This window comes from Ranitomeya variabilis, chromosome 4 (assembly GCF_051348905.1).
Source record: "Ranitomeya variabilis isolate aRanVar5 chromosome 4, aRanVar5.hap1, whole genome shotgun sequence".
NCBI classification, from domain to species: domain Eukaryota; kingdom Metazoa; phylum Chordata; class Amphibia; order Anura; family Dendrobatidae; genus Ranitomeya; species Ranitomeya variabilis.
Window position 1 is genome coordinate 474,847,070 of NC_135235.1, and position 121,896 is coordinate 474,968,965.

The 121,896-nt window shown below is 46.1% G+C and overlaps 1 protein-coding gene across 1 annotated transcript; it reads left to right on the plus strand.

The window, feature by feature from the left end:
• The first annotated feature begins 44,804 nt into the window (after positions 1-44,804).
• On the plus strand, positions 44,805-103,794 carry SPHK1 (sphingosine kinase 1). The gene is made up of 5 exons (XM_077251816.1): positions 44,805-45,409; positions 54,510-54,656; positions 93,678-93,772; positions 93,859-93,974; positions 102,175-103,794. Exons 1-5 carry the CDS (start codon positions 45,013-45,015, stop codon positions 102,938-102,940), a joined length of 1,521 nt encoding a protein of 506 aa, XP_077107931.1. The 5' UTR covers positions 44,805-45,012; the 3' UTR covers positions 102,941-103,794.
• Positions 103,795-121,896: the final 18,102 nt, after the last annotated feature.

The following is a 121,896-nucleotide window of genomic DNA, read 5'->3' on the forward strand; positions in this document are numbered from 1 at the left end:
GGACTCCCCCTGTTTGCGGCGGGCTGATCTATATAGCAGACCTGTGCCCGCAACAATCTCTGACAGTGGCATTTAACTCGTGCTTAATGGAAGCGCATTGCTAATCCCGCCCATTGGTGACCCGACACATGATCGCAGGTCACCGATGGGTCGGCATGACAACCAGAGGACTGCAGCAGACCTCTATGGTCATTGCCAGAGTGCTATGAGCGCCACCCCGTGGTTGACGCTCATAGAAAATGAGCATTTCTACTACACACAGGCGATGATCATCATCTATGTGTAGCAGAGGCCATCAAAGTACTGCAGCTTCTAGTCTCCCATGCAGAGTATTGTAGCATGCAAAAAGGAAAAAAAAATGTTTTTTAAAAAATTTTAAAAAATATAAAAGTTCATATCACCCCCATTTTGCCTCATTCAAAATAAAACAATAAAAAAATGCACATATTTGGCATCGTCAGAATCACCTGATCTGTCAATATAGAAAAAAACTTAACCCGATCGCTAAACTGCATAATGATAAAAAAATTTAAAATGTTAGAATTACGTTTTTTTGTTGCCGCTACATTGCAATAAAATGCAATAACGGGCGATCAAAAGATCGTATCTACACCAAAATCCAAAATGGTATCAATAAAAACGTCAGCTTGGCACACAGAAAAAAAGCCCTCACCCACCCCAGATCACGAAAAATGGAGACGCTGTAGGTCTTGGAAAATGGCACTTTTTTTTAAGCTAACAAATTTTGGATTTTTTTTCGCCACTTAAATAAAAAAAATCACCTAGACATGTTTGGTGTCTATGAACTCGTAATGATCTGGAGAATCATGTTGATAGGGTAGTTTTAGCATTCAATGAGCATGGTAAAAAAAACAAACAATTGTGGAATTGCACTATTTTTTGCAATTTCATAGAATCATAGAATGATAGAGTTGGAAGAGACCTCCTGGGTCATCTGGTCCAACCCCCTGCTCAAAGCAGGATTCACTAAATCATCCCAGACAGATGTCTGTCTAGCCTCTGTTCGAAAACTTCCATGGAAGGAGAACTCACCACCTCTTGTGGCAGCCTGTTCCACTCATTGATCACCCTAACTGTCAAAGTTTTTTTCTAATATCTAATCTGTGTCTCCTCCCATTCAGTTTCATCCCATTGCTTCTAGTCTTTCCTTGCTTCACTGCAGTTTAACATTTTTCCCAGTTTTTCAGTACATATGTTAAAACCAATGGCATCATTCAAAAGTACAACTTGTCCCACAAAAAATCAAGCTCCCACATGGCCATATTGACAGAAAAATAAAAAAAGTTATGGCTCCGGGAAAAAGGGGAGCAAAAAAACAGCAATTCAAAAACTGAAATACCCCTGGTCATTAAGGGGTTAATCATAGTTTAACGTTTTGGAAGAATTTACTTTAAAGATTGTGACACCCTTTATATCATAAAATAATAAATAAACAGGAACTGCTTTTCTAATAGTCTGAAACATCCAGTAGAGATCCATTTTCAGCCATCACCCTATTGTCATAACTAGGAGGATTACAATGAGAGATAACAGAATCCACCATTCACAGTAGATAGTGTCACAGCTCACCTCTTCCCCCTTTCTGCATTTCACTAAACATGACAACATGTACAGAAAACTCTCCTAAGGAAATAGAATCCCCTATAGTGTCTTATGATACATGTACAGTATATATATACATATACATGCATATGTCCAATGTCCATATCTCCAAACAGACAAGAGAGCAGCTTCCATAAATGTCCAGAAAGCAGAACACAATAACCTGCAAACCTGAAATTATATATATATATATATATATATATATATATATATATATATATATATATATATATATTGTAGCGTGGCTAAAGGGTGTCTAATCGACGGGAGATATGTGTCGCATAGATGGCTTGCCGCTGTGATGTAGCCATAGCTACCTATATGTCTGTGAGGACCTGTGGTGATGTCACAACCACATGCCTGATCATGTGATGGGTTCTGGGTGTGGTTAGACCTATAAAGGAAAGCCTAATACTTAACACAGTGGTTATGTGTGGAGCTGCTAGGCTCCTGAGTGTGTTAAAGTTCCAGGGCTGAGCCTGAAAGACTGGACACTTTGTTTTTCCTTTTCCTGAACTAAAGGCTATTTTGTTTGCTGTTATTTTGCCACGTGGTTTATGATGTAATAAACCTATGAACTTTTAAAGGAACGTGCCTCCTGAAGTGTCAGCAATCGCACCTGAGTGAGTGAAATCCCTACAATTGGTGGTAGACGTGCGGGCAGCGTTCCCAGCGGAGACGAAAGTCTGTTATTGAATGTCCTGGGTCAAGTCTGTTGTAAGCCAGCCGGGGAAAATGGAGGAACTGCTGAAACACTTGGTCCAGTTGCAATCACAGCAGGAGCAACGGCCGCAGGTACAGCAAGAGACCAACAGGCTGTTGATGCAGCAGATACAACAGAGCCAGCAGGAGCAACGGCAGAGCCAGCAGGAGCAACGGCAGCAGATGCAACAAAACCAGCAGGAGCAACGGCAGCAGATGCAACAGAACCAGCAGGAGCAACGGGAGCAGATGCAGCTTCTGGCAACCGCCATCCAGGGCAAGACGAGTGCCCCAACCCCAGGTCTGGCTGATGACACCCACGTCCAGAAGACGGTAAGACGCGCATTGCAGAAAATGACCCCAGGGGATGATGTTGAGGCCTTCCTGACGGTGTTTGAGAGGGTCGCTGAGAGGGAAAAACTCCCGCCAGAGCAGTGGGCAGAGGTACTGGCGCCATACCCTGACGGGAGAACCCCAGAAGGCGTACTATGATTTGACCTTGCAGGATGCCAAAGAGTATCACAAATTGAAAGTCGAGATTCTCGCACGTTTGGGGGTGACACTGACTGTCACGGCACAGCGAGTTCACAGCTGGGCCTATCACCGGGACAAACCGCCTCGCTCTCAAATGTTTGATCTGTTGCACCTGGTCCAGAAATGGCTGCAGCCAGAGTCATGTAGACCAGCACAGATGGTGGAACGAGTGATGATGGATCGGTTTGTGCATTCCCTCCCGAGGTCCATACAGACTTGGGTTGCCCAGGGTGATCCCCAGAATGCCGACGAACTGATCGGACTGGTCGAGAGATACCAAGGGATGGAAGGCTCCTTAGGGAGGCAGCCCGTGCCGTACTGGGGGTCCCAGAAAGCTGCTGAGTCCCAAAAAGGGGTGGCGCGTCCAAGGTCACAAAGGGCGGGGGAGGTGTTGCCCAAGGTCCCTACGGGTGATATTATTTGCTGGAGGTGCCACGGGCCAGGACATATAGCTGCCCGTTGTTCCCAGACCACTGAGCAGATGGACTGCAGCATGGGACGCCATTGTTCATACTATGCGTATCCAGCCTGCAGTGTGAACTCTCCGCCCAACGAGGGACCTCAAGCGTGTCCCGTAAGGGTGAACGGTCGAGCAGCAACGGCGCTGTTAGACTCAGGGAGCTTAGTGACCCTGGTGAGGGCCACTTTCTCTCTCCATCTGCTCCCGGGAAAGAAGGTCGGAGTGCGGTGCATCCATGGTGATGCAAAGGACTACCCTGTGGCTAGGGTGGACATTGAAACGGCATGTGGCACTGAGTCCCACATAGTTGGCGTCGTGCAGGACTTGTTGCACCCTATAATTATTGGCCGGGATTTCTGTTTGTTTTGGGATTTGTGGGGAAAAGGTTCTGAGCTCCCTAGCAAGAGTAGGGAACCAGTGAACCCTGGAAGGGTGTCACCACACCCAGAGACAGATAGGTTTCCTTTTTGTGTGCTGGTTGGGGATGAGGAGGAAGTGTCCCCTGCATCTGACACTATGGAGTTAGAGGTAAACGGTGAAAATTTGGGGCCTGCCCAACATAGGGACCCCACTCTGAGGGAAGCCTTTAATAATGTCACAGTTATTGACGGGGTGGTACAGGAGCCGGGGGCAGACACAAGGTTTCCCCATTTTCTGATGAGTGGGGAGTTGTTGTACTGGGTCACGAAAATAAGGGAGGAGTTGGTAGAGCAGTTGGTAGTACCGGGTCCATATAGACGGAAGGTGTTGGACATGGCCCATTCACACATCTTGGGTGGACACCTAGGGGTGGAATAAACGCAGGAACGGGTTGTGCAGAGATTCTATTGGCCTGGGTGTCACCGAGAAATAGTGAACTATTGCAGGTCCTGCCCTACATGTCAGCTAACTGCTCCCACTCCTCATTTCCGGAACCCCCTTGTGCCACTGCCCATTATTGAGGTACCGTTCGAGAGAATTGCCATGGACTTGGTTGGTCCCTTAGTTAAATCAGCCCAGGGCCATCAGTATATATTAGTCATCCTGGACTATGCCACACGCTATCCTGAGGCAATTCCCTTGAGAAATTCTTCCTCGAAGAGTATAGCCCGCGAGTTGGTCCATGTCTTTTCCCGGACAGGTCTGCCGAAAGAGATCCTGACTGACCAGGGGACACCTTTCATGAGCAAGGTGATGAGGGAGTTATGCAAAGCCCTGAAAATCTCCCAGTTGAGGACCTCGGTGTACCATCCCCAGTCAGATGGTCTTGTTGAGAGATTTAACAAGACACTGAAGAGCATGCTGAGAAAGGCTATAGAGAAAGACGGTAGAGACTGGGATTGTCTCTTACCCTATCTGATGTTTTCCATTCGTGAAGTTCCACAGGCCTCCACAGGGTTCTCACCGTTTGAGCTTCTATATGGCCGACATCCGCGAGGACTCCTGGATGTATCCAAGGAAACCTGGGAAGCCGAAGCCACGCCCCACAGAAGCGTCATTGAGCATGTGGCCCTGATGCAGCAGAGGATTGCAAAGGTGATGCCTATCGTGAAAGAACACCTCCTCCAGGCACAAGAAGCTCAGGCCAGAATCTACAACCGGTCTGCAAGAGTGAGGCAGTTCAATCCGGGAGACCGAGTTCTTGTGTTAGTTCCGACGGTGGAAAGCAAGTTCTTGGCCAAATGGCAAGGGCCATATGAGGTTGTCGAGAAACTTGGTGAAGTAAATTATAAAATTCACCAACCAGGAAGACGGAAACCATTCCAGGTATACCATGTCAACCTCATCAAGCCGTGGCAAGATAGAGAGCCGACAGTGACTCCATCGTTGTTAAGCAACCCAGAAGGTGAGGTTGGAGCGGTTACTATAGCGGAGACGCTATCGAAGACCCAGAAAAAACAGTGCTGGGAGTTACTCCAGAAAAACAGGGACCTGTTTTCAGAGTTGCCAGGACACACGAAGGTCATAGCGCACGAGGTCCTAACAGAGCCACATGTGCGGGTGAACGTGAAGCCCTATCGTATTCCTGAGGCTCGACGAGAAGTTATCTCCAAGGAAGTGGAGCGTATGTTAAAACTTGGAGTCTTTGAGGAGTCCAAGAGTGGTTGGTCGAGCCCAATTGTCCTCGTCCCAAAACCTGATGGAGAGTGGAGGTTTTGCAATGACTATCGGAAGTTGAATGAGGTCTCCAAGTTTGATGCTTATCCCATGCCCCGCGTTGATGAGCTCATCGAAAGGCTTGGACCTGCCAGGTACATAACCACCTTGGATTTGACGAAGGGGTATTGGCAGGTTCCCATGGCACAGGAAGCCAAGGAGAAGACGGCGTTTTCTACACCAGATGGATGTTTCCAGTATGTCCGGATGCCGTTTGGCCTACAGGGAGCTCCGGCGACCTTCCAGAGGGCTATGGATAGAATCCTTGCACCCCATAAGGCATATGCTGCTGCGTACCTGGATGATATCGTCATCTTTAGCCCGGATTGGGAGAGTCATCTGGAAAAGGTCCAAGCGGTGTTTGATGCTATAAGAGAGGCCGGTTTTACAATAAACCCGAAGAAGTGTGCCTTGGGTAAAGAAGAAGCTAAGTACCTTGGATACATAGTGGGTCGTGGAGAAATAAAACCCCAAATCAGTAAAGTGGAGGCAATTCAAACATGGCCAAAACCAGTTTCTAAGAAGCAAGATAAAGCCTTCCTGGGTATCGTGGGATATTACAGGAGGTTCATCCCAAACTTCGCCACGATGGCTGCGCCTCTGACTGACCTGCTAAAAGGGACAAAATCAGTAATGGTTAAGTGGTCCGAAGAAACAGAGTCAGCCTTCCAAACAAAGAAAGAGGCTTTGTGTAAGCAACCCGTTCTGATGGCCCCAAACTTCAAAAAAGAGTTTATTCTTCAGACAGATGCCTCAGATGTCGGGGTGGGAGCAGTCCTTTCCCAGGAGCTTCATGGGGAGGAGCATCCTGTCCTCTGTTGTGAATTGGATTTTTTGGCTCCCTCTTGTGGTCACTAGCGACATGACACTGAGTTTCTTTCTTCAGCTTGGTACCCACCTGGCTCGTTAGTCCAGGGGTGTTGCTATTTAAGCTTCCTGGATTTTCAGTCTGGTGCCTGGCATCGTTGTAATCAGTTCCTTTCTGTTTGCTCCTGTCTGCTGGTCCTGGTTCTTGCAAAATAAGCTAAGTCCTGCTTCCTTATTTTTTGGTTATTTGCATTGCTCTTATTTTTGTCCAGCTTGTACTAAATGTGATTCCTGATTTTGCTGGAAGCTCTAGGGGGCTGATATTCTCCCCCCGGGCCGTTAGACGGTTCGGGGGTTCTTGAATATTCAGCGTGGAAACTTTGATAGGGTTTTTGCTGACCGTATAAGTCATCTAATATATACAGGTCCTTCTCAAAAAATTAGCATATAGTGTTAAATTTCATTATTTACCATAATGTAATGATTACAATTAAACTTTCATATATTATAGATTCATTATCCACCAACTGAAATTTGTCAGGTCTTTTATTGTTTTAATACTGATGATTTTGGCCTACAACTCCTGATAACCCAAAAAACCTGTCTCAATAAATTAGCATATCAAGAAAAGGTTCTCTAAACGACCTATTACCCTAATCTTCTGAATCAACTAATTAACTCTAAACACATGCAAAAGATACCTGAGGCTTTTAAAAACTCCCTGCCTGGTTCATTACTCAAAACCCCCATCATGGGTAAGACTAGCGACCTGACAGATGTCAAGAAGGCCATCATTGACACCCTCAAGCAAGAGGGTAAGACCCAGAAAGAAATATCTCAACAAATAGGCTGTTCCCAGAGTGCTGTATCAAGGCACCTCAATGGTAAGTCTGTTGGAAGGAAACAATGTGGCAGAAAACGCTGTACAACGAGAAGAGGTGACCGGACCCTGAGGAAGATTGTGGAGAAGGACCGATTCCAGACCTTGGGGAACCTGAGGAAGCAGTGGACTGAGTCTGGTGTGGAAACATCCAGAGCCACCGTGCACAGGCGTGTGCAGGAAATGGGCTACAGGTGCCGCATTCCCCAGGTAAAGCCACTTTTGAACCAGAAACAGCGGCAGAAGCGCCTGACCTGGGCTACAGAGAAGCAGCACTGGACTGTTGCTAAGTGGTCCCAAGTACTTTTTTCTGATGAAAGCAAATTTTGCATGTCATTCGGAAATCAAGGTGCCAGAGTCTGGAGCAAGACTGGGGAGAAGGAAATGCCAAAATGCCTGAAGTCCAGTGTCAAGTACCCAGTCAGTGATGGTGTGGGGTGCCATGTCAGCTGCTGGTGTTGGTCCACTGTGTTTCATCAAGGGCATGGTCAATGCAGCTAACTATCAGGAGATTTTGGAGCACTTCATGCTTCCTGGCACCTGCTCACAGTGCCAAAACCACTGGTAAATGGTTTAATGACCATGGTATTACTGTGCTCAATTGGCCTGCCAACTCTCCTGACCTGAACCCCATAGAGAATCTGTGGGATATTGTGAAGAGAAAGTTGAGAGACGCAAGACCCAACACTCTAGATGAGCTTAAGGCCGCTATTGAAGCATCCTGGGCCTCCATAACATCTCAGCAGTGTCACAGGCTGATTGCCTCCATGCCACGCCGCATTGAAGCAGTCATTTCTGCCAAAGGATTCCCGACCAAGTATTGAGTGCATAACTGAACATTATTATTTGATGTTTTTTTTGTTTGTTATTAAAAAACACTTTTATTTGATTGGACGGTTGAAATATGCTAATTTATTGAGACAGGTTTTTTGGGTTATCAGGAGTTGTAGGCCAAAATCATCAGTATTAAAACAATAAAAGACCTGACAAATTTCAGTTGGTGGATAATGAATCTATAATATGTGAAAGTTTAATTGTAATCATTACATTATGGTAAATAATGAAATTTAACACTATATGCTAATTTTTTGAGAAGGACCTGTAATTGCCTAGAATACTACTTCCTGCAATTTGTGCCAACTTCCGTGGCTTTGTCCGGAGCTAATGTCCGGAGATAATGTCCGGAGCTAATGTCCGGAGCTAATGTCCGGAGCTAATGTCCGGAGATTAATTGCGTAGAATACTACTTCCTGCAATTTGTGCCAACTTCCGTGGCTTTGTCCGGAGCTAATGTCCGGAGCTAATGTCCGGAGCTAATGTCCAGAGCTAATGTCCGGAGCTAATGTCCGGAGATAAGTGACGTCACCAGTGTCCTACACCCAGGCAGAGCACAGTGGCCCCAGGCAGCATATGGGGCCCAAGGCAGAGCACAGGGGCCCCAGGCAGCATATGGGGCCCCAGGCAGAGCACAGTGGCCCCAGGCAGAGCACAGGGGCCCCAGGCAGCATATGGGGCCCCAGGCAGAGCACAGTGGTCCCAGGCAGAGCACAGGGGCCCCAGGCAGCATATGGGGCCCCAGGCAGAGCACAGTGGCCCCAGGCAGAGCACAGGGGCCCCAGGCAGCACACGGGGATGGGGCCCCAGGCAGAGCACAGTGGTCCCAGGCAGAGCACAGTGGCCTCAGGCAGAACATGGGGCCCCAGGCAGAGCACAGGGGCTCCAGGCAGAGCACAGGGGCCCCAGGCAGCATATGGGGCCCCAGGCAGAGCACAGGGGCCCCAGGCAGCATATGGGGCCTTAGGCAGAGCACAGGGGCCCCAGGCAGCATATGGGGCCCCAGGCAGAGCACAGTGGCCCCAGGCAGAGCACAGGGGCCCCAGGCAGCATATGGGGCCCCAGGCAGAGCACAGGGGCCCCAGGCAGCATATGGGGCCCCAGTTAGAGCACAGTGGCCCAGGCAGAACATGGGGCCCCAGGCAGAGCACAGGGGCCCCAGGCAGCACACGGGGCCCCAGGCAGAGCACAGGGGCCCCAGGCAGCATATGGGGCCCCAGGCAGAGCACAGTGGCCCCAGGCAGAGCACAGGGGCCCCAGGCATAGCACAGGGGCCCCAGGCAGCATATGGGGCCCCAGGCAGAGCACAGGGGCCCCAGGCAGCATATGGGGCCCCAGGCAGAGCACAGTGGCCCCAGGCAGAACATGGGGCCCCAGGCAGAGCACAGGGGCTCCAGGCAGAGCACAGGGGCCCCAGTCAGCATATGGGGCCCCAGGCAGAGCACAGGGGCCCCAGGCAGCATATGGGGCCCCAGGCAGAGCACAGGGGCCCCAGGCAGCATATGGGGCCCCAGGCAGAGCACAGTGGCCCCAGGCAGAGCACAGGGGCCCCAGGCAGCATATGGGGCCCCAGTTAGAGCACAGTGGCCCCAGGCAGAGCACAGGGGCCCCAGGCAGCATATGGGGCCCCAGTTAGAGCACAGTGGCCGAGGCAGAACATGGGGCCCCAGGCAGAGCACAGGGGCCCCAGGCAGCACACGGGGCCCCAGGCAGAGCACAGGGGCCCCAGGCAGCATATGGGGCCCCAGGCAGAGCACAGGGGCCCCAGGCAGCATATGGGGCCCCAGGCAGAGCACAGTGGCCCCAGGCAGAGCACAGTGGCCCCAGGCAGAGCACAGGGGCCCCAGGCAGAGCACAGGGGCCCCAGGCAGAGCACAGGGGCCCCAGGCAGCATATGGGGCCCCAGGCAGAGCACAGTGGCCCCAGGCAGAGCACAGGGGCCCCAGGCAGCATATGGGGCCCCAGGCAGAGCACAGTGGTCCCAGGCAGAGCACAGGGGCCCCAGGCAGCATATGGGGCCCCAGGCAGAGCACAGGGGCCCCAGGCAGCACACGGGGCCCCAGGCAGAGCACAGGGGCCCCAGGCAGCATATGGGGCCCCAGGCAAAGCACAGGGGCCCCAGGCAGCATATGGGGCCCCAGGCAGAGCACAGTGGCCCCAGGCAGAGCACAGGGGCCCCAGGCATAGCACAGGGGCCCCAGGCAGCATATGGGGCCCCAGGCAGAGCACAGGGGCCCCAGGCAGCATATGGGGCCCCAGGCAGAGCACAGTGGCCCCAGGCAGAGCACAGGGGCCCCAGGCAGCATATGGGGCCCCAGGCAGAGCACAGTGGTCCCAGGCAGAGCACAGGGGCCCCAGGCAGCATATGGGGCCCCAGGCAGAGCACAGTGGCCCCAGGCAGAACATGGGGCCCCAGGCAGAGCACAGGGGCTCCGTGTGCCCCAGGCAGAACATGGGGCCCCAGGCAGAGTACAGGGGCCCCAGGCAGAGCACAGGGGCCCCAGGCAGCATATGGGGCCCAGGTTAGAGCACAGTGGCCCCAGGCAGAGCACAGGGGCCCCAGGCAGCATATGGGGCCCCAGTTAGAGCACAGTGGCCCAGGCAGAACATGGGGCCCCAGGCAGAGCACAGGGGCCCTAGGAAGCACACGGTGCCCCAGGCAGAGCACAGGGGCCCCAGGCAGCATATGGGGCCCCAGGCAGAGCACAGGGGCCCCAGGCAGCATATGGGGCCCCAGGCAGAGCACAGTGGCCCCAGGCAGAGCACAGGGGCCCCAGGCATAGCACAGGGGCCCCAGGCAGCATATGGGGCCCCAGGCAGAGCACAGGGGCCCCAGGCAGCATATGGGGCCCCAGGCAGAGCACAGTGGCCCCAGGCAGAGCACAGGGGCCCCAGGCAGCGTATGGGGCCCCAGGCAGAGCACAGTGGCCCCAGGCAGAGCACAGGGGCCCCAGGCAGCATATGGGGCCCCAGGCAGAGCACAGTGGTCCCAGGCAGAGCACAGGGGCCCCAGGCAGCATATGGGGCCCCAGGCAGAGCACAGGGGCTCCGTGTGCCCCAGGCAGAACATGGGGTCCCAGGCAGAGCACAGGGGCCCCAGGCAGAGCACAGGGGCCCCAGGCAGCATATGGGGCCCCAGTTAGAGCACAGTGGCCCCAGGCAGAGCACAGGGGCCCCAGGCAGCATATGGGGCCCCATTTAGAGCACAGTGGCCCAGGCAGAGCACAGGGGCCCCAGGCAGCACACGGGGCCCCAGGCAGAGCACAGGGGCCCCAGGCAGCATATGGGGCCCCAGGCAGAGCACAGGGGCCCCAGGCAGCATATGGGGCCCCAGGCAGAGCACAGTGGCCCCAGGCAGAGCACAGGGGCCCCAGGCATAGCACAGGGGCCCCAGGCAGCATATGGGGCCCCAGGCAGCATATGGGGCCCCAGGCAGAGCACAGTGGCCCCAGGCAGAACATGGGGCCCCAGGCAGAGCACAGGGGCTCCGTGTGCCCCAGGCAGAACATGGGGCCCCAGGCAGAGCACAGGGGCCCCAGGCAGAGCACAGGGGCCCCAGGCAGCATATGGGGCCCCAGTTAGAGCACAGTGGCCCAGGCAGCATATGGGGCCCCAGGCAGAGCACAGTGGTCCCAGGCAGAGCACAGGGGCCCCAGGCAGCATATGGGGCCCCAGGCAGAGCACAGTGGCCCCAGGCAGAACATGGGGCCCCAGGCAGAGCACAGGGGCTCTGTGTGCCCCAGTCAGAACATGGGGCCCCAGGCAGAGCACAGGGGCCCCAGGCAGCATATGGGGCCCCAGGCAGAGCACAGGGGCCCCAGGCAGCATATGGGGCCCCAGTTAAAGCACAGTGGCCCCAGGCAGAGCACAGGGGCCCCAGGCAGCATATGGGGCCCCAGATAGAGCACAGTGGCCGAGGCAGAACATGGGGCCCCAGGCAGAGCACAGGGGCCCCAGGCAGCACACGGGGCCCCAGGCAGAGCACAGGGGCCCCAGGCAGCATATGGGGCCCCAGGCAGAGCACAGGGGCCCCAGGCAGCATATGGGGCCCCAGGCAGAGCACAGTGGCCCCAGGCAGAGCACAGGGGCCCCAGGCAGAGCACAGGGGCCCCAGGCAGCATATGGGGCCCCAGGCAGAGCACAGTGGCCCCAGGCAGAGCACAGGGGCCCCAGGCAGCATATGGGGCCCCAGGCAGAGCACAGTGGTCCCAGGCAGAGCACAGGGGCCCCAGGCAGCATATGGGGCCCCAGGCAGAGCACAGTGGCCCCAGGCAGAGCACAGGGGCCCCAGGCAGCACACGGGGCCCCAGGCAGAGCACAGGGGCCCCAGGCAGCATATGGGGCCCCAGGCAGCATATGGGGCCCCAGGCAGAGCACAGTGGCCCCAGGCAGAGCACAGTGGCCCCAGGCAGAGCACAGGGGCCCCAGGCAGCATATGGGGCCCCAGGCAGAGCACAGTCGCCCCAGGCAGAGCACAGGGGCCCCAGGCAGCATATGGGGCCCCAGGCAGAGCACAGTGGTCCCAGGCAGAGCACAGGGGCCCCAGGCAGCATATGGGGCCCCAGGCAGAGCACAGTGGCCCCAGGCAGAACATGGGGCCCCAGGCAGAGCACAGGGGCTCCGTGTGCCCCAGGCAGAACATGGGGCCCCAGGCAGAGCACAGGGGCCCCAGGCAGAGCACAGGGGCCCCAGGCAGCATATGGGGCCCCAGTTAGAGCACAGTGGCCCCAGGCAGAGCACAGGGGCCCCAGGCAGCATATGGGGCCCCTGTTAGAGCACAGTGGCCCAGGCAGAACATGGGGCCCCAGGCAGAGCATAGGGGCCCCAGGAAGCACACGGGGCCCCAGGCAGAGCACAGGGGCCCCAGGCAGCATATGGGGCCCCAGGCAGAGCACAGTGGTCCCAGGCAGAGCACAGGGGCCCCAGGCAGCATATGGGGCCCCAGGCAGAGCACAGGGGCTCCGTGTGCCCCAGGCAGAACATGGGGCCCCAGGCAGAGCACAGTGGCCCCAGGCAGAGCACAGGGGCCCCAGGCAGAGCACAGGGGCCCCAGGCAGAGCACAGTGGCCCCAGGCAGAGCACAGGGGCCCCAGGCAGCATATGGGGCCCCAGGCAGAGCACAGTGGTCCCAGGCAGAGCACAGGGGCCCCAGGCAGCATATGGGGCCCCAGGCAGAGCACAGGGGCTCCGTGTGCCCCAGGCAGAACATGGGGCCCCAGGCAGAGCACAGGGGCCCCAGGCAGCATATGGGGCCCCAGTTAGAGCACAGTGGCCCCAGGCAGAGCACAGGGGCCCCAGGCAGCATATGGGGCCCCAGTTGAAGCACATTGGCCCAGGCAGAACATGGGGCCCCAGGCAGAGCACAGGGGCCCCAGGCAGCACACGGGGCCCCAGGCAGAGCACAGGGGCCCCAAGCAGCATATGGGGCCCCAGGCAGAGCACAGGGGCCCCAGGCAGCATATGGGGCCCCAGGCAGAGCACAGTGGCCCCAGGCAGAGCACAGGGGCCCCAGGCATAGCACAGGGGCCCCAGGCAGCATATGGGGCCCCAGGCAGAGCACAGTGGCCCCAGGCAGAACATGGGGCCCCAGGCAGAGCACAGGGGCTCCGTGTGCCCCAGGCAGAACATGGGGCCCCAGGCAGAGCACAGGGGCCCCAGGCAGAGCACAGGGGCCCCAGGCAGCATATGGGGCCCCAGTTAGAGCACAGTGGCCCAGGCAGCATATGGGGCCCCAGGCAGAGCAAAGTGGTCCCAGGCAGAGCACAGGGGCCCCAGGCAGCATATGGGGCCCCAGGCAGAGCACAGTGGCCCCAGGCAGAACATGGGGCCCCAGGCAGAGCACAGGGGCTCCGTGTGCCCCAGGTAGAACATGGGGCCCCAGGCAGAGCACAGGGGCCCCAGGCAGAGCACAGGGGCCCCAGGCAGCATATGGGGCCCCAGGCAGAGCACAGGGGCCCCAGGCAGCATATGGGGCCCCAGGCAGAGCACAGTGGCCCCAGGCAGAGCGCAGGGGCCCCAGGCAGCATATGGGGCCCCAGGCAGAGCACAGTGGCCCCAGGCAGAGCACAGGGGCCCCAGGCAGCATATGGGGCCCCAGGCAGAGCACAGGGGCCCCAGGCAGCATATGGGGCCCCAGGCAGAGCACAGCGATATTTTGGACCACTGTGCGGTGTTTCAGACCCCCTGTGTGATATCTGGGGCCCCGTTCTTAAGTATATTAAAGATTAAAGTAACGTATATTAAAGTATATTATAGATCAAATTTAACACGTTTATGAGCACCATTGAGTGATATACTCAAGAATGACATAATTTTTCAACATTTTATGGTTTCAAACTGTAAACACTCAGAGTTTTTTTTACTTCAACCAGAAAACCTTAACGGTTCATAAAAAACTTGACTGTTCAGGATATGATAAAAGTCACAGTATTCTGAATCTTTAACTTATAAAGATACCTTTACATGGGGTGATTATTGGTTCCAGAGAGGCTTTCGGCCGATAATTGTACACATGGCTGGTGACAGGACAATACAATATAAACGTTCAAAGGTAAACACTGATAACATTAAAATCTAATATATAATTGCCTAGAATACTACTTCCGGCAATTTGTGCCAACTTCCGTGGCTTTGTCCGGAGATAATGTCCGGAGATAAGTGACGTCACCAGCGTCCTACACCCGCTCAGGGTGGACAAAGATATATGCCTTCGTGGTGCGCGGCACTTTTCTGATTGGTTGCCGCCTGCCGCGAGCGACCAATCAGAATCGTGCCGTACTGTGACACACTCCACCCGCCATTTTGGTGTGATTTTTGAATTTTTACCTCACAGCAAGTTTGTACTGTGTGGAGGCGGTCCCAGTGACGTCGCTCTTCAAGCTCCTGCCGAATTTCGTCAAAAAAATGATAATACCATTTACCAAAACTATATATATTTAGTTGTGAAGTGGTTCAGTGACATTTTCACACCAATTTTGAACTTTTGTTTGGTGTTTTCTCCATATACTGCCTATTATTCACTGACTGTTATACTGAGAGACTGCCGTTTATTAACCTCTTCTTTGCCACACTGGGTATATTGTTCTATTATTTGCCACATAAGGACATTGTCCATTATTGCCCAGCAATTTCTCTGCAATATAAACTGCCTATTTATTAATATCTGCATTCCTGCAAAGAACTATTGCCTATCATTAACTGGCTATTTTCCTACTACCTGACACTGCCTCTTATTAACCTGTTGTTTGCCACCACCACGTTTAAAGCTGTTTAGCTTAGCCAACATGAGCTCTAATAGTAAGGATACTAATGACACACAGCCCAAAGCTGCTGATGGCGCACGTAAGATCAGGTCTGATATAAAGTATGGTAATGATGCAGAGCGAAAAGCCGCTGATGCCGCACGTAAGCGCAAACAGCGTGTTAACAAGAGTACAGAGGATAGATGCAAGTGCCTGGATACTGTTAAGTATACTAATGACACAGAGCCCAAAGCTGCTGATGGCGCACGTAAGATCAGGTCTGATATAAAGTATGGTAATGATGCAGAGCGAAAAGCCGCCGATGCCGCACGTAAGCGCAAACAGCGTCTTAACAAGAGTACAGAGGATAGATGCAAGCACCTGGATACTGTTAAGTATACTAATGACACAGAGTCCAAAGCTGCTGATGGCGCACGTAAGATCAGGTCTGATATAAAGTATGGTAATGATGCAGAGCGAAAAGCCGCCGATGCCGCACGTAAGCGCAAACAGCGTGCTAACAAGAGTACAGAGGAGAGATGCAAGCGCCTGGACACTGTTAAGTATACTAATGACACAGAGCCCAAAGCTGCTGATGGCGCACGTAACATCATGTCTGATAATAAGTATACCAATGACGCACAGCGAAAAGACACCGATGCCGCACGTAAGCGCAAACAGCGTGCTAACAAGAGTACAGAGGATAGATGCAAGCGCCTGGACACTGTTAAGTATACTAATGACACAGAGCCCAAAGCTGCTGATGGCGCACGTAACATCAGGTCTGATAATAAGTATACCAATGACGCAGAGCGAAAAGCCGCCGATGCCGCACGTAAGCGCAAACAGCGTGCTAACGAGACTACAGAGGACAGACACAAGCGCCTGGACACTGTTAATGCTGCTTGCAATAAACGCATTACTAATGAGTCTTTTGAGGACAAAACTAATCGATTAAGTAATAAAGCTGCTGCTGCACGCTCTCAACGTTGCAAACATAATATTTCCACGTCCTCAGTTATAGATTCTGCCCACAATACAGCTTCTTTGTCTCCATTCATAGAATGTGTGCAGCCTGAAGCTCCTTTAACCGTTGGTAAATCTGCACGTAAGCGTAAACACTGTCCTACTTACACTCCAAATGATAAACGCCGTCGCCTGCACACCGTTAAGTCTGCTTATAAGACATGCTTCACACCTGACTCTTCTAAGGCAACAAACAAACCATTACCAAATGCAGCTGGTGCACGCCGTGAACGGCGCAAAAAAACCGCTTGCACCTCCATATTAATAAACCCTGACCACGATACACCTTCCAACTCCTCAGTGATTGAATCTGTGGACAGTGAAGATCCTCTACCAGGTCCACGTTTTATATATGTTGGCTTACAGAAACATTCCAATGCTCCCTTACCACAACCTGTACCTCAACATCCTACAGGTTTTACTAATAATGACAGTACCATAGTAGAACACTCCTGTGGTCCTATGAACTATTTATGTGAACATTGTCAAGCATTACATTTTAATGCTGAGATACCAGCAGATAAAAATTTTACTCTGTGTTGTCACAAGAGTAAAGTGCATATACCTATACCCCAATATCCCGAGGTCTTTAAACGATTGCTGACAGGGGAGAGTGAGTTCAGTAAGAATCTCATGGAAAATATTCGTAGTATTAACAGCTCATTTGCTTTCGCCTCCATGGGTGCCAATATATCCCCTCCACCTGGACATGGCCCTTACTGTTTCCGTATACATGGACAAATATATCATCGTACTGGAACCCTACATCCCAGTGATGATCAAGTTCCAGCTTATGCCCAACTGTATATTTTGGATACCGCTACCGCGAATGAACAACGTTTAAACTGTGAACAAAATCAAAAATGTCATCCCACTTTGATGAGTATAATTGCTCTTCAGTTAGACAATGTGAATCCCTTTGTTGCTGCCTACAAAATGTTACGAGATGTGGAACATGAAGAACATCTTAAAGCTGAAGCTAATGGCACTCTTATGCCAAATATCATCATGGCCCTTAAACAAGATCGGAATCAAGACCCTCGCCGATATAATAATCCAACTGTCAATGAAGTTGCTGTCGTATTTGAAAATGACAATGGAGAGCCACCATTTAATCGTGATATTTTAATACATTTACAACCGGACCCCAAAAATCCTTTGGCGCCAAGAACACAACAGGTCAGCATTCTACACAGTAATTTAGATGCTTTACTCTATCCTTTATTTTTCCCTTACGGAGACCAGGGCTGGCATGATGGCCTCAAGCAACAAGGGCAAAGTCCACGCAGAGTTACACAACTGCAATATTACTGCTATGTGCTGTCTGTCCGTAATCAGTTTAATCCACTCCTGAATGGTGGCAAACTCACTCAGCAGTACTTAGTGGATGCTTATGTGAAAATCGAGGCAAATCGCCTAAATTATATCCGTCAACACCAAAAGGATTTGAAAGTAGAGGATTATTGTGTACTCCAGGAACATCTCCAGAAAAAATCCATTGAGAAGGGCATCCCCATTGGAAAAACGGTCATTTTACCATCTTCGTTTGAAGGCAGTCCCAGGAATATGCAGCAGCGGTACCAGGATGCCATGGCTATTGTGACTAAATATGGTCGTCCTGATCTATTCATCACCATGACCTGTAATCCAAAATGGAATGAGATTACTGAGAATTTGGAACCTTGGCAGCGTGTGGAACATAGACCTGATTTGGTGGCACGTGTTTTCAAAATAAAACTGGAAGCACTCTTAAAAGACATTAACAACGGATTATTTGGGAAAGTTTGCGCTATGGTTCATGTAATTGAATTTCAAAAACGTGGCCTTCCACACGCTCACATTTTGATTATTATGGACAGCAACTCCAAATTAAGGACTGAGGAGGACATAGACAATACAGTGTGGGCTGAAATTCCCAATCCTACCCACTACCCTCACCTCCATAAAATTGTTCTCCAACATATGATTCATGGTCCGTGTGGAGAACACAACCCAAATTCTCCCTGTATGGATCTGGGGAAGTGTACAAAAGGTTTCCCTAAAGATTTGCAACCAAGAACCATCATAGCTAAGGACGCCTATCCTACTTATCGCAGACACTTTGGCCCATCTTTTCAACACCATTCTAACATGATTGACAATTCGTGGGTGGTTCCATATAATCCGTTCCTGCTATTAAAATACAAGTGTCATATAAATGTCGAAGTTTGTGGTTCCATTCAGGCTGTGAAATATTTATTTAAATACGTCTACAAAGGACATGATAAAGCCAATCTTGAAATCTGCCAGACTAACATCCAACATGATGAAACACACCAATTCATGGATTCAAGATATGTCAGTGCACCAGAGGCAGCTTGGCGAATATTCTCATATCCAATGCATAAACAATCTCATAGCATCATTCGCCTTGCTGTACATCTACCGCATTCTCAGCCACTCTATTTTCATGAGGATGACTCTATTGGAAACATCAAACAAAAGCTCCATCAAAATTCTACACTTATGGCCTACTTCAAGCTTAATCAGAACGACCATCATGCTCATATTTATTTATACCGTGAAATTCCCGAAAACTATGTTTGGAAAGAAGGTTCTTGGGAAGTTAGAAAGCGAGCAGGTGGTTCTGTGATTGGACGAATGTATACTGTCAGTGTGAAAGACCAAGAACGCTACTATTTAAGATTGTTATTGTTACATGTGAAAGGTGCAACCAGTTTTGACAGCATAAAAACTGTACACGGAGTCACACATGAAACCTTTAAAGATGCGGCATTAGCTCTTGGCTTACTATTTGATGATAGGCTGTGGAGAAATACATTACTTGATGCCAGTATTCTCAACATGCCAGCACAGCTACGTGACATGTTTGCCTACATTTGTATTTTTGGTCCTCCAGCTAAACCTCGGGACTTATGGGATGAATTTAAGGAACACTTTGTAGAAGACTACTGCCATGCATACCACTCCGACACTCTGGAGTGTGTCAATTGTGAAGGCTATGCTGTGACAGATGTCCAACATGTTCTTAAAGCTCATGGCAAAACTTATACTGATTTTAATTTGCCACGTCCAGTCAAGAAACAACACCTCCTCCCACAGTATGATAAAGATTATGAGTTATCAGCAGCTGCTGAAATGAAAGCTACTCTAAATGAGGACCAACTTTTTGCTTTTGATGGTGTCACTCAAGCTTTGGAAGACACTAATTCTACAGCAAAGTGTTTTTTCCTTGATGGTCCTGGTGGCAGCGGAAAAACGTACCTATATCATCTACTCCTACATCAGCTAAGAGGACAAGGAGACATTGTGTCACCTGCTGCCACTACTGGAATTGCCGCCAACTTGCTACAAGGTGGACGAACCATTCATTCTCTTTATGGGATTCCAATTCCTGTGAATGAAACATCTGTTTCCAGGATTAAGAATGATACCGATGCAGCAAAAGATTTGCACAGCACTAAACTTTTTATTATTGATGAGTGCACAATGCTATCCAAATATGCATTGCATGTCATTGATAGAGTTTTACGTGATGTCATGACAACAAATGTAGCTCACAAAGAAAAAACACCGTTTGGAGGTAAAGTGATTGTTTTTGGAGGCGACTTTAGACAATGTCTTCCTGTCATCCCTCATGGGACAAGAACTGATGTTGTAGAGAGCTGTATAAAATATTCACAACACTGGCAACATTTTACTCGCCTGCCACTTATTAACAACATGCGCTCCATTGATCCTCACTACAGCAGTTGGTTGCTTCAACTGGGAAATGGTGAACTATCTAATGAACATAATCTTGGAGATGATGTAATTGAAATTCCTCCAGACATGGTATGCACTGGCTGTTTAATAATTGAAATTTTTGGAGATAATCTTTGTATTGATGTGAATGACACCGAAAGCATAAATACAGCTGCATCTCATGCAATTTTATGTCCAAAAAATGAGGACGTTGAGAAAGTCAATTCCCAAGTCATGGATTTATTGATAGGTGACTATACTGAATATATCAGTGATGATTCTATCGATCCTGATGAAGCTGATGACCTCGATCAATACCCACTTGAGTTTTTGAATTCACTAACACCAACTGGAATGCCTTCACATCGGCTGAAACTTAAAATTGGCACCATTGTCATGTTATTACGTAATCTGAACACGAACAAAGGTCTCTGCAATGGTACGCGGCTCATTGTCACTGCCTTACATGCCAATATCATACTGGCTAAAGTAATTAGTGGGTCAGCAGCAGGAAATGTGGTATTCATTCCACAAATTGATTTGTGTCCATCAGAGACTGGATTACCTTTTAAATTAAGACGGAGACAATTTCCCATCAAGCCCGCATTTGCAATGACCATAAATAAATCTCAAGGCCAGACCCTCCATCGAGTTGGCATTTATCTACCAGAACCTGCTTTTGCCCATGGTCAATTGTATGTTGCTTTTTCCAGGGTGAAGCAATGTAGCAATGTGAGGGTTAAAGTGGTTAATACACCACTTCAAGGACAATTATTGGCTGATAGTACTAAAGTCTTCACACGTAATATTGTGTACAAAAATATTTTAGTTTAAAGTTACTTTTCTTTTTTTTCATTATTCAGTTTTTCTAATAACATAGACAGCAATAGGTAAATTCTATGTATAGAGATAAGGAAAAAAAACAAAAACAAAAAAAAATTAGTGTAGCCATAGACATATAGATTTTAAGTACTTATCTAGGAAATACGTATATAACATACGTACTCATTAGCATATAGGGTTAATAACTCTATATCATATCTACATAAATTTAGAAATATGATATATCAATACATATTTTTATAGGTAAGTAGAACACATATTAAGTACAAGATGTAAGATGTGTATCATCCAAATGCCTGTATTTGGTGATAGGAACCTGTATTTGAAGCTCCAGCAGTATAGCTGCTGAGAGATTTCATTTTATTTTTAAAAAGGGTGAGGTTTTTGTGAACAGGTAAGAGACGGGTGGGATGGCTGTTCACACACATCTCTATCTCCAGGTGTGTTCTGTACATAGAAATAGATATATAGATAGGTACATATTTAGATAGATAGGGAAAGAATAGAGATTTTGCTTTCACATCAACATTTTTCTGCTATTTGGAGAATTTATGGTGGAAAAAAGGCTATTTCTGCACTTCCTGCCTAAGGGCTGACCCACGCCACTCTTGCTGTAAGTTGCATGCAATGTATACGGAATTTGTACTTCACTTGCGGCAGGTGCGGCACATGTGGTTTCTGCAGTTTTCGCCACAAAATCTCCACTTACCAGTGTTTTTGTTGTGGCTGCATTTAATGCAATTGCCGATGCCGCGTTTGCCGCATTTACTGCAAGTTAACTCCAAGCTTCATCTACATTGCATGGCACTTGCTGAAAGTGTGTTGTAGGTCAGTTCTTTGGTGCCAAGTGTGGAAGTTGTATTGTTTTTAACATTACTTCTGCAAATATCAGAAACATGCAGATGTGAAAGAGGTCTGAGTATTAAGAAATAGGAATCAGTTAGTTAGGACCCATCAGTTCAAAGGCTACCGTGACGTGGTTGATGGGCATGTTTATATTAGCCCATCGGTGTACTATGAACGTTGATTTCTTAAATTTTACACTTCTGTAAAAATAAACACAAAAAATTTGGGTACACAAAAAGGCTTTTATTTCTGTTGTACCTATTAGAATTATTTAAAATGAAGGCTTAGCTAAGCCCAAGAGATGATTAAAAACGTTTCATACCAACCCATCAGATGTAAAATTACTGTGAAAATACCTCATGGGCACACAAGTATGCGCCAGTATGGGTACGAAGAGCCCTTCCACATAATAATGAAATATTTTAAAATGTCATAGAACATACCAATATACATAGTTATTGATACATATTATTTATTATTTACATTATTGTTCTTAAGCAAAGAACCGTTGTTGTGGCATTTGCCACAACACGCAAAGTTGTCGTCTGATGTCTTTCATCCCTCTCCTCATAAGCATGTTCATGGATCCTGTGTAACTGTACCTTAAATAACAAGAATTGTCAAGAGCTGGTGAGTGCAGCCATTTTTTGTTCTTTCTTACTATTATTTATTAATTGTATTATTCTTACATTTGAATAAATAAAGTATATATGGATTCTAGACTCCCGATTCTTTAGAATCGGGCTGCCATCTAGTCTTCCTATATTCTGCTATTAGTCAGTGGGCCTCTCTTTGCTAAAAACCTAGTTCATTCTTACGTTTGTCTTTTCTTCTTACCTCACCGTTATTATTTGTTGGGGGCTTGTATCCAACTTTTGGGGTCTTTTCTCTGGAGGCAAGAAAGGTCTATCTTTTCCCTTCTAGGGTTAGTTAGTTCACCGGCTGGCGCGAGACATCTAGAACCAACGTAGGTACGTTCCCCGGCTGCTGCTATTTGTGGTGCTAGGATCAGGTATACGGTCAGCCTAGTTACCACTGCCCTATGAGCTGGTTTTTGTGTTTGCAGACTTGGTAATAACTTCTGAGACCCTCTGCCATTGGGGTCATAACAGTATGCCAGGCCGAAGGTGAATGTTAAATGCATTGCAGAAGTGGGATAATAAGAAAGGAAATTCTGAGTGTTTTTTTTTTGTTTTTTTTTTTCTTTCCCTTTCTTCCTCCCCTTTACCTCTGAGTGGCTTGAGCTTGCTGCAGACATGAATGTCCAGACTTTGATTACTAGTGTGGATCAGCTTGCTGCTCGTGTGCAGGGCATTCAAGATTTTGTTACCAGTAGTCCTATGTCTGAACCTAAAATACCTATTCCTGAACTGTTCTCTGGAGACCGATTTAAGTTTAGGAATTTCAGGAATAATTGTAAATTGTTTCTATCTCTGAGACCCCGTTCGTCTGGAGACTCAGCTCAGCAAGTTAAAATTGTTATCTCTTTCTTGCGGGGCGACCCTCAGGATTGGGCCTTCTCGTTAGCGCCAGGAGATCCGGCATTGGCAAATATTGATGCGTTTTTTCTGGCGCTCGGGTTGCTTTACGAGGAACCCAATCTTGAAATTCAGGCAGAAAAAGCCTTGCTGGCTATCTCTCAGGGCCAGGATGAAGCTGAAGTGTATTGCCAAAAATTTCGGAAATGGTCCGTGCTTACTCAGTGGAATGAGTGTGCTCTGGCCGCAAATTTCAGAAATGGCCTTTCTGAAGCCATTAAGAATGTGATGGTGGGTTTCTCCATTCCTACAAGTCTGAATGATTCCATGGCACTGGCTATTCAAATTGACCGGCGTTTGCGGGAGCGCAAAGCCGCTAATCCTCTGGTGGTGTTGTCTGAACAAACATCTGATTTAATGCAATGTGGTAGAATTCAGACTAGAAATGAACGGAAAAATCATAGACGTCAGAATGGGTTGTATTTTTACTGTGGTGATTCTACACATGTTATATCAGCATGCTCTAAACGCCTAACAAGGGTTGTTAGTCCTGTTGCCATTGGTAATTTGCAACCTAAATTTATTTTGTCTGTGACTTTAATTTGCTCATTGTCTTCCTACCCTGTTATGGCGTTTGTGGATTCAGGTGCTGCCCTGAGTCTTATGGATCTGTCATTTGCCAAGCGCTGTGGTTTTGTTCTTGAGCCGTTGGTAAATCCTATCCCTCTTAGAGGTATTGATGCTACGCCATTGGCGGAAAATAAGCCGCAGTTTTGGACACAGGTAACCATGTGCATGACTCCTGAACATCGGGAGGTGATTCGTTTTCTTGTTCTGCATAAAATGCATGATTTGGTCGTTTTGGGTCTGCCATGGTTACAGACCCATAATCCAGTCTTGGATTGGAAGGCAATGTCTGTGTCAAGTTGGGGCTGTCAGGGAATTCATGGTGATTCCCCGCCGGTGTCTATTGCTTCCTCTACTCCTTCGGAAGTTCCTGAGTATTTGTCTAATTATCAGGATGTATTCAGCGAGTCCAGGTCCAGTGCTCTTCCTCCTCATAGGGACTGTGACTGCGCTATAGATTTGATTCCAGGTAGTAAATTTCCTAAGGGAAGATTATTTAATCTGTCTGTACCTGAGCATACCGCAATGCGTTCGTATATCAAGGAGTCTCTGGAGAAGGGGCATATCCGTCCATCCTCTTCCCCTCTTGGTGCGGGATTCTTTTTTGTGGCCAAGAAGGACGGATCTTTGAGACCTTGTATAGACTATCGGCTTCTGAATAAAATCACTGTTAAATTTCAGTATCCTTTGCCTCTGTTGTCGGACTTGTTTGCCCGGATTAAGGGTGCCAAGTGGTTCACCAAGATAGATCTTCGTGGTGCGTACAAACTTGTGCGCATTAAGCAAGGAGATGAATGGAAAACTGCATTTAATACGCCCGAAGGTCATTTTGAGTACTTGGTGATGCCTTTTGGGCTCTCTAATGCTCCTTCAGTGTTTCAGTCCTTTATGCATGATGTCTTCCAGAAGTATCTGGATAAATTTATGATTGTTTATCTGGATGATATTCTGGTTTTTTCTGATGATTGGGACTCCCATGTAAAGCAGGTCAGGATGGTGTTTCAGGTTTTGCGTGAGAATGCTTTGTTTGTTAAGGGCTCAAAATGTCTCTTTGGAGTACAGAAGGTTCCCTTTTTGGGTTTTATTTTTTCCCCTTCTGCGGTGGAGATGGACCCAGTCAAGGTCCGGGCTATTCATGATTGGACTCAACCCACGTCAGTTAAGAGTCTTCAGAAGTTCTTGGGTTTTGCTAACTTCTACCGTCGTTTTATCGCTAACTTTTCTAGCGTTGTTAAACCTTTGACGGATATGACCAAGAAAGGTTCTGATGTTGCTAACTGGGCTCCTGCAGCCGTGGAAGCTTTCCAAGAGCTGAAGCGCCGGTTTACTTCGGCGCCTGTTTTGTGCCAGCCTGATGTCTCACTTCCCTTTCAGGTTGAAGTGGATGCTTCTGAGATCGGGGCAGGGGCCGTTTTGTCGCAGAGAGGCCCTGGTTGCTCTGTAATGAGACCATGTGCTTTCTTTTCTAGGAAGTTTTCGCCTGCTGAGCGGAATTATGATGTTGGCAATCGGGAGTTGTTGGCCATGAAGTGGGCATTTGAGGAGTGGCGTCATTGGCTCGAGGGTGCTAAGCATCGTGTGGTGGTCTTGACTGATCACAAAAATCTGATGTATCTCGAGTCTGCTAGACGCCTGAATCCTAGACAGGCCCGTTGGTCATTGTTTTTCTCCCATTTTGACTTTGTGGTCTCGTATTTACCAGGTTCAAAGAATGTGAAGGCTGATGCTCTTTCAAGGAGCTTTGTGCCTGACTCTCCTGGAGTCTCAGAGCCAGCTGGTATTCTTAAAGAGGGAGTAATCTTGTCAGCTATTTCTCCGGATTTGCGACGTGTGTTGCAGAGATTTCAGGCTGGTAGACCTGACTCTTGTCCACCTGACAGACTGTTTGTTCCTGATAAATGGACCAGCAGAGTCATTTCCGAGGTTCATTCCTCGGTGTTGGCAGGGCATCCGGGGATTTTTGGCACCAGAGATTTGGTGGCTAGGTCCTTTTGGTGGCCTTCCTTGTCACGGGATGTGCGGTCATTTGTGCAGTCCTGTGGGACTTGTGCTCGAGCTAAGCCTTGCTGTTCTTGTGCCAGCGGGTTGCTCTTGCCTTTACCTGTCCCGAAGAGGCCTTGGACACACATTTCCATGGATTTCATTTCAGATCTTCCGGTGTCTCAGGGCATGTCTGTCATCTGGGTGGTATGTGATCGCTTTTCCAAGATGGTCCATTTGGTGTCTTTGCCTAAGCTGCCTTCCTCTTCCGATCTGGTTCCTTTATTCTTTCAGAATGTGGTTCGTTTGCACGGCATTCCTGAGAATATCGTGTCTGACAGAGGATCCCAGTTTGTTTCCAGGTTCTGGCGATCCTTTTGTGCTAAGATGGGCATTGATTTGTCGTTTTCGTCTGCCTTTCATCCTCAGACTAATGGCCAAACGGAGCGAACAAATCAGACACTGGAGGCTTATTTGAGGTGTTTTGTTTCTGCAGATCAGGATGATTGGGTGACCTTCTTGCCATTGGCTGAGTTTGCCCTTAATAATCGGGCTAGTTCCGCTACTTTGGTTTCGCCATTTTTCTGCAACTCTGGTTTTCATCCTCGTTTTTCCTCGGGACATGTTGAGCCCTCTGACTGTCCTGGGGTAGATTCTGTGGTGGATAGGTTGCAGCGGATCTGGAATCATGTGGTGGACAACTTAAAGTTGTCACAGGAGAAGGCTCAGCGTTTTGCCAACCGCCGCCGCGGTGTGGGTCCCCGACTTCGTGTTGGGGATTTGGTGTGGCTGTCTTCTCGGTTTGTTCCTATGAAGGTATCCTCTCCTAAATTTAAGCCTCGCTTCATCAGTCCTTATAAGATTTTGGAAATCCTTAATCCAGTGTCCTTTCGCTTGGATCTTCCGGTGTCGTTTGCCATTCACAACGTGTTCCATAGGTCTTTGTTGCGGCGCTACGTTGTGCCTGTGGTTCTTTCTGTTGAACCTCCTGCTCCGGTGTTGGTTGAGGGCGAGTTGGAGTACGTGGTGGAGAAGATCTTGGATTCTCGTCTCTCCAGACGGAGGCTTCAGTATCTGGTCAAGTGGAAGGGCTATGGTCAGGAGGATAATTCCTGGGTGGTCGCCTCTGATGTTCATGCGGCCGATTTGGTTCGTGCCTTTCACGCTGCTCATCCTGATCGTCCTGGTGGTCTTGGTGAGGGTTCGGTGACCCCTCCTTAAGGGGGGGGGTACTGTTGTGAATTGGATTTTTTGGCTCCCTCTTGTGGTCACTAGCGACATGATACTGAGTTTCTTTCCTCAGCTTGGTACCCACCTGGCTCGTTAGTCCAGGGGTGTTGCTATTTAAGCTTCCTGGATTTTCAGTCTGGTGCCTGGCATCGTTGTAATCAGTTCCTTTCTGTTTGCTCCTGTCTGCTGGTCCTGGTTCTTGCAAAATAAGCTAAGTCCTGCTTCCTTATTTTTTGGTTATTTGCATTGCTCTTATTTTTGTCCAGCTTGTACTAAATGTGATTCCTGATTTTGCTGGAAGCTCTAGGGGGCTGATATTCTCCCCCCGGGCCGTTAGACGGTTCGGGGGTTCTTGAATATTCAGCGTGGAAATTTTGATAGGGTTTTTGCTGACCGTATAAGTCATCTTCCTATATTCTGCTATTAGTCAGTGGGCCTCTCTTTGCTAAAAACCTAGTTCATTCTTACGTTTGTCTTTTCTTCTTACCTCACCGTTATTATTTGTTGGGGGCTTGTATCCAACTTTTGGGGTCTTTTCTCTGGAGGCAAGAAAGGTCTATCTTTTCCCTTCTAGGGTTAGTTAGTTCTCCGGCTGGCGCGAGATGTCTAGAACCAACGTAGGTACGTTCCCCGGCTGCTGCTATTTGTGGTGCTAGGATCAGGTATACGGTCAGCCTAGTTACCACTGCCCTATGAGCTGGTTTTTGTGTTTGCAGACTTGGTAATAACTTCTGAGACCCTCTGCCATTGGGGTCATAACAGTCCTCTATCTGAGTAGGAAGTTGTCCTCGTCTGAAAAGAACTACTCAGTCGTTGAGAAGGAGTGCTTGGCCATAAAATGGGCGGTGGACACATTACGGTACTATCTGCTGGGACGTAAATTTAGATTGGTATCCGACCATGCCCCACTTAGGTGGATGAGGGAAACGAAGGGTAGAAATGCTATGGTCACCCGTTGGTTCTTAGCCCTGCAGGACTTCTGTTTCCATGTGGAACATAGGGCCGGAAAGCTGCACGGTAATGCCGATGCCCTGTCAAGAATCCCTTGTCTAGTGGGGGAAAGTGCCAAGCCCCATGGCTTTAGGCAGAGGGGGGAGGTATGTAGCGTGGCTAAAGGGTGTCTAATCGACGGGAGATATGTGTCGCATAGATGGCTTGCCGCTGTGATGTAGCCATAGCTACCTATATGTCTGTGAGGACCTGTGGTGATGTCACAACCACATGCCTGATCATGTGATGGGTTCTGGGTGTGGTTAGACCTATAAAGGAAAGCCTAATACTTAACACAGTGGTTATGTGTGGAGCTGCTAGGCTCCTGAGTGTGTTAAAGTTCCAGGGCTGAGCCTGAAAGACTGGACACTTTGTTTTTCCTTTTCCTGAACTAAAGGCTATTTTGTTTGCTGTTATTTTGCCACGTGGTTTATGATGTAATAAACCTATGAACTTTTAAAGGAACGTGCCTCCTGAAGTGTCAGCGATCGCACCTGAGTGAGTGAAATCCCTACAATATATATATATATATATATATATATATATATATATATAAATAAAATCACAATCTGGTATCAATTAGTTTAAAAAGTGACACATTCCCTTAAAGAGAGATAAATAAAAATATACCTAAAAAGAGTATTTGATATCTTAAGAAATGTTTAATAGGTTAGAGTAGATTAGTAAGGGCCCTTCCAAAAGTGTCTACCTTGTCGTGGTGGCAGGCTTAAAAAATCTTTTGGTCAAAACCAAAGCTGTTGGATATGTATGTGATCTGGTGTTTGATGGGACCTGTTATTGTGTGATTGGTGAGGACGTGGTGCATAAGTGGAGTTTTTCCAAGAGAGGGCAGTGGGACTGTGGAAAGTTCGAGGCATGGAGGCAGATCTTGGATGGAGTCAGAACTTTGGTTGAGCCTGGGCAAAGTCTCAAGAAGGCCCTAAAATTTGGCCAGCATGGGGCCCTGAAATTTCTAGTGGTAACCCTGTATACATCACAGGAGGGGCAGGGGGCATACGCATCACAGTAAACGTGGGGTCATATACATTACAGGAGTGGTTGAGGGCAAACGCATCACAGGAGGGACTGGGGTATACATATCAGTAAGGTTTTTAATAGAGTTCGGACTGTCCCAATTACAGTCGCCGTGACGAGGAGGGATATCTTTCGCATTTTTTTAATTAAAACAAATGTTAATTAAGTACCGTATATCATTTTCATGCACTATGCTATTTATTTATTGCACAGTATTTAATCATTATGTTTCTGTCTTTGTTTTATTCTATTTAGTGTCTAGTTTGAACGTGCGCTTACATGCTACATGCACACCAGTTTATATCCCAGTTCATACCTTTGTAAAGGTATGGCTGTGAGGGGTGACAGGGCTGTAGTAGTGGCACGCAATGACAGCTGCTGGAGCACACCCTGGCCACCCAACACATATAATGTCCCTTTGACAGTGTACCTGTCTCTCCATTCTCCGAACAATCAGGTCTGTTGCAGGCTCACTCCAAACAATTGCACACAAATAAAGACAGAGTCCAGTTCCAACTTTAACCCCTTTACCCCCAAGGGTAGTTTGCATGTTAATGACCGGGACAATTTTTGCACTTCTGACCACTGTCCCTTTATGAGGTTATAACTCTGGAACGCTTCAACAGATACCGGTGATTCTGACACTGTTTTCTCATGACTTATTCTACTTCATGTTATTGGTAAAATTTCCTTGACATTACTTGAGTTTATTTGTGAAAAAATACGGAAATTTGGCAAAAATTTTGAAAATTTAGCAATTTTCCAAATTTGAATTTTCATGCCCTTAAATCACAGAGATATGTCACACAAAATACTTAAAAAGTCACATTTCCAACATGTCTACTTTACATCAGCACAATTTTGGAACCAAATTTTTTTTTGTTAAAGAGTTATAAGGGTTAAAAGTTGACCAGCAATTTCTCATTTTCACAACACCATTTGGTTTTAGGGACCACATCACATTTGAAGTCACTTTGAGGGGTCTATATGATAGAATATACCCAAGTGTGACACCATTCTAAAAACTGCACCCCCTCAAGGTGCTCAAAACCACATTCATGAAGTTTATTAATCCTTTAGGTGTTTCACAGGACTTTTTGGAATGTTTTAAAAAAATGAACATTTAACTATTTTTCACTAAAAATTTACTTCTGATCCAATTTGTTTTATTTTACCAAGGGTAACAGGAGAAATTAGACCCCAAAAGTTGTTGTACAATTTGTCATGAGTATGCCGATACCCCATATATGGGGGTAAACCACTGTTTGGGCGCATGGCAGAGCTCGGAAGGGAAGGAGTGCCATTTGACTCGTCAATGCAAAATTGGCTGGAATTGAGATAGGATGCCATGTCTCGTTTGGAGAGCCCCTGATGTTCCTAAACATTGAAATCCCCCTCAAGTGACAACATTTTGGAAAGTAGACCCCCTTAGGAATTTATCTAGATGTCTGGTGAGCACTTTGAACCCCCAAGTGCTTCACAGAGGTTTATAATGTAGAGCCGTAAAAATAAAAATAAAAATTCACAAAAATGATTTTTTGCCCTCAATTTTTTATTTTGTCAAGAGTAACAGAAGAAATTGGACCCCAAAAGTTGTCCAATTTGTGCTGAGTATGCTGATACCCCATATGTGGGAGAAAACTACTGTTTGGGCGCATGGCAGAGCTCGCAAGGGAAGAAGTGGTGTTTTGGGATGCAGACTTTGATGGAATGGTCTGCGGACGTCATGTTGCGTTTGCAGAGCCCCTGATGTACCTAAACAGTAGAAACCCCCACAATTAACCCCATTTTGGAAACTAGACCCCCTCAAAGAACTTATCTAGATGGTGGTGATCACTTTGAACCCCCAAATGTTTCACTAAAATTTATAACGCAGAGCTGTGAAAATAAAAAATCCTTTTTTTTTCCACAAAAATGATATTTTAACCCCCAGTTTTGTATTTTCCCATAGGTAGCAGGAGAAATTGGACACCAAAAGTTGTTGTCCAATTTGTCCTGAGTACGCTGATACCCCATATGTGGAGATAAACCACTGTTTGGGCGCACGGCATATCTCGGAAGGGAAAGAGCCCATTTTACTTTTTCAACGCAGAATTGTATGGATTGAGATCGGACATCATGTTACGTTTGCAGAGCCCCTGGTGTGCCTAAACATTGGAAACCTCCCAATTCTAACTCCAACCCTAACCCCAACACACTCCTAAGCCTAATCCCAACCCTAACAACACCCCTAACCCCAACACACCCCTAACCCCAACACACCCCTAACCCTAATCCCAACCCTAACCACACCCCTAACCTGAACACACCCCTAACCTAATCCCAACCCAACACACCCCTAACCCAAACACACCCCTAACCCTAATCCCAACCTTAACCATACCCCTAACCCTGACACCCCCCTAACCCAACCATAAACGTAATCCAAACCCTAACCCCAACTCTAGCCCCAACCCTAACTTTAGCCCCAACCCTAACCCTAACTTTAGCCCCAACCCTAACTTTAGCCCCAACCCTAACTTTAGTCCCAAACCTAACCCTAATGGGAAAATGGAAATAAATACATTTTTTAAATTTTATTATTTTTCCCTAACTAAGGCGGTGATAATGGGGGGGTCTATTTACTATTTATAGCAGGTTTTATCGCAGGTTTTTATGTTTGGCAGCTGTCACACACTAAAAGACGCTTTTTATTGCAAAAAATATTTTTTGCGTCACCACATTCTGAGAGCTGTAATTTTTCCATATTTTGGTCCACAGAGTCATGTGAAGTCTTGTTTTTTGCGGAACATGTTGATGTTTTTATTGGTATCATTTTTGGGCACATGACATTTTTTGATTGCTTTTTATTGCGAATTTTGTTAGGCAGAATGAACCAAAACCAGCAATTCATGAATTTCTTTGGGGGGCAGGGGCGATTTTTACCGTTCCGCGTTCGGCAAAATTGATAAAGCAGTTTTATTCTTCGGATAAGTACGATTACTGCAATACCTCATTTATATTTTTTATGTTTTGGCGCTTTTATACAATAAAAACTATTTTATAGAAAAAATAATTATTTTTGCATCGCTTTATTCTGAGGGCTATAACTTTTTTATTTTTTCGCTGATGATGCTGTATGGGGGCTCGTTTCTTGTGGGACAAGATGACGTTTTCGGCGGTACAATGTTCATTTATATCTGTCTTTTTGATCGCGCGTCATTCCTCTTTTTGTTCGGCGGTATGATGATAAAGCATTGTTTTTTGCCTAGTTTTTTTTTTTATAATGTTCACTGAAGGGGGTAACTAGTGGGACAGTTTTATAGGTCAGGTCGTTACGGACACAGCGATAATTTTGCTAATGTTGCTAAATAATTGTTTTTTTTATTATTTACATAAAGAAATGCATTTATTGGAACAATTTTTTTAAATTTATTTATTTATTTCTTTATTTTTGACACATGTAATTTTTTTTTCTTTTACTTTGTCCCAGTGTGGGACATCATGGTAAAGTGTCAGATCACTGTTCTGACACTTTGCAATGCACTGTGTCAGATCAGCGATCTGACAAGCACTGAAGGAGCCCCACGGCCATCTTGGATCCGGGACCTGCAGGGAGGAGGATGGAGGAGATGCTCGGAGCAACGCGATCACATCTCGTTGCTCCGAGGGTCTCAGGGAGGCACGCAGGGTGACCCCTCCCTACGCGATGCTTCCCTATGCCGCCGGAACGCTGCGATCATGTTTGATCGCAGTGTTCCGGGGGTTAATGTGCCCGGAGTGGTCCTTGACCGCTCCTGGCACATAGTGCCGGATGTCAGCTGTGGTAGTCAGCTGACACCTGGCCGCGATCGGCCGCGCTCCCCCCGTGAGCGCGGCTGATCGCGTTAGACATACTATCCCGTCGGTGGTCATATGGGCCCATACCACCTCGACAGGATAGTACGTCTATTGTCAAAAAGACGTTAAAGGGTAACTTTACTTCTTTTCATGTCTCAGCACATCCAAATCCATTACAGCATCGACATTACAGCATTCCACACAGTTTGCATCCTTCACATTCCCTGTGGTCTCCCTCATGTCCTTCAGCACGTTCCTGGATCATACCATCTTGTCCGGTACCACAGCGTTCTCCTGTGGCACCCCAGGAGTTTGGGTACCACAGTAGTGCTGCCTTCCTCTCGGGGAGGGTAGTGCTATGTCTGGAGACAAGTGAGATTCTCGCGTAGGTTTTGACACACACAACACCTTCCAAATCCAGACCAAGAGGGGGAGCTCAAACCCTGTTTTAGGGCAGCTTCCCTGGATAAAGATCCTGGTTTGGAGGAGGAGGAGCTAGTTCAGTCTGTACAGAGAGTCTGTGTGCCAGGACCGACAGGGACGGAGCACAGTGGAGATACAGGGCTCCAGGAAGGAAGGACTAGGAAGACCTCCTGGGAGTCAGAGCGCAGTAGCCGGGTACCGGGAACCCGAGGCTTTTGTGGACTATAATACACAGAGCAGAACCGGAGGGCATTGAATTACATGGACCTCACCCATATTTACCTGTGGCACAGCAGCACCTTGGAGCCTGGAGTCACCGTGAAAGGACCCCAGTAGGCACGGCTCAAGCTGCCTACCATACCGGTACCTGTCCCTGGACAGGAGAACAATTAAGGACTTTGCTTAGGACACTTTGTGGCAGCAGGGACCTTAGAGACAGTAAGCACATAGTGGAAGGCGCCTACCTGACCTGCCAAGGGGGATTCCACTTGTCTCTGGACTACCTGGACTTCTAATCACCTATTGCCGCTGCCCTGGACTGTGGCCTGTCACCCATTGGCAGCGGACGCAGCTGCAGGCCCCATAGCACCCCCAGGCCCCACAGCGGACACACCCGCAGGCCCAGTGATGCCCCCAGGCCCCGCGGTGGAAGCAGCCGCAGGCCCCGTACAGCTACCAAGCCCCACAGAGCCCGCAACTCTAGTAAGCCGGCCGGACACTGCCACAGCTACGACGCCCATCATGCCCCTCTCCATGCCGTATATACCTGGAGCAGCATGGCTCCCACAGTATTCCGGAGAGTCACAAACGTTAAATGACTTTAAAGAAAGGTTCTGCAGCCTGTTTGAAGCTTATCCTTTGACAGAGCATCAGAAAATTAAAATTTTGACTGGTCAACTGATTGATGCGGCCCTGAGAGAGGTAAAATCCTGGCCAGATGTGGATAAAAGGACTGTGCAGCAGATCTTTGCTAAGCTCAAAATTACCTTTGACACCCGCACCGCTGCACAGATAAAAATGAAGTTCTTTGGGTGTAAGCAAAAAGCACAGGACAATATACGGGACTATGCCCTTAATTTACAGGAGACGCTCCGGGCTGTTAATCAAGTGGATCCTAATAGTGTACAGGATGGAGATAGACACTTAAAAGAGCAGTACATTGAGGGGCTCCTGTCCAGCACCAACAGGACTCAGTTACTTATCCTGGCCTTGCAAAACCCTGACCTGGACTTTGCGCAATTTAAGGACAGAGCCATCCGGGTGCTACACGAACCCAGCCGTGCAGTGCCTCTTAAGCGTCCAGCCCTCACGTACCACCAGAAGGTGGCATCATATCCTCACATACCCGTTGAAGCTGATGCACAGGTCCTAGATGAGGATTCTTCTAAAGGACTACGCCTCCAGGTGCAGGAACTGACCAAGAGTGTTGCTGCATTAGCCCGGACCGTACAGTCTCTACAGGAATCCCCTAAGGAGAGGATCAAGCTGGCTTCCAGACCGGAGGACATCCCCTGGCGACGACAGAAGAGGATCCAGCCGACCAGAGGGAGAGATGACGATCGCTAACATCAGGATGGATGACCCATCTGCCGCCGCTGCAACCAGGCAGGACACATTGCAAGGTACTGTCATTTAAACGAGTGACCCCTGGGGCAGAGGGCCAACCCCCAGGAATAGGACGACCAGGCCAACACAACTGGCAAGCCAAATACGTTGGAGGACGACCAGTTCTCCCCATTGTGATCGACGGCATCCCGATGAACACTTTGTTGGACACCAGTTCACACCATGCCTTACATCTTTATAAGCGTTATTGGGCTGATACAGACATTACCCGTGGTCCAGATAGTGACTTAACGATAGTAGCCAGTAATGGTCAGCCTTTGCCACAGGTGGGGTACAAGGAGGTCACCATTAAAGTGGGGTGGGTAGAATTAAAAGCCCAAGGGATGGTGATTGTTGATATTGATCGACGTGAATGTAACCCTATGATGACCATTGGAACTAATGTTATTGAAAATTATCTGGCAGAGGTTATTGTCTTGTTACAACAGGTGGCAGAAACTGCTGGTGGTTCCAGTGAAAAGAGAGAGTCCTGCAGAAGGAAATTAGAGCCCTGGCACAAAGACAACAGGTAGAACTATCTGGTGGAAAAATTGGTAGAGTCACAGTGAGTGATCCAATCCCCATTCCAATACCCCCCAGGAGTGAAATGTTGATATGGTGTTGGGCAGCAATAGGTATCAGAGTTAAAGATTACCAAGCCCTGTGTATTCGGACAGTAGGTCTACAATCCTGACAGCCAGAGGGGTGGTTGAAGTCCGCAAGGGGAGGATACCAGTACGTGTTCTCAACTGTGGAGAGAAGGAGGTTCACTTAACCAGATATGCCACGATTGCCAACCTGTTTTCTCTTGATAACAATGTGATACAGGCGACAGAACCCTTGGTCCCGTCCAACCAGGCAGAGGACAATGGCTCTGTAGGTCAAATGGAAGATTGGTGTCAGAAATTACATGTGGTCACTGACTCTATATCTTCACACCAGAAACAAGGGGCTTACCGGGTGGTCCATGAGTATGAGCGGGTATTCAGTAAACACCCACTAGATTTTGGGCAGGTAAAAGGGGTGCGACATCATATCCCCACAGAAAATCATCCACCCATTAAGGAGAGGTACAGGCCTGTACCTCCAGCTCATTACCAGTGTGCCAAAGTATGTTGCGAGAGATGAAGGAGGCTGGGGTAATCAGAGATAGTTGTAGCCCCTGGGCAGCTCCATTAGTCCTCGTCAGGAAGAAAGACGGCACCATGAGAATGTGTGTAGATTATAGGCAGATAAACCGCATTACACACAAGGATGCATACCTGTTGCCTAGAATAGAAGAGTAATTGGCTGCGTTAAAATCTGCTAATTACTTTTCTACCTTGGATCTCACCAGTGGGTACTGGCAGGTTCCCGTAGCAGAGGCGGATAAGGAGAAGACGGCCTTCACAACACCAATGGGTCTCGCTGAATTTAATTACATGCCATTTGGACTGTGCAACGCCCCAGGAACATTTCAGAGAATGATGGAGTGCTGTCTCGGGCACAAGAACTTCGAAACCGTCTTGTTGTACCTGGACGACGTTATTGTCTTCTTCAAGACGTATGAAAATCACCTGAAGCACCTGGCTGAAGTGTTTGAAGCCCTGTCCAACTTTGGCTTGAAGGTAAAACCATCTAAATGTCACCTGTTGAAATCCAAAGTACAGTACCTGGGCCATGTGGTGAGCTCTGAATGAGTGGCCCCAGACCCTGACAAAGTCATTGTGATCAAGAACTGGCCAAAACCTAGTAACCTCAATGAAGTCCGACAGTTCCTCGGGTTGGTAGGCTATTACAGAAGATTTAGTAAAGACTTCACCAAGGTAGCCGCACCACTGCAAGACCAGTTAGTGGGCCAATCTAAGAAAACTAAGGGTAAGAATACCCCGTTTGACTGGAACGATGGGCTGGAAGGATCATTCACCCGGTTGAAGTTGGCTGTCAGAGGAGATGAGGTACTGGCCTACCCAGAATATGACCAACCGTTTGTGCTGTACACGGATGCCAGCAACATGGGATTGGGAGCAGTACTGTCCCAGGTACAGAAAGGCAAAGAGAGGGTAATTGTGCACGCCAGCAGGAAGCTGCGCCCCACAGAAAGGAACCCTGAAAATTATAGTTCCTTTAAGCTGGAGTTCCTCGCCATCGTCTGGGCAGTAACAGAAAGGTTGAAGCACTACCTGGCCTCAGCAAAATTCACAGTCTACACAGACAACAATCCGCTGGAGACGGCAAAGCTAGGTGCCTTGGAGCAGCGATGGATGGCCCGGTTGTCTAATTATGACTTCACTATCAAGTACCGTGCAGGGCACAAAAATGTCAGAATGCCCAACCTACTAGATGTAGGAGAGCATTCAGAGGAACTTGAGGAAGTAGAGCTGCCAGCATTCCATCGCCCTGGAGCGACTCAGTACTCACATTATGTGAGAAACAGGCACAAAAACAAACAAGAAGCCACGCTGAACCTGTTGCCCCACCATGGATGGGCAGAAACTCAGGACAGTTACCCCGCAGTCCGTCTGGCGAAAGAGCTGCTGATGCAGGCAGATTCGCACCCTTGTGCAAATGATCCGCAGGAGACGCAACAACTGTGGAAGGAGAAAGGCAAACTATTCATCTACGATGGTAAGCTGTGCCGAAGAAACATCGATCCATGCACTCATGAGTTAATAATAATCTTTATTTTTATATAGCGCTAACATATTCCGCAGCGCTTTACGGTTTGCACACATTATCGCTGTCCCCGATGGGGCTCACAATCTAGATTCCCTATCAGTATGTCTTTGGAATGTGGGAGGAAACCGGAGTACCCGGAGGAAACCCACGCCAACACGGAGAGAACATACAAACTCTTTGCAGATGTTGTCCTGGGTGGGATTAGAACCCAGGACCCCAGCGCTGCAAGGCTGCAGTGCTAACCACTGCAGCCACTGCGCCACTATTTAGTCTGGTAAATAGTGGTCCCAAGACAAGATGCGCTAATGGTCCTGGAAGCATACCACGATGGAGCAGGACACTTCGGGTGGAAGAAGTTGGAGATCCTGTTACGTGGAAGATTTTACTGTATTGGCAGGAGAACAGCCATTGAAAAGTGGTGCCGAGAATGTGGCCCATGTAACCTGCGCAGAAAGGACCATGACAGCTAGAGAGCTCCCCTACAGCCCATAGTCACCAAACAGACACTTGAAATAGTGGCCTTAGACCATGTGAAGCTAACTCCAAGCCGGTCAGGTTATGTCTACGCTTAGACTATTGTGGATCACTACTCCAGATTCCTGGTAGTTGTACCTGTCAAGGATCAGACAGCAAAAACAGCAGCCAGAGCCTTCCAACAGCACTTCTGTAGACCACATGGATATCCTGAAAAAGTACTTGCTGACCAAGGACCAGCTTTTAAAGCGGAAGTATTTCAAGAATTCTGCAACCTGTACGGATGCAAAAAGATTAGAACCACACCGTACCACCCGCAAACCAACGGAATGTGTGAAAAGATGAACCAGGTGGTAATCGATCTGTTAAAGACGTTGCCTTTACATGAAAGGAACTTATGGCCAGAGATGTTACCAGACTTGGTAGACTTGTACAACCACATTCCAGTGAATTCCACCAACTGTACTCCAGCATACCTGATGAGAGGAAGATCTAGTAAACTACCAGATGATCTAGACATGGGAGTTCTAACCCCAGAAAATACCTCACCAGATACACATTGGGATACTGAGAGACAAAAAAAAATACCGTCAAGTACAAGAATGCGTAGAGAGAAGTCTATCACAAGCGAGACAAAAGCAAGAGAGAGACTATAACCAACGTGCCCCTGCAATTCCCTTGTCACCAGGTGAACATGTGCTCAAACATAAAAGGAGAGTGCACAAACTTGACGACCAGTGGGAAGCAGAACCGTATACTATCCTACCTTCAAACTTTGACAACACGAAAGTCTGCCTTATCAGTAAAGATGGAGGAGAAACTTCGACTGCAGTATCCAGAGACCATCTCAAAGTATGAACAGAGAAACAGACCCAGGAACATCTCCACCCATGGAAGAAGAAGAAAAGAAAATTCACACTGTTCTTGGAGATTTTCCATAGTCTTGGACTCACATACATCAAGCCATAGTGATACCTGTCTTATCTTTTCCCCAGCCGGAAAAACAAGAAGTGACTCAGAACCATCCTGAACCAGAAGAGACTCTACACCAGCAGGTTCAAGCAGCCAATGCCACCCAAGCAGTGGAACCAGAAAACCCACCCTCTGCTATTGGTGAAACTGTCAGACCTATGGTGAATATGAGAACTCGCAGACAATTACCTAGTACCTACACAATGCAGGTCTACACATAGTACATACACTAGTGGGTATACTACAACAAACATGGTAGACCAGGAAGTACGTAGGTCTACTCATAGCGCCAAGGGTCAAATCCTAGCCCGTTATAGGGACTGTCAATAATTGGTGTTACCTTTTTAAAATGTTTGCATGTATTCCATTACAGGTTAAAAATGGACATTGAGGTAATGAACAGTGATTACCCAAAAACTTTTATTGTAAAAAGTTTGGCACCCTCAAGGTGCACCCTGGTTCTGCCCACTTGCCGGCATGGGTAGAGCCTTTCTTTGTTTCTACAGACCAAAGACAAAACCCTATGTACTTTTATAAACTTATGAACATGGACACCCTGGTATAAGGCCAGATATACTTTTATAAATTTGTGTGCAACATTCAAGAACCGTGCCTCCCGTAAGGGATGAAAAGTTTAACCTGTTTTGATGTGTTTCAAATGTATTTGCAAAAATGTCTTTGTTAACCTGTTTTTTATGTTTCTTTTCCCAGTCCAGGAGTACTGGATTTAACGGGGGGGGGAGGGGGAATGGGGCACCCAGGAGTTCGGGTACCACAGTAGTGCACAGTAGTGCTATGTCTGGAGACAAGTGAGATTCCCTTTGGTAGGTTTTGACACACACAACACCTTTCAAATCCAGACTAGGAGGGTGAGCTCAAAACCCTGTTTTAGGGCAGCTTCCCTGGATAAAGATCCTGGTTTAGAGGAGGAGCTAGTTCAGTCTGTACAGAGAGTCTGTGTGCAAGGACAGACAGGGACAGAGCACAGTGGAGGTACTGGACTCCAGCAGGGGACTAGGAAGTCCTCCTGGGAGTCAGAGCGCAGTAGCCGGGTAGCGGGAACCCGAGGCTTTTGTGGACTATAATACACAGAGCAGAACCGGAGGGCACTGAATTTCATGGACCTTGCCCATATTTACCTGTGGCACAGCAGCACCTTGGAGCCTGGAGTCACCGTGAAAGGACCCCAGTAGGCACGGCTCAAGCTGCCTGCCATACAGGTACTGGTCCCTGGACAGGAGAATGATTAAGGACTTTGCTTGGGACACTTAGTGGCAGCAGGGAACTCAGAGACAGTAAGGGCATAGTGGAAGGCTCCTACCTGATCTGCCAAGGGGGATTCCACTTGTCTCTGGACTACCCGGACTTCTAATCACCTGTTGCCGGTGCCCTGGACTGTGGCCTGTCACCCACAATTAAACCAGGTAAAGACTTACAGCCTGTCTCCTCCATTTATTCACTGGCTTTACCATCTACGCCACACACAATAGGATCCCTGGGGACTCCGCTTCACCTGTGCAAAGTATAACATCTGGGCTGCAACATCCCCCAGGAGACCCCTCTAATGCAGCGTCTGTCCCATTGACAGAACTCCACAGGTGGCGTCACGAGTAACTTTGAACATTTAACCCCCTTTAACGTTGATTCCCAGGTCCACGTACTGAGTACCCCACTGTCCTGTGGGCGCATCACTCCCTGTCCAGCTTCACTACTCTTAGGTGTTCCTCTGTCCGTTTGACCCGAGACAAAAGGGCATCTGCCCACGTAGCATGCTGCCACATGATAGAGCCACCTGCGTTCCTGTGCTGCTGCGATTCCTAGCTTCCTGGCCTTGGATGACTGGCTTCTCACTTTCAACGTTACAAGGCCCACTATGTATGTCTAAGGCCCTGCTGAGCTGTGTGGGTTCTCTGGCCCTACTGACTACTTTCAGGAAATGCTCCTGTCTTACCCACATCTGGCCCCTCCTAATTTAACTATTCACTGTACTACCACTATCTGGTCCTAATGTGCCCCATCTAGTGGGCTAACTTTAATACTGCACGTTCCCTACATGAATATAATATACGTATATACAATAGTACATTTAGCAGCATAAAGAAACATACAGTGAAATACAGTCAACATTTACCAATGTTCAAACGGGACGTGCTTGGGGCATACGACATTCTCTGCGACCTCTTACATGGCCTGCCTTCCTTTTGTGTTGGGCATTATTGATGTCGTCTCTCTTGGCTATGTGTCCTGTTGTGAATTCCGTTCTCGAACTCCCTCCTGTGGTCATGAATGGTACTTCGGCGAGTTCTGTCCGTGGACTCCCTCTGGTGGCTGTGAGTGGAACTGCTGGTTCTTGAGGTTGCTTCCTCAGCTGCCTCGTTTATTGCTAGGCTGGCTTCTCTATTTAACTCCACTCAGATCGTTACTTCATGCCAGCTGTCAATGTCTCAGTACTGGTTCAGATCTCTCTTGGATCTTTCTGATGACCTGTCTACTCCAGCAGAAGCTAAGTCCCTGCTAGTTCATTTGTTGTTCATTGTGTACTGAATATATTTCTTAGTACTTGCTAAGTTCTAGTCCAGCTTGCTATCATGATATTGCCTTGCTAGCTGGAAGCTCTGGGGTGCAGAGTGGCACCTCCACACCGTGAGTCGGTGCGGGGGTCTTTTTGCACACTCTGCGTGGCTTTTTGTAGTTTTTTGTGCTGACCGCATAGATCCCTTTTCTTTCCTCTGTCTTTTTAGTGAAGACTGGCCTCCTTTGCTAAAACCTGTTTCATTCCTGTGTTTGTGACTTTCCTCTTAACTCACAGTCAATATTTGTGGGGGGCTGCCTTTTCCTTAGGGGAATTTCTCTGAGGCAAGGTAAGGCTTTATTTCCTATCTTTAGGGGTAGTTAGCTCTTAGGCTGTGAAGAGGCGTCTAGTGAGAGTTAGGTACGCTCCACGGCTATTTCTAGTTTGTGATGGGATTAGGGTTTGCGGTCAGCAGAGATCCCACTTCCCAGAGCTTGTCCTGTCGTCTAGTTTAACCATCAGGTCATTCCAGGTGCTCCTAACCACCAGGTCCATAACAGTGTCCACTAGTTGGGCTCATTCCGTCTCAGCCCTTATCTACAAGCATGTCACTTGCCAAACGGTAATGTTTTTTGTTTTTAATATTAGAGTTAGGACTGTCCCAGTTATGTTCAATGTGACAAGGCGGGATGGTAGCCCTGTATACATCACAGGAGGGGCTGGGGGCATACACATCGCTGTAAACACGGGGGCATAGACATCACAGGAGGAAGTGGCAACATACGCGTCACAGGAGGGGTTGGGGGCATACACATCACAGGATACATCGGGGCATATACATTCCAGGAGGGGCTGGGGGCTTATACATTACAGGAGACATGGGGGCATCATAGGAAGGGCTGGGGGCAAACAAGTCACAGGAGGTGCTGGGTGCATACACATCACAGGAGGGGCTGGGGCTGGTCATGAGCCATACACGTTACAGGAGACATTGTCAGTACAGAACGCGATGACTCCGCCCACAAATTAATCAGTATTGTATGTGCCGTAGAAACTGGCGCGAGTCTCTCGCATCAATACCCTGCACTGTCGCCGGCATAAAAATACATGCAGCTGCACATTACGTTCCCGAGTGCCGGCGGCAGTGCCGGGTATTGATGCGCGAGTTTCTCGCATCACACTCACAAGCATGACCCCGGCCTAACTATCTCATCCACTCAGATGAATGGATAAGATTTTCAGCTGTAGAGCTTTCTGCAATAAAATTTATAGTGTGAATTGAATCGATCTCAATTAGGAAAAACTTCAGTTAACACACTGAAAACCTATATATATAATTGTCTAAGGGGTACTTCCGTCTTTCTGTCGGCAACATCTGTCACGGAAATCCCGCGTCGCTGATTGGTCTCGCCAGCTGCCTGTCATGGCTGCCGCGACCAATCAGCGACAGGCACAGTCCCTCCCTACTCCCCTGCAGTCAGTGCCCGGCGCCCGCTCCATAATCCCCTCCAGTCACTGCTCACACAGGGTTAATGCCAGCGGTAATGGACCGCGTTATGCCGCGGGTAACGCATTCCGTTACCGCTGCTATTAACCCTGTGTGTCCCCAACTTTTTACTATTGATGCTGCCTATGCAGCATCAATAGTAAAAAGATCTAATGTTAAAAATAAAAAAACAACAAAAAACCTGCTATTCTCACCTTCTGTCGTCCGACGATGCGCTTGCGCCTGCCGCCATCATCCGTTCCCAGAGATACATTGCGAAATTACCCAGAAGACTTAGCGGTCTCGCGAGACCCCTAAGTCATCTGGGTAATTTCGTAATGCATCCTGGGAACGGAAGATGGCAGCAGCCGCACGCGCATTGCCAGAGCTTCGGTGGATCCCGGCGGGTGAGTATATAACTATTTTTTATTTTAATTATTTTTTTAACAGGGATATGGTGCCCACACTGCTAAATACTACGTGGGCTGTGTTATATACCACGTGGCTGCTATATACTACATGGGCAGTGTTATATACTGCGTGGGCTGTGCTATATACTACGTGCTCTGTGTTATATACTGCGTGGCCTGTGTTTATATACTAAGTCACCTGTGTGCCTGTGTTATATACTGCGTGGCTGCTATATACTGCGTGGGCTGTGTTATATAGTACGTGGGCTGTGTTATATACTGTTTGGGCTGTGTTATATACTGCGTGGCCACTGTTATATAGTGCGTGGCCTGTATTAACGCATCGGCTATTCTACAATATGTATGTATGTATGTATATAGCAGCCACATAGTATATAGTACAGGCCACGTAGTATTTGTCTGCTATATACTACATGGCTCCTATATACTACGTGGCCTGTGCTATATACTATGTGGCTGCTATATACATACATACATATTCTAGAATACCCGATGCGTTAGAATCGGGCCACCATCTAGTAATTCATATTCTGTTTTCTTTTTTTTAAGTTACCTGAGAACAAGAAATGCTAGGAAAACAAAAAACGCACTGTGTGACTGAGATTTTAGAAATCTCATTCATTTTGCTGCTACTGTAGAATACTGTACTTTCCATCCCACAAAACCTAGAAAGAAAAAAAGAATGTATAAAAACTTAAAACTGTAACATGTGAGCAAGCCTTTAACCCCTTCACGACCTTGGGATTTTCTGTTTTTGCTCCCCTTCTTCCCAGAGCCATAACTTTTTTATTTTTCCGTCAATATGGCCATGTGAGGGCTTGTTTTTTTTGCGGAACGAGTTGTACTTTTGTATATCTTTACTTAGCATACAAAACACGTACAAATCCGCATGAAAAAAAAAGCATAAAAAAACGCAGGTGATCTGCCAGTGACCTCAGAATCAGATTTTACCTGCGTCAAATCCTGAGCCATTCCTGACCGTGGAAGCATAATCTTTCAAGCCTCAAGCCTTCCCCTTGACTGCTATTATGAGGTATGGAGTGTTTTCAGAATAGATAACACCTAAAAATTGCCAAGCTCAATTCTTTTAACCAGTTAGTGTCTTTAGAAACCTGAAGCAGTGAAAATACCCAAAACATACAAGCAGCACAAGTCGTCTTTAGGTTAAGATCCCATGATCATTTTTTTACAAACTGAAGCAAGATGAATAGGAAAACAAAACGCAAATATAGCCGTGCAAAAATACCGCATCATTACCACCATGGCGCAATGAGCTAAAGGCTTCGCCTGCAGCACAGGTGAGTCTTCGGTGTGCTCACTAGAGACTGGATGGTCTGCAATATTGGCACTAGGGGGCAGCAGGGAGAAGCAGGTGCAGACTACAACTAGGAACTCAGAGAGGCACACAGGGAGTCAAATGTGAACTGACAGGCGGAGGGGCTGGGTGTGCTCGCTTTCCTCTGCAGTCTGCTTTTCTCATTACTTTTCTTTTTCTTTGCCAGACTGGTGCCTTTCCCTCCGATTCTCTATTAAGCTCACCACCTGAGCACTGTATACTTTCTACCTATGCTCTTTAATATTTGTCAGCAGTTTTGAATCTATTTAGGGTCCAAAATATGGGAGAAGCTCCAGGCTTAGCCAATGTCCCAACTGACATTCTCCTCTGTGACACCTTCACCCAGGTGCCCGAAGATGGCAATGCCCTGTCTTTGCTTTTGACCAGAACTCAGCTATGCATCCAGAGCCTGTCAGCTGCTTCCGCCGGGTCCATGCAGACCACCTTTCATCTTTCTGACTGCATTAGTTGTCGTGCTTTTAGGGGTAAAGACCCCAAAGACATAGGAGGCTACTGTAAAGTCATATTTTATCCTCTTCGAGGGATGTTGGGGGCCACCACCTACCGGCAGCGAATATCCAGGACATTCCGGACAGAGGCATCAAGGGATAGAGAACAGAACCTGAACCTGGCAAAGACCTGGGCACAGAAGATATGCCAGCTGTCTTATGAGCATGGTAAGTCTAACTTACATAGGGCATAGGTCAACAGGATGGAGATGTTGTGCCAGGTATGTAGCAAACGAGTCACCTGTTTTTGGAGTTGACTCATTAGCCAAATGTACAAAATAGCAAGGAAATATATGGGACCAATGGTATACACCGTAATTAAAATGCCTCTCGGAGGAATTGGACAGATCTGAAATTTAAGATAATGATTTTTTTTATAATTGTCATTTATGAACAGTATGGTAATGGAAAAGTGATGGAGTCGCCGAAAGCAACCAATAAGATTCTATCTCTCAATTCTCCGATGCCTTTTTGGAAAATTTAGACTGAAATCTTATTGTTTGCTAGAAGCAACCACTCAACTTTTTATTTTCCCCAGTTTTGATACATCTGTCACATGCTGCCAGCTATATCACGATGCCACAATGTCTCCTGTAAATACATGGAATGGTAACCAAAGTACCTTCAAGTCTAAATCATTTATCTGCTAATACCAATGTATATTGTCACAAATGTAATATTGACTGAGAAGTAGAGCTGTCCTTATTACATTATTTGTCTGTTTGCATTAATAATCCATGTTATATCATATTCCAGTATAAAAATAAGGAAGGTTGCTATGAATACACTCCTGTATGGGAGTAGGCCGCCTTATCAGAGGCCACCTCATGGCCCCATGTGTAGATTAGTGACACTTTTTCATAATCCTAAACACTTCTTCGGTGCCAAAAGTTGCATAAACACAAGTGAAATAGTGGAGTTTAAAGAGGTTGTCCGGTGAAACGAAGCTATTGCTTATGCACAGGAGAGATGATAACTTATTGATTGGGGGGGGGGGGGGTGACTTATGGAAGCTGCACAAATCTGCCGAAAAGGGGACTTTTATCCCAATTATAATGGTAGAATGGAGCAGTAATGTGTGAATGGCACTCTATTCATTCTCTATTGTGCTTCCGAGATTGCAATCGTTTGTGTAGAATGAATGGAGAATGAATGGGGCAGCAATCTTGTCCTGAACTGCCAACCTAATGATGAGGATAAAAAAAAGATTCCGCAATTATGCCGATCAATGTGGACCCCAGCAGTGGGACACACACCGATCAGCAGGTTATCACCTATCCTGCAGATTGAAGGGCGCATCTAAGAATTCTGATGTATATTATATATGGCTTATTTTAAACAGAATTTCCATTAAAGTGAGAAAGTTCAAATAAATCTGAATCGATGAGCTTTTATAGAGTTTAAATATTTGGGGTCCGATATTTTTTACTAGATGCTTATACGAGAACTCATAGACAAACTCGTGTTTTTTTTTTTAATATAACGTATTATAATGTGCGGCTTCCAATCAAAGGCCACCTGAAGAATTGACGTTATATATTGTGTGTGTGTATATATATATATATATATATATATATATATATATATATATATATATATATATATATATATACATACACTGTATAATTTTTTTTTTTTTAATGCTTTATAGTTCTCTAAGGGTACTGTCACACAGTGGCACTTTGATCGCTACGACGGTACGATCCGTGACGTTCCAGCGATATCCATACGATATCGCTGTGTCTGACACGCAGCAGCGATCAGGGACCCTGCTGAGAATCGTACGTCGTAGCAGATCGTTTGGAACTTTATTTCGTCGCTGGATCTCCCGCTGTCATCGCTGGATCGTTGTGTGTGACAGCGATCCAGCGATGCGTTCGCTTGTAACCAGGGTAAACATCGGGTTACTAAGTGCAGGGCCGCGCTTAGTAACCCGATGTTTACCGTGGTTACCAGCGTAAAAGTAAAAAAAAAAAAACGTACATACTCACATTCCGGTGTCCTTCAGGTCCCTTGCCGTCTGCTTCCCGCTCTGACTGACTGCCGGCCGGAAAGTGAGAGCAGATCACAGCGGTGACGTCGCCACTGTGATCTGCTTTCACTTTACGGCGGCACTCAGTCAGAGCGGGAAGCAGACTGCGAGGGACCTGGCGGACACCGGAATGTGAGTATGTACGTTTTTTTTTTTTTTACTTTTACACTGGTAACCAGGGTAAACATCGGGTTACTAAGCGCGGCCCTGCGCTTAGTAACCCGATGTTTACCCTGGTTACCCGGGACCTCGGCATCGTTGGTCGCTGGAGAGCGGTCTGTGTGACAGCTCCCCAGCGACCACACAACGACTTTCCAACGATCACGGCCAGGTCGTATCGCTGGTCGTGATCGTTGGAAAGTTGCAGAGTGTGACAGTACCCTAAGTCTGAAGTTAAAGGAAGCTCAAACAAGGCGTTTTCACATTGCAGTGTATATGTTCATTATTTTTAGCAGTTTCTACGGTATATGCTTTTTTAGGCGTTTTTTGGAGCGGATACACCTTTAAAGAAACATCGTAAGCACATGCCCTAAAGGGCTGCACCGTAAACGGAAGCTAGAAGGAATACTTTAAAGCAGGGGTGGGGAATCTTTTTTCTGTCAAGGGCCATTTGGATATTTATACCATCCTTCGGGGGCTGTACAAACTCTGCCCACAAAGTACATCGTGACTCTGGCACTGGTGTCAGGACGTAATCTTTCATTGCATGCCCTTCAGTGTTCAGTAGTGACCACTATGTGTGTGTACTAACAGAGCAGGAAGAAATTAATGAGCTGGTGGCAATCAAAATACACCTCCCTGCCCAAGAATGTGGTCCCTGAGAATCTGCTTGGGGCCTGATAAAAGGTCATCGAGGGCAGTAAATGGCCCTGGGGCCTGAAGTTCCCCACCCCTGCTTTTAGAGAAGAATATCTCCATTATTGTATCACATGGATAATGATTTGATTTATTTTTTCCATTATATGGCGGGATACGCTTATGTAATGCAAAAAAAGAGGTAGACAGGCACATTCAATAATAACAAGTCTTCAAGGTTTATGCCAAAATCATATCTTTAAAATTCCATACAAGGATGATGTGGTACAGGAACCGCTCGGACGCCTACTGTGCCCTTAGTCATAGAGCTCTATGTATTTATGTATGTCTATAGATTTGGAATAAAGCTTGAAGATTTCTTATTAGATGTGCCTGTCCATCACTTTTTTGCATTGGATATTTCTGGTCGGTCATCAGCTTTGGAATGGCACTCTGGAAAATAATGACAGGTGTTTCCTAAAATGTGAATACGATGGGATTTATTTCTTATGGAATACGCTTATGTACATGAGGTCTTATATTGACTTTTCTTATATTAAGGGGTATATTATCTATCATTTGGATGCATTTTTGCAATGCTGAACTGTTGTTTTCCCCATCATATTAAACAATGACGAATCTGCACTAGCTTGTCATATGTTGTGTCCCACCGCCACAGAGAGCTTTGTTTGCACACCGATGACTCAGTGACCTGCTTCCAGATCATTGCCCCCCTGTGCACTGCTAACAAACACCAGGTGGACAACAGTCAGACAGGTGTGACAGGTTCGCGCACATTCCAAGCACAACGAAACTTCATTGTACAGTCGGACACTTAGGATTCACACACACTGCAGAGACGCTATGGCACCTGTAAAACAAAGATATCTAGCCTTTATGCACTGCCATAAGGTCGCTGTTGGACTGTGTACAAAGATCATCTCCCCTAGGAGCAATGCTTCCTACTTGCACAAACACTGAGTCTGATAGAACATGCCATGTTTTTTTTCTGTTCAGAATTGTACAGAAATCAGTCAGAACCTCCATGTGTCTCTTTCTGAAATCTGAGACCTTTGAAGGCACAGTGGGATTAGAAAGGTGGGTTATGCACCTGTATGGCAGCACAATTATGGCCTTGCATAAAACAAAAACCATAATACAGCCTAAACTGATAAGTTCTTCGGTATACACATGCATAGGGAGACTGGTCAGTCATTAGAAGCGGACTGGGAGCAATCGCCAGCGACAAGCCACTTGGATTTGACATCCCAGACACACGGTCCCTGACATTTTTTTAAAAGGACCTCTCTCGGCAAAGAATGCCTGTTAAACCAAGTACAGACGCTCAGTGCACCCACGGTGGGGCCAAACCTATAACTACACCTTCTCACATGCTTGGTATCCCTCTGTCTCCACCCACCATTCTTTAATTGACAGCTCTGGCTTCATAGAGCCTGAGAAGTATGGAGATAGAAGGAAGGTGTATTTAAAAGATTGGCCACGCCATGATGCAACAAGTGGCAGGACTTCGTTTGCACAGTCATTCTATGTTGACAGTCCCTTTAATAGCGTTATCTGATGTGACACGTGACCAGTTCCCTTTAAAGAAAGTTAAACTCCTCTATGTATTCTATGGGACCTGTTTTGCTATTCAGTAAAATCGGCCAATAAATTACTACGTTAAGGTTTAAGTAAAGTGTATTGTATGTACGAGTGATGTCCTTGTTAGAATCAGATGGCATGTAGACGGCACAGGCCAATGTTATTTAATTGGGCTGTTCAGATGACAGTTTTTTTTTTCACCCACATCTAGTGTCAGTGTGAAAAAAAAAATAATAATAATCAGGGCATACACTAGTCTTTTCTGTATTATGGATGAGCCTAACCTATTCAAGTCTATCAGTTCACAAAGAAAACCTGTATTCCATATGTATCATCCATATAGCATCTGATTTTTCTGGTACATTGCAATTATTAACATAGGAAACAGTATGTGATATATTTTTTTTAAATATATATATATATATATTACATACAGTACAGACCAAAACTTTGGACACACCTTCTCATTTAAAGATTTTTCTGTATTGTCATGACTATGAAAATTGTACAATCACACTGAAGGAATCAAAACTATGAATTAACACATGTGGAATTATATACTTAACAAAAAAGTGTGATACAACTGAAATTATGTCTTATATTCTAAGTTCTTCAAAGTAGCCACCTTTTGTTTGATGACTGCTTTGCACACTCTTGGCATTCTCTTGATCATCTTCAAGATTTTGTCACCGGGAATGGGCTTCCAAAAATCTTGAAAGAGTTCCCAGAGATGCTTAGCACTTGTTGGCCCTTTTGCCTTCACTCTGCGGTCCAGCTCACCCCAAACCATCTCGATTGGGTTCAGGTCTGGTGACTGTGGAGGCCAGGTCATCTGGCGTAGCACCCCATCACACTCCTTCTTGGTCAAATAGCCCTTACACAGCCTGGAGGTGTGTTTGGGGTCATTGTCCTGTTGAAAAATAAATGATGGTCCAACTAAACGCAAACCGGATGGAATAGCATGCCGCTGCAAGATGCTGTGGTAGCCATCCTGATTCAGTATGCCTTCAATTTTGAATAAATTCCCAACAGTGTCACCATGAAATCACCCCAACATCATCACACTTCCTCCTCCATGCTTCAAGGTGGGAACCAGGCATGTAGAGTCCATCCGTTCACCTTTTCTGCATCGCACAAAGACACGATGGTTGGAACCAAAGATCTCAAATGTGGACTCATCAGACCAAAGCACAGATTTCCACTGGTCTAATGTCACTGCCACTGCACTTGGGGGCACTTTCAAAGTTTTCCCAATTTTTCGGACTGACTGACCTTCATTTCTTAAAGTTATGATGGCCACTCGTTTTTCTTTACTTAGATGCTTTTTTCTTGCCATAATACAAATTCTAACAGTCAATTCAGTAGGACTATCAGCTGTGTATCCACCAGACTTCTGTTCAACACAACTGATGGTCCCAACCCCATTTATAAGGCAAGAAATCCCACCTGTGAAGTGAAAACCATTCCCGGTGACTACCCCTTGAAGCTCATCAAGAGAATGCCAAGAGTGTGCAAAGCAGTCATCAAAGCAAAAGGTGGCTACATTGAAGAACCTAGAATATAAGACATAATTTCAGTTGTTTCTCACTTTTTTGTTAAGTATGTAATTCCACATGTGTTAATTCATAGTTTTGATGCCTTCAGTGTGAATGTACAATTTTCATAGTCATGAAAATACAGAAAAATCTTTAAATGAAAAGGTGTGTCTAAGGCCATGTTCACACATTGCGGTGTGCTCTGCGGGTTTATCCCGCAGCGGAATTGATAAATCTGCAGGGCAAAACCGCTGCGGTTATCCCTGCAGATTTATCGCGGTTTGTTCCGCGGTTTCCGCTGTGGGATTACTCCTGTACTATTGATGCTGCATATGCAGCAATATGCAGCATCAATAGTAATGATAAAAATAATAAAAATTGGTTATACTCACCCTCTGATGTCCGGATCTCCTCGGCGCTGCACTCACTCGGAGGTCCGATTCCAAAGATGCTGTGCCGAGAAGGACCTTTGTGACGTCACGGTCATGTGACCGCGGCGTCATCACGGTCATGTGACCGCGACGTCACCACAGGTCCTGCTCGCACAGCAAGTGAGACCGGACAGCCGCAGGCAGCGCTGAGAGGTGAGTATAGCATTATTTTTTATTTTTATTCTTTTTTTTTACCCCAAATATGGTTCCCAGGGCCTGGAGAAGAGTCTCCTCTCCTCCACCCCGGGTACCACCCGCACATTAACCGCTTACTTCCCGCAATGTGGGCACAGCCCCATGCGGGAAGTAAGCGGTTTAATGCATTTCTATGGGTGCAGAATCGCTGCGATTCTGCACAAAGAAGTGACATGCTGCGGGTTTTAAACCGCTGCGTTTCTGCGTGGTTTTTCCCGCAGCATGTGCACAGCGGTTTGCGGTTTCCATAGGGTTTACATGTTAATGTAAACGCTATGGAAACTGCTGCGGACCTGCAGCATCAAAATCGCCGCGGATCCGCGGTAAAAACCGCAAAGTGTGAACATGGCCTAAACTTTTGGTCTGTACCGTATATACATTATAATAGTATAATATATAACATGTAACGTATATATTATAAAAATGAATGATATATGGATGAAAAAGACAGGCACATGGATGACAATAAGATGATCTTTCATACACTTGTCTAATCCTGGGCTAAACCTGATCATACAGTTTTTGTGTCGTTTCTCTCAGTATAGGCACTTTGTTCTAAGCATCTGCCTCTTCTCAGCAACATAATGCTGCCTAATAGTACAGGCATTGCTTTTCCGCAACACTGCTCCTCATTGTTGACATTTTAATTAGTTTTGGGAAGTAGTCCAATTCTGTACCTCGATGAAGAATTCACCCATTTAGATATTTTGGTCATGTCCCCATATCTTTAACGCAAAAGGAAATTGGGAGCTGGGACTGTTGTGCAGATCTAGATGATGGTTTACAACGGTGGGAGAAAACTTCTAAGCAGGACAGGACACCCTGTGGAAACGTGTATGTAAAGATAACTTGGGTTGAAGTGCTCTTTCTGAGGGAATAGAAAGGGCTTCCCATTTAGGTTTGCAGGGGCTGTTTTGATCATGGCAAGAACCAAGCTGTGCGCAGCTGATAAGGAAAAGTAGAATTTGGAGATCCCCCAAACCTTACTTAAGATTTTCAAAGCATAATATTTGTGTACCTTAGAAATATTTGTATCCACCAGCTTGTGTCACACATTGGCATTATTTACTGTACATGTTTAGAACATGACAAGATATAAATTTCACATGTCCAGTAATCATCTGCAGCAATCATTGAGCAGCAATGGAGTATCTTAGGACAAAGAAGTTGTGCAGATGTAAAGTCACTGAGGGCGATAGTCGTGGATGAGCTGCTTCTCTATAACGCCCTGGTACTTTACAGGAAAATCATGTCCCAGTCCCAATGTGCTACCAGATGTGGGGTGCATCACACTCATTTGAAGGCCGCAGGCCTCCATCTTCAGGAACCGCCGCAGAAAATTCAGGGGACACACAGTTTGTTTTAACAAGCAAACTTTTGTTGGACAGTTCAGGTTCATCAGATTGTATCACGCCGTATTTGGGCACAACACTTCTTTTTCCTTGTTTCCTTAATATAGTGTACCTTCAGCATTACTAACCGTTCCTCCTGGACTATCCCTATATTTACTGTTCCTGTCAGCCCCAGGGATTTCCTGTCTAGTCCTGCAATGCACTCGTGATCCGTTACTTCACAAGGGTCCACATCCATCGTACCTTGTACGCCAGAGGATCAGGCACTCTTTGTAGTACCTGTACATAGACTTCAGCTCTGGATGTTGCAGAGCACACAGGCTGAAACGCGCGTCGGGGCTTTGGCACAGCAGGTCTGAGGTAACATTCTACTATTAAGATTTTATTTCTACTCCTTCATCCTATTCACCCTTTTTAGTGCTGTTTGTACTATTTACTATTTGATTCTTACATTGATATAGTGCCCACTCTTGATATATTTATAAGATTGATGTTTGGAGTAGTCATATGGCATTTTTATGTACTTAATTGCCTCTCACCTGTGGTTCCACTATTGGTAGTTTTCACTATCAGAATATCCATTATTGCTATAGTTGTTTTTATTAATTACATAATAAAGTACACCTTTTAATGTTACCCTGTTCTTTTTTGTCCAATCTTTTCTTTATATGGGCTACTTTTGTTTACATGCGGAGTCTGAAAAACTCTGAGGCCCATTTTGACACGTTTTGAATTTGATTAGGCTTTAGGCACAGATTATCCTCATCAAATCTTAAACTCTCCTCAAATCCGCTTATGTTCTGTATCCAATGCAAGTAATTAGATAGGGGAATTCTTTACCTCATTCACATGCTCGGGAGAAAGAACTCTGTACAGATTTTTGTGTGTGCCATGGGAAAAAATCATCTAGGAGAATAAAATTCATGTTAAATATTGTTGCAAAATCTGCCCAGAAAAGCCCCTGATTTAGCTCCAATCGATCACAATGGGGCAAATTGTCTTACAGAATCGGACGCATTTGCTGCATATTTTTTACACCTGAACCTTCTGTAAATACATGTAAGATTTGGGATAGGAATATACTTTCCCCATTGACCTAGTCCTGCTCTTATCGGAGAAGTGGATCGAGGTATACCCAGTCTAGGTGGTCTGTGATCAAAACAGCCCCGTATGCAAAGCGGTAAGGAATTGAAATATAAAGTATATTAGAACGTTTGAACAGGAAATGTTAGGCTTTAAAGTCCAAAAACTGCAATCCTATTGTACAGAAGCTGGAGGATAATGTTAAATATTATTAACCGATCATGTCCTTATTTCCTATCACAGATCACCAACCCCTATTACCCTCCCCAGCTCGCTTTTTAGTGCTGCTCAATCCCCGTGGAGGAACTGGAAAAGCATTCAATCTCTTTGAGACCCACGTGATGCCCATGTTAACAGAAGCCAATGCCCACTTCACTCTGCTGGTGACAGGTAAGGTCTTTACAAGGCTGTGGTGGGTGACTCACACGTTAAATTATTGCACTTTTGGACATTGACCCCAATCAGGGTGAAAGACCTTGAGGTTAGTTTGTTATTACTCCTGTGCTGGGGGGTGTAGGTACCTTTTGTACAGACCTTGATGGTAAGGTCATTATGAAGATCGCTAATGTTACATTTCCACTTGTTATCAGTATCAAGCATGCTGCTCATTTGGGCATTTATCATGGCCGCATGCTGATGTGTGTGACAGCAGGATGTTTATAACTTGATCAGGAGAAATTGCACAGGAATGTCAAATTTGAACAAGCATTCTATGGTTTCCAAGCTAACCATCCTAGTAGAAATATGCAGATTCCCTGGTAAATGTGGTGAAAAGTGCCAATGCCTTCTAGATGCCCATCCACCAGCATAGCTTTTGATTAATAGCTGTTTCTCTCCTATACACATGCATGCTAAATTTGGCTGAGCATGCACGTGTTGTCAATTTGGAAAAGTGGATAAAGCAGTCACCATACACCTCTGTAGGGTATCTCGTGAGAGGAAAAAAGGATTGGCTGTTGCAATTCAAACTGTCCCATCCTTCCTTTTTCTTTTTTTTCCATCAACATCATCTGTTAAGGAAGAGTTAAAGGTTTAAAAAAAAAAAATATTTTATAAATTATAGCCAGCATCTACCGCTGAAACCTACGAGTTCAGCAAACTGTATCTTTATGTGTAGAAGGGCCTTCAGTTTCCAACCAGATGCTTGATGTTATCACACTTTAAGGCCATGTAGAATATTTGGTCAGTATTTTACCTCAGTATTTGTAAGCCAAACAAGGAGTGGGTGATAAACACAGAAGTGGCGACATGTTTCTATTATACTTTTCCTCTGATTGTTCCACTCCTGGTTTTGCTTATGGATACTGAGGTAAAAAACTGGCTAAATACTTAACGTGAGAACGTAGCCTAAAGGAAACTCCACAACTACACAAGCGACATCACCACCTCCCATTCGTTGTAAAGCCTTATTAGCACAAAAGGGACATTAACGCCTCCTATTATTATACAGCTATATCACTACAGTGATAAAATCACCCTTTCAATTTATAATACTGCCAAATCAGTACAGCAATAACATCAGCTCCCATGTACATAGTGACATCACCCTCTGATATCTATTATACAGTGATATCTGTGTATCGCTGTCATCATGTGCGATATCATACAGCTGCACCACTACAGCAGTCATATTGCCGCCTTTTATTATACAGCTATATCACAAGAACCCTAGTTTGTAGTTTATAAATATATAAATTCTAACACAAAAAAGAAATCCCCCCCCCCCAATAAGCTGTTAAATACTTTAAAAGATATACAGGTGCTTCTCACAAAATTAGAATATCATCAAATAGCTAATTTATTTCAGTTCTTCAATATAAAAAGTGAAACTCGTATATAGAGTCATTACAAAAAGAGTGATCTATTTCAAGTGTTTATTTCTGTTAATGTTGATGATTGTGGCTTACAGACAATGAAAACCCAAAAGTCATTATCTCAGTAAATTAGAACATGGTACTTCACAACATCCGCTTGAAAAATAATTTTAAAATACAAAATGTTGGCATGTGAAATGTATGTTCAGTAAATTACTGCATCAGTGCGGCGTGGCATGGAGGCGATCAGCCTGTGGCACTGCTGAGGTGTTATGGAAGCCCAGGTTGCTTTGATAGCAGCCTTCAGCTCATCTGCATTGTTGGGTCTGGTGTCTCATCTTCCTCTTGACAATACCCCATAGATTCTCTATGGGGTTAAGGTCAGGCGAGTTTGCTGGCCTTGAGACAAGCGGTGGATGCCATGTCGGAGAGCACTGCAGCTCCAGGAATGTTCCTATTTGCTCATAGCAGGTTTGCCTACAACAACCACGCTGAACTAATTTTGATATATGATCGTGCAGCAAGTATAATTCCCGTTACCGGCTTTTATTTAATAACCTCCTGTAACTGATGAAGGTCACAATTGACCAAAAAGTTTTCCTGTATTTACTACAATAAATTTTTCCTGCTGCATCTTACCTAAAGTTGAGTGCTAGGTCTCTTACTAATAATCTATATGGTTTGGGAACCTGTCCTTAGCACCCCTTCTCTAGTAGTGCTCACGGTTAAATTTTCCATAATCTTCAATATTAACAGAAATAAACAATTGAAATAGAGCACTCTGTTTGGCATGACTCCAGCTGCTGCGCCGGAAGTCAGCGCCAGATGACGTCAGCAGGACTCGCAGGAACATGGCGGTACGTTCCACTGTTGTCACGGGTGCAAGGAACACTGGGATTGGGCGTACCCGAGTGATGACGGGGGAAGTGTACCCTGAATTGATGGCACTGCGCTCCGCAGGCGCCGCGTAACAGAGCATGCTGAGAGATGGCATGCCTGGTGTATTCTGGCAGAGGAGCATGTTCCAGGAGGAAGATGCTGTGGTGGTCCCTCATTTAAAAATGAGGTCTGACCACAGGCAGGATGCTCCTGCTCCAGGGTTTCCTTCCTGACATATCATGGAAGATCAGTGGCCTCATCAGCGTGGACACAGTGGGGGCAGCCGTCTGAGCGGCAAGAGCGGTAGCCATCCCAGTCTGAGGAGCAGTGACCCTGGACTTCTTGGGGTCCAAAGAGGATATTTCATGCATCCCAGAACAGCATCCGAATCAGGTACCCTTGAAGTGACAGCGGGTGGTGAGTAATCTTCGTAAATTTCACCATTATAATAGGCCCCTTTCTTTGTTTTATCACCAGGGAGGGCCTAAAAAAGCTAGCGCCAAAAGGAACAACAAGGAAGGTGACTGGCAGAAAAGACTCTGTTCAGCTTTTATTCAGAGAACGATTAGTGAGGAGACCCCTGATTTTGCCTCTAAGCTTAAATCTATCATCTGAGCAGATTTGGAGGGCTCCCTGAAGTCTCCAATAAAGAATGGGAAAATAAAAATATCTAAGAAAGTCTCTTCTGAATCTGATATTTCCCTGATATCAGAAGGAGAATATCATTTTGAATCTTCTTCATCTTCTTCCTCGGACAGTGACAAAGGGTAGATCATGTTTCCAGGTGGAGGACACAGACAAATTAGTTAAAGCCGTTAGATCAATTATGGGCCTTATTAAAGAAGAGAAAATTGCTAAATCCCCTCATGTGATGTTTGGAGGGTTAGAGCAGAGGAAGAAACGTACCTTTCCTATTAATAATAAAATGTATACCCTTACTAACAAGGAATGGAAAATACCTGAAAAAAACGGGGGCCTACTCCCATCCTCCAAGAGGAGATATCCTTTTAAGGAGAAGGCTATAGAGATATGGGACAAGGTTCCCATAATAGATGTGGCGGTGTCAAAATCCTCAAAAAGGTCAGCCTTGCCATTTGAGGATTCTGGTGTTCTAAGAGACCTGCTGGACAAAAAGGCAGAAGGATACCTGAAGCACACGTGGAAAGCTGCAGCAGGGGGCTTAAAACCAGCAATTGCAGGGATCTGTACTGCTCATTCCGTAATGATTTGGCTGCAGCACTTAGAAGAACAGCTGAAAGATAAAACCCCAAGGGACAGGATTCTGGCTAACCTGCCATTAATACAGGGAGTGGCAGCATTCTTAGCAGATGCTTCTGCAGATTCTGTCCGGCTAGCAGCGTGGCCTTTGGGCTTGTCAAATGCTGCTAGGCAGGCCTTGTCACTTAAAACTGCCCAGGAGACTTCCAGTCAAAGAACAAGTTCTGCTGTAACCTGTGCGATGGCCAATTCTTATTTGGGAAGAGATTGGATGTCATTTTATAAAATGCTGGAGATAGAAAGAATGGCTTTCCCAGTGATTTTTCGCAGCGGATCCAAAAAGAGGGTATTTTCAGAGGAAGATATATAATAGAGGATGTCTTCCAGGAGAACAAAGGAAATTGGAACAAAGAAACAGTAAAGATCCCGGTTTTATGTTCAGAGGACCTTCAGGGAGCAAAAAATCTTCCCAATGATACCAATCCACAGGTGGTGGGAAGGCTTTCCCTCTCCATCCAGACCTGGAAAAACATCTCTTCCAGCAACTGGATTCTGAATATGATAGGCTTGAGAATAGATTTTTCTCTGATTCCTCGACAAACCTTCATACTGAGACCCTCCCAGAAGACCACCAGAAGAGCAATTAGCCTTAGAGATGGAGGTCTTGGGTCCAGAGGCCTATCTAGGGTTTCTGGCACCCGGGGCAAGAATACATTTTGGCGCCCCCGCCCCCCCCCAGGACATATGCGATTTGCACACTTAGTCATGTACCCACGAGCTGCTCTCCCTAATGCGGTCAATGTTCAGTGAAAAACTGAGAGAAGCAGAAGAGAAGCTCACAGGACCATAAGTATGAAAGTCACATATGAGTGAAGTGTCCATGTGACGACTACTGGAACCTGCAGAGCTGAATCCTGACATCGCAGCTTCTGAATTCTCACAACGCATGCACTGCACACTTTTAGGATTCTCCCTTGCTGGTGGACAGTCATGTCAGCACAAGCATGTGATTTGTATACTTCTGACCACATTCCGACTAGACTCTGTCATTTCATTTTCATTGACTGAGGCCACACATGTCTAGTCAGCATGTCACCGCATGTATGTAAATCGCCAGCACGAGAGAATCCTGACAGTGTGCAGGGCGCACTGTGAGAAGTCAGAAGTCTGCAGTCACAAAGAATGACTGCAGACTCATTGCAAACCTGGACCTCCCCTTTAACCCCTTTACCCCCAAGGGTGGTTTGCACGTTAATGACCAGGCCAATTTTTACAATTCTCACCACTGTCCCTTTATGAGATTATAACTCTGGAACGCTTCAACGGATCCCAGTGACTCTGACACTGTTTTCTCGTGACATATTGCACTGCATGATACTGGTAAAATTTATTTGATATTACCTGCGTTTATTTGTGAAAAAAATTGGAAATTTGGCGATATTTGGCAATTTTCCAACTTTGAATTTTTATGCAATTAAATCACAGAGCTATGTCACACAAAATACTTAATAAGTAACATTTCCCACATGTCTACTTTACATTAGCACAATTTTGGAACCAACATTTTTTTTTGTTAGGAAGTTATAAGGGTTAAAAGTTGACCAGCATTTTCTCATTTTTACAACACCATTTATTTTTAGGGACCACATCTCATTTTACGTCATTTTGAAAGGTCTATATGATAGAAAATAACCAACTGTGACACCATTCTAAAAACTGCACCCCTCAAAGTGCTCTAAACCACATTCAAGAAGTTTATTAACCCTTCAGGTGTTTCACAGGAATTTTTGGAATGTTTAAATAAAAATGAACATTTAACTTTTTTTCACAAAAATGTACTTCAGCTCCAATTTGTTTTATTTTACCAAGGGTAACAGGAGAAAATGGACCCCAAAAGTTGTTGTACAATTTGTCCTGAGTACTTCGATACCCCATATGTGGGGGTAAACCACTGTTTGGGTGCATGGCAGAGCTCGGAAGCGAAGGAGCGCCATTTGACTTTTCAATGCAAAATTGACAGGAATTGAGATGGGACGCCATGTTGCCTTTGGAGAGCCTCTGATGTGCCTAAACATTGACACCCCCCCACAAGTGACACCATTTTGGAAAGTAGACCCCTAAGGAACTTATTTAGATGTGTGGGAGCACTTTGACCCATTAAGTGATTCACAGAAGTTTATAATGCAGAGCCGTAAAAATAAAAAATCATATTTTTTCACAAAAATGATCTTTTCGCCCCCAATTTTCTATTTTCCCAAGGGTAAGAGAAGAAATTGGACCGCAAAAGTTGTTGTACAATTTGTCCTGACTACGCTGATACCCCATATGTGGGGGTAAACCACTGTTTGGGCGCATGGGAGAGCTCGGAAGGGAAGGAGCGCCATTTGACTTTTCAATGCAAAATTGACAGGAATTGAGATGGTACGCCATGTTGCGTTTGGAGAGCCACTGATGTGCCTAAACATTGAAACCCCCCACAAGTGACACCATTTTAGAAAGTAGACCCCCTAAGGAACTCATCTAGATGTGTTGTGAGAGCTTTGAACCCCCAACTGTTTCACTACAGTTTATAACGCAGAGCCGTGAAAATAATCCTTTTTTTTCCACAAAAATTATGTTTTAGCCCCCAGTTTTGTATTTTTCCAAGGGTAACAGTTGAAATTGGACCCCAAAAGTTATTGTCCAATTTGTCCTGATTACGCTGATACCCCATATGTGGGGGGGAACCACCGTTTGAGCGCATGGCAGAGCTCGGAAGGGAAGGAGCGCATTTGGAATGCAGACTTAGATGGATTGGTCTGCAGGCGTCACATTGCGTTTGCAGAGCCCCTAATGTACCTAAACAGTAGAAACCCCCCACAAGTGACACCATATTGGAAACTAGACCCCCCCAAGGAACTTATCTAGATGTGTTGTGAGAACGTTGAACCCCCAAGTGTTTCACTACAGTTTATAACGCAGAGCCGTGAAAATGAAAAATCTTTTTTTTCCACAAAAATTATTTTTTAGCCCCCAGTTTTGTATTTTCCCAAGGGTAACAGGAGAAATTGGACATCAAAAGTTGTTGTCCAATGTGTCCTGAGTACGCTGATACCCCATATGTTGGGGTAAACCCCTGTTTCGACGCACGGGAGAGCTCGGAAGGAAAGGAGCACTGTTTTACTTTTTCAATGCAGAATTGGCTGAAATTGAGATCGGACGCCATGTCGCGTTTGGAGAGCCCCTGATGTGCCTAAACAGTGGAAACCCCCCAATTATAACTGAAACCCTAATCCAAACACATCCCTAACCCTAATTCCAAAGGTAACCCTAATCCCAACCCTATTGCCAACTGTAAATGTAATCCAAACCCTAACCCTAACTTTAGCCCCAACCGTAACTTTAGCCCCAACCCTTACTGTAGCCTTAACCCTAGCCCCAACCCTAACCCTTGCCCTAACCCTAACCCTAGCCCTAACCCTAGCCCTAACCCTAATGGGAAAATGGAAATAAATACATTTTTTTAATTTTTCCCTAACTAAGGGGATGATGAAGGGGGGTTTGATTTACTTTTATTGCGGGTTTTTTAGCAGATTTTTATGATTGGCAGCCGTCACACACTGAAAGACGCTTTTTATTGCAAAAAATATTTTTTGCGTTACCACATTTTGAGAGCTATAATTTTTCCATATTTTGGTCCACAGAGTCATGTGAGGTCTTGTTTTTTGCGGGACGAGTTGACGTTTTTATTGGTAACATTTTCGGGCACGTGACATTTTTTGATCGCTTTTTATTCTGATTTTTGTGAGGCAGAATGATCAAAAACCAGCTATTCATGAATTTCTTTTGGGGGAGGCGTTTATACCGTTCCGCGTTTGGTAAAATGGATAAAGCAGTTTTATTCTTCGGGTCAGTATGATTACAGCGATACCTCACTTACATCATTTTTTAATGTTTTGGCGCTTTTATACGATAAAAACTATTTTATAGAAAAAAGAATTATTTTTGCATCGCTTTATTCTAAGGACTATAACTTTTGTATTTTTTCTTTGATGATGTTGTATGGCGGCTCGTTTTTTGCGGGACAAGATGACGTTTTCAGCGGTACCATGGTTATTTATATTCGTCTTTTTGATCGCGTGTTCTTCCACTTTTTGTTTGGCGGTATGATAATAAAGCATTGTTTTCTCTATCCCCATGATGGCACCACGGAGAGAGGGGTCCGCCCCCAGGGACAGGAAACCTACAGGTGAAAAAGGGCGTACCTCTCTCCCACATCAGTTGGTTTCCTGTCCCTGACGGGGAACCTACAGCACGTACCTAAAGGATTCTTCGTGGGATTCCAGGGTGCTGGCCGGTCGGTTCCTGACAGGGGGCGCCCTGTCTTGGCTGTGTCCAGCAGGTTTTCTCCCCCCTTTTCATCCGACCCTGAAGCTCCACCACGGGGGTCGGCGGGCCCTATGGGTGAGTGTTGCAGGGGAAGGCAGTGAGGAGGTCCGAGCCTGCCTTCCTCAAAGGAAAAAAAAAAGGGGGGAGGAAAGAGGCAGGTGGCGGCGGTCACCGTTACAGCCTCTATACCGCTAATCGGTGCATGGGGGTAGCGGCGGCTACGCTACCATCTCAGGCGCTGGAGCATAAGCGCCGCAGGTCACCGCTGAACCGCCGCCCAAACCGGAAGCACGGGCTCGGGCGGAACGTTGGAACGCGCGCACAGGCGTCCCCACTAATATCCTCCCTATAGGACGCCTGTGCAGCAAACCGGAAGTGACGCGCGCGCATGCGCAGATGATCGCTTCTGCCGGCGGCAAGTTTAAAAAACGGCGTTTTCAACAGAGAAAGCGTGGAAAACCCTCTCTTTTGGCAAACGCAGTGCGGAGCCACTATGAGCGGCAAAGAACCACAAGAGGCACAGGAATGTGCACAATCATCACCTGAGCAAGTACCGCGTCCGCGCTCACAACATCAGCGCAAGGGGAACGCTTCATCCCAACAACGCAGCAGCAGCGGACGATCAGGGTCTCAACGCAGCCGAGTCTCTGGAGGAAACACTCGGCCAGCGACAAAACCAGTGGATACAGTCCCGAGGCCAGAGACGGTATCTCTTAGCCGTAAAGGGTGAGTGATCCACGTGGAAGTGGTAACATAATACGAGATTATTTTTCTTTTCTCTCTTAGGGAAGGAAATGTACAACCAAATCAAAACACAAAGTATGTGCGATATGTTCGGAAGAGCTATCTTCCTCATGGGAAAAGAAACTATGCGGGCCCTGCATAGAAAAAACCATCCAGGAGGAATCTCCGGCGTTCGCATCGGACCTAAAAACTCTTATAAAAAATCAAGTGGAAAATGCCCTCAAAAGCATTAAAATTCCGAGGAAAAAACATAGATCAGGTCATAAGTCTCCCGAGTCCAGTATAGACGAATCAGAAAATGAAACATCTGACTCTAATGATTCATCAACATCCGAAACCTCCTCACTATCATCAGAGGGGGGATGCAGTTGCTTCCCCATCGAGGAGACGGACGCATTGATAAAGGCCATCAGAACAACTATGGGTCTGGTAGACGAACGCCCTAAAAGAACAGCACAGGACATTATGTTCGGCGGATTAGAACAAAAGAAAAGAAGAGTATTTCCAATAAATGAAAAAATTCATTCTTTGATCAAGAAAGAGTGGAAGAAACCAGACAAGAAAGTACTCTTGACCCCCAAGAGAAAGTACCCGTTCGATGACCCAGCCTGCTCATCCTGGAGCAAGGCACCCAAACTGGATGTGGCCATAGCAAAGGCCTCTAAAAAGTTCGCCCTGCCCTTTGAGGACATGGGCACTCTGAAGGATCCGATGGACAAAAAGGCAGACACCTTCTTAAAAAACTCCTGGGAAGCAGCAGGAGGGGGCCTAAAGCCAGCCATCGCAGCCACATGCACGGCCCGTGCTCTGATGGTATGGCTTGAGCATTTGGATTCTCAACTAAAAGAGAAAGTCCCAAGAGAGACATTACAAAAGTCAGTGTCCATGATGAAAGGAGCAGCAGCTTTTTTGGCGGACGCTTCGGTGGACTCGGCAAGATTGTCAGCCAGGTCGGCTTCCTTCTCAAACGCCGCAAGACGCGCCCTGTGGCTGAAGTGCTGGCCGGGGGATCTGCAGACAAAGACCAAGCTTTGTTCAATACCTTGCGAGGGTGAATTTCTGTTTGGGTCAACGTTGGACGACATCTTCGACAAAGCGGGAGATAAAAAGAAATCTTTTCCCGGGTTCCCCAACCAGTCATATAGGCGCTCCTTTCGGAACAGAAAGTTCATGCGCAGAAGACCTCCAAAAGGAAATAAAGACGGATGGGAAGACAGAAGAAACAAAAACAGGGGCTTCTTGTTCAACAAAACCCCCCCTCCAGATAATAAAAAATCTCAATGAAGGTACTTCCCGGGTCGGAGGGAGACTAGCAAAGTTTCTTCCAGCCTGGGAAAAAATTTCAAACAGCCCTTGGATTTTAGGCATTATACGAGAAGGCCTCAAATTCAAATTTCGTGTCCCTCCCGGCAACTCCTTCATGGTAACGCCTCAAAAACAGTCACTCGAACAGTCAGCTCTCCAGAAGGAAATTCTGAGCCTAATCCAGAAAGATGTATTGCAAGAAGTTCCATACCTGGAAAGAGGCACGGGGTTCTATTCTCCCCTCTTTCTCCGGAAAAAACCGGACGGATCGTACAGAACGATCATAAATCTCAAAAAACGAAACAGTTTCCTGGAGATACAACATTTCAAAATGGAAACAATAAAATCTTGCGTGAGAATACTCTTTCCTCAGTGTTTCATGACTGTTGTAGATTTACGAGACGCGTACTACCATGTGCCCATACACAGAGATTACCAAAAATATCTCAGACTGGCAGTGAATATCCAGGGGGAGATCAAACACTTCCAATTCCGAGCTCTCCCCTTCGGGATAGCTATCGCTCCTCGAGTATTCACGAAAATAATGTCAGAGGTAATGGCCCACATACGGGAACAGAACATCCTAATAGTTCCCTATCTAGACGACCTACTCGTGGTAGGAAACTCATTTCAACACTGCGAACAACAGTTGAACCTGGTCATTACTTCCCTGTCGAGTCTAGGGTGGCTACTAAACATACCCAAGTCCAAAATGGTGCCATCTCGGGTACAGGAGTACTTGGGGATAGTCCTAGACTCGAACACGCAGACATGTTATCTTCCTCAGGAGAAGGTACAAAAAATGACACAAGCCGTATTACAACTGACGGTATCCCCAGTGACCACTCCGAGGAGAGCAATGTCCCTCCTGGGCTCTATGACTGCCTGTATTCCGGCAGTTCAATGGGCACAACTTCATTCCCGGGATCTACAATGGGAGACCTTAAATTTAGGCATATCTCTGCACGGAAATTTAGACGGGCGGTTAACCATTTCTCCAAATACAATACACTCCCTAGCATGGTGGGCAGACCCAGGGAATCTAGCCAAAGGGGTTCCTTGGGCGCTACCGACAGAAAAGATTCTAACAACAGACGCAAGCCCCTGGGGCTGGGGAGCTCATATAGGCGATCAGGTGGCACAGGGAAGTTGGAACAAAAGTCAGGAGCCAGACTCTTCCAACATGAAAGAGCTGCTAGCGGTAAAACTGGCTCTAACACACTTCCTATATCTCCTGCACGGTCATCACGTAAAAGTGTTTTCGGACAACCAAGTAGTTGTGGCATATCTAAACCACCAAGGGGGAACCAGGTGTCGAGCTCTGATGGAGGTAACCCAATCCATCCTCCACATAGCGGAACACAGTCTAAAGTCCTTGACAGCTCTCCACTTAAAAGGCTCTGAAAACCAAACTGCAGACTTCCTGAGCAGAACATGCTTAAAACAGGGAGAATGGGAGCTAAACCAATCGGTCTTCGATCAGATCGTGAATCTCTGGGGCCTACCAGTAATAGACCTATTCGCGAACAGCCAAAACCGCAAAGTAGAAACATTCTGCTCAATCGATCCCCGGGGGAACCCTGTAGCTCTAGACGCTTTGACAATTCCTTGGAACTATCACCTTGCCTACGCGTTCCCTCCAATGTCACTCATCCCCTTAGTGTTGAGGAAAATTCGGGAGGAGAGATCTACAGTGATACTAATAGCGCCATTCTGGCCCCGCAGAATATGGTTTTCTTGGCTAAGAAAAATGTCCATAACAAGTCCATGGGTTCTACCAGACACTCCGAAACTTCTGTCCCAGGGCCCAGTGTTTCACCCCAATGTGAAAAATTTACACATGACAGCGTGGCTTTTGAAAGGAGGTTACTAAGAGACAAAGGGTTCTCTCCTAACCTGGTGTCCACTCTATTACAAAGTAGAAAACCCGTAACCACTAGAATATATGGGAAAGTGTGGAAAAAATTCATATCGGTATCAGGGGCAGACCCGTCCGGGGAAATTCCTATTGGGAAAGTCCTTGAATTTTTACAGAAAGGCCTGGAAAGAGGCTTGGCTACAAGTACTCTAAAAGTTCAGGTGGCAGCCTTAGCAGCTCTGTATAATCACGATCTGGCCAGAAATCGTTGGGTCATGCGATTTATTAAAGCCTCATCTAGGTCCAGACCCATTCCCCTCCACAACTCTCCCCCATGGGACCTAAACCTCGTACTAAACGCTCTAACCAAACCTCCCTTTGAGCCCCTGACAGAAGTCCCTCTAAAGATCCTGTCTCTGAAAACCACACTCCTAGTGGCCCTAACCTCAGCTCGCCGTGTCAGCGATATACAGGCGTTATCTTCATGCCCGCCTTTTACTCAGATACTTGATGACAGAGTCATTCTAAAAACCGACCCAGCTTATCTCCCTAAAATAGCGTCACAGTTTCACAGAAAGCAAGACATTTCTTTACCCTCCTTTTGTCCCAAACCTAAAAATGAGGGGGAGAAAACACTGCATACCCTAGACGTAAGAAGGTGTCTAGTTAGGTATCTATCAGCCACTAGGGAGTGCAGGAAGGATAGGGCTCTGTTTGTCTGCTTCCAGGGTCCACGCAAAGGACAAAAAGCGTCGAAAGCAACGTTAGCAAGATGGATAAGAGACGCCATCGCCCTATCCTACTCATCCTGTGGGACAGCCATCCCAGAGAACATAAAAGCTCATTCGACCAGAGCAGTGGCATCATCCTGGGCGGAGAGAGCTGGCGCTTCAATACAACAGATATGTAGAGCGGCCACTTGGTCTTCCCAGTCTACATTTTTTAAGCATTATCGCTTAGACTTGACTTCCTCTGATCCTACCTTTGGGCGAAGGGTTCTAGAGGCAGTGGTCCCTCCCTAATAGCGCTATCTATTCAAATCTCTCCGTGGTGCCATCATGGGGATAGAGAAAATGGTAGTTACCTGCCGATAACGGTATTTCTCTGATCCCATGATGGCACCCGTATATTCCCTCCCTTTTTCACACACAGGTGTGCACTGGATAATATAATAGTAATTAATTTTAGTCACGGTGCTTCTATTAAGTTAAATAGGTTAAGTTTAATTTGCGTAAATATTGAGTTGCAGCTGAAGTTCTGTATAAGGCTCTGTAAACCAACTGATGTGGGAGAGAGGTACGCCCTTTTTCACCTGTAGGTTTCCTGTCCCTGGGGGCGGACCCCTCTCTCCGTGGTGCCATCATGGGATCAGAGAAATACCGTTATCGGCAGGTAACTACCATTTTTTGCCTCTTTTTTTTTTTTTTTACGGTGTACACTGAAGGGGTTAACTAGTGGGACAGTTTTATAGGCCGGGTCGTTACGGACTCGGCGATACTAAATGTGTTTACTTTTATTGTTTTTTTTTTAATTTAGATAAAGAAATGTATTTATAGGAACAAATATATATATATATATATATATATATATATATATATATATATATATATATATATATATATATATATATATATATATATATATATATATATATATATATATATATATATATATATATATATATAATGTGTGTATATATATATATACACTCACCGGCCACTTTATTAGGTACACCATGCTAGTAACGGGTTGGACCCCCTTTTGCCTTCAGAACTGCCTCAATTCTTTGTGGCATAGATTCAACAAGGTGCTGGAAGCATTCCTCAGAGATTTTGGTCCATATTGACATGATGGCATCACACAGTTGCCGCAGATTTGTCGGCTGTACATCCCAAAGATGCTCCATACAAGGCAGGATGGATCCATGCTTTCATGTTGTTTACGCCAAATTCTGACCCTACCATCTGAATGTCGCAGCAGAAATCGAGACTCATCAGACCAAGCAACGTTTTTCCAATCTTCTACTGTCCAATTTCGATGAGCTTGTACAAATTGTAGCCTCAGTTTCCTGTTCTTAGCTGAAAGGAGTGGTACCCGGTGTGGTCTTCTGCTGCTGTAGCCCATCTGCCTCAAAGTTCGACGCACTGTGCGTTCAGAGATGCTCTTAGGCCTACCTTGGTTGTAACGGGTGGCGATTTGAGTCACTGTTGCCTTTCTATCAGCTCGAACCAGTCTGCCCATTCTCCTCTGACCTCTGGCATCAACAAGGCATTTCCGCCCACAGAACTGCCGCTCACTGGATTTTTTTTCTTTTTCGGACCATTCTCTGTAAACCCTAGAGATGGTTGTGCGTGAAAATCCCAGTAGATCAGCAGTTTCTGAAATACTCAGACCAGCCCTTCTGGCACCAACAACCATGCCACGTTCAAAGGCACTCAAATCACCTTTCTTCCCCATACTGATGCTCGGTTTGAACTGCAGGAGATTGCCTTGACCATGTCTACATGCCTAAATGCACTGAGTTGCCGCCATGTGATTGGCTGATTAGAAATTAAGTGTTAACAAGAAGTTGGACAGGTGTACCTAATAAAGTGGCCGGTGAGTGTATATATATATATATATATATATATATATATATATATATATATATATAAATTTTATTTTTTTTACACATGTGAATATTTTTTTTTTCACACTATAACATTGCCCCAGGGGGGGACATAATGTTATAGTGTAAAATCGCTGATCTGACACTTTGCTGTGCACGGTGTCAGATCAGCGATCTGACATGCACAGCTCCAGGCTTCCCGGCGCCTGCTCTGAGCAGGCGCTGTGAAGCCACCTCCCTGCAGGACCCGGATGCTGCGGCCATTTTGGATCCAGGCCTGCTGCAGGGAGGAGGAGGTAAGAGACCCTCGGAGCAACGCGATCACATCGCGTTGCTTCGGAGGTCTCAGGGAAGCCCGCAGGGAGCCCCCTCCCTGCGCGATGCTTCCCTATACCGCCGGGGGTTAATGTGCCGGGGGCGGTCCGTGACCGCTCCTGGCACATAGTGCCGGATGTCAGCTGCGATAGCCACCCCAACTCGACGGGATAGTACGTCTAATGTCAGAAAGGGGTTAATGCTCCTAACATAAATAAAAACATGAGAATTAGTTAGTATCACAAATAACATTTACATCCAGGTACCTTATAGAGGACGTCGTCTCTGGAGTCATTCTCCTTTTCTTCATCTTGTCCAGACCCCATGATGAGTTTTCTCATCCACAGCCGTCTCTGCAGACCTCCATCTTCTCCGCTCTTTTGCAGAAAATCTCCGCATGATGCCCTTAAAGATACAAGTGTCATTATAATGCTCCTGTATAAAAAATTGCCCTCACTATATTGTCTGCAAAAAATATGACCCCCACACTGTCCCTCTTATGGTACACTAGATGGTGGCCCGATTCTAACGCATCAGGTATTCTAGAATATGTATGTATGTATATAGCAGCCACATAGTATATAGCAAAGGCCACGTAGTATATAGGAGTACTACGTGGCCTGTGGTATATACCATGTGGCTGCTATATACATACAAACATATTGTAGAATACCCGATGCGTTAATATAGGCCACGCAGTAAATAACACAGCCCACGTAGTATATAACACAGCCCACACAGTATATAGCAGCCACGCAGTATAAGTATATAGCAGTCACGCAGTATATAACACAGCCCACGTAGTATGTAACACTGGCCACGTAATATATAACACAGCCCACATAGTATCTAACAGTGGCCATGTAGTATATAGCACGCAGTATAGAACACAGCCACGTAGTATATAACACTACCCACGTAGTATATAGCAGCCATGTAGTATATAACGCAGCCCACGCAGTATACACAGCCCACATAGTATCTAACACTGGCCAGCTAGTATATAGCAGCCACGCGGTATCTAACACAGCCCACGTAGTATTTAGCAGTGTGGGCACCATATCCCTGTTAAAAAAAATAATTAAAATAAAAAATAGTTATATACTCACCCGCCGGGATCCAGCGTAGATCCAGCGAACCTCTGGCGGTGCGCGCGCAGCTGCCGCCATCTTTCGTTCCCAGGATGCATTGCGAAATTACCCAGATCACTTAGCGGACTCGCGAGACCGCTAAGTCTTCTGGGTAATTTCGCAATGCATCTCTGGGAATGGAAGCTGGCGGCAGGCGCGAGCGCATCGTCTGACTACGGAAGGTGAGAATAGCAGGTTTTGTTTTTTTTTGTATTATTTTTAACATTAGATCTTTTCCCTATTGATGCTACATAGGCAGCATCAATAGTAAAAACTTGGTCACACAGGGTTAATAGCGGCGGTAACGGAGTGAGTTAGCGGCGGTAACGGAGTGAGTTATCTGCGGCATAACGCGGTCCGTTACCGCTGGCATTAACCCTGTGTGAGCGGTGACTGGAGGGGAGTATGGAGCGGGCACTGACTGCGGGGAGTATGGAGCGGGCGCCGGGCACTGACTGCGGGGAGTATGGAGCGGGCGCCGGGCACTGACTGCAGGGGAGTAGGGAGGGACTAATCGGACTGTGGCCGTCGCTGATTGGTCGCGGCAGCCATGACAGGCAGCTGGCGAGACCAATCAGCGACTTGGATTTCCATGACAGAGGCCGCGACCAATGAATATCCGTGACAGACAGAAAGACAGACAGAAAGAAAGACAGACAGACGGAAGTGACCCTTAGACAATTATATAGTAGATGCTCTTCACACTGACCTCTCCTTTCCATAGTGGCCCTTCTTCACACTGTCCTCTCACACGGTATCCCCCCTATAGGGCCCAGTATTTATACTGTACTCTCTCATCACACTCCTCCTCCTTGGTATACTGTCCCCTCCTGGCTGTGCCCTTACACTGTCCCCCCATGCTACGCCCCCACTACTCAGTTTCTATTCTGTGCCCACTCACTTTTCTCCCCCATACTATCTCCTCACACTATTCCCCTCCCTCCTCATACTGTCTCCTCTCACATCCCTCCTGTTCACCATACTGTCTCCTCATATATTTACCCCCTCACTTTCTATACTGCCTGCTCACCTTACTCCCCATTGTGTCTGCACACATGCCATCACCCTCACTCCCCGTACTCTGTACACATACATTTTTCACATCGCTACTTGTACTGTGTACGCATACATTCCCCCGTTCGCTCCTCATACTGTCTGCACCCATTCCCCAGTTTTCTCAGATATGCCCCCCATTCCCCCATACTGTTTCCTCATATATGCCCATTATTTTCCTCTACCCCACCCCATCATTGCTCTCTTCACCACCTCCATCTTTGCCTTCTCCACCACCACTATCATTGCTTTCTCCCCCACCACCCCATAATTTCCCATTCCACCACCGCCATCATTTCCTCCTTTGCCTTTTCCACCATATCCATCATTTTCTCTTCCCCCACCATCCCCATCATTGCCCTTTTCACCACCATCATCATTGTCCTTTCCGCCGCCATCACCATACTTGCCCATTCCACCACCTCCATCATTTTCTCCCCCTCCAATATCATCAGTGTGCTTTTCACCACCACCATCCTTGTCCATTCTACCACCTCCATCATTTCTTCCCCCCCTTCATTATTGCCCTTTCCACCACCTCCATGATTTCCTCCTCCCCACCATCATTGCATTCTCCCCCCACCACCATCATTGCCCATTCCAATTTCCACCTCTATCATTGCCTCCCCCACCCCCATCATTGCCCATTCCACCACCTCCATCATTTCCTCCCCCACCCCATCATTGCCCATTCCACCTCCATCATTGCCCATTCCACCACATCCATCATTTCCTTCTCCCCCTCCATCCCAATTATTGCACTCTCCCTGTCAGCCCCATCATTGCCCTCGCCTCTCCTCCCCGTACACACACACACAAAACCATTTACGTCTCTGCACATTCACCCCCAGCGCTACGCATGCACGCACAAACACACACACATATTGCGTACAGTATAATGGCCACACCTAGTTACTCCTACACACGCGGCTGAGCTCCGTACACCTTGCATACACAGCTCCACTCCATACACCTTGTACACACGCGGCTCTGCTCCGTACAGCTTGTACACATGCGGCTCTGCTCCGTACACCTCGTACACACGCGGCTCTGCTCCGTACACCTCGTACACACACGGCTCTGCTCCGTACAGCTCATACACACACGGCTCCACTCCGTACACCTCGTACACACACGGCTCTGCTTCTTACACCTTGCACACACCCAGTTCCGCTCCGTACACCTCATACACACACGGCTCCGCTCCACACACCTTACACACACACACAGTTCCGCTCCGTACACCTCGTACACACATGGCTCCGCTCCATACACCTTGCACACACACAGTTCCGCTCCGTACACCTCGTACACACATGGCTCCGCTTCATACACCTTGCACACACACAGTTCCGCTCCGTACACCTTGTACACACACGGCTCCGCTCCATACACCTTGCACACACCCAGTTCTGCTCCATACACCTCATACACTCACGGCTCTGCTCCATACACCTTGCACACACGGCTTTCGCTCCGTACACCTCATACACACACTGCTCTGCTACATCCATACAAACCACTCCTGACCCCACACAAACCTTACCTTCGTCCAGCACCATGACAACCAGCAGAGTCCTGCACTACACCCTTGATCATGTGACTCCTGACTCCTCCCCTCCTGTGACCTCATCACAGGTCCTGTGCGCACAGAGCAGCGGCAGCAACAGTTGTGGTGTGCGGCTCTCTGCGGTGGAGGGGCTCTGCTGTGGGGTAGTTATGCCGCTGACACTTGGGATTCGATGCGCAACACTTTCTCTGAGCCGGCCGGGACTATCTCAGTGTGGGGGCGGCAGAATGCCGCCGACGAGGAGCCTCCTTGGACCGCCGCATCATCAGGCAGCCCGCTGGCGCCCCCCTGTCGTCTGCGCCCGTGGCACATGCCCCGGATGCCCCCCCCCCGGATACACCACTGCTTGGGTCTGGTAGGGAAACAGGTTTGTGCAAAGCACAAGAATAAAAAGGAAGGGGATTTTATTCAGACATTGTGTTCAGAACCATCATCAACTTGAAAAGCCTAAACGGATTCATAAAATACCAGGCCTTCAAGATGGAATCAATAAGCACGACCATAAATCTACTGTTTCAGGATTGCTACATGGTAGTCATAGATTTAAAAGATGCATACTATCATATCCCGATACATCCAGACAGTCAAAAATAACTTAGTCGCTTTACTTATACAAGAGGAAATAAATCATTCTCAATGCCGAGCCATTCTGTATTCTGTTTGTCTGGAGCACCAAGAGTCTTCACCAAGGTAATAGCCGAGATTACAGCCTATGTCAGAATTCAGAATGCTCTCATTATCCCATACGTAGACGACTTCCTGATCGTGGGAAAATCAGAAAAGCACTGTGCAGAACAACTGAAAGAAGTAAAAGCAGAGGTGTATCTAGCCTTTCCTGCGCCCGGGGCAAAGGATCAGTTTTGTGCCCCCCTCCCCCCCCAAACCTCCCCCATTTGAACCTTAACTCTATTGAAACTGTATGACCAAGCCAAGGTACATTCCTGAATCCCCATTATGTTAAAATAGATACCAATAAAAGTAAAATTAATTGAGACATCAGTAGGTTAAGTGTTTTTGAATATCCATATTGAATCAGGAGCCCCATATAATCCTGCATAAAGGTTAATAGTGGCCCCATAAGATCCTCCATATACACATTTGCCCAATATAATGCTGCAGAAACGTTGATTATGGCCCCATAAGATGCTCCATAAATATATTTGCGCCATATAATGCTGCACAAATGTTAATTATGGCCCCATAAGATGCTCCATAAATATGTTTGCCCCATATAGTGCTGCAGAAACGTTGATTATGCCCCATAAGATGCTCCATAAATATATTTGCCCCATATAGTGCTGCAGAAACGTTGATTATGCCCCATAAGATGCTCCATAAATATATTTGCCCCATATAGTGCTGCAGAAACGTTGATTATGCCCCATAAGATGCTCCATATATTTGCCCCATATAGTGCTGCAGAAACGTTGATTATGCCCCATAAGATGCTCCATAAATATGTTTGCCCCATATAGTGCTGCAGAAACGTTGATTATGCCCCATAAGATGCTCCATAAATATATTTGCCCCATATAGTGCTGCAGAAACGTTGATTATGCCCCATAAGATGCTCCATAAATATATTTGCTTCATATAGTGCTGCAGAAACGTTGATTATGCCCCATAAGATGCTCCATAAATATATTTGCCCCATATAGTGCTGCAGAAACGTTGATTATGCCCCATAAGATGCTCCATAAATATATTTGCCCCGTATAGTGCTGCAGAAACGTTGATTATGCCCCATAAGATGCTCCATAAATATATTTGCCCCATATAGTGCTGCAGAAACGTTGATTATGGCCCCATAAGATGCTCCATAAATATATTTGCCCCGTATAGTGCTGCAGAAACGTTGATTATGGCCCCATAAGATGCTCCATAGATATACAGTTATATGAAAAAGTTTGGGCACCCCTATTAATCTTAACCTTAATGTTTTATAAAAATTGTTTTTTTTGCAACAGCTATTTCAGTTTCACATATCTAATAACTGTTGGACACAGTAATGTTTCTGCCTTGAAATGAGGTTTATTGTACTAACAGAAAATGTGCAATCTGCATTCAAACAAAATTTGACAGGTGCATAAGTATGGGCACCCTTATCATTTTCTTGTTTTAAATACTCCTACCTACTTTTTACTGACTTACTAAAGCACTTTTTTTGGTTTTGTAACCTCATTGAGCTTTGAACTTCATAGCCAGGTGTATGCAATCATGAGAAAAGCTACTTAAAGTGGCCACATGCAAGTTGTTCTCCAGTTTAAATCTCTTCTGAAGAGTGGCATCATGGGCTCCTCAAAACAACTGTCAAATGATCTGAAAACAAAGATTATTTAACATAGCTGTTCAGGGGAAGGATACAAAAAGCTGTCTCAGAGATTTAACCTGTCAATTTCCACTGTGAGGAACATAGTAATGAAATGGAAGAACACAGGTACAGTTCTTGTTAAGGCCAGAAGTGGCAGGCCAAGAAAAAATCAGACAGGCAGAGAAGAAGAATGGTGAGATCAGTCAAGGACAATCCTCAGACCACCTCCAGAGAGCTGCAGCATCAACTTGCTGCAGATGGTGTCACTGTGCATCGGTCAACTATACAACGCACTGTGTTTTTTTGCCACCATGCATAACGCCTTTTTGTATGACCAAACAACTCAATCTTGGTTTCATCAGTCCACAGGACCGTCTTCCAAAAAGAAATTGGCTTCTCCAAATGTGCTTTTGCATACCTCAGCCGACTTTGTTTGTGGCGTGCTTGCAGAAACGGCTTCTTTCGCATCACTCTCCCATACAGCTTATCCTTGTTCAAAGTGCGTTGTATAGTTGACCAATGCACAGTGACACCATCTGCAGCAAGTTGATGCTGCAGCTCTCTGGAGGTGGTCTGAGGATTGTCCTTGACTGATCTCACCATTCTTCTTCTCTGCCTTTCTGATGTTTTTCTTGGCCTGCCACTTCTGGCCTTAACAAGAACTGTACCTGTGTTCTTCCATTTCCTTACTATGTTCCTCACAGTGGAAATTGACAGGTTAAATCTCTGAGACAGCTTTTTGTATCCTTCCCCTGAACAACTATGTTGAATAATCTTTGTTTTCAGATCATTTGACAGTTGTTTTGAGGAGCCCATGATGCCACTCTTCAGAGGAGATTCAAACAGGAGAACAACTTGCAAGTGGCCACTTTAAGTAGCTTTTCTCATGATTGCATACACCTGGCTGTGAAGTTCAAAGCTCAATGAGGATACAAAACCAAAAAAAGTGCTTTAGTAAGTCAGTAAAAAGTAGGTAGGAGTATTTAAACCAAGAAAATGATAAGGGTGCCCATACTTATGCACCTGTCAAATTTTGTTTGAATGCAGATTGCACATTTTCTGTTAGTACAATAAACCTCATTTCAAGGCAGAAACATTACTGTGTCCAACAGTTATTAGATATATGAAACTGAAATGGCTGTTGCAAAAAAACCCAATTTTTATAAAACATTAAGCTTAAGATTAATAGGGGTGCCCAAACTTTTTCATATAACTGTATTTGCCCCATATAGTGCTGCAGAAACGTCGATTATGTCCCATAAGATGCTCCATAAATATATTTGCCCCGTATAGTGCTGCAGAAACGTTGATTATGGCCCCATAAGATGCTCCATAGATATATTTGCCCCGTATAGTGCTGCAGAAACGTTGATTATGCCCCATAAGATGCTCCATAAATATATTTGCCCCGTATAGTGCTGCAGAAACGTTGATTATGGCCCCATAAGATGCTCCATAGATATATTTGCCCCGTATAGTGCTGCAGAAACGTTGATTATGCCCCATAAGATGCTCCATAAATATATTTGCCCCATATAGTGCTGCAGAAACGTTGATTATGCCCCATAAGATGCTCCATAAATATATTTGCCCCATATAGTGCTGCAGAAACGTCGATTATGCCCCATAAGATGCTCCATAAATATATTTGCCTCATATAGTGCTGCAGAAACGTCGATTATGCCCCATAAGATGCTCCATAAATATAATTGTCCCATATAGTGCTGCAGAAACGTCGATTATGCCCCATAAGATGCTCCATAAATATATTTGCCCCATATAGTGCTGCAGAAACGTCGATTATGCCCCATAAGATGCTCCATAAATATATTTGCCCCGTATAGTGCTGCAGAAACGTTGATTATGCCCCATAAGATGCTCCATAGATATATTTGCCACATATAGTGCTGCAGAAACGTTGATTATGCCCCATAAGATGCTCCATAAATATGTTTGCCCAATATAGTGCTGCAGAAACGTTGATTATGCCCCATAAGATGCTCCATAAATATAATTGCCCCATATAGTGCTGCAGAAACGTCGATTATGCCCCATAAGATGCTCCATAAATATATTTGCCTCATATACTGCTGCAGAAACGTCGATTATGTCCCATAAGATGCTCCATAAATATATTTGCCCCGTATAGTGCTGCAGAAACGTTGATTATGGCCCCATAAGATGCTCCATAGATATATTTGCCCCGTATAGTGCTGCAGAAACGTTGATTATGCCCCATAAGATGCTCCATAAATATATTTGCCCCGTATAGTGCTGCAGAAACGTTGATTATGGCCCCATAAGATGCTCCATAGATATATTTGCCCCGTATAGTGCTGCAGAAACGTTGATTATGCCCCATAAGATGCTCCATAAATATATTTGCCCCATATAGTGCTGCAGAAACGTTGATTATGCCCCATAAGATGCTCCATAAATATATTTGCCCCATATAGTGCTGCAGAAACGTTGATTATGCCCCATAAGATGCTCCATAAATATATTTGCCCCATATAGTGCTGCAGAAACGTCGATTATGCCCCATAAGATGCTCCATAAATATATTTGCCTCATATAGTGCTGCAGAAACGTCGATTATGCCCCATAAGATGCTCCATAAATATAATTGTCCCATATAGTGCTGCAGAAACGTCGATTATGCCCCATAAGATGCTCCATAAATATATTTGCCCCATATAGTGCTGCAGAAACGTCGATTATGCCCCATAAGATGCTCCATAAATATATTTGCCCCGTATAGTGCTGCAGAAACGTTGATTATGCCCCATAAGATGCTCCATAGATATATTTGCCACATATAGTGCTGCAGAAACGTTGATTATGCCCCATAAGATGCTCCATAAATATGTTTGCCCAATATAGTGCTGCAGAAACGTTGATTATGCCCCATAAGATGCTCCATAAATATAATTGCCCCATATAGTGCTGCAGAAACGTCGATTATGCCCCATAAGATGCTCCATAAATATATTTGCCTCATATACTGCTGCAGAAACGTTGATTATGCCCCATAAGATGCTCCATACAGACACTTGCCCCATTTGCTGTTGCTGGGATAAAAAAAAAAAAAAAATCACACTCACCTCTCCAGCGCTCAGGCCCCCGGCACTTTTCAATATTCACCTGCTCCTCGTTGCAGCCGCCGCTCCATCTCCAGCATCAGCACTGACACTCAGGCAGAGGGCGTGCACTAACCACGTCACCGCTCCCTCTGACCTCAGCGTCACTGCTGAAGACGGAGTGACGCCGGAACGAGGAGCAGGTGAATATCGCGCAGCGCAGGTCTCCCCTCCCCGTTATACTCACCTGCTCCTGGCGCGGTGCAGTCCCTGCTTCCCTGGGGCGGCGCTGCAGCTTCTCCCTGTACTGAGCGATCACCGTTACCGCTCATTACAGTAATGAATATGCGGCTCCACCCCTATGGGAGGTGGAGCCGCATATTCATTACTGTAATGAGTGGTACCATGTGACCGCTCAGTACAGGAAGAAGCTGGGGTGCCAGGGAACCGGAGACCTGCAGGGACCGCGCCGCCAGGAGTAGTTGAGTATGTTAGTGTGGGGGCGGGCGGCAGAATGCCGCCGACGAGGAGCCTCCTTGGACCGCGGCATCATCAGGCGGCCCGCTGGCGCCCCCCTGTCAGCTGCTCCCGGGGCACATGCCCTGGCTGCTCCCCCCTGGATACGCCACTGGTATCAGCACAAAAAAATCACATACCTAGTGGTACACAGCAGGGGCACACGTAGTCTTCTGCTCTCCCCCCTCCTGCTGTGTACCACTAGGTATGTGATTTTTTGTGCTGATACAATGTATTTGGGCAGTTATATGTCTATACTCAATTATCACTCCAGGGGTACCATGTTGTCTATTACCGCCTATGTATGTATGTGTGGCATTGCCTGTCACTTTTTAGCCATGTCCTCTGTCAATTGACTTTTTGTATTAATAAATATATTTTTTACAATCTAATATTCTTTTGGACCTTTGTTCACTGAATCCTCTGTGGTGGCTCTCAATTTGATTTCAGTGGGTCTTCATTAGTTTAGTATAGTTGCTATGGGATATATACTTATAGTGAATATTTACATCGAACATGTTGTATTCCCATAGCTATATGTGTTCCTCTGTTTGTTAGCTGACAGCTGCTGTATTGTCACCTGTATGGGGATGCTATCCTCTTATATCTCAGGTCAGTAAAAAGACGTATTGGTGGTCATTATGGGGTTAAAGTTCCACATGAATACTGTTATCTTTCCAAGCTTTAAGTCCTGCGTGACTTAATGGATCATAATATATTTGGTTAAATGTTGTTGTTTTTTTATGTTATCACTATTGATTAATAAAAACAAATTGAACATAAAATGAGACCTAGAAAGGACTGTATTTTCAGCGGTTTTAGTTTAGACTTGTGTGAATTTATTATCCTGCCGAGCCATTTTAAGATGACTTTTACTCAGTGGCGTATCCAGGGGGGGGCAGCCGGGGCATGTGCCCCGGGCGCAGCCAACAGGGGGTGCCAGCGGGCCCCCTGATGATGCGGCGGTCCAAGGAGGCTCCTCGTCGAGTCATACCCAGGGGTCGGCAGGGGAGGGGGAGCGGGGGCTGTCTAATTATACTCACCTGCTCCTGGCGCGGTCCCTGCACGTCCCTGGCTGCCCGGCACTCCAGCTTCTTCTTGTACTGAGCGGTCACATGGTACCGTTCATTACAGTAATGAATATGCTGCTCCACCTCCCATAGGGGTGGAGCCGCATATTCATTACTGTAATGAGCGGTAACGGTGACCGCTCAGTACAGGAAGAAGCTGCCGGCGCCGGGGAAGCAGGTTCCGGCAGGGACCGCGCCAGGAGCAGGTGAGTATAACGGGGAGCGCTGCGCTGCCTGATATTCACCTGCTCCCTGTTCCGGCACCGCTCCGTCTTCAGCGTCTTCTGCAGCAACGCTGAGGTCAGAAGGCGCGGTGACGTGGTTAGTGCGCGCCCTCTGCCTGAACGTCAATGCAGAAGACGCTGAAGATGGAGTGGCGGCTGGAACGAGGAGCAGGTGAATATTGAGAGTCCCGGGGGCCTGAGCGACGGAGACGTGAGTATGTGATTTTTTTTTATCGCAGCAATAGCAAATGGGGCAAGTGTCTGTGTGGAGCATCTTATGGGGCCATAATTAACGATTATGCAGCACTATATAGGGCAAGTGTCTGTATGGGGCCATAACGTTTGTGCAGCACTATATGGGGCAAGTGTCTGTATGGGGCCATAACGTTTGTGCAGCACTATATGGGGCAAGTGTCTGTATGGAGCATCTATGGGGCCAAAACGTTTGCGCAGCACTATAACGAGGCAATTTCCTGTATAGAGCATCTTATGGGGCCATAACGTTTGTGCAGTACTATATGGGGCAAGTGCCTGTAAGGAGCATCTATGGGGCCAGCCATAATGTTTGTGCAGTACTATATGGGGCAAGTGTCTGTATAGAGCATCTTATGAGGCCATAACATTTGTGCAGCACTATATGGGGCAAATGTCTGTATGGAGCATCTTATGGGGCCATAATTAACGTTTGTGTAGCACTATATGGGGCAAGTGTCTATATGGAGCATCTTATGGGGCCATAATTAACGTTTGTGCAGCACTATACAGGGCAAATGTCTCTATGAAGCATCTTATGGGGCCATAATCAACGTTTCTGCAGCACTATATGGGGCAAATATCTTTATGGAGCATCTTATGGGGCCATAATCAACGTTTCTGCAGCACTATATTGGGCAAATATGTCTATGGAGCATCTTATGGGGCCATTATTAACCTTTATGCAGGATTATATGGGGCTGCTGATTCAATATGGATATTCAAAAACACTTAACCTACTGATGTCTCAATTAATTTTACTTTTATCGGTATCTATTTTAACATTATGGGGATTCAGGAATGTACCTTGGCATGGTCATACAGTTTCAATAGAGTTAAGGTTCAAATGGGGGAGGTTTGGGCGGCCAAACTGATCCTTTGCCCCGGGTGCAGGAAAGGCTAGATACACCTCTGGAAGAATCGTCGGACGCGGCCCAAGTACCCCATGGCTCTGGCTGGCGCTCCACCGCCTTCTCACAAAAGGTCAATAATCGGTGGGCATACAAGAAAGGTTCAAATGCATAGAAGTCAGAGACTTGGGCAAGACCTTGGCAGGGCAGTTGGCAGCACACAGTGGAATAGTAAACAACCAGCGCGTGTAGACGCAACCTTGGAAGACAGAAGAACAGAGGTTATGTGTCATGAATCCCCAATGGCTAGGGATAGCACAGGACAAGCAAAGTACAAATAAATAACGGACGAGCTCTAGGGTGATGGAACCTGGGCTGACCGCTGCCCTACGCCTGACAAACGCAACTAGAGATAGCCAGGGAGCGTGCCTACGTTGGTTCTAGACGCCACGCACCAGCCTAAGAGCTAACTAGTGCTGCAGAGAAAATAAAGACCTCACTTGCCTCCAGAGGAATGAACCCCAAAAGATATAGTTGCCCCCTCACATGTATTGACGGTGAAATGAGAGGAAGGCACACACATAGAGATGATATATATAGATTTAGCAAATTGAGGCCCGCTGTAAACTAGAAAGCAGAACGATACAAAAGGGGACTGAGCGGTCAGCAAAAAACCCTAATCAAAAAACCATCCTGAGATTACAAGAACCCATGTGCCAACTCATGGCACATGGGGAGAACCTCAGTCCACTAGAGCTACCAGCTAGCATAGAGACATAATAAGCAAGCTGGACAAAAAACCAAACAACTGAAAATCAGCACTTAGCTTATCCTGAAAGATCTGGGAGCAGGTAGGCAGGAACCAAACAGAGCACATCTGAATACATTGATAGCCGGCAAGGAAATGACAGAAAGGCCAGGTAAAATAGGAAACACCCAGCCTCTGATGGACAGATGGAAACCAAAGGCCGCAACCCACCAAAGTCACCCAGTACCAGCAGTAACCACCAGAGGGAGCCCGCAAACAGAATCCACAACAGTACCCCCCCCTTGAGGAGGGGTCACCGAACCCTCACGAGAACCCCCAGGGCGATCAGGGTGAGCTCTATGGAAGGCGCGAACCAAATCAGTCGCATGAACATCGGAGACGATCACCCAGGAATTATCCTCCTGACCATAACCCTTCCACTTAACCAAATACTGGAGTTTGCGTCTGGAAACACGAGAATCCAAGATCTTCTCAACAACATACTCCAATTCTCCCTCCACCAGCACCGGAGCAGGAGGCTCAACCGAAGGAACAACGGGCACCTCATACCTCCGCAACAACGACCGATGGAACACATTATGAATAGCAAACGATGCTGGGAGATCCAAACGAAAAGATACAGGGTTAAGAATCTCCGAGATCCTATAAGGACCGATGAACCGAGGCTTGAACTTAGGAGAAGAGACCTTCATAGGGACAAAACGAGAAGACAACCACACCAAATCCCCAACAAGAAGTCGGGGACCCACGCGGCGACGGCGATTAGCAAACTGCTGAGTCTTCTCCTGAGATAACTTCAAATTGTCCACCACCTGATTCCAAATCTGATGTAGCCTGTCCACCACCATGTCCACTCCAGGACAATCCGAAGACTCCACCTGACCAGAGGAAAAACGAGGATGAAACCCCGAATTACAAAAAAAAGGAGAGACCAACGTGGCAGAACTAGCCCGATTATTAAGAGCAAATTCGGCCAGTGGCAAAAAAGCAACCCAGTCATCTTGGTCAGCAGAAACAAAACACCTCAAATAAGTTTCCAAGGTCTGATTAGTTCGCGCCGTCTGGCCATTCGTCTGAGGATGGAATGCAGACGAGAAAGACAAATCAATGCCCATCTTGGCACAAAACGTCCGCCAAAATCTAGACACAAACTGGGATCCCCTGTCAGAAACGATATTCTCCGGAATCCCATGCAAACGAACCACGTTCTGAAAAAATAAAGGGACCAACTCAGAGGAGGAAGGCAACTTAGGCAAGGGCACCAAATGAACCATCTTAGAAAAGCGGTCACACACAACCCAGATAACGGACATTTTCTGTGAAACCGGAAGATCAGAAATAAAATCCATGGAAATGTGCGTCCAAGGCCTCTTCGGGATGGGCAAGGATAACAACAACCCACTGGCCCGAGAACAGCAAGGCTTAGCTCGAGCACACACTTCACAAGACTGCACAAAGGTACGCACATCCCTAGACAAGGAAGGCCACCAAAAAGACCTGGCCACCAAGTCTCTAGTACCAAATATTCCAGGATGACCAGCCAACACAGAAGAATGGACCTCGGAGATGACTCTACTGGTCCAATCATCCGGAACAAACAGTCTCTCCGGTGGACAACGATCCGGTCTATCCACCTGAAACTCCTGCAATGCACGTCGCAAGTCTGGGGATACGGCGGACAATATTACCCCATCCCTAAGGACACCAGTAGGCCCAGAGTCTCCAGGAGAGTCAGGCACAAAACTCCTGGAAAGAGCATCTGCCTTCACATTCTTCGAACCTGGCAGGTATGAAACCACGAAATTGAAACGAGAAAAAAACAACGACCAACGAGCCTGTCTAGGATTCAAACGCCTGGCAGACTCAAGGTAAATGAGACTCTTGTGATCAGTCAAGACCACCACACGATGTTTAGCACCCTCAAGCCAATGACGCCACTCCTCAAATGCCCACTTCATGGCCAAAAGCTCCCGATTACCCACATCATAATTGCGCTCGGCGGGCGAGAATTTTCTAGAGAAGAATTCACATGGCTTCATCACCGAGCCATCAGAACTTCTCTGTGACAAAACCGCCCCCGTTCCAATCTCGGAAGCATCAACCTCAACCTGAAAAGGAAGTGAAACATCTGGTTGACACAACACAGGAGCAGAAGAAAACCGGCGCTTAAGTTCCTGAAAGGCCCCCACAGCCGCAGGAGACCAATCAGCAACATCAGCACCCTTTTTAGTTAAATCAGTCAAAGGTTTAACAACACTGGAAAAATTTGCAATGAACCGACGATAAAAATTAGCAAACCCCAAGAACCTCTGTAGGCTCTTAACAGATGTAGGTTGTGTCCAGTCACAAATCGCCTGAACCTTAACGGGATCCATCTCAATAGTAGAAGGAGAAAAAATGTACCCCAAAAAAGAAATCTTCTGGACTCCGAAGAGACACTTTGAGCCCTTCACAAACAGAGAATTGGCCCGCAGAACCTGAAACACCTTCCTGACCTGTAGAACATGAGACTCCCAGTCATCAGAAAACACCAAAATATCATCCAAATACACAATCATAAACTTATCCAGATATTCACGGAAAATATTGTGCATAAAGGACTGAAAGACTGACGGAGCATTGGAGAGTCCAAAAGGCATTACCAAATACTCAAAATGGCCCTCAGGCGTATTAAATGCGGTTTTCCACTCATCACCTTGTTTTATCCGCACCAGATTATACGCACCGCGAAGATCTATCTTAGTGAACCACCTAGCCCCCTTAATGCGAGTAAACAAGTCAGTCAATAATGGCAATGGATACTGATATTTGACTGTAATCTTATTCAGAAGGCGATAATCTATACAAGGCCTCAGAGAACCATCTTTTTTTGCCACGAAAAAAAAACCTGCTCCCAGAGGGGACGAAGATGGATGAATATGTCCCTTTTCCAAGGACTCCTTAATATAATTCCGCATAGCAGTATGCTCTGGCAGTGACAGATTAAATAAACGACCCTTAGGGAACCTACTGCCAGGAATCAATTCTATAGCACAGTCACAATCTCTATGAGGAGGGAGCGAATTGAGCTTAGGCTCCTCAAAAACATCCCTATAGTCAGACAAAAACTCAGGGATCTCAGAAGGAGTAGATGAAGCGATAGAAATCGGAGGTGCATCATCATGAACCCCCTGACATCCCCAGCTTAACACAGACATTGTTTTCCAGTCCAGGACAGGATTATGAGTTTGTAACCATGGCAGACCCAGCACTAGTACATCATGTAAATTATACAGTACAAGGAAGCGAATCACCTCCTGATGAACGGGAGTCATGCGCATGGTCACTTGTGTCCAATACTGCGGTTTATTCATAGCCAATGGTGTAGAGTCAATTCCCTTCAGAGGAATAGGGACTTCCAGAGGCTCCAGACTAAAACCGCAGCGCTTAGCAAATGACCAATCCATAAGACTCAGGGCAGCGCCCGAATCCACATAGGCATCAACGGAAATGGAAGACAGTGAAAAAATCAGAGTCACAGACAAAATGAACTTAGGCTGCAGAGTACCAATGGCAAAAGATTTATCAAGCTTTTTTGTGCGTTCAGAGCATGCTGATATAACATGAGCCGAATCACCACAATAAAAACACAATCCATTTTTCCGCCTATAATTTTGCCGTTCACTTCTGGACTGAATTCTATCACATTGCATAGTCTCAGGTGCCTGTTCAGAAGACACCGCCAACTGGTGCACGGGTTTGCGCTCCCGCAAACGCCGATCAATCTGAATGGCCATAGCCATAGACTCATTCAGACCTGTAGGCGTAGGGAACCCCACCATAATATCCTTAATGGCCTCAGAAAGACCATTTCTGAAGTTTGCAGCCAGGGCGCACTCATTCCACTGAGTAAGCACCGACCATTTCCGAAATTTTTGACAATATATTTCCGCTTCATCATGCCCCTGAGAGAGGGCTAATAAAGCCTTTTCAGCCTGAATCTCCAGGTTGGGTTCCTCATAGAGCAATCCCAATGCCAGAAAAAACGCATCCACACTGAGCAATGCAGGATCCCCTGGTGCCAATGCAAATGCCCAATTCTGAGGGTCGCCCCGCAGGAAAGATATTACAATCCTGACCTGTTGAGCAGGGTCTCCAGAGGAGCGAGATTTTAAAGAAAGAAACAATTTACAATTGTTCCTGAAATTCAGGAAGGTAGATCTATCTCCAGAGAAGAACTCTGGAATAGGAATTCTAGGTTCAGACATGGGAGTGTGAACAACAAAATCCTGTATGTTTTGAACTTTTGCCGCGAGATTACTCAGGCTGGAAGCCAAACTCTGGACATCCATGTTAAACAGCTAAGATCAGAGCCATTCAAGGGTTAAGAGGAGATAAGAAGCAGCTAGACAGCAATTAAGGGCTAGGCAGCAAAACTCTGAAGGGAAAAAAAAAAAAAATATCCCTTAAACACTTCTTGTTCTCCTGCTTCAGCCCAAACAATTAACACTTTGTGGGCCGGCTATACTGTCATGAATCCCCAATGGCTAGGGATAGCACAGGACAAGCAAAGTACAAATAAATAACGGACGAGCTCTAGGGTGATGGAACCTGGGCTGACCGCTGCCCTACGCCTGACAAACGCAACTAGAGATAGCCAGGGAGTGTGCCTACGTTGGTTCTAGACGCCACGCACCAGCCTAAGAGCTAACTAGTACTGCAGAGAAAATAAAGACCTCACTTGCCTCCAGAGGAATGAACCCCAAAAGATATAGTTGCCCCCTCACATGTATTGACGGTGAAATGAGAGGAAGGCACACACATAGAGATGATATATATAGATTTAGCAAATTGAGGCCCGCTGTAAACTAGAAAGCAGAACGATACAAAAGGGGACTGAGCGGTCAGCAAAAAACCCTAATCAAAAAACCATCCTGAGATTACAAGAACCCATGTGCCAACTCATGGCACATGGGGAGAACCTCAGTCCACTAGAGCTACCAGCTAGCATAGAGACATAATAAGCAAGCTGGACAAAAAACCAAACAACTGAAAATCAGCACTTAGCTTATCCTGAAAGATCTGGGAGCAGGTAGGCAGGAACCAAACAGAGCACATCTGAATACATTGATAGCCGGCAAGGAAATGACAGAAAGGCCAGGTAAAATAGGAAACACCCAGCCTCTGATGGACAGGTGGAAACCAAAGGCCGCAACCCACCAAAGTCACCCAGTACCAGCAGTAACCACCAGAGGGAGCCCGCAAACAGAATCCACAACAGTTATGGATTTAGGTAGAACAAAATCCTTTTGGAATGCAGAACTCAAACCTACAATGTGACTGGCAGAGCCATACATCGCATAGGTTCCACCAGGTGTTGTCCATCAATGGAGGCAATGGGGGGATGATCAAGCTGTTGGGTTGGAAGCTGGACTTGCTGAATCAGACCCTGATGAATGAAGTTTGCAGCGGAACTGGAGTCTAAATGAGCTTCCGCGGAGATGGACTTATCTCCCCAGACTAGGGTAACCTTGTTCAATTGTTTTGGAGTACAATCTTTCTCACCTAGTGTCTCTCCGACCAACCCTAGGTGCTGGAGTTTCTGGGACTCACTGGTTACTGATGCATATAATGTTCTTTGCCACCAGAGTACATGCATTTGTTATCTCGATACCTTTGCTGTTGCACTTGTATAGAGCTTGGCCAGCTCAACCTGAATTGGCTCTATAGCAGGAGGTGTGGCTTGTAGCAGCAAGGGGTACTGAAAGGTTGGAGACAGCCTGGGTGGTGTTCTGATGCAATTTGGGTACTTGAGCTTTTTCCAGAGCCTGCTTGTGGAAATGGAGATCAATCCTAGCAGCCAGGTCTATAAGTGCATCCAGGGAAGATTGTAGATTTGTGCCAGCCAATTCATCCTTAATAAAACCGGACAGACCCTGCCAGAAGGTCGCTACCTTCTTTATTCCATGTCAGCTCTGCAGCCAGGATACGGAAGTGCAAGGCATACTGAGCCATGCTGTTTGCGCCTTATCTGAGTTAAAAGGGACGAGGCAGCTGAGGTGCGGCCTGGTACCTCGAACACTACTCGGAACATCGCCAAGAACTTTCCTAAATTGCTGGCCTCAGGACTTCCACTTTCCCAAATAGCTTGCCCAAGCCAAGTCTTGACCAGACAGCAGAGAGACCATAAATGCAATCTTGGCCTGGTCCAAAGTGGAAAGATGGGAGTGGAACGTGAAGTGCATTTGTCACCGGTTTATAAAGCCCCGACTCTTCTTGGGGTCTCTATCGTAGCGAGACTGGACCCAAGCAGCAGCTGGAGCTTAGCTGCGCAGACTGAAACTAGAGTCTTAGGTGGTTCCCTGGGAGAGACTGTCAGACCTTAGGAAGGATGGCCAGACATGGTAGAGACGTGGGATAGGGTGGATACTGAGATGGACAAATCCTGCTGCTGAGTCGCCACCACTCGCATTGCCAGTATCAACTGATCTTGATGCTCATGCTGTAATGCACTTCCTCATACAAGACTTGAACATTTAGACATGGAGTCTCGAGGTCCATAACCTGAAATAACTGTGCCACTGGCCAGGTGTACTCCAGGGCAGTCATCGGACCTGCAGCAGCTGACCAACGGTTCAAGGCAGGAATACAAGGTACGGAAGGCACAGGCAGAGACGTCGGACAGTCCGAAGTTGGGGCAGGCAGCATAGAATCAGAATACGTAGCCAATGGGTATGCAAGCCAGGTCAATAAGAGTCAATACAAACTTGCGCTTAGACGTACTGCCGCTAGGAACCACCTAAATTCAGACACGATGTGGAGAGCAGAGCTTCCAAATATAACCCCTGCTGGCAAAGGATGGGCTGAGGAGTTAAATTCTGCAGGAGACATGGATTAAAATCCTGTAGGCTGCCTCCCTATAGCCAGGTGAAGATTAACAGCAAGAGAAGAATGCAGCAAAGCTGGAATTGCTGCAAAAGTCTGTTCAGCATGAAGGCCTGAGACTGAGAGGGTCAGAGCGGTGAGCGCCGTGAATAGAATGGTGCTAAGATGTGAGTTACTGGCGTGACATATGATGCAGGATGGGTTTTAGAGAATGTCATGAACAGACTATTGCCCTGTAAATTAGCAGCCCAGTCATAGCTGTTGTCCAGCCATGTCTCCGTTATCCCCACCATATCATATTTTTTTGCAACATTATGAATTCTAATTCCTCCATCTTGCTGGTGAGGCTTCTGACATTAGTGTACATGCACTTTATGTATTTCTCTGACATCTATTCCTGCTTAGTGTATTACCTGTCCTATTCTTTCCCCCCCATGAAACACCAAATTAATTAGTTATGCCCAGTGGAGCACCCGCTAGGGCCATGGGGTACTCAGTACCGTGTCCGGTGGTCGTTAAAGGGGTGGTCACGGTGGCAGCGACCCGGTCCGTGGCCCTGGGCATCCAAGTTAGAGGGAAGGTCTTTAAAGGGGTTGTTGTGAGTAAAGAATAAAGTTTGTTCGTGACCCCACCTGTGGTATTCGGTCAGGGATGACCGATGCTGCTTAAAGGGGTCCACTGGGGATGATATTGCAGCAGGGATGGTATGGCTTCTGTAAGGCTGCAGTAGCATCGTACGCAGTGAAGAAGCAGTGACCCACAAATTCAAACACAAAAGTCTCTTTTAATGTGTTTCTTCACAGCATTAAAGTCCAATTCACATAAATGCATATAACTTCAGAGGATATTATCAGTGACCAGTTTACACCAGTTCAAAGCAATACATATCACATGGCTTTAGATTTGCGGTCCCTAAACAGGCCAGACTTCCGTTGTTCAGTTTCCCTGGGCGACCGCACGCCATCTCAGTCTCTATACGTCTCCATACACACAGCCTCATATGTTGCAGACACTACACACGCCAGCCCTCCTCTGACTAGTTCTCATGGGTGTCCTGCATCGCTGTATCACAGTCTCTTTACATACTCTTTACTCGCACAGTCGTATACAGTTCAGGATATCCTCCGGATAGCAGCCGGGCACCATATCCACCTGTTTGCAATTGTTGCACATGCTAGTCCTCTTTCGGGCACAGGACATCCACCTCTGGGCACAGGACTGTCCACATCCGAGACCAGTACCATGGATGACTTGCATCTCTGTGTACGCTGCGGGTGCCAGGTTATTCACCTGCCCTAGGTGCTGGCTCTGCTGGCCTGTGCCTCCATGCACTCTGCAGACCAGCACACAGACTGACACTGACATGCACCTCGCACACCTGACACGAACTGACGGGTGTGTCAGTTCGTGTCAGGTGTGCGAGGTGCACGTCGCTGCAGGGTTTTTAAACACACACACAAACCTGTGGCCTTCAGCCACATGGAAGACCCGGAATGGAAATCCGTGACTCTCATGCACACCTATGGACTTCATCCATCTGCATGCACATTCTGGGGAGAACAAACAGCGCCCCCTAGCTGTATCAGAGGCCACAGCCTCACACTTCCCACAGGTGAAGCCTAGTCCCCAGGGCTCCCGATGTACTAGGCAAAGATGACAGACGGTGTAGTGCCCCCAAGAGTTGGAGGACTCAAGGTTGCAGTCTCTTTACCTTTTAGGCTTCCGTCACACTAGCAGTATTTGGTCAGTATTTTGCATCAGTATTTGTAAGCCAAAACCAGGAGTGGAACAATTAGAGGAAAATTATAACAGAAACATATGCACCACTTCTGCATTTATCAACCACTCCTGATTTTGGCTTACAAATACTGATGTAAAATGCTGACCAAATACTGCTAGTGTGATGGCAGCCTTACTTGTAGTAGGCAGCCACAGTCCAGATCACAGGTGATGGTGAGGTCTGGCCAGCCTGGAAGCGAATCGGAATCCCCCTAGCCAGGTGGGGTTGGAAGCCTTCCTTACTGCGCTGTGTTGTAGTCCCTTGCTGCCTAAGGCTTCACACAAGGTTCTCACTTTCTCTGTCCTATTAATAGGACAATATCTGAATGGCAGGTAACTCAAGCCTTTTTACAGGTGTCCCTACTTGCGGTGACTCCAGGCTCTATATGCTGCTGTGCCTTCGGATTTAATGGTGGCCAGAATGTATATAAGGAATCTCCCCTGAAACTGGGTCTAGAGCTCCCCCTTCTGGCCTGGAGTCAGAACAGTGTTGTGTGTACATGTCACCTGTTAAAGGGATCCTGGTTGCTTCCAAGCATGGCAACACCCTCCCCGTGAGGAAGGCAATACCACTGTGACAACCGAACTCTTGGGGTGTCACACCCAGTTCACTATCTCCTCTATCTTTCCCAGCTGCATAGTAAGTACCCCTCACCTAGTCCCTAGTTTAAAGGGAACCTGTCACCTGAATTTGGCGGGACCAGTTTTGGGTCATATGGGCGGGGTTTTCGGGTGTTTGATTCACCCTTTACTTACCCGCTGGCTGCATGCTGGCCGCAATATTGGATTGAAGTTCATTCTCTGTCCTCCGGAGTACACGCCTGCACAAGGCAATATTGCCTTACGCTGGCGTGTACTCCGGAGGACAGAGAATGAACTTCAATCCAATATTGCGGCCAGCATGCAGCCAGCGGGTAAGGAAAGGGTGAATCAAACACCCGAAAACCTCGCCCATATGACCCAAAACTGGTCCCGCCAAATTCAGGTGACAGGTTCTCTTTAAACACTCCTCCAACCTTTTAGTTGTTTTCCACCTCCCCATTGAGGTGCAGCCCATCCCTAGGGTACAGACTGTACCCAACAGAGAAGTCTGACCCATGCTCCAGGAACCCACATCCCTTGTTCCTGAACCCCTTATTCACCTCCCTAATCTCCCACTGACTCTCTGGTGTGGTACCGTCAGTATTTAAAAAAATACTGGGTTCTAGGTCCTTGCTTTAAGCTTACACTCTATTTCCTGGAAATCATCTTTAAGGACTTTTCGCCTACCATTAACATTTTGTTTGGTGCGAATGTGCACTATGACTGCTGGGTCCTCAACATCCCTTCCCCATAATCTGTCAACTCAGTCAGTGATGTGGTGAACTCCGTCTTTTGTCACAGATTGCCCTGTTAATGCAGTCCCCCACTGATGTGTGCCAGATCAGGACTTGCCTCCCTGCCACTCTTCCCTGCCTTCTATCATCCAGCTAGCTGCCTCACTGTCCTGACCTCCATACTCTGGTCCTCCCCCACATCTACCTGAGCACCTGCTCGGTGAGCAGCAAACTCCTTTCCTTATTGTCTATGAATGTGTGTTGCTAACTGTTTATTTAGATACAGTACCTGGGCTTCCAAATGTACAACGTCACCCATGTCGCACAGCAGTATGCCCCTTCAAATATCATGGATTGTCTACATGCAGCAATATGTACATTGAATGGCATTGTCAATAACTGAGCACATTTTCCTAAGAAATATTAATAAGCAAATAAACAAGTAAATACAAACCGTGATTCAGTACAAATTACTCCCTGAATCCAAAGTCACTGAATCACAAGTTATATGCTCAAAGTGGTTTTCCGGTCTAAAATGATAAGTCTTTTGAATTTTCCCAGTGCACTTCACTGTGCGCTGCTTGGACTCGCCAGTTTCTGAGCCGGGAACAGCTATGATGTATGTGATGTGCGTACTCCCAAGCAGGAGCCGTCTAGTGGGCGCGGCCTCTCGCCATACCAGTGTATAGAGCGGGTATGCGGCCATCCAGTGGGCGTCACTTGCCAGTAGTCAGCAATTCAATAAGAATAAATGGACCAGCAGTTTGCATGATTGGCTGCTACTTTATTCACACAGTTCCCAGGATCGATGGTGCTTCCAGTGGTCGGACCCCTAGCAATCGGGAAGTTATCTACTATTGAATGGAATGGGGCATAAATTTCAAACTTGAAAATATCCCTTTTGAGACTTCCCAAAGTTACTCAACTCAAACTTTCATTCCACCTAAACACTCTAGGTTTTGTTCTCTGCCTGTAGTGCTAAAGGGTGTGTGTACCCTCCCAATTCTGCAGCTGTTGGAAACAGGTGAGAAGTCTCAGTGCCAATGTACCTCTCCTTAGATGCCAATTTTGGAATTGGGTAGTGCGACCTGACAGGCACATCCCAGAACTGTCCCTCTTACCCTCTCCTGTAACTGTGGTCTAGGATCACCACTAAGATTGGTCCGGTAATGATTAATATAGCCATGGTCTAAACACTGTAGTAAATCTGATAAATGAGTAACACCGGAGATAAGGCAAATTGTTGTATGATTTCTATGCATCATCTCATAAACTTGTGTGTGTTCTGAGATAGGACAGTTAGTGATTTGCAGGATTCATAGAAGAATTTGATGATAATTGAAGGTGATGAAGACATACAAGTCTTAGGAGTTCTGGGTGAATTGAGACCTCATGTTAAGTCAATGAATTCTCCTGAAATGTGACTATTCCTCCAACATGAAATGACTGTGTCCTAAGTATTTGATGTCCTACAAGGTTTCCATACATTCTAGCTTATTTGTTGCCGACACTTGCAGAGAGACCCAATCAAGCACGTGAACTTGTGCAGGAGCAAGATCTGGCAACCTGGGATGCCATAGTGGTGATGTCAGGAGATGGACTTGTGTTTGAGGTAAGTGGCTGAAAACTAGCTTCACTACTGTTTATTACCATAGTGTCCTCAAATTTGTATGTCTAAATGCTTGTTATTGATTGCAGGTGATTAATGGGTTAATGGAGCGATCAGATTGGGTTAAAGCCATTAAAAAACCTCTCTCTATCCTGCCAGGTGGCTCAGGGAACGGTCTGGCTGCATCGATCAATCACTATTCCGGGTAAGGCTTGTAAGAAGAATTGAAAGGAATTTTCCGAGTGCCCTAGTGTCCATTTGATTAAGTGGCGGTGGGATTTCTCATTGTTTGCATCCATTGTCAGAGTTGTCATTTGGTCCGTATAATGCATTATTGTTGTCAGCAGCCTACGGGTAGGTTTGTGGATGTCTAGGAACATACCCTCGCACACCTAATCTCCATGCTACACTGGAGATATGTCTGTACCTCTCACTGTAGAGCAGAAAGTCCATGGACAAGAATTGCTATGCGCATAAGCACCTTAAAGGGGAAATGGGTGCTGATACCCAACACATTAGTGTACATCATTGGCCTCCAACCTGTTGTTGTCATACACGAGCTGAACTTGCAGTTTTGCAAGGAATGCTTAGAGTTGTAGTTTTCCAACAGCTAGAGACCAAATGTCTGGGAACCACTTTTTTTTTTTTTTAGCTTTTTTTTCTGGATTATTGCTGTAAATATTGGCTCATATGATCGAAATATTTTTATCATCTTCATCTCTGCATGTCATGAATTTCTAAGATCCTGTTAACTGCTCGAGCCACATATACACATTCCACTTCTTTGTTTTAATAAAGCAAGTAAAAAATGTTCAATGAAAATAATATCTATTTATTTCTGTTACATACCTGTTCTGGTGCCCCTTTTTTGGTGTTCAGACATGTAACGGCAATATCGCGTCATCGCAGCATTTTTTTTTTAATTTGTTCAATCGATAGTTGTATTCCTAAAAAAGAAGCGTAATATTTAATTGTACAAGCTCTGATAATGACTAATGAAGCATTATGAGTAGTGATGAGCGAACGTGCTGGGATAAGGTGTTATCTGAGCATGCTCGTGTGCTAACCCAGTGTGTGTCGTGCTCGAATACTATGTTCGAATCCCCGCGGCTGCATGTCTCACGGCTGTTCGACAGCCGCAACATATGGAGGGATTGCCTAACAAACTGAAGTCTCAAACTCAATGTTTTTCTCATGAAGTGTTTTAAAATCCCATTCACATTGTGCAATTATTAGAGGTTTCTTTTGTGATATTGCTTGCCCATACAGATATTTAGTTTGTGGACAAGATATGCTCAGTTTGTCGTATAAATTCGGCTTCCTGTATTAGGCTTTAGAGATAAAGTGGCTTTATACTACATAGGCCTTAATGTCCGTTTTTGTTTTCTAGTATGGTTTAGTAAATTAAACTTTAAAGTGGATGTCCCCTCTTGACCATCCCTTCTTGTTGGAAAGATATTCCTTTTGGACCCCAAGAAACCGGCTGTAATTTTAGGATGGACTCTCCAGCTTGTACTCAATTTCACGGCGGCACAACATTAAAGAGGTTGTTCAGGCACAATATATTGATGACCAATACATAGGATAGATCATCAATATCAAATCGTTGGGGTCCGACACCTGGAACCCCCACTGAACAGCTGTTATTTGCTCCAGCAGCTTCTGGATGTAAACCCTTTGAGAGGAACTGCAAATTGCATCTCCATTCAATGTGTAGCAGCCATGGCCAGGTACTGGTATTTTTCGATAAAGCTGCTCTACATTACTCTGCAGTGGCTGCTACAGATTGGATGAAGCTGCTCTTTGCACTTCCATTCAAAGTGTTAATATCCGGTGGCGATATTGCCCATGGACAAACCCCTTAAACCAACAAGCATCTCACTAAAATCTATGGCTTTACTTCACAATGTATGGACATGCTGGGTCCCAGGAATTACGAGAAGCTCTTCGGAGCCACTTTATTTACTGACTTCTAGATGAGTTTTATTTTTACCTCACAATAGGGTATCTTTAGTGGAATTTCTACATCGAACTGCTTAACTGTAATCAGTTTCTATTAGCAACAATAAAAATATTTCTTCAAAGCAGACAGTCTATGTAGGAGGTTTATTACTGCAATTAGAACTGCATTCTATGAAAGGGGATATTTCTATGGATTTCCAGTGTCACGAAGTGAGACTATATGGGATGGTTTGGTGGTGATGTGACCCTAAAAATTGAAGACTGTAGTGTGACTTGGCAGCACCATGGTTCCACACTCAGGTGTAATCACACGGTTCAACAATGTTACATAAAGGGAGGCAATGAGCTTGATGGTTACAAAGTCCCACATCAGGCAATACATTTGGTAGTTCCTGCATTATTACAAGAGATAACAGCTGGACTTGAACAGAGGTAGATAACTGGTATATACAACAGTACGCTGACCCTTTACAGTCTTTTGTGACCCTTTACTAGCACTTGTAACAGTCTGCTGGGTCAGATCAGCAGCTTCTTCTGAATTGGGCACAGTCAGTTTTTTTTTTTTAATTTAACAATCAGCAATCACTGTTCTAAAATAGTTGCCAAAAAGCCACAGACAAGCTGCAAAAATATTTTTGATCACAGATTTTTAAAGCTGCCATTTGACCTTGCTGGTGTCAAACTGGAATAAAGCAGTAAGGCAGGTTCTAGAGGTGCTTGACAGTACGCAGTTCCATATGCCTAATCTGAAATTAACAAGATGTAGCACTCACCAAGAGTAAAACTGAACTTTAATTCGAAAGTGCAGGTCAACAATTCAGAGGGCAGACAGGCCGACAGCAAGTCCACCTTACTACAAACTTCTGACCTCAAGAATTGATGTCCCCGGGATACATGTAGATATTTTGACCTTACTCTGATGCATAATCAGGGCTGCCACTAGGAATTTTGGGGCCCCAGATCTTAAAATTTTCGAGGCCCCCTTGAGACTCCACCCAGGCTCCACCCCAGCCCCATCTGTACACCTCGAACTGTCTACAGTCCCACCTCCCTCTCTTGGAAAAACTCCACATTTGCACCACTTCCTCACCAATCACACATTAACAGTTCCCATCACCAGATCACATACATAGCCAGCAGCTTTTGTAGACTCTTTTGGCAGCACCCTACTCTACTGTAACTTATTAAACATTTGTTAAAGTATCCAATACAGTATAGGTATATTTTTATTTATTTTTAAAATGACCAATATCACATATAAGGGACAAATACCACCGCACCATGACCAGATCACATATTACCACCTCATAGTGACCGAATACTACAACACTGATCATCAGAATAAACCCACAATACTAATATCACCAGAAATACCATTATACACAGGAGCGCTGGACATAGTGTCCGTGTACAGGTAATACAGTGATCACCAGTGACATTATACACAGGAGCTCTGTATATAGCAGATAGTATCAGTGTATAGGTAATACAGTGATTACCAGTGACATTATACACAGGAGCTCTGTATACAGTGTCAGTGTACATTTAATACAGTGATCACTGGTGACATTGTACACAGAAGCTCTGTATAGTGTCAATATACAGGTAATACAGCAATCACCAGTGACATTATACACAAGCTATGTATACAGTGCCAGTGTACAGGTAATACAGTGATCACTGGTGACATTGTACACAGGAGCTCTGTATATAATATACAGTGTATATTGTGCATGTACATATAATACACTGACTTGCCAGTGACTTCTCTAGGTGAAGTCCTTCATCTTTGCTTTTCATCTTCATCCAGCACAGACCACCATCACTTCTTGCAGCCAGGACTCTGCAGGAAATAAGTTATCTAGAGCACAGCTTGCAGAGCACATTACTTAATTTTTTCCTAACTTCTACACTACACCAGATGTCACTCTACACAATAACAGGAACCCCCTTCCCCATTGAAAACAGTATCCTCCAAAAATAAAATACATCACTGCAGTAATAATATCCCTTAATTTGCACCTACAGTAATAATATTCCCCATCCTGGCCCCGGTGTGTCTCATTCTTGGCTCCAACCATATGTTCTCCCATCCTGGCCCCATATTGTCTCCCATCCTGCCCTTAGGAGTATCCATTCTGCCCCCATGAGATATCCCATCGTGCCCCATATGATCTCCCCATTCTTCCCCATCTGTCTCCATCCTGCAACATCTGTCCTATGATCCTACCCCACATGATCTTCCCATTCTGCCCCATCTGTCGGATGCAGGTTCAGTTACTGCACTGGCAGAATCCTGCCGCTGGAGCCCGGTGAGCAGAAGAGAGGGGGTCTCCTGATTGAAGGGCCCCATGCGCCAGTAAGGGCAGTAATTCCCTGATGGCGGCTCTGTGCATAATGCAAGGTTTTCTCATTTTCACAAGTGGTAGTGCACTGTTGCATTGTACAGAGTTCAGTTTCAGTATATCACCCTCCATTATATTGTGTAGAAAAGCAGGAGGTAAGGTCCTGGATGGTAGATATGTGTCGGTAATGTAAGCTGTACCAGTAATACTAGGTTACTGAGAGGGTTTAATGTGACTGGATTTTGGATATGGGTTTTTGGGTACCCAAAAGAATCTGATTGGGAAAAGTTGATCCTATGATCCATTCCGGGGTTTACGGGCCTATTAACAGCAGCTAGGTTAGCTCAGCAGTGTGGAGTGTGTTAATACTATAGAAAGGCAGAGGTACAAGAGAGGGGTGCTAGAGCCAGAGAGGTGTTTGTTTGAAGAACACATTTAATACTAGTGTGAGCTGTAATCAAGACTCCTATATAATTCAAATGAGTAATGTTTAGCTTAGTTGATGATGGAGGACTTATAACATGTTCTATTACTAAATAACAGGAAGGCACTATTATGTGAGTGGGATGCTATTGTTAGTGAAAAAAAAAAAAAAAAAGGGGGTGCGTTTTTACTACGAACTAACTACGATGCTCTTTTGGTTTCTTCCATGTTGTCTGATGATTAGAAGTTAACATAATTAGAAAAGTCAAAAAGCATTTGGCAGTCTTGGTGGTGCATTTGCTTTTGTCACCTGATTTGTGGCATCCTCCATATAATATTCATTATCAAGCAATAAGGAAGAACATAAAGCCCCCTCAGAGTCCTAGGGCCGTTCCCAGATGAAGGCAATAGCTCCCTCCTCTAATTCCCCAGACAGATCTTCAAATGTCTGACAACAGATGGGACAACTGAATCTTGATCACTGAGCAGTTTGTGAACTCTTCACCTTACCACTATGTTCATAATGGCTGGAACCAGACACATAGGAGGTCATTATACACACAGCATATAATCGTAAAGTACTGGGGTTCACATGTGTGTCCAGATGACAAGCCGGTCACATCTACAGCATGTTCTTCATCTGCACATTATATATGGTCCGCCTTCTAACCTTATAACAGATTTTCAAAAGAAATTAATTCAAACAATAGTTAATGCTGCATGTATCTTATTTAGTGAGTTGGTTTGACGATGGGCGGGTCTGAGGTCACTTAAACACAATGTAACTCCAAGGCAATCAAATTTCTGTGAAATCAACCTGTCCTGTCCAGTTATGAAGCACCACTGATTGTGAACCAATTTCTCCTGCTGTTGTGTAAATGGAACAGACCACCCATAGAAATGATAGCTAATTAGCAAGAAAACCCCTATAAGACCGGTTTCACACATCAGTGTCTCCGGTACGTGTGGTGACAGTTTTTTCATGTATCAGATACACTGACACACATAGACCCATTCAAATGAATGGGTCTATGGATATGTCGGCGTGTTTTCACGGACCGTGTGTCCATGTTCAAAACAAGCAGACATGTCCGTTTTCACCCGGATACACGGCCTTCAAAACGTGCCACACATGTGCACACGGAGAACAGTGCACACTGTCCTCTGTGTGCACGGATGGCCGCTGGGGAAGTAGCGCTACTGTATGCGCTGTTCCCCTGCGTGTGGTGCTGAACGCGGCTGTCATTATTCTCCCCTGCTCTGCCGGCGAACAGGGGAGAATGAATGAATGGAAAACCTGACGTGGGGGGTCCCCCTGTTTTTAAACCAACCCGGCAAAACTCACAGGTGCAGGCTGCTATTCTCAGGCTGGTAAGGGGCCATGGATATTGGCCCCCCAGTCTAAAAACAGCAGCCCGCAGCTGCCCAGAAAAGGCGCATCTATTAGATGCGCCAATTCTGGAGCTTTGCCCTATTCTTCCAACTTGCCCTGTAGCGGTGGCAAGTGGGGTAATTGGGGGTCGATGTCACCTTCCTATTGTAAGGTGAGATTAAGCCCGGCTTAGTAATGGAGAGGTGTCAACAAGATACCTCTCCATTTCTAATCTTATAGTTGGTAAAGGGTTAAATAAACACACGTGCATAATAAAGTATTTTAATGAAATCATACACCACACAGTTTTGCCATCTTTATTATACTGGTAATCCATGCGATGCCCTCGATCTCCTGTAAAAAAACAAACAAACCCAAAACATACCAACAATATACTATAACTGTCCGGCGTTCAGTCAGTCCCATCACGTAATCCATATCTGGGGGATAGACAGTTTACAACCGGGAGCGGTGCTAATGCGACCGCTCCAGCTGTAAACTACCGGGGAATGAATGATATGCAGCGAGCGCAGGCTCAGTAACTAGCAGTGACGTCACTGAGTCTGTGCTCGCTGCCAGCATGAACTCCTCTAACCTCAGGACCGTGGGAGAATGCAAGGGATGAGGTCACTGTGACAGAGCTTGAACTGCCGTGACCTCATCACTTGCATTCTCCCACGGTCCTGAGGTCACAGGAGTTCATGCCGGCAGCGAGCACCGACTCAGTGACGTCAGCGCTAGTTACTGAGCTTGTGCCCACTGCGTATCATTCATTCATTCTCCGCTGCTCACCGGCACAGCAGGGGAGAACGGATGACAGCTGGCTTCAGCACCACACACAGGGGAACAGTGCTTACATTAGCGTTACTTTCCCGGCGGCCGTCCGTGTGGTACTGATGCGGCACACGGTTGCCACATGTTTGCCGCATGTAGTTCACACACGGACACTGATATCTCCGGTACCGCTTTTTCCGGTACCGGAAATATCAGGACGTGTGAAACTGGCCTAAAGGAGTTGTTTGGCAGGTGGTGACCGCAGACCATTTCTCTGTTCTCATCCTTTTTGGCTGTGTTGGTCACTTTTGCATTTTGTCATTGCTCTCACCCCTTGAGGTACAGTAGCATGAGGTGGTGTCTACAACCCACAGAAGTTGATCAGGTAGTGCTGCTCATCCAGGATGGCACATCAACGAGAGCTCTGGCAAGCCTCGGGAATTTTCCCCTGGTCCGCGCATCTGGCTTGACGCCGGGTCCTTGTGCGGCACCGCTCCGTCGCAGTGCGCATGCGCCGATAGCGCTGATATGATTGGAGGCCGCCGACCATGTGATCAGGGTCAGGGAGGTTAAAGCAGGTCCTGCATTCCCCATACACCACTTCCCCTTGAGAAAGCAGCGTCCGAGCGCTGCGAAACGTGCGTTGGGGCACTTCCACCGGTGGGACCCTCGCCTGTCTTCCTCCTTCTACTTTGGTAAGCATGGCACTTCTTTTGGCTATTGCTGTGTGGCGGGACACTGTATAAATATACAGGGCACTAGCCCTTTGACTCTTTTCCTGTTTGACCGCAAGGCAACTTTGTCATACTTTGTGCTTCATGCTTCCCATTTTCTTACCACTCTGCACCATATTGGCACTTTATTATTTTGTACTTTTTACCTGTGCCTATTTACAGTCATCTTATTTAGTGCTTTATGGGGGGGTCGACAGGTAGACGGGTTCCCCATTTCCCCTTCATGTGTTGTTGTTATATCTCCAGCATTTTTGTTTTTGCTTTATGTCCCCATCTTTTAATAATAAACTAATTTTGTACATTTGCCCTTCTTTAAGATTTTAGTGTGTTTTTTTTCTTGTCTTTCTTTCAACTGATTTGCACCACTGCAAGAAATGTACCCAGGTTTGGTACAAAGTGTATATTTCTGAGGTAATTTACACCATTTTTGATGAACTTGTTGTCCTTCTGTCCTTGGTGGTTAAAGATGCAATGATGTTAACCAGCACCAGTACGGGGCCTTATTTCCTGTATGTGATCCCAGCTTGTTATACTGGAGAAATAAACATCGGTAGGCACACTATTGTGCCCTCTAAATTATTTGTCTATTGAGGCAGAAGGTACGGTGGGGGCCTTGAGCAACCATTCCATTGGTACAATGCAGGGGGGTGGGGGGTGTCATATATAAATTTAAAGCCAATGACTGGTCTCTGTTAATATTGACTATTAATTTATGTTCTAGCATTTGCAACCCAGTTCAAATATAAGTTGGCTCAATTAATATTTCCTTCATTTTTTTTTTTTTTTGTGTTGCAGGCACCAGCAAGTAACGGGATCCAAACTTCTGACCAATTGTGCCTTCATATTATGTAAGGGTCATCCCACACCCCTGGACATTGTCTCTATTACCACCGCCTCCCAGCAGAGGATCTTCTCTTTTCTTAGCTTGGCATGGGGTTTTATTTCAGATGTTGACATAGAAAGTGAGAAGTATAGGTTTATGGGTTACGCACGCTTCTCTGTTGGCACTTTTGTCCGTCTGACAGCACTGAGAACGTACAGAGGACGACTTTCATACCTTGTTTCAGAAGAGAAGGACTCTGCCTCTAACATTCCTGAGGCTGGTAACTTTGGAAATAGACCTTCATCAGATGGTGTAGAGCCACAGGTACTGGAAGACTCGTTATTGGTACCACTGGACCAACCTGTTCCAAGTCACTGGCACACAATTGAAGACCAATTTGTTCTTGTTCTTGCTCTCTATCAATCTCATCTAGGGGCCGAGCACTTTACAGCCCCTATGGTCAAAGGTCCAGCAGGAGGTAACATTCACTTGTTCTATGCCACCTCCAGAATATCACGGACATCTCTTATCAAACTATTCATGGCAATGGAGAAAGGAACTCATCTAGACCAAGAGATACCTCACCTGACCCATATACCTGTGGCTGCATTTAGGATAGAGCCATCAGAAAACGCTGGTGTTATGACAGTAGATGGTGAAGTCATTGAATGTAGTCCAGTACAAGGGCAAATTCATCGGGGGCTGGGGAATGTGATATCCATAGGACAAAATGCATAATGTATTGATTCAACAACTATTACACGCAGCTTTTTTTCCCCCCAGAGATGTGCTACTAAAAAGGGAGTAGGGTTACGAAAAGGAAGAGGTTTTGTTCTATTGCCATGTTCACCCACAAAGTAGTAATTATAGGCAGGATGATACACAAAATAGCTGTGAGTGGGCGGTAATTTGTACTTTGAGTAGACAATGTAAATTCCCGTCTAGTTTACTGCCATTTACTGACTTTTATAGGGAAACTTTAGAACATCTGTAATTAATAACTAAAGACCCAAGGAGAAGCATTATCAAAACTGGTGATGTATTACTTAAAACAGCCAATCAGCATTCATGTACCGTAAGTGCGCCTGAAAATGAGAAGTAGAATCTCCATGCCAACTTCTCTACTTTTCTTTTGCAGATATCCGATCACAGTCTAGATTTCAGAAATGTCTCATGAACGGGAATGTTTTTTTTCCAGATATAGGGCAGAATTCTAATTTTGGAAAGTCATTCCTACTTCACTTTTAGCAGAGGCCATTCTAATTTAGGGCTTTTAAATACAATCTTTTTTGTTAACCCCTTGGTGAGCGGGCCAATTTTTTAAAATCTGACCAGTGTCACTTTATGTGGTAAGAACTCTGGAGATTGTTTTTTTTCGTGACACATTGTACTTTATGATAGTGGTAAATTCAGGTTGATATGTTTTGTGTTTTTTTTTTTTTTTTTAAATTTATAAAAAAAATCAGGAATTTGACAAAAATGTATAAAAAAATTGTCATTTTCAAACTTTGAATGGTTATCCCTTTAATCCAGAAAGTCATACTATAGCAAAACATTAATAAATAACATATCCCACATGCCTGCTTTACATCAGCACCATTTGTAAAATGTTTTATTTTGCTAGCATTTTAGGAAGTTTAAAAATGTAGCAGCAAGTTTTCCACTTTCCAATAAAATTTACAACATTTTTTTAGGGACCTATCCAGGTTTGAAGTGACGTTGGGAGTCCTATATATTGGAAACCCCCCCAAAGGTGATACCATTTTTAAAACAGTACCCCCTGACATATTGAAAACTGCTGTCAGGTAGTTTATTTACCCTTCAGGTAATTTTCAGGAATTAGTGCAAAGTGACATAACCGGAATGAAAAAATGTGTATTTTTCACCATCTAAATATCTCTAACATCTGAACATGTTACTATAGCCAGCAGACTGTAAGACCGCTATCTGGCCATGAATTGCCATGGCAACATCAGGACCACACAATCATGATCTCAGGGTGCCAATGGGGTTAAAGAGGAAGCCCCCACACTCTGTTAACTATTTCTATTATATAGTCACTATTGACAGCAGCATCCAAGGGGTTAAACAGATAAGGACGGTGCTGGCACTGATCGTGGCTGATGCAGCAAGTTGTTAGCTATAGTGTACAGCCAGCAGCTGCGGATCATCACCTGTATGGGGAGGCTAATCTCTTATATCTCACGTCAGTAAAATGACATATTGGCGGTCATTAAGAGGTTAAAATTAAAATGACTGCTCTCTATTTTAATGGAGTGGTGGTTAGGCATGTGCACTACTACTGCATTATCTATAGCACTGACAGAAATGGCCAACCCTGTACTCTGCCATCTTCCTTAGCCCTCTAGACAATATGTAATTTTGTAGTGCTCATGTGTGACTACCACTTGATTGAAACATAAGCCACATCTTGTTTGTGGGCGAACTCCTTTAAATTATGGACTTCTATCTGTTTGCAGCTACCACTTATGACAACTCGTGTTTTTTTGTATAAATTACATTCAATATGTAAATGTAATATAATGAGCTCCATCTAGTGGCGGCTGCAGAAAATATAATTTTATAATTTAAAGAACCACTTTGGCACTCTTTTATTGTCCTTTGTGTTAGCAATCTGTAATGTGTGTGTAGAGAATGTATAGTAATTACACCATCTTATGCCATTTTCAGTGACATTCCAGGGTCATATGACCGTATTTGTCACTTGCTGACTCAGTCTTCTCTGGGCACCTGAGGTCACTTTCTCAGTGTATGTCTATGAAGCTCTAAGTTCTAAGTCTTGTAAACTTCCTTTGATAAAGTGATCTCCAGTCCACATAGAAGATTCGGCAGATCACAAAGGAGGTCATGTGATCTTGAAGTGGCACTGGAAACGGCAAGACAGTAACCAGTAAGTATTTGTCATGATACAGGCTGGGTTTTTGTTTTGTTTTTCCTTTCTCTGCCTGATCATGTCAGGGGTTAACTTTCCCTGACTCGTTCCCGTGTGCGGTCTGCTGTATCTTGGTGCTGCTACCTGTGTGCAGTGCCAGTTATATTGCTTGCCTTCATCGTGCTAGCTGGCCCTGGTGAGTTTGTGATATGTCCTGCTGCGCTTTCCCGACCCAACCCGTGTGTGTTGACCTTCCACCTACCCGTTCCTGCTCCATTTTCCCTTGTGTATTTTTGGATTCCCCGGTATGGACTTTAGCTTGGCTCTGACCTGATTCTGTCGCTCCTTTCTGGTGTTTCTGCTACTGACCGGCACTGATCTTTTGCTCTCGTCTGACTCTGCTCCTTGGTTTTCCCTTGATACTGCGTTATCTCCTGGTATTGACTCGACTCTCTGACTATCCTGCTGCCACCTAGTGGTTGCTTCACTGTATTACTGTGGGTCTGCTTCATAGCAGGATATTCAGCTCAGTCTCCACTCTGTTGTTGTTTCTACTGTTTAGCAAATCAGGGGCTCTGCAAACGCAACGAAATGCCCGCAGACCATTCCACCAAAGTCTGCATTCCAAAACGGCGCTCCTTCCCTTCCAAGCTCTGCCATGCGCCCAGACGGTGGTTCCCCCCCCACACACACACATATGGGGTATCAGCATACTTGAGACAAATGCACAACAACTTTTGGGGTCCGATTTCCTCTGTTACCCTTCGGAAAATAAAAAATTTGGTGGTTAAAAAAATCATTTTTGTGGGAAAAAAAAAGATTTTTTATTTTCACAGCTCTGCGTTATAAACTTTAGTGAAACACGGGGGTTCAAAGTTCTCACAACACATCTAGATAAGTTCCTTTGGGGTCTAGTTTCCAAAATGGAGTCACTTGTGGGGGGTTTCTACCAGGGCCGGACTGGGATAAAAAAGCAGCCCTGCCACACAAACCCACCAGCCCACAAACTATAACACTCCTCTCCCCGATCAGTGAATTTTGCTTTACTATGTCGTGCCCCTCACTCTCCTAAAAGGAGATATTTGAAGACCCACATGTGAGTGGCACCACAGTGCGTATGATTGACCACAGCTGCATTTACGTGGTGCTCTACAGAGCTCCGATTTTCAGGATCATGGGGGTCCTAGCAGTCAGATCTCCAGCAATTGGAAAGTTATCCCCTTTCCAGAGGAGAGGGGATTACTTCGGATAATCCATTTAAACAGCTTTTCCAATATTTTATTTTTATTTGGCCAGAGTAATATTGAAAATACTAAACCAATATCGATCCTCCCAAAGTCCAATGTCTCCTATTCGACAGCAACACAGGAGAAGTGGTACTGTGCAGTACATACAGGGCTGGATCCAGGTTTTTCTGGGCCCCGGGTGAAAGTCTCAGTGGGCCCCTTTAACCCATACCACAATTCTTAATGCACAGATACAGCAGAGAAATATAGGGATAGTACAATGTCAAAAATGTCACTTCTTACATTACATGAGTGATATCTATTGTACATTCTACAATAGGTCATAAATCAGACAGTATAGTCCTCCATACAGTATTATGGGCAACACATGGTCCTCCATACAGTATTATGGGCACAACATAGTCGTCCATATAGAATGAGCCCCATATATTGCTCCATACAGTATTATGGGTGCCACATAGTCCTCCATACAGTATTATGGGTGCCACATAGTCCTCCATACAGTATTATGGGCACCACATAGGGCCCCATACAGTATTATGGGCACCACATAGGGCCCCATACAGTATTATGGGCACCACATAGCGCCCCATACAGCATTATGGGCACCACGTAGCCCTCCATACAGTATTATGGGAACTACATAGTCCTCCATACAGTATTATGGGCACCACATAGTCCTCCATACAGTATAATGAGGCCCATATATTGCTCCATACAGAATAATGAGCCTCATATTGTTCCATACAGAATAAGCCCCATATAATGCTCCATACAGTATTATGGGCACTACATAGTGCTCCATACAGTATTATGGGCACTACATAGTGCTCCATACAGTATAATGGGCCCCATATATTGCTCCATGCAGTATAATGAGCCCCATATAATGCTCGAAACAGTATAATGCGCCCCATATAATGCTCCAAGCAGCATAATGAGCCCCATACCTTGCTCCATGCAGAATGGGCCCTATATAATGCTCCATACAGACTAGATCCCATATAATGCTCCATACAGAATATGATGGGCCCCGCATAATGCTCCAATATATGATGTTCCCCGTATATTGCTCCAAACTCCAAACAGAATGGGCCCCATATCATGCTCCATATACAATGGGCCCCATATGATGCTCCATATATAATGGGTCCCATATGATGCTCCATTATAGGATATGTTCCATATATAATGGGCCCCATATTATGCTTCAGTATAATGGGCCCCATATGATGCTCCATACAGAATAATGAGCCCCATATAATGCTCCAAGTAGTATGAGCCCCATATAATGCTCCATACAGAATAGGTCCCATATTATGCTCCATACAGAATATGATGGGCACCATATAATGCTCCAGCATATGATGGGCCCCGTATAATGCCGCAAACTCCAAACAGAATGGGCCCCATATAATGCTCCATACAGTATATGATGGGTCCTATATACAGTTATATGAAAAAGTTTGGGCACCCCTATTAATCTTAAGCTTAATGTTTTATAAAAAATTTTTTTTTTTGCAATAGCTATTTCAGTTCCCTAACGATGCTCCATTATATGATGAGCCCCACAGGAGGGGGTGCATGCGGCGAAGCACGGGAGGGGAGGGGGTGCAAGGGGCCCTGCGCACAGGAGAGGAGGGGTGCAAGGGGCCCTGCGCACAGGAGAGGAGGGGTGCAAGGGGCCCTGCGCACAGGAGAGGAGGGGTGCCAGGGGCCCTGCGCACAGGAGGGGAGGGGGTGCAGGGCCCTGCACACAAGAGGAAGGGGGTCCATCGGACCCCGCGCACAGGAGAGGAAGGGGTGCACGGGGTCCTGGGCACAGGAGAGGAGAGGGTGCAAGGGGCCCTGTACACAGAAGGGGAGGGGGTGCACTGTGTACATATATACTGTATTAAGTGAATGATGAGGATGAGGGGATGACGGGGCACAGTGGCATCTGTGGAGCACACATGCAGCATTAATGGGGCCGAGCAGGTATATTACGGGTCCGGGCAGAGAGTTTCGGGGCCCCTTACCCCCCTATTATACCGGCGCCACCCTCCAGGGGCCCTATACTCACAATGTGTGTCTGTAGGGCGGCCCCAGCCCCAGAAAGCAGTGCAATTCTCTTGGCGCTGGTCCTCCGGGGAAAGTCTCACTGCCCATCATCCTGCCTACACAGCAGAACAGGAAACAAAAAAAAGCTGCTCTGACACTGGTATCGGCCAGCGTCAGACAGAAGAGCAGTGTGCACGCCGCCGCGGCCCTAAACTTGTTTTACTGAAGGCCCTGTGTGCGCGTACTCTCATGCTTGCACACACAGAAAGGGCCACAGCCGCGCGCACATACGCACTGACAAGGGTCGCCGCGGCGAGTACATACTGTCAAGTGCCACAGCGGCACTTTTGAGCAAGTGCAAGCAAGAGAGCGCGCACACACCAGGCCTTTAGTAAGATGTTTTAAAGGGCCAGGGCCGCCAGCCCACTGGGCATCTGCCCCATCTGGCAGATTAGCAATCCGGGCCTGGTTTCTACTGTTTAGGCACATCAGTGGCTCTGCAAACCCAACATGACGCCCACAGACCATTCCATCAAAGTCTGCATTCCAAAATGCCACTACTTCCCTTCCGAGCCCCGACGTGTGCCCAAACAGTAGTTTTCTCCAACATATGGGGTATAAGCGTACTCAGGACAAATTGCACAACAACTTTTGGGGTCCAATTTCTCCTGTTACAATTGGAAAAATACAAAACTGGGGGCTAAAAAATAATTTTGTGGGAAAAAAATGATTTTTTTTATTTTCACGACTCTGCGTTATAAACTTTAGTGAAACACTTGGGGGTTCAAAGTTCTCACAACACAACTAGATAAGTTCCTTGGGGGGTTTAGTTTCCAATATGGGGTCACTTGTGGGGGTTTCTACTGTTTAGGTACATCAGGGGCTCTGCAAACGCAACATGACGCCCGCAGGCCATTCCATCAAAGTCTGCATTCCAAAACGGAGCTCTTTTGTTGTCCCCCCCCCCCCCCACACACATATGGGGTATCAGCTTACTCAGGACAAATTGCCCAACTTTTGGGCTCCAATTTCTCCTGTTGCCCTTGGGAAAATAAAAATTGGGGGCGAAAAGAATTTTTGTGAAAAGTTTTTTTTTATTTTTACGGCTCTGCATCATAAACTTTTGTGAAGCACTTGGGGGTTCAAAGTGCTCACCACACATCTAGATAAGTTCCTTGGTGGGTCTACTTTCCAAAATGGTGTCAATTTTGGGGGGTTTCCACTGTTTAGGCACATCACGGGCTCTCTAAACGCGACATGGTGTCCGATCTCAATTCCAGCCAATTTTGCATTGAAAAGTTTTTTTTAAAACATTCCAAAAATTCCTGTGAAGCACCCGAAGGGTTAATAAACTTCTTGAATATGGTTTTGAGCACCTTGAGGGGTAAAGTTTTTAGAATGGTGTCACTTTTGGGAATTTTCTATCATATAGACCCCTCAAATTGACCTCAAATGTGATGTGGTCCCTAAAAGAAAAATGGTGTTGTAAAAATGAGAAATCACTGGTCAACTTTTAACCCTTATAACTTCCTAACAAAATAAATGTTGGTTCAAAAATTGTGCTGATGTAAAGTAGACATGCGGGAAATGTTACTTATTAAGTATATTGTTTGACATCTCTGTGATTTAAGGGCATACAAATACAAAGTTGGAAAACTGCAAAATGTTCAAATTTTTTGCCAAATTTCCGTTTTTATTTTCACAAATAAACGCAGGTAATATCAAAGAAATTTTACCACTAACGTGAAGTAAAATGTCATGAGAAAACAAAACAATGTCAGAATCACCAGGATACATGGAAACATTCCACAGTTATTGCCTCATAAAGGGGCAGTTGTCAGAATTGCAAAAATTGGCCCGGTCATTAACATGCAAACCACCCTTGGGGGTTAATTTCTATTGCAGTACTTGTATACCACTGCTGCACTGTTAAAGCAAAAATCCTTTTCAGGGCTACATACTGTCCTTTTCTAGTAAGACGGCTGTTAGTGGCATTTATTGTAGGGATAGCTGGTGGAGAAGGGAAAGATTTGGATTAGAGTTATACAATAATAATAATCTTTATGTATATAGCACCAACATATTCTGCAGCGCTTTACAAATCAGAGGTTCATATACAACAGTCATAAGTAACAACGTTAAAGATAATACAATAATTAAAGCAAAAATAATGACGACCCTGCTCGTAACAGCTTTCAATCTACATTGAGGTGGGGGTGACACAAAGTACAAGTGCTTATTTATAATGATTGTCCAGCCATTTTGAGGGAATGGGGGATAGATAAAGGCTGCATGAAGTAGTCACCAGTCAGTATGTGTGGTGCTTTTAGGTGCTAGATAGATTGATAGAGAATTATGTTCAGAGAAATAGTGAATGGGCTCTATATTAAAAGGACTTTGATTAGGGAATGTGATAGGCCGCTCTAAACAGATGTGTTTTTAGGGAGCACCTAAAACTGTGTAAGTTGCGGATAGTTCTAATTTCTTGGGGTAGAGCATTCCAAAGAATTGGTGCAATTCAGGAGTGGGAGGTATGGATTAGTGCGAATGTTGGTTGAAAGTCGATTGCGGTGCCTAGAGAACAGGTAGGATGATAAACAAAAATGAGGGCGGAATTGTAGGGGGGTGCCACACTGTGGAGAGCTTTGTAGGTGAGAACAAGCACTTTAAATTGGATCCTGTAATGTATGGGCTGCCACTGCAATGAATGACACAGAATGGAAGCGTCCAAATAATGATTGGCCAGATAGATGTCCCTTGTTGTTGCATTATGGATAGATTGGAGTGTGGAAAGTTGAGTGAGGGGTGCAGCCAATTAATAGAGAATTACAGTAGTCAAGGTGGGTCTCTCGGATTTTTCGCGACAGAGGAGCCAGAAGTCCACAGCATCTGATTTCTCCTACTCCTGCACTGATTAGAAGCTCTTCACCGTCATATTAAACAATGCAGGTTTATTTTACCAGTGCAAGGGTTAATATACTCAATTGAGAGCTCTTGGAAGCTTTCCTGCATTAAGGGTCTCAGCTGTTCACTTTTGGCCACTCCCCTCTCCTATATAATCTATGCCCTGGCAAGCACTCATTGCCAGAGATAGCTTATGCTGCGTGGTTGGAAGACGGTTTGCGGTTGTCTTTTGAGAAGGTGTTTGGTGGTTTTATCTGAGACTGTTGCAAAGTTTTGGGTGTGTGCCAATTCCCATCCATTTCCTACCTTGGTTTTACCCCATCCTCCACTCCCTGGTGTGCAGCAATGCTGGCAGCACTCATACGTCAAACTTGCACTAAAATTTTTTAGTCGACAATGGCGAGTCCAGTTCTGAGTGGAACCTGTCTTGTTAAACCTCTGTATGGTCTTGGCCACCATGCTGCAGCACAGTTTCATCATGTCGGCAATCTTCTTATAGCCTATGCCATCTGTCACCACTCTGTTGTTGGGCGTCACAGGACAAAGGGCTCCTTGCCTGTTCTCTGGATTACATATGATCGTGAAGCTGCCGGGGTCACGTATCTTTCCTTCGCTCCTGAATCCACCTTCAGTCTGTACCCTTCCCCCAACCAGGGAAGAGGGGAGTAGCAGTGTACCGTAATACACCAACCAGACTAACAAGGTAATATGAACAGGGATAAAGGAAAATACCACTCATACAAATATACACACATAAACAACAGAGGTAAACACTGGGGCGTGGAGGATGGGATTAAACCAAAGTAGGAGAATCAAGGGAATTATCACACACTCAAAACTAAGCAACAGTCACAGATAAATCCACTAAACGCTTTCTCCAATAACAACCACCAATAATCTCCAGCCATGAAGCATAAGATAACTCTGACAATGAGTGCAAGCCATGGCCCAGTTTAAATAGATGGGAGTAGCTAACAGTGCACAACTGACAGCCTTCATCTGAGAAGATTTACCCCTGTACTGCTAAAATAAACTTGCACCGTTTAATATGAAGGCGAAGTGCTTCTAATCAGTGTAAGAGTAAGAAAAATCTGACTCTGCGGTCTATTGGCTCATCTCTGTCATGGTAAACCCTTGACAGCATTGTTATGTAGAGCAACAATTCTTTTTTTCAGATTCTCAGACAGGTCTTTGACATGAAGAGCCATGTTGAACTTCCAGTGAGAGCAATAACACCAAATTTAACACACCTGCTATCCATTCACATCTGAGACCTTGCAACACTAATGATTATAACTTATGGTCTGGTCAGTGTGGTGGTATTTGTTCCTTGTATGTGGTATTATTCAGTCACTATGTACTGGTAATATCTGGTCTGGTCATGGTGTGAACGTATTTCTCCCTTGCATGTGGTATTCTTGGTCTTGTAATAGTGGATTGTGTTGTGTATGGTGGTCAATTGTTCTCTCATATTAATTAGGAGAAGATTATTTCCAATAGTGGTTAAATACTTGGCACAGGGTTTTCTCCGGTGAAAACAAGTAATCAACTTTTCACAGGATAAGTTATTGATTGGTGGGGGTCTGACTGCAAGGACCTGAAACAAGCAGCAGAATGTGAAGCTTTTATCCCCATTAGACGGAAGCGGCATGTGTGCCATGACCACTGATCCATGCATTCCCACAACAGCTGTGAGCGCTGCGCTTGTTTTTTTCTGGAAGTCCCAAAGAGAACGAATGGGGAGAAAACGACATGTGTGATCAGTTTTTTAAGATTTGAAGTCCATGGATGAATTTGGAATCTAACACACATATGGACCAGATTTTACGACTTTCACCGTAGCATATTTGGACTAGAAAAATGGACATCTAGATCTAGAACCTTATTACATAATCAATCTGTGTTTATCCTTGTTTCGCGGTTCGGATGAGAATTGGACTGAAATTATCATTGTAACTAAGGTTTTGAAAAGATAATAATTTTGCTACAATGTTCATGGTGGATTTAATATTCCCCTTCCCTATTGTTTTATCCTCTTGTTGTCATTGTATTGTATTTCCCCTTGTTAGTTATAAGTTCTTATATTAAGCCATAAATTCCCCTGCAAGAAAATATATTTTCAATGTATATTGTTCTCTTTCTAGTTAAAAACTCTAATAAAAACTTTGTTCAAATTAAAATGGGGAGAAAAGTGTCCTCTTAGGTGTAATACTTCCCAATTCTTCCTATCTGTACGGTTTCTAATTGTCGGACCGAAACGATCAATAAGTTGTCATCTATCCTGTGGAGCTAATGGATCGGTGTGTTTTAACCAAAGAACACCTTTAATGCAAACTACCGTGACTGTACATCCCAGTTATAGTGTGCGCACAGTAGATGTGCAGGAGCCACCTGTGTTTTACAATGGATGCTCCAGTATGGTATAATGGCTAAGAGGCATTTTCATATAGCTGGTGTGTAGATAAGAAAGTCAGTGACCCGCACCACAGATCCTGCATATATGCGAGCTTGTGAGTTAATGGAATATCGCTTTCCTGCTGGGTGTCGTGTGCCGTAGCCAGAGAAACCAAGTGAATGTATACGATTAGAAGAAAACGGCTGCACTCACCAACCTTCTTATGCAGGTCACTTTATTCAGTCCATATTTACACGGCACGGGGGTGTGTACATTGGGTTATGCGGCGGCTGAACGATGATCGTTTCGCACCTGTCCGGTGCTTCAACGGGTTATCGTTGAAGCACCGGACAGGTGCGAAACGATCGTCGTTCAGCCGCATAACCCAATGTACACCCCCCCCGTGCCGTGTAAATATGGACTGAATAAAGTGACCTGCATAAGAAGGTTGGTGAGTGCAGCCGTTTTCTTCTAATCGTATATTTTCATATAGCTGTAGGCTGGGCCCCTAGGGTCAATTCCTCCTGTGGGCCCCAGACATCCCTTGTCTTTGTTCCGTGGCCCTCATTTCTGTGATCCCCATGTCCCTGGTCCTTGCCCAGCATCATGCCGCATCTACGGAAGAAGGGAGAAAAAAAAATTCTTCTTGCCTGCCTGTGCTTCCATCGTCCGCTCCCTTTAGTGCAGTCTTGTTAAAATGGTCGGCGTTTGACGTCAGGGCACTTTCATACAGGGTCGGATTGGAGCACCAGGACACCGGACAATTCTCTGGTGGGCTCGAGTCCTCGGTGGGCTTCGAACAGGGAGTAGAGTGTGCCCGCTGGTTTCAACTGAATGTGCGTCCAAGCTGGCTCCTGCTTCCCTGGTCCTGGCCTCGTGCCCCTGGTCCCTTGTCCAAAACGAAAGGCTGATAAAGAAAACGTTTGGTGGGTAATTTTTTTTTTTATAGTAGGTGATGTCATCCAAAAATATTAAACTTAAAGAACAATTTGCGAAGTTCCGTCTGAAATTTATCGGACCCTATGAGATTCTGGAAGTGGTCAATCTGGTGGCTTTTAGGTTGAAGCTTCCTCCATCTCTTCACATCCCTAATGTCTTCCATAAATCCCTGTTAAAAGAGTTTGTCCCTTTGATTTTGTCTTCCTCATCCCCGCCTCCACCAGTTTCTGTCAATAACACTTTAGAATATGAGGTACAAAATATTGTGGACTTTCGGAAACTCTTTAATTCCCTCCAGTATTTCATGAATTGAAAGGGATATGGACCAGTGGAAAGGTCCTGGGTTCTAGCCCAAGATATGAAGGCCGATATCATGGTCAAGGCCTTCCATTCTAGGTTTCCTGGAAAATCTGTGGGTCCAGAGGTTCCCCTTACAAGAGGGGGTACTTTATCTATTCTGCCACTCGCTGTGTCCTGGGGATGCTGTGAGTGACAGCTCAGCCGTCCTATGGATAGCAGGGGTGTGTCGAGCTGTCAATGTTTTGTTTGGGATTCCTGCAGGTGTTTTTGTTTCCGGATAATTGCCAGGCTATTTAGCTGGCTGACAATGTGAGATCATTGAATATTGTAGCTTCAAGTTCAATGATGTGTTGACTATATGCTTGGAATTTTGTTATTCTGATTTATTGTTGCAGGACCTAGGATTTGCCTTTGACTACCCATTTGTATAACCCCTTTGACGTATTCTGAATTTAATTAACAGACCCCGGGCTTTGCCCCTGATCATGTACGTCCCTGTCTTTTGACCTTGGACTTCTTGACCACTCTGCATCATTGCTGGTCTGAGTAGTAACTAGCGTGACAGGAAAAATGAAGTGAAGTGCTGATGTGCCCTATCATTATTGGGGTTTCTGTTGTTTTTTGAGTAATGGGTTTATCATCTAGGCCTACAACTTCAATTAATACTATGGCCTTCAAGGGTTCTTTCAGAGTTCAGCCTTCAGAGTTCTTTAGGACACTGCAGGCTGCTTCAGTGTCCAACAAACACTCTTTTGTGTTAATGGGCATATCAGAGAGGGTGAAGTGAACAACGGCATCACTCCCCTAGTTTCAGAGATGACTGGTGGAACGGGAAGCCAGTCATGTCAATTGCTTTCCTGCCCTTTTTTCTTTGGGGCCTAAGGCTACGTTCACATTTGCGTTGTGCGCCGCAGCGTCGGCGCCGCAGCGCACAACGCAAACAAAAACGCGGCAAAACGCACGCTAAAACGCTGCGTTTTGCGCCGCATGCGTCGTTTTTGCCCGCAAGTTGGACGCAAAAAAAATGCAACTTGAAGCGTTTCTTGCGTCCAACGCTTGCGGCCATGCGGCGCAAAACGCAGCACAACGCATGTCCATGCGCCCCCATGTTAAGTATAGGGGCGCATGACGCATGCGGCGCCGCTGCGGCGCCCGACGCTGCGGCGCTGGCCGCAAATGTGAACGTAGCCTTAGTCTTGCTTCTAGAAGTGGCCCAGGTCATCATAATTGTAGCATGTCACCTTACTACGGTCCGTCCTACCAGGGAACACCCTTTTTTGCCTGATCTTTACCCTTGTAGGTTTATAGGCATTTTAACCACCATTACCTTGTGGAATTTCTTTTCCTCCACCTCTTGAACATTCCTTTGAATTAAATGAGCCAAACTCTGGGCTGGGACTGACTTCTCATGCCAATCAGAATGAGTGAAAACTAATGAGTCTACTTATTCAATCCAGACACCAAGATGAACATTTTTCCCATTCCTTGGTCCTTCAGGCTCCCTACTGTCTCTTCGACTACCTGCCTAAATCTCTCAACGTAATCCTCAACTGGTTGCTTAGCCTTTTGTTGAATATTTGTCACCTTTACCCAGCACTGGGTAACAAAAACCTGTCCAATTTTGCTTTCGATTTGGGTGACATATTTCAATGCTTTTGAGGGGAGTATTCTTGCTCAGTTTCTGAATGCAGATTATTGTATTCTGTTTTCTATACATTTACAAAAGCTGCTCTTGTGCCTGTTTAGAGATATGGACATTGGACACTATGCAAACTATTAATTTTTATGCCCTTAAATCAGTGAGTTATGTCACACAAAACCGTTAATAAAGAACATTTCTCATATGTCCACTTTACAACAGCATTTTTTTAAACATAAAAAAAAGAAAGTTATAAAGGTTAAAAACAGGATTTTTGGTTGCTTACTGTAAAATCTGTTTCTCGGAGCCTTCATTGGGGGACACAGGAAACCATGGGTGTATGCTGCTGCCACTAGGAGGCTGACACTATGCAAATAAAAAAAGTTAGCTCCTCCTCTGCAGTACACCCCACCGACAGGAAGTAGGATATTCAGTTAGTAAGAAAACAGTAGGAGAAGAAACATGTAAAAGAGAAAGAAAACTCCAATTTTAACAATATAACACAATAAACAGAGCTATTCAACTTGGGAGGGTGCTGTGTCCCCCAATGAAGGCTCCTAGAAACAGATTTTACGGTAAGCAACAAAAAAATCCTGTTCTCTCTATCGCTTCATTGGGGGACACAGGAAACCATGGGACTTCCCAAAGCAGTCCCTGGGGAGGGAACAGCAGTCAACTCCAATCAGATAGGAAAACTCACCACCGTCGCCTGCAGGGTCTTTCTACCTATGCCGGCATACGTCAAAGCCAGGCATGAACTCTGAAAAATTTTATGCAAACATGTGGAGGACCGATCATCGCTCTGTAGAAGTGCAGGGCAGAGGAAAAAGGAGTTCTGCTCTGACCTGGTAAACCTAAAAATTGCTGACCGGATTTAGCAAGCATTCGTTGACCTGGAGGCCGGAGGTCCTCTCTACGCCGAGCCTGTATACCGAAAAGGGAGAGGGGCGGCCTTAGCTAGATAGACGCACGTCGCCCTGGCCAGGTAGCCTGATGAGAGAACGCTAAGAAGGATGAGTCCGAGCCGGACGAAAGGAAGGGGATCAAGAATGATGGACAGAGCCAAGGACAGCCTCAGCAAGGTAAGGGAAGAGCACAACCTGTGATCCACAGAATGTGCAAAACTGCTGCCACAGACTCTGCGACACTTTGGGAGTGGTTGAAAAGCCGAAAGGGAAAGCTTTAAAATGAAAATAGACCCGTCCCTTGCAAAAAGCAGGAATCTCTGATGTCCTGAAAAAATGAGGGCCTGGATAAAGGCTTCCATAGTACAAAGGAAAACACCTGCGGTTCCCAGGAAGCAATTACTGAGCGAAGAGCTTTCATCCTGAAAGACAAGGATGGACTCCTCTGCTAGATCCCGACCAGTCATGTTGAGGAAAAAACCACCAGGAGGAAGAAGAGAGCTTGTCCCTCCGGTGACCTCCTTAATAATTTGGTTCAGCTTGGAGCCAAACAGACGGGAACCCTGGAAAGACAAGTTGGTGAGGGACTTCTATGAGGATAAGTTTGCCTGCCACGCCTTAAGCGAAATGGTCCTTTGGATGGCCATGATATTGCTGGATGTCCAAGCAGCACCTGCAGCGGCATCCAGGGAGGCAGATGCCATGTACTTCCCTGCAAGAGTAAATTGGTCTGCGAGGACAGCCATTTCCTCTGATCGGGCTCCAGAAAGAAAGCCTAGATGGAGCCGCTTAGCCCATATGTCTATAAACTTTGCTGCCCAGGTGGAGACAAAGGCAGGGCACAATGTAACGGCGGACACTTCAAGGCTGACCTTGCCAAGGGCTATTAGTCCGCCGTTGGTATCCTTGAGGATGCTGTCTCTGGGAGAGGAGGACTGTATTGGTGGAAAATCTGGAAACCGGAGGGTCCATAGACGGAGAAGTGGTCCAGTTCGCAGTGAGCTCAGGAGAGAAGGGATATAGGAAACCGAGACGCTTCCCTCTTTGGAAACAGCTGGACTAAGGATTCCGAGAAAATGACAAGGAAAGACCATTAAATTGAATTGACAAGGAAAGACTTGAGAGTAGGGTACTGTGAACCTGCTAGAGAGCAATACGCTGAATTCGTACTGAAGGGGACCTTGGGTGGAACCCTGGATCTCAACCCAGCGATGTAGGCCCTGCTACATCAAGAAAACAGCTCAAAAAAGGAGAACCGTTTGAAGAGACAACCTCTTGCCCATCTAAGCAAATAGAACGTATACTACCGGACGACTCCGCAGACTCAGATCAACCAGGAAGCTAAACTTAAGCGTACAGGGATGAAGATGGTTATAAGAAACTATGGAAAAAGTTGTCCAGATGGGCATTGGGAGGCACAATAGAATATGAGCAGTCGAAGGAGTAGAGTCCATGGAAAACATGGGAGTATGTCAACTCCATGGTAAGTTGGCCCTAGGAAGGAGTACATAGGCCCCCGAAGAAAACTTGACTGACAAAAGGAAGATCCTTCCCTATGACGACATGGGTGACCCTATATGTCCTGGACCCTCTGGAACGGGGAGAGGATTGTAGTGTGTGGATCTACTTACCTAAGTATAAGACACCACACAAACAAGGATAACAATGAAAAGGATACGAATCCTGCTGAAGGAAGGAACGTGTTATCACAAAACTTTTCATTGGATCCAGGCCTGGAGCAGCCTTCTACACTGGACGATGCTTGCACAGAGCAAGATCCAATTCCTGTCCAAGGTGTGAGAATTCGTTCCTGCAACAGTCGGAAATAAAATCCCAGAGCTGCTCAAAGCTTTATCCAGTGTCTGTATTCTTACTGACAAATGTAAGTACTGACAAATAAATAGGGAGCTCTGGTATTGAGGTAGCTCAAACACCCCTAGGATAGTGCAGTGAACAATCATGAGAGTCAAGGTATTATATGGGCTCTAACTCCGCAAGAGACAGCCAGAAGATATAAACTGTAAATCATTTACTATAGGAGTAACACACTGGATAGTGCAGATAGCCTGAGGACAGCACTGTAAACTGACCTATTGGATAGTTAGTGGCAGGCCCGAATAATCAGTGTGGAAAAACCCATGGGGAGCAACACGCAATTAGGGCCCAGTGCGTGGCTGAAGAAAAAAACTGCGACCATCCGGTACTTGACACCAGCGTGTCCGACCTACCTGAAAGTGGACTGGCCACTTATGCGGCCGCTAAGATCCACCATGTGGTACTGAGATCCACCCGTGGTACAATTTCTGTTTAGCTGTTAATAGACCACAGATGTTATTGACCATGAAACACGCATCAGAATGTGCACTTCTGACTCACCTGAAAGCGGACTGTAACCGCTGTGGCAGCCAACCAGAAGCGATGAATACCAGGCATCTCTCTCTGAGTGGTGACTAGAGGGTAGCCTAGGCAGATGCTACAAAAGACCCTGAAGTACGTGATAGAGGGCGCTTCTGACTCACCTAACTCTGGGGCAGAAGAGCAGGACCGATGTAGCAATCGACCTCGGGCACGTCTAAACCACTGGAAAGACGGTAGGCATTGACTAAATGAGTCTGTAAGATGACACATCTAAAACCTGGATAGCGGATAGAGTACTGCTGCAATCGATCGCGAGGAACGTGCAGGAGAGTGCGTCTGACTTACCTGAATACAGTACAGAATGCCAGTACCACTGCAGCAGTCAATCCAAGACACGTCTAATCCGCTGAAGATATGACAGTTTCAAAATACCCTACTGTACCTGGTAGGTGGTGCGTGTGAAACCTGGATGGCGGATCAAGTACTGCTACGATCGTTTCTCAGTATCCTGTGACTGAATCAGCATGGAGAGAACCCTGGAGAAGGGTATCGGAGAGAGCCGATTCTGTGTTGCGGTCTATGTCTGGGTACCTGACGGCATTAGGCAGAATAACAATCTCAGGTGTAGTAAGCCGCACTCTAAACTCTACTCTCTGTTGTGCACTTGGGTTCAGGCCCCCTTGGGCCTGCAATGTGTGTTCAACTTCTTTGTCCACTGAGCCACAGCAGGCCATGCTGGAGAATACAGACTTTACCCAGCTGGAAGTTGGTCCCAACACTACAGTAGTGAAGGGGAAAGAGCAGCTCCCCTCCCTGCTTAGCGCAGATTAATGCTAGAAACGGGAGAGGGGCTGCAGGAAGATGCAGGGGGAGTGCCTGTGAGCAGGAGATATAGAAGAGTATGATATGCCAGAGCTCTAGAATCATTGTGTTTAGAGTAATGGCCGAGCCTTGCTCTGCTGAAACCAAGGCACAGAAACGTAATAGGAGAAAAACACAACAGCAAACAGCGTACGGGAGGATTTATAATGCCCATCTCTCTGTGGAGGGCACAGAGTGGGCAGTGATGCAGATGATGGCAGCGTGGGGTGCACCGCAATACCCAATGCTGTTGACTGCATGGCTCAAGAGCACCTAATACATCAGTGACTGCATGGCTGACGAGCACATAATACACCAGTAACTGCACGGCTCTAGAGCATTTATTACCCCAGTCACTGCACGGCTCTAGAGCATTTATTACACCAGTCACTGTACTGATCTAGAGCAGATATTACGCCAGCACCGTTGGGTTGATGGCTACTCTCACCCTTGAGCCTACAGATAGTGCTGTCCCTGAGCCTTATTTCGCTGTGCCTGGCTTGTGCACTAGCAGGTGCCAGAAGTATAGGGAAAAGAGGAGATGCAGAGGTCATTCTGCAGCGTAGCTACTCACAGTAGTTGTCCTGTTTTCAGCTTCCAGACTGTAGGACAGCTGAAAGAGGAAGGTCCCACAAGAAAGGCACTATTCGGTCTCAGGAGGCGGAAAATGGCGGCCATGAGAGGATGCCCTGGCTCCGGAGGGTAAAAAGCACGCACTACAGGGACGCACGCTGAAAAAAAACCCACTCTGTACAAGGAGACTGACAGGCCAGGCAGAGGGGCAGAGCCAAGCACCGGGTTCAGGAGGCTAAAGATGACGCCGGCTCAGAGGCAGAGAGATGAAGCCGAGGGGGGCGGGGCAATAACAGGCCAGGGTGTGCAAGCTACACAGGCCAGGAAGAACTGAGTGATGGGCAGGGAAAAAAGTCCGCCCAAAGACCAGGAAGGGGCGGAGCCAGCGCTGCAGCTAGGCCCGAGTGAAGCCAGGACCTAGACTACTGTTGGTGACCGCCGCAGCATGGGGGAGCAGCGCGGAGGATCTAAAAACGCCGCAAAAAAACGCCTGTAGCCCCAAAAATGTAAGGGGGGAAAGGTCCCTAATGCCCAACTCTGCAGCTAGGCCCGGGACCTAGATTACTTCTGATGACCGCCAGAGCATGGGGGAGCGGCGTGGAGAGCCCTAAAACGCCGCAAAGGTAATGTGAATTAAGGG

Excerpts from the sequence above, each read along its gene's own strand:
- SPHK1 (XM_077251816.1), top strand. The coding sequence starts at position 45,013 with ATGGGAGAAGCTCCAGGCTTAGCCAATGTCCCAACTGACATTCTCCTC. Across the intron at positions 45,410-54,509 it reads CCAGCTGTCTTATGAGCATG|ATCACCAACCCCTATTACCC; the intron begins GTAAGTCTAACT and ends TTCCTATCACAG. Across the intron at positions 93,773-93,858 it reads GAGATGGACTTGTGTTTGAG|GTGATTAATGGGTTAATGGA; the intron begins GTAAGTGGCTGA and ends TATTGATTGCAG.